Genomic DNA, 121,896 nt, shown 5'->3' with positions numbered 1-121,896 from the left:
AACCTCCTCGAGCAAGCGTGGCCTTCGTTCCAGGTTCTCGAATTAAATCGGATCGGTCTTGAGGCGAATGTATGAGTTTGTCACCCGAGGACGAAAATGGGCCCTCGAAAAATGGCATTCAATGGGATTGCTTCACTGGGGAATTGATAATTATCTCACAGTTCATCAAAAAGTAGTATCAAAGTGCATTTTTAGATCTCAAGCTCTCAATACCGCGAATTCGCCTTTATGCTTGACACCATAAAGGGTAAACCAATAGCCAGGATTATGAGGACACCAAGTAGTATTATGCATGTAGAGTTATCGGACATCCAGGTACGTTCCTAAACCCTACGATCCTCAGGGCTCATATACCCAGATATAAACGAAATAGCAATTCAAAGCCATTTTGATTCTATATCAATACAACTACATATCAAAAATCTTGGCACTCATCAGCTTGTGAATACAAAGAGGTACGCACAAAAATTAACCTCACTTTAAGTGACGGAGAGAGGTATAGATTTATTCTTGATGGTAACACATTTTCGCAAGATTCCTCTTGATTGGTGATTTTTCTTGTGAAGGTTCACGGAAGCTGTGGAAACGAGGGTACTGGAGAATGAAAAATGTGTCCAAACCAATATTCTCACGGCCTAAACCTATTCTAAATGGTATCAATGGCCAATTAAACATCATTTGTAAGGGAACTTCGACCATGATTACCTAAAACTTCGACCACCTAAAACTAAAAATATTGATACTCAAATGCAGAATTTATCTTCCACCAACAGTTATGGAGAAACTTTAAGTCTGAAGTACTGCGTTCTTAAGACTAATAACATGAATGACAAGCTAATTTATTTAGGTTTAATATTCCCTTTTTTATTTAATTCATACTTTAAAGTGCTCTTTTAGGTAATATCGTGCAAGTTGAAAATGAGTTTCAGTACCTTTCACATAGTTGAACGTGTCAAATTCAGTATACATTCCTGTATCAGTGAAATTTAATGCATACGAATTTTAGTAGTGGCATAGAGGTTTTAATTTTTCCAATCTTTAAAGCTTATAAAATCATATTTTCAAGCTCTATGTTAGTAATTATACTATAGATTAAAGTTATGAGAAAATACTTGGCAACACCATGGTGTAAACAAACAAAATATTGCAATAAAAGTCTATGATGTCTGGCAATTTGCTACCACGTTTTCGAAGTCATCAGCTTTGGTTTTTTTAAATATCATCACTGTGGCGGTTCTGAAAAATTTGTATTATTAAATTAGTACAACTTGTGTGTTATGATGCAATATTATTACATTGTTCATTTCGAAAAGGAGTTATCTTTTCGAAACGTTGCCGAATTCATCACGGCCCTATGATTTGATGAAGACGAGAAATATCTTCTTAAAACATAATTATACGAGTTAAAATTTTTTATGCATAACTTGATGAAAATTTATTGTATTATTTAATATCTGATGCCAATAAATTAATTTTTCAACTGTGTCTTTTGGCCAAAAATCAGGAAAAAATACGTGTGTGTGCGAATGGAGAAAATGGTTCTCTCAATACGGTGATGTACATTAAAGTGAAATCAAGACCTTTTCTAACTTCAATACATTCGCCTTAAGGCTGATGACCCAACAATATTTTTGCAGTACTCGATAGCTGAAAACATTTTTAATGCTTATTTGCGTTGAGTGATCGGACGTGCTTAAAATGAAGGCTCTTCCTTAAATCTATATGAAAGGGAAGTATAGAAACATATTTTTACATTAGCTTCTGTGGAGCTGGGAAACTAACACTACGTTGAGAAAGAGTTTTTCACAATAATACTGTATGTATGCGCTAGACTTAAACAAGGATATTAAAAATTTGATTGACAATGTAAATCCAAGTTATTAATCTGCTATTCAGTAGTTCGGCCTTCAAGCTTATAGGTCGGATGCCAGGAGAAGGCAATTGCGAGGGCTGATCAATATAGATTAAGTATAATTTATTTATTAACATGATTTACTTTACAAAAAATTAATTTTATATTGTTCGCTTAATGTGCAATTTACGTCATGCAAGTTTCTTAAATTTATTCTGATATTGCGTCAACAGCAGCTGCATTAGCTGGAAGTATGTTAAGTGCGCTTTCGCTTCGACTATGGAGGTAATATGCGGCGCTGCAGGGAACCTTGTCTTCCGCCTGAAAAAAAATCGTCTGTCGAGGTATCTTTAGTAATACAGGGGGCTTATGAAGTGTCTGTTCTTCCTTATAGTATAGCTAGAAGATATTTTCATGTTGTATATTTATTCGGAAAGGGGAACCAATAATTTCGTGCCTGGAGACCCAGACCCTTCTCTTACGGACGTAAACATTCACCACTCGTACGTGCGTGCATGGCGCGCTCAATGGTTTTTCGCCATGTATGCCATCACGTGGGCGCGACAGGTCGAGTAACGTTCATTCCAGGTTGTTATTCTCACCGTAATTATAGCCCGAAAAAAAGGAAGAAAGGAATGTAATAATGAATTCGTCCTCAATGGAAATTTCCCTAAACTGACTCCACAAAAACCTTTCATTCAATACGTTAATCATAGCAAAACTCGGAAGTCGCTAGTGCTTGACGTGTTGTCATGCATTCGCATTTCTCTGGAAAGCGGAAGCAAGAATTTTTATCTGGTATCCTCACAGCATTTGCTAAAGACCCACCTGTGTGTCTCAAGCAAATGCATATGGGATAATATTTTAATATATACCTATGTTATGATCTACTGTATGCTTCATATTCATGTGATTACGTCCCGGCTTCCTTTAGTCGAAAGACGAGGGTTATCCAAACGCTCACCTTCATATGATATTATGCTGTAAGCAAGAAATTTTTAAAGTTGTTATCTAAAAAACAGGTCGAAGAATTTATCTGGTAAGCCTATAGTTTTTGATACGAAATTGCCATTAAGCTAGTTATATGCAAAGTCTTTAAAGGTGGATAACAGACTCCAATAAAGGAATCAATACGTTCATTTTTGTGCTACTGCGCAGTCTAATATTACGAAAATTAGACATATTAAAAATCACTTATTTATAGAAGAATCAAAAGGCATCATTTGTATTTTATATTGAATTTTTTAAATATTATTTAAATCTATTCAATATTATTGAATTCTATGAATATTATAGTTATCTCAATAACTATAATATTCATAGAATAAAATTAGAAAATAATAATGTTTCAAAAGTTATTTATCGAATACAGAGTAATAAAAGTGATCATTCATTCTTATTTCGATGCCGTTTCTCAATTTATTTCCGTTATATATATATATTATATATAACGGAAATAAATTGAGAAACGGAAATAAATTGAGAAAAAAAGAGAAGATATATATATTATATATATATATATATATATATATATATATATATATCAAAATCATCAAGAATAATTATATATATATATATATATATATATATATATATATATAATTATTCTTGATGATTTTGATTCAGTAATACAATATTTGGAAATAAATCAGCAAAATAAAATATTTTTAAAGACATTCAAATTAGGAGGTACTCATAACTCACTAGAAGGTTTTATCGAACGTCGTTTTTCAAGCTATTCTATTGACATTTGATATAACGTCAATAGAATACATGTTTGATATAACGATAGTTTGAGGGGATCGAGATGGTGCGGGGGCTAACGTACTGGCTTCCCACCCAGAGGGCGCGGGTTCAAATCCCGGCGGTGTTGAATATTTTTCAGAGGTATCTCGATCCCTACTTGAGGTGCTTTGTGGAGGGCACTTTGAGTGAGTACGGCGTCCGTCGGATGGGACGTTAAGCTGCGGACCCCTTGGCGCCTTTCGTAAAGAGTAGGCTAATGCCGACGCCGGGTTTCTCTCCACCCTTCATCCTTTCCTGTCCATCCCCTATGGCGCAAATGACCTTAGCTGTCGGTCGCCTCCCCTAAAAACTACTACTACTACGATAGTTTGATCAAACGTCAATAGATTAAGAGGGCGCATGCGTTCATAGTGCAACCAGAGGTCACTCCAGAAAAGGTTTGAAGACATCTGGAGTTTCAAAGGAAAGGCGGCACTTTGAATCCCCGGCAAAGACAGCTGGCCCCTTTTCCTTTAAAGAATGACTACGGCCTAAACTAGAGGGAGAGAGTCGTCTGCTCGCCCGAGATATGTTGTCGGCGGTGGCACATTCCGCAAGAACGTCTGAGTGGATCGGCTCTCTAGTTTCGATGGACTCATTCGATATATTTCATTTTGGTTTCAGGCACTCCGCAAAATAGGTAAGCTTGAGGTAGACTCGGTCGGTCGGTATGCACTGTGTCAACATGATGCCACGGACAACGGGTTACCTGGGTATTGCCTTCAAAATCAACACTAAGTCAATACGCACTCTCCGGCAGTAAGTAGGTAGTTCTAAAAGTTAAATGACCCCAATGTTTTCCTTGTTAACAGGAAGTTCACTTTTTTACCCGCGTCGTCGACAAAAACACAAGTTTCTTCGATTTTCCCGCCTCGGTATCGATGATTCCCGCTTGTAAACACAAGTATGAATTACGTTTAAGTTTTTAAGACCAAACATTTTTTTCCCTCGAGACTGTGAGTAGAAAAAAGTGTGTGGTTGAGCTTAAAAACCGGGAAATCAAAATTTTAAGGTTAAATATTGATTTTTTACGATGGAATATAAGCTACTTTTGAATATTTTGCGTAATAAAATTGGTTTTTGAAACTTACCACACAAATCTCGCGTGCATCGACGAGCGCGTTACCCAACGGAGTAAATTCGATAGTTGAGCTACTGACATAAATTTAATTGCTAAAATATTTGCTACTGGAATCATGATAAAGAAAAAAATTACATATTAGGAGACGAGAAAATTTCGAAAAACTTTTTCTTATTAAAACGACTAAATAATCAAATATTTGCAGAGATCAGGGAAAAAGTTTGATTCGAAGAAAAATGACCTTGTTGAAAGTAAAACCTTGACAAAATATCTTTTAAAATCATTTAAAGCCTCTGTCTTACTCTGCCACAGCCTCTACCGTTTCCCCCTATTAATGTTGAAGTACTCTAGGAATTGAACGCCAGAATCATTCATTTTATTTGTAAGAAACGAACAATGAATCACTTTCTCAGTACTTTGACCGAGTTAACAAAACTGAGAATTCGCGCATATTTTGTCACCGTAATCAGGTTTTTGTGTTTCCTTGTTCCGGCTCGTTTATTGAACTCGCCTTCTGTCTATTGTCCGCTTCCAGCCAGTTGCATCACGAAGGAGACTCGTGACAAAGGAGGTGGAATGGGAAAGATATGGCCCGGCTTCCGAGTATCTCACTCACGATTAGTGCCAACGGTCTATTATTAGGCGACAGCGTGACGAGGCGATTTCTTCGGATGGCTGTGGTTGCGTAGCCAACTACTAGTGCACATCTCTAGCATTGCATCTATTTCATTACCATGCCATGGGATATAGGACGTCAGCCGGAACACTATTTTTTTCTAAAATCCATCGATTATAATGACTTTAATGACTCGTAATGTTCAAGTGTTTCTTTAATTTTCCTGGAAACCATCCCCGGTTTGCCTAGCCGAATTTGGAGTTTAAATTACATGTGGTGAAAAAAATTTGCTGATTTATCTTCATCTCCATCAATTCAGGACATCATAAAAAAATAATGCATGAATTGAATTCATGAAAATGGAGCAAGAAAGTTTGTGCTCCAGGAATTACATGCATAAAAATACGTTAAAATCATTAACTCCTCTATATTTTCGCGGTTGAAAACGAACATTTTTCTTTTAAGTAATTTCTGAATTTTAATTTTCTATTTTCGTTCTGAAGTCATGCTCATTAAAAAGTATGAATACCAATGAAAATAATTCGACCTTCTGCGTAGCCTAATCACGGCGTGCGGGATAATTATCCGATTTCTCTCGGAAGGGAATAATTCCAGGGATATTATGAAAATATCCTTTAGATTTAATTCACTCACATCCATGATTACATCTAAACATTACAATTTATTTTACTGTATGGCGATCTGAAGTAAAAATTTTCCTTTTAGAAAAATTCGAATTTTTGATGCATTTATTTTTGTTAAAAAAATGTGCAGAAAGTGAACATGAACACGCGTGCGAAAAATTCGTTTTCACCGCCAAATTAAAGAAAAACAAGGTTTTTGATATACGTGGGTAAATAGATACCTTCTGGTTGCCAGTTTTTTACGAGCAAATCATGGGTAAGGACAGCTTCGGTTACATAATTGAAAACCTGCTGTCCTTACACCGCCCAACAAGAGCACTCTGCAAGTCGAGGCTGTGCAGTAGATACACATCTCATTGTCCTCCTGAAGGACTTCAGAGTAACTCCATAGAAAGGAATTATATAAGTTAAGAAAACTGTTCCCTGAAGCATACTTGGAATAGTGATTTTTGTGTTTAGCAGCTTATCATCATACATATGTCCCTATTTAATTACACTAATCTGTTCTCTTTGTTTCTTCCATCATTGATGATCCTATCCCCTAAATACCAAAAGTCTTCCATTTTTCAGTTCCGTCCTTGACTCGTATAATTTTAAAAGTCTTAATTTTCTTGCTTTTATTGCAAAGCATTACGTTTAATTTAATTTTTGAGATTCGGAAATAAGCAATAGGTATTTTGAATGCGATGGTTTCCGGGACGCATTTTTTTCTTCTTCTTTTACCTATATCTCATAAGATCCTTAGCTGACCATTAAATTCGCAAATTCAAATGGACACCATGGCAACAGGGCAGCTTCTTCAAACGAGCCGGCGTGCCAGCACAGCTATTATTGTCCACGTTAAAGTAATCCGCGAAAGACCGAAGCGAATTAATCAAATTAAGAGTGTTCTTTGAATCTTAAAAGCTATGTCAATTATACATATGATATTTCTTAAGAACTTCAATACACATTTCAGAATGATTTGATTTAAAATACAGTTCGCACACAGATTTTACTACCACCTATGAAGAAAATAAACTAATGCAATACCGCGGGCTGGAATTAGCAAAAAGAAACTTTGGAACGCCAATCTATAGCAATTCATACAACTTCGGCTTCTATATTTTAAGTTTCAGCCATCAGTTATTGCGAATTTCCCCTTAACGAAGCTATCACATATTAAGTCAGTAAAAAATACTACAAGGTAATAGCGTGGTGTACGATCATATGCGTTATTAGCATAAAGGCGATTTCCTAGATTTGCATCGCCATTTAGACTTATCGTCACTTTTGCGATTCAAAAATTCAAAATTCACATCCAAATTCATCTACTCCATTCAAATTCGTTCCCGCCCCATCATTCTGGTAAATGATCAATTATAGGCAGGGGAGTATGACTTGGCTGACTGTCTTCGCCTGTAAAAGCGAGTTGAATTTCTAATAGGTAAACGGGGATTTAGAACAGGAATGAATGTTGGATTGGAACTGATTCAAGTCGGATTTGTGGACGATGGCGTTTGAGCCTTGCTGGTCGGTTTTAGAATTGACTATACTCCTGAGAATGTTACATAATCACTTGAGGATTAGACGGATGTGAATATTAGATTAGGAAGTAATTCCCTGTATGTTGGGAGTATTTCAGATGACAATGGACGAAGAATTGCGTCATATAAAGTAACATTTGCAAAAAGAGAGGATTTATGAATGATACTCCGAATCGAGATGTACTATTGGTGATAAGATAAGTGAAGAATAGAATATGGTGCTCGGAAGTGTATGTACGCTCTTGTCCTTGAGAAGAATAAGTCTCCAGAGGAAGACAATTGATTAAGTGTAGAGGCAGGGGAAGAAGGCAGAAAAAGTTGATGGGGGAGATACTGAGTGGTTATCAGGCTGCTATAGAAAGAAAATATTGAATCCATATTTGAAAGGGAAACTTGCAAAAGCTTGGAAAAGCATTTTAGAAAATATTAAGAAGGATGTTGAGTGCCTGGGAAAATGCATTACAAAGAGAAAATGAAGCTTCTTCGTTCATTATAATAAAACAGTAAAGTAACGCAAGAATAGTAAAAACAGTAAAATGGTGTTCATGGACCCTTATAACCCTTACCTTCATATTGGGACTATTTTTTCCCATTAATTAGTCGATTGTGTAAAAGAGTCTCTGACAGAATGCTATATCAAAGCGCTGATATTCTCATAGTAAAAAGGATTTCCTTTGTCATGATGATCGAATTCGATTGGGGAATGAAATTCAAATTAATTTTCATGTTACTCTTGCAAAGGTAAATTAATTGTAATAAAAGGTTAATTGGCATTGTAAATGGAGCTCTTTGGTATTTTAACCTCTCCTAATAGTTACCGTTTCGTTGTTTGTATTTTTATTTACATGCTAAATTAATTGCACCTTGCGCACCGATTTTACGCTGGAATGCAGAGAACACATTGATTTTCAATAATTTCACATTCTTCATTTTAATATAGCCATAAGAAGTGTCCCTCCCATGGCCTACGACCTTGGCATGGTGGAAATGATAGGGCGTTCTGTTAGTCCATAGAGCTGAACTGGTGGGGGCAATGATATCCTCCTGATGGGGCCCCCAAGCCCCATAGGTGGAAGGGTAGGAGCCAAACGAAAGGTAGTCCTCGCAGCGTCTATTTCTAAGTGAGGTGGCTGCGAAGGCGTCTGACCCCAGTGGGTGATGGTGTCAAGATGGGCCAATGAGTGATGGTGTCAAGTTAAAAACACTATTGCGGAACGTAACGGTAAACCAACTCAATTATGCTTCCCCTGATAAGTATGAACGGACACAAAGAAAAAATGAACCCTGGTAACTACGGGATTCGGCCCACCCTGGCCCAGGGTGTCGTGCCCATCAGCTGGGGAGGAAGGCGAGGATATTTTTAAGAGATAAAATCAGACCTAGGCAATCGATTTTATATCCACGAGTATATACCGACAAGTAGCCATCAGGAGGGAGTAGAGAGTTTTCCCAATGAAGTAGAGGAAACAATTGTGAACTTGCCAGGAAGGAAACACCTAATGGTAATGTGGAATTGGAACGCAGTGGGCGAGGAAAGGAATGGGAGAAAGAGATATAGGAGAGTACGGTTTAGGAATTAGAAATGATCGTGGAGAGAAAGCAGTCAAGTTCTGCATAGGAAGGCCTTTGGTAATAGCTAACACCCGTTCCAGCATTATCACAGGCGTAGGGACACATGGATATGCCGGAAGAAACAGGCAGGTACCATTTGAGTTACGTCATGGTTCGACAGATATGTAGAAAACACGTCTTCAAGTCACTCAGCCTCCTGGAGGCGGATGCAGATTCGGATTCATCATTTAACTGTCATAAGATTTCATTCATAGCGCAAGGGGATCTAGGTGAGTGAAAAAGGACAATCTTGAAGTTTAGCTGGTGAAGTAAGGAACACCAAGAATAACTTATTAACTATCTTAATGAGTATAGGGGAATAAAAATGGTGTGAGGAAGGTGGGTGAAACATAAGAACGATATATAAATAGTAGGAAAGGGAATAATTTGAGTGGTGGAGAATGAGATAATGAAGAAATCATGGGTCACGGGAGAAGATAGAAGACAATAGGAATAAAATGAAAATACGTTAACAGGGAAATTGGAAGGGAAATCACATACTATCACTAAATAATATGCTAAAGTGAGATTCTAATAGGGAAAAGGAAAAATGTTGGAAAGATCAGTGCGATGATATAAGAAATAGTAGAAGCGCTGCATGTACGTGTACAGGTATATATGAAGTGAGGAGGTAAGGACTATGCATACTAAAAGAGACAAGACAGGAGAGTTTATTATACATTTAGTAGAGGTTCAGAGACAGTCGAAATAATACACGGACGAGCTTTATGTTGAAGATATAAGGCGATTATATAAGACATAGAAAGTATATGCGACGCAGATGAGGATAGTTTAGGTTCAGGATTACTAGATTGTGAGGTAGAAAGAACGCCAAGAAAGTTGAAGTCGAGAAAAGCAGTAGAAATAAATAATATTCGCACAAAATTACCAAAGAGCTCAAGGATATAGAAAGGAAGGGGATTTTTGAACTCTTACGCAGGAATTTGGGAATGGGAGTTCGCGAATTTCCTTAGTTAAGTTTCCGATCTGATAAATTATAAAATATCCATACGACGATTAATTCAATTCCACTTAGAGCAAAAGTAGTTCTAAGAATCTTCAATTTAAGGTTTCAAAATAATTCGGAACATCACTTAGGAGAAGAACAGTGTGGATTTAGAAAGAGAACGCTTGACGCCACTGCAGTGATAAGCACATTGGTGAAAAGGAATGTTGAATATAATCAATGTGTGCATATTTGTTTTGTGGGTTTGTGTGTTGAGGATGGCATTCGAACTTGTTGAGCGGGCAAAGTTAACGGAGAATTTGCGGAAAATAGGAATGAAATGGACGGATTTGGCGATTCATTCGAAACTTTAACATGAATTAAGCTACGGGGTAGGCTTACGGGGTAGAGGAAGGAGGTAGCATATCTTAATAGCATGAAGTTAGATCGATGCTAAGAATAAATGAAGGAAAAACTTTGTAGGACAAAGAAAGAGGGGGTTCTTCCGAGCCTTAAAAGTAAGTGGTCGTCCGGAACCGCCCAAAACGTACCTTTATATAGGTATTATACCTGAAACGAGTACAGGTAAGTGGTCTGAAATTGGGAGGTGGGACTGGGACATTTCTTGAAAACTAGTTCAAATTTTTCAGTATTCCTGGAAATAACCACGGTACGACGGTAGTGTTTACCACTTTTTCCCAACTCGTTTGCCTTATTCAACTTATCGTAATAGATTCTCATTCATGGTGGGAAAAGGCTTTTCACTTCCGTCTTCATTCCTACTGACCTACCATTCTCCCTTAAATGACATTTTTCAGCAATCTTCCATCGTTTAATATTTTCCGCATTCACTTTTATGTCATTTTCGTATTTTCTCCACATTCTTTCTCTCTTCCCTTGTGTTCGATGTATAAATGGTAACGCTACAGCTTCATGCAAATCTATTACCATAGAATTATCGAATTTTCAAAATTGAAATACAAATAGGCAAAATAGTACGTGGTAACATCTTATTTATACCAAGGCTTAAAGGCATTTTTAGGGTGTTTTGGGTCATATACCGTCAAATTCTCGCGTGCCTTTATGAACGATATCAATTTACTGGTAGTATTGACTTCTGTAGAAATCTGGTGATTTCTGATTTCGGGAATGTGATGTACCAAATTTGCATTACGTTCTCGTTACTCGTTAATAAATTACATCGAATACTCGGCCCGTTATCCTCGCCATCTTAATTAGAGTATGTAATTCCACAACTCTGCTATTCCCGCAGCTTATGCACTTCTTCGTCTTCTTCTTTAAGATTAAAATTTCCATTCTTTTCCGTGCCTTCCTGTGCCATTATGAAATCAACAGAACTCAGTATATCATTATCCCATGTCTCAAATGTAAACTTTTTGAGGCATGCGATTTTCACCGTCAATTAAATCTTAACATATCTCTTCTTTGAGCCTTTGTTCACATTTTTCTTTTATTTATGCAATCCAATTCACGTACATGCTTATTTTTCTCAGAAATACAGTCAATATGCGTGAATTTTTCGAGTTAATATTCTATGATCTCTTCCACCGTTGTCTTTAACTTTGGATTGTCGATACCTCATCAATTGACCTCTCTTCTCTATGACATATATTCTGATTGTTATCTCCTAAGAACTCGTCTGTCCATCACAAATCAGAAAGTTGCCTTAAGCGTATACTATTCTCATGTTTGCTCTAGAATCAAGTAAGTACCTCGTCGTAGCTCGGGAACATTCGCCTCATACTTCTTGTCTATTTAAGTTGCAAAAGAGGGTAAGGAGGATTTTTGCCGGAGTGAATAAAATTGGCAGCTGTAAAAAGTTTTTAATTTTACTGCTAGCTTGAATATTTATTTTTTACTTTATTATACACCTGGAACAAATTAATATTGAATGGTTTTCAGTATGGTTTTGAACAAAAGAAACTAGCTATAGAACTAGACTCACAACTTGAAATTTTTCTCAAAATATACTCTATAGGGTCTAAATGATTTTACTATTTGCCAACAACATTAATAAATATTGAATCGTTTTCAACTTTTAGAGTAGAGAAAATGCTCTTTTAACTTACCTTATACTTGTTTTACTGATTACTAGGCAAAATAAAATATTATTATGTCATCTAAATAGTTTAATTGATTAAAATTTATTCCGTGCATCTCTCAATGAGCGTGTGACAGTGTTTCCAGCATGGGATGTAATCAATAAATAAAAAATGGAAGTAGTTGCTGAGTCAGGTGAAATGTAAAGGAAGCGGTGGAGTTTCTAGGCCGCTGAATTTCTATTCGTAGGAGCCTTTAGTGAATAGACGTGCCGGGAAATTCAGACAACGAGTGGGTTCTTGTTATTTTACGTAACAAGTACGTTGCGTACTTACCATTCGATCAATGCTCTAAGTGTTTCCAATTAAATGTATTAGAGCGCGGTTTCAAGGTCTCCATGAAAAGGCGATCTCTATAGTTAACTGAGTTTATATAACTGATTTATTTTTGTCCCAGTTATGAACCAGGATTTCCCTCTACTGCTTCTAAAGGTTCTTTGCATAATGCTCCTGCCTTATCAAATAATATTAACCAATATATGACACGGTTTTACTATGTCTTGTTTGCTCATGGGGATGGTTTGATATTCCCCCTTCCCCGCACTCGTTTCCAAATATGGAAACTACATCTCCGGATTGCAAATAGGGTTTCTTTTGAATATTCGAATTTTCTAACATTGTATGCGGATAGCTGCGTTAAACGGTTTACTATATATTTCAGTAGTCAAATCCCCGTAGATACGTGTATTTTAGATAAACCAACGGAAAGTGATGCTGTTTCAAGATTTTAAGTACACATGTTCAATGCCATCGTATAGCATTTTGTAGGATTTGATTTAATGCCTGTGCTGAGACAACGCCGTCCCATCTTTTACATCTCGGGGCTGATATAGCACGCTCTTAATAGGAATTTTTCTAAAGTTAAAGAAAAAAGTCATGAAATGAAGCAAAAGAATTGAGTGGTAAAAATTAGTCAATGTTGGATAGGATTTAGGATTCCTTCACAGCGATACAACCTAATATGTAATATGAATATGAGAGGAGGAAGATGGACTAAGATGAATGTAATAGCCCCTTTATCATAAACGAAATTGCTAAGAAAAATATGAAAACTTCAGGTCAATCAGTCTGACAGCCCGTGCATTGACGATTATGACAAGAATAATCCACCAATGAATGGGATAGTAGAAAGTGAAAGTGTTTACATGAGGGCCGCTATTGTTTTTAAAGGAGTAGAAGAATAGGAGTCTATTCTTGTCCTCACTCATTGTAGAGAAGAGGATTTGGAAAGATCAGCAGACGTATATTGCATTTTCTGAACTGGAGGAAGCTTCTGGGAACGTGAACTGGAGTATGATGATGGAATATGATCCTAAAGGAAATTAAATTGAACTACAAAGACAAGAGATTTTGATGTGCTCTATATAGGAAGCAGGCGGCTGTGATTATGTGTAGTGAAATCAGGGAAGGAGCTAGAATAAAGAAATGAGTAAGAAAGGATTACTCAATACCACCCTTGATATTTAATGTGGAGGTAGATGAGGCAATTAGCGAGATGAAGGAATAAAGAAGTGGCATCTAAATATGTGAAAGAAAGCTACGTATGGTACGATTTGCGGACTAAATAGCTATATTGGCAGAGAAGAAAGAAGACCTTATAAGGATAATAGCAACCATTGAGATGAAAATGAGTAAATAAAGCCACAAGTTAAACAATATTAATGCTAAGTTTACTGTCTGAACTCGAAGAAGGGCAGATAATTTCCACATTAAACTATAGAAAGTCATGCTGGAATAAAAGGAACAGTTTTCCTATCTCGGCAACAGAATCACTAGTCATGGAAGAAGTAGGAAAGATAAAGCAAGCAGAATAGAAATGTCAAATAAGGTGGTCTCTCGGAAGAGGAATGGTATCCGTAAGCGAGAATCAGGTGATATGAAATATCGGTGAAAGGAGATATTATGGGATAAAGGGACAGGTAGGGAACAGAAAAGTTTGTTGGGGAGCTACTATAAACCCTTGCATTGATAGCCCGTTCTGATTACATTAACTTCATATATAGATTGCGGATTTGAGTCGATAGCGAGAGAAAAATGCGTCAGTTACAGGATTCAGGTTTTTTTATCGTCTTTAGTTTCGTTGATATTCAATTGCTCGATTGATGACAGCAAATATCGATTGAAAGCTCGCAATAAGCACTGGTCGCCAGCATTGCACAGTACAAACCAAGCAGTATTCAGGGGAGAAAAGTTGGCAGAATCCATCCGTTGTGGCTACTTTTTTAAATAATTTATGTTCTCATTGAGATTTTACAGAAATGTATAGCATTTCAGTTTTTGGCGGCAGCTACACTGATTGAAAAAAGCGTTTAGGGAACTTGAGAGGCTGATTGTTGCATTACATATCACCATGTTCTTGATTTACGTTATTCGTCCTTTTTATAATGTTACATCTTATATTTCGAGAAAAATGGGTATTAAATATAAAGAGGAGAACATTAAGGCGCTAGGGAACAAAATTTATCCTTCACGACTGTCCCCTGATCAAGGACGTCCTTGTACGAATACGAGAGCGTTATAGACAAATCCAAGCGAATGAGAATCTTTTTGCTGTAACTAAAGCTGTACCTCAGTTGCCGCAAACTTTTCCCGTGCTAGACTGGTCTTCCCATTCTACTCTCAACATGGAGAAAATAAATGCGAATTTTCTGCGGCGTTACATCAAAGAAACTTGTTTATATCAAGTAAATAAGGAAGAAATAATCGGACGATTATTTAGCAAAAGGCGTTATTTCTTATTTCTTTGATAAATTTTATAGTATTCTTGAGGCTCATAAATTTACAAACTTAGAAATTACTCGTTTTTTTGTTTGTATTCCTCTTTTTCATAACTACTGTTAAAGTTATCTTGGCGTGCAAAGTATGGTTATTAGTTTAGCTAACTGTTACACTAATCAACGTGAGAGTAAAAGTGATCAAATTGCTTGGAAAATGTATTGGAATTTTTCTATTTGCATACGTATTATATATCACAAGTACGTCGATATTTTTAAGAACAAGTATTCGAATTTACCTATGATATAAACTTAAGTAATGGCGTTTAAAATGGCAGTCCATTCATGTGCTACTTTTTACGAGAATCGCATTTGGATTTAACTAGTGTATTTTCCAATCAAGTTAGAAATAATTGATGGGTTGATTTAAAAATTTGTTTCGAGCAATGCTCTTTAAAAAACTGTCCCCTCAAAAGTAAACTGTACTCTTAAGTCCATAAATTATATCCATTTGTATTTTTTAGTACTGCAGGTACTTCCTCGGAAGTCTACAAACTAACTTTCCTCCACTTTCTTGTGCGCTTTCTATATAACACTGATAGTAAAATGAGACATGATTTCATCAGGTTTACGGGTAACATATTGTATTTTCAGTAAAAAAACATGTCTGCGAATACAATTGGTTTTGGATTTTCTTCTAATATTCATACATAATAGTAGCCTGAAAGATAATCGGAATCTAGCGCACTTAAACTTGGCTAATACGTAAAATAATTGGTTTCTGGCGTAACTTTATGGAACCGATTCATTATAAATAAATGAAAGGACTAACTTTGTAGTTCCACACGAACGATTTATTCACACAACCCGGGTCGTGTGAATAAATCGTTCGTGTGGAACTACAAAGTTAGTCCTTTCATTTATTTATAATACGTAAAATGTAAGGTCTTGATAATGAGTAGCATTTTTAATTTTTCCTACGTCATATATCAATCCCAATCCAATGTCTAAAAACACTTTTCCAGTCCCCATCCATTTCCATCGGCACTTGCACACCCTGCCATTCACTGTATAACATGTACACGAGAATTATTACATCGCGAAAGTGCATCTTCGGCTTAGTGCAAAGGGAAAAAATAAGATTACTAGACCTCTTCATCTGTTAGCTTAAATACTAGTCTTTCACCTGTTCTATTTGAGATCAAAATCAAATGAAACTTAAGCAAATGAACATTAATGGCACACGCTTTAGTTCTATATTTATATTTCTTCATTTTATGAACACCTTGAAGTCGAAATTTTCCAATTTAATTAAAAATTGACATGCAGAACTTTTTAACTGAATACAAGTTTCACGAAACAATTTGCGGCTCACTGAGACGCAACATGAACAGGCATTTCTTTTGCTGTCTCGAAAGAGGTTAGAGGTTGGAAGCCAAAACAAAATTCACAGTGAATCTTTTAATTCGTGAAGTAGTGCTCAAATTAAATTTCTTTAATGGATTCCTTCCACGAGATCAAGCCAGAAACAGGAGCACAAATTACCTACTCCTTACTGCCAAATTATTAAAGACCATCCAGACACTACTCTACAGTCCTCATACTCACTGCCGCACACATAAATACTTATTTCAGGGCATGGGATAGTATAACACTGATAAAAAGCATTCATAACTTTCACATACTGGACAGGTCACATTGTAAAAACGAGCTTATCATTCCGATGATATTGGATCGATTCCAGGGGATTTTTTCTCATAGTTGCAAAGCAATTTACAATCCCATGTCATGGATGGATGTGGATAGTCCATATCCATGATGTAAAATTAGATCAGCTAGTGGCACATAAATTTTGATTCCGATAAATGATACTACAAACATCATTATTTCATGCAAATTTCGTAAAAATCCTATGCACAGTACTGCTTATATTATTTTATTTATTAGGTAATCTACCGGTTAAGGTAGGTTTTTGGATGGACACAACTACTACATATATATTTTGTGACTCCTAACAAAACACAAAATCTAGCATCCCACTCTACATCAGATCCCTCTTCATCTCTGAGTACTTCCTTCCTCTCTTCATCCCGTCCAACATCCCTATCCTCTTCCTTCCCTTTCCTCGTTTGCCTAACATTCTCCCCTCTGTTACACTCTTCAACATCCCACTGCTGGTTAATACCCCCTTCATCCACTTTTCCTGCCTCCATAGAGTTTCTCCCAACAAACCCCTCTCTTCGCCCACCATACCATGTACTTCGTCATTTGTTTTCATCTCTGTCCATTTCACCTTCTCCTGCGAGGAAAAAACAAATGAAGAAGTACTTGGTATGGTGGGCGAAGAGAGGGGTTTGTTGGGAGAAATCCTATGGAGGCAGGAAAAATGGATGGTGTATTGATCGCCAGTGGGGTGCTGAAGACTGTAATAGAAGGGAGAATGTTAGGCAAACGAGGAAAGGGCAGGAACAGGGTAGGGATGGTGGACGGGATGAAGGAAGGAAGTACTCAGAGATGAAGAGGGACCTAAGATAGAGTAAGTTGCTGGATTGCGTTTTGTTAGGAGTCACAAAATATTTATTTGGCAGTTGTGCCCATCCAAAAACCTACCTTAACCGGTAATATAATAATTATATATATATATATATATATATATATATATATATATATATATATATAACAGTAACACAGTATATAACAGTAACACAGAAGTGTTGAATAACAAACTTTGACAGCAACAAACAATATAAGAACACATAAAAAGATCACTCACACGTTATTTCTTGATTCGATGGAAGTTCTTAAACAATAAGAAAAAATAGTTAAATAAATAAAAAGAGGGCAATACAACGACGCTGGTGGTGCTCCAGGAAGATATAGGAACTAAATATTGTGACACAGAGCATAAGCCCAACTAGGCGACCTCTGAAAAATAAAGCCGCTTGAAAAAACGGCAAGGCATGCTGTCGTCGTTCAACTCCGTCTTCATCGGATTCAGTCATTACTTCTATTTCTTCCGATGAAGATGGAGTTGAACGACGACAACATGCCTTGCCGTTTTTTCAAGCGGCTTTATTTTTCAGAGGTCGCCTAGTTGGGCTTATGCTCTGTGTCACAATATTTAGTTCCTATATCTTCCTGGAGCACCACCAGCGTCGTTGTATTGCCCTCTTTTTATTTATTTAATTATTTTTTCTTATTGTTTAAGAACTTCCGTCGAATCAAGAAATAACGTGTGAGTGATCTTTTTATGTGTTCTTATATTGTTTGTTGCTGTCAAAGTTTGAAATATATATATAGATTTATATATAAATATATATATACTCATTCATTGACTGCTAAACTACTATCCTATCCTCTTGTGTGTTGTCTAATTCTCCTTTGGTGGGTGAAACAGCTCCCTAGCGCCATCTCTTGGCCAAAGAATCGGGGTACTCAGTTGCTTATCGCATCGCAGATCTCAGGGTAAATTACTTTTCCTGAATAGCTCAAGTGGTCAGAACATCCGCCCGGCAAGTGGAAAGACCCGGCATTCAAGTCCCGGTCTAGGAAATATGTTTACACTTGTGATTTTCCTGATTCCGCCTTCCCCACGGAAGGCGGAATCAGGAGAATCACAAGTTTAAAAATATTTACTATATATATATTTATTTATTTACGGAGGAGTTTTAAATTGCCTTGTGGTTTTCCAAACTATTCTGTTGATACTGATTTCTCACTTGCATTCAGTGTAGGTAAAACTAACAAATAAGGCCTCCGTTTATTGCAGCGGGGGTTTAATTATGTTTCTCTTTGAGACTTTCTTTGTGGATATTATCATTGTTGTTGAAGATACAACCTGCAACGGTCGTGAAACCACGAAAAACAACGAAGGGCAAAACGCTTAATTCGTAGCTAATACCGAAAAGCAGCTCTCAAGTCAACCAACGCTAGAAAAACTCGCCTTTCATAAATTATAGGAGAAAATGTAGATAAACCAAAGCCATTTCTAAAAATCTGAAAGTAAACTAGGTATGAAATTATGTGAAGCATACGTATTTGAAAAATCCACAGGGACAAGAATTTAGAAGGAGAAAGGCATTGAATTCCACACTTAAAAGAGTGAAAAAAATCAAATACTGATGCTCACTTTAAATAATTCAATTAGGAAATCGAATAAAAAACTAAACAGGGCAGTAATTACACGCTAAAAGGAAACCATTAAACTAGCCGCTGAATGCCGATTTCTCTCCACTGCTGAGCTGGAAGTTAACTCCCATTTTACCAAGAGACGTAAATCGGCTTAGTATTTTATCATTACATTCACGTTGGCTCTCTTTGTTCGTTGAAAGTTCTGAAAATTCGTCAAAAGGGAATACTAGGATTCCAAGGAGTGGTCTAAAAATTTCTCAAGGAATAATATGATCATTTCAAGGTTGAGTCCAAAACTGAAAAAGAGATAGATTCTCCATTAGATGTGCACGTTAAAGTAAAAGTGTAGGATGGTAACCCCTAAGCAAAATGATTTTTACTAGATTTTGAAAGGTCCAAAATGTTACCGAGACTCAATATTTCCTCGGAGGACGCACAAATAAAGAAAAAAATAGCTAGGAACACTTGGGGATAATTTTGAATAACGCCATATAAGTATTTGGGGTTTCTGTTGAAAAATGTTGCAACCAGACCATCAAAAAATAAATTTTTATTGTATAGCTCTAGAAACATTTTCAAGGGACAGGGAGTTTGCGTACAAAACGTTTGTTACACCGATCCTAGAACATGGTTCAGCAGTTTGGGACCCCATATTTATCTGGCCATACTAAAAAAATCGGGAAGGCCAAAGGAGAGCGGCGAAGGTCGTGATGGCTAATTTTAAAATAATACCAACCCAAGAGGAAATGGTAAAAAAGGAGTATGGGAATGTCAGAAGCAAAGGAGAAACATCGCCAGCCTAATGACTATGTGCAATATTTATGTGGGAGAAACAGTCTGGCTAAGTCTTTTTGAGAGGATAAAATAATCAGCTTATGTATTTAAGAAGACCATGATTGGAAAATTGACCCTCCAAAACAGGGAATTTGGTGGAGTTAACACTTTTTTCAACTGGTGGAAGACTGGCAGAAAATGTATGAAATCCATCACCAAAACATTCCTAAGTTCTTTAAGAAACTGTTAAAGAACCAGTCTGGTATTACATCAAAGGTCTAGTGTATTTATTCTTTTTTTTCAAATGTATATTCATTTCCTATGCTGATGTTGAATTATACAAGCATGTGGATATGGTGGCTTTGAATGTAAACCTATCTGTGTTGTATCTAGACTACAACGTCAAGTTTTAATGTAATGTATGAGTATTTACTATTATTATTATTATTATTTTTGCGGTGGTATTTGAATGGACGTTGACTGAACAAGCTTACGTTAATTAGCTTCACATAACCTGTCTTCCTTCATTCCGTTCTAGAGTATCGCTATTGCTCTTCTCCCCCCTTCATTGTTTGTCTAACATTATCCCTTCTGTCGCAGTTGTCATCATTCCATCTCCAATATAACAATAACAACTGCCCAAAAATATCATACCTTCTGAGTTTTCATTTGACATTTTTCCACGAAGAACCTAATTGCGTAATTATCCTCAATTCTTTTCCGTTATTGTTGGTTCTACTCGTACTTGGTGATGAATAAATCTTAAACATAGGAGTAGGATGAATTCATGACACTAGTGGCTTTCGAGGTTTATCTCACTGTCTAATGATGCGTCGTGAAATGGAAGCGAATGCTTTATACTAAAGTCCTGAATGACAACATAGTATTTCCTGAGAGCCACCAATATAATGAACAAATGAAATGATATACGCATATATATTTTCAGCGTTTATATTTTATCTATAAACGGTCGAGGTTCGATGTGAAGTTTGGCACGATGCAAATTAGAGCGCTGGCTTCGTGACTGCTCATCGGAATGTGAACCTCCCAGAGGATACACGAGCTCAGGCAAAATATCTTCAAATGAACATTATGCTCGATCATTGCAATGATTTTTGCGAAGTCTCTCGGGTCGGTCGCTTACGCTTTTCGTTTCGTAAGCCAAAGCGTCCGAGAGCGTAAGAGGTACGCTTTCGTCTGGCCTCCCAGAATCTTAATCCCTGATCCCGTTTGCCTACCCTTCTCATTCCCTCCGCCTCGGTTCTTCACTCTTGCATCCCCTCCAACTCCCGCACCTCCCCGCCGACCGCACCTGACTCGTCATTGAAGACGCGGATCAGCTGACCGCAGTCCCCCCCCCTTTCACAGTGGTGTGCGGACAGGTTCAGGGGAGGGGGACGTTACGAGGGTTGAGGCACTGAGTTCACTTCGCATATGCCAGACCTGCCCCTCCGAGGGTATGGCCCTCCGCCCCCACTCAACCCCTCCCCTGTACTGTTCTCCCATCCCAACCTCAGCAAGTTATGCAATTGTCGCGGTCCTCAAATACGACCAGTGCGTGAGAATTGTTCGCGCTAGCCACTGCTAGAGCAAGCCGGTCGCGCACTAGAATAATACTACGGAGAGCCGGTCGACGAGGAGAGTGATTGGTTTTGTAGGTGGACCGGAGATATTGTTTCCTTTCCCCATCGAACGAAGGGCATTAGTAGAGCGCACGGATATCTGTTAGTGAAATCTTTAACTTCGGTCTTGTTGTGTTGCTGGGTGCGCGAACTGTTGTTCTATTTTTTAGGAGTTTGTTTATTATAATGCTGCCTGAAGGTTGTCAAGACTAATTGTGAAGGAGATTGTGTTTTGTGTGGCTTTGTGTTTCGAAGGGTCCCTCTCCGCACATTGCTTCCCTCATCGGAGAGATCTGTCCTTTGGAGGATTTGTAGAGAAATAGGCCTCCTTTCACTTAAGTAAAATATTTTTTTCGTTCCGGAGAGTGTCGTCGAAAAATCGCAGTAAGTAAGACCAAGCAAGTGAAGTATTTCGTTCGGCAGCGGGCTTAAAATTTTATCCACCTCTGTTATTATTTTATTTAGAAGATGATTTCGTTAATTCATATGTATCACATAATTTATTTCAATAATTATAACCATTTATTATTTCGCATTTCCTCATGACGGTAACCTTCCATTTTACTCTTTCGCATTTTAACATACCGTTTTTCTCCTTTTATTTCCCCATTCTTGAATTGTTATTATTATCCATAAATATTAACGCTTTTCAATTTCCATAATAAGTTTAAATTAACAATTTTTCTTCCATTATACTCCTTACGTAATTATTATTCCTTTTTTTCTATTCTATAGATTGACGGCCTCATTAATATGTCCGTATAAAATAAACTCTCTCAACTCTCATATTGTTGTTATTATCGCAAATTAACGGGATTTCGAATGAATGCCAATGGAGAAATGCATTGAGAATATCAATTCTTGCCTCATTATAGAATTCTGCCATAAAAGCTCGCAATTTAATAGTTGTTTGTAAGTAATTTCTGGAAATTCATTCTAGTTGTCTTGTAAGCATTTTGTCTTATCTTATTTGTGAGATTCTTTACCTCACTATTTCGAAAATATACACTGCCAAATCTTGAGAAGGGTATTATTTAAAATGTGCAATGGTGTTTGTTTCGTGATGACATTTATGCTAATCACCGAGTCGTAAACATTATAATTCGACATGAATAAATATGCTCAACAAAAATATCATTGTGGTTTTCGGATAAATTATGAGAAAACATTTGCTGGTAAATTGAAGAGCGCGGCTCGGGAATCCTCAAGAGCTCGTTCCATAGCGGAACTCCAAAACTTCGGGATCAGTCGAATCAACCAACATAGTTCGTTGAGCTTGATATTTCTTCGTATACGTCTGCGTTCTACCTTAGGGTCCCTTGAAGGGAGAGTGTAGCTGGTGGTACTAACCTTTGTTATGCAATTACCATTTAGCCTTTAAGGCAATGAGTCCCTTATAGAAAAAATATATCATAATTAATTTTTTCATTCAAAATTGTCGAGAAAATTAAACTTAAGTTTTGTGGTGAATACGAATATTGCTAGGGGAAGAAAGTGTTAGCATACAAGTATGAGTCGCGTATCTGCGATGCGTATTTGCCATTACTTGAGTTTATTCCTCTTATTTAGTCCAAATTTTTTGATCAAGAAGTATCCATATAGAGTGTGGATCTAAGACTTCTATTTATGCTGTAAGGAAGCTCGAATGTCTTTCCAGAAGTTCTAATATTGTTTTTTCCCTTCACATTTGAAGGGAAACCCCGCTAGTTTATTTAAAAATCCCGTCGTAGCAATCTGCTGCTGAAATGGTGTATTCTTTTAAAACTGTATCTCAATATTTAATTAGCATATTCTCCTTCGTTTGAGTTAGTTTCTATTCCTGTGCTATCCTGTTTCGTTATATCATTATCTTCTTATGTCATTACGGAACTTTTACAATAGGTAATTTTTATTGTTAATCCTGCAATTCTTTAGAAATTTATAAATCGAAAAGTAAAGTATAAAGGGGCAGAAATTATGACCTTTGTCTCCCATTAAGTTCCACAGTAATCTATCAAAAACGTAAAAATATGTAAGATAAACCGAGATGAATGCTAGAAGAAATTCGGTCTTCCTTTGTCTCTCCACGTGAAAGTTGGGACTAAATATAAATATATTGTTCTGCATAGTGAATAATTGTATGTCCATATTTATACATTATCTCATCATTCCATTAAAAGAAATGAGACAAAATTCACAAACCGGTTTTAATGATATCCTAAATAATGTTTCGGGAAATATTTCTTGAATACCGCTTAAGGCATTTTCAGTCATACATAAGCCATTATGGACCCTTCTCAACATCCCCTTTCTCGCTTCGTGGTGAGACCGACGTAAAATTATTCCATAGACTACCTGAATTTATTTATATTTTACGTTAATGCCTGTTTGTACTTCTGTCTTTGATCATGATTTGCCTTGGTGCGTTCATAATTTGCTCCTCAATCCACCTTTTTATGATTCTTCTGCTATTCAAATCTGAAGAAGGTCTGAACATTTCGTCTTTATCGCATGTTCTAACTGCCTCGATGTTTTACTCCCGTGGAATTTCGTTACCTATGTCTTCTTTAATCTTCACTTCATAGTTATAAGTCGCCCTTAATTAAGTTTAGCTATGGAAACCACTGCTCCTGCAAATAATGAAGCATTTGTGCATTAAAAAATCTACATGACGGCATGGAAAGCATGCGGCAGCCGTTTAAGTAATCGAAAGGAATGTAGTCGAACTAGGTCAGGTATGTAAACAAAGAGAGCGTAAATGGGAAGGTATTTAAAATATTTACGGGAAATAGAGTGTGTGCCCTGATGCGATGATTGTGACTGATCATGAAGTATGAGGCATACATGTATTCTGGCGGATTATGAAAAATACCCAGACCCGCGTGAATGCTGAACATTAAAGGGTACTTAACTACATATTCTTGGAGATCGCCTCGAGTCCGTCATCAACGTACTTATATTTGTAAAAGGAACTAGTATTTTTAACCTTTTCATAATATTAGAATATTTTTATTTGATGTCATGTTTGTTTGGATATTTACGAGTTCTAATTAAGTGCTAAGGAAGTAACAATTTCAGTGTAAAAATCATTCGCCTTGACCGTGATTCGAACCCGGATACGTCGATGTCCGGCCGTGTGCTTAAGCCAGTTAAGTCACACTCCGAAATTTTTGGGGCTTTAAAGGAACAAGATGTTGTGATGAAAAACCGTGCATGCATTTTCACACGTATTCTTAAGGGATGGATGGGCTTGATGACCTGATACCAGTTTTCCAACGTCCGGTTTAATGTGACTTAGTAGGAGTCTTAAATCACCGCGTTCACAAGCCTGAAGTCTGTTTCTCTGCTTGGAAATAAGCTGAATGATTGCACTAAAACCACGTTTCGCCAAATATGAAGTCGTAAGTGCAAGGGGTTTTTTAACCACCATCCATAATGCAGGATAACGATCGGAAACCTTCTGTAACCAAAACTGTTGATAACTTATCCAAAACTTTGGTTTCAATTTAAAGTCATTTTGTAGTCCAATTAATTCTTCCTCTAATACTCCAACTTCCACAATACCTACAAACGGATTAATCACCAGTCTGGAATTTCCAGCAAAAGAAGATCCTCAGATCGCTGCGTCAAATTTTTATGCAAGGTGGCTAAATGGTCCCAAAAGACAAATCATCATCACCCATACCAGCTTGCTCTTCTAGCTTGAAAAGGGAAGGAAGTGATAAAGCTCGCGTCGATCTATGCTGCGCTTATATGATAAGAGCAACTTGGAAACAAACACAATCACCACATATTTTGCCTTCATAAGATTAGTATCATTTCCCTACAATTGTAAATTCATTTCATTGAACTTTGCAAATAGTTCAGGCAAAAATGCAATGTCACTCCTAATCTCTCTAAGGTTGTCGCTGAGAAAAGCATCATTCTCCTCAAAAAACTGCACGACAGTGTCAAAAAGATTATAGAAGCGCTTTACAAAATTGTATTTTGATAGCCGACGAACTTCCGTGTGCAGTAATAAACGCTTGAAATCTTCATCGTTCTCATCACATAACTCTCGAAAGAGTCGATCATAAAGAGCATGGGCTTTGATTTTGTTAACCACTGTAATTGAAATGTTTAAGGACTTGTGAAGGCGATCACTCAGTATTTTAGCCGCTAGATGTTGTCAGTATATGACACAATGAAGAGCAAAAACATTTGGTCGGTTATATATTTTCTTAAGTATGTAATACAACCATTGTGACGAACAGTCATTGACGGAGCTCCGTCTATTGCAGCAGCAAGTATGTTAGAAAGTGATTTTTTTGTCCCTGAAGAACTGCACTAAGATACAAAACATTGACTCCTGTTTAGTGTGCGTTTCTAATTGTCTTGCAAAGAACAACACTTGAGATAGATTTTCATCTTTAATAAAGCGTACGTCAGCTAGAAGCACATATTCATTACCTGGCAAAGTTGACTCGTCCAACTGTAATGCAAATTCTGTTGTTCTCAGGATTTTTCACAATATATCTGCCACATTTTCAGCCATTCCATCTATTCGTCGTTCAACTGAAGTGTTGCTTAGGAGAATAATTTTTATTGTGTCGCATAATGGCTTATGCAGAACAGTACTCAGAAATTCACTTACTGCCAGTAAGAAGGGTTCTTCACCAGTTGTATATGACTTTCTAGATTTAGCAATTAATAGCTAAGTATTGTAGTAGTAGTTTTGAGGGGAGGCGACCGACAGCTAAGGTCATTTGCGCCATAGGGGATGGACAGGAAAGGATGAAGGGTGGAGAAAAACCCGGCGTCGGCATTAGCCTACTCTTTACGAAAGGCACCAAGGGGTCCGCAGCTTAACGTCCCATCCGACGGACGCCGTACTCACTCAAAGTGCCCTCCACAAAGCACCTCAAGTAGGGATCGAGATACCTCTGAAAAATATTCAACACCGCCGGGATTTGAACCCGCGCCCTCAGGGTGGGAAGCCAGTACGTTAGCCCCCGCACCATCTCGATCCCCCTAAGTATTGTATAAAAGACGCAAACCATCAGTGATATGTTTTGAAACATTACACAACACACTTGAAAGGGTTGGGCGATTTTGCACTCTGTCACGAAGTGACTGAAAACATGTTAATGTCTTTTCTGTCTTGTCAGGATGTGCTTTCCTAAAATGGTCAATTAGTCTGAAAGTTTTCACCGCCTCATTTGAAAACATCCTTTCGCAGAGTAAGCACATAGTCATGTGCTTGTTTATAAGGGACTCTACAAATACGTACTTAAGATAATCCACATTCTACTGTCTACATTTCTTCTTTGATGAGTCATTTCCTGCCATTGTGTTTCTACAATAAAGGTGTAAATATTAAATTTTGTTAAAATTAAATTTAATATATTTGAACTAAATCGAATACACTAATGAGTTAATGATAAGACGTGGGTTCATTCTGTAAGTGATTGCTTTTTAAAATAAAATTACTAAAAATCATATGAAAAACATCAAAACAAAATATTTATGTGCTTGCGGTATAGTTTCAAAGATACGCATATAAGCAAGGCTGAATATATGTATTTGTTCCGCATACCTGGTATCAAACAGGATTTATTTACATATTTTGCTCTTGAACGGTAGTAGTTTTACTTCAGTAAACTGAAAATAATAATACAGTTTATTTATTTTATATAAATATTGGGCATTTCATGTACAAATGCAATACATTTATCACGCGAACTCGAATTCGAAAATGGTGCGTTCGGAGTTTGTGCCTGAGGTCTGCACATGCACCTTTGCCGTCTTTCATAGAGAAACCGAGCACTCGGCTGCTCAGTAAGCGCCTCTCGAATTCGTTTTGTAATACTGATCTAGTCAGTTGAGGGTTAAATAATATTTCTTTGGTTCCTATTCTGTCGTTATAAATCATATTAGTCCATACAATCCCTAAATTGTATTCAAGAGAAAGGCAGTGCAAGGGACTGTTACGGTGAAATTGGCTTTGGTTCAATTTTTGGATACTTGTGTTTGCGTTGGTTCAATTTCAAGTTTATTCCATAGCAAGGCCACCTTTTCATTTGATGATACATTATTAAGAGGAATTTTGTAAAAAAATATGTTCACTATTCCATATACTCGTAGTAGTAGTATTTTTGAGGGGAGGTGACCGACAGCTAAGGTCATTTGCGCCATAAGGGATGGAGAGGAAAGGATGAAGGGTGGAGAGAAACCCGGCGTCGACACTAGCCTACTCTTTATGAAAGGCGCCAAGGGGTCCGCAGTTTAACGTCCCATCCGACGGACGGCGTACTCCCTCAAAGTGCCCTCCACAAAGCACTTCAAGTAGGGATCGAGATACCTCTGAAAAATATTCAACACCGCCGGGATTTGAACCCGCGCCCTCAGGGTGGGAAGCCAGTACGTTAGCCCCAGCACCATCTCGATCTCTCCAAATACTCGTGAATACGAAATATTTCCTAAGTTTTCCTTTCAGTAAAAAAAAAAAGAATTTGAATATCATCCATTGTTTTAGAAAATGCAAATAAATTTTGCAAGAATATGTATATCTTCATCCGGTGTAAAATAGCTTAAAGCCTTGGTATGTCCATATTAGATTCTTTTTTTACAGTTGTGACATTGCAGTCATAAAAAAATATATATAAAAATATAAACCTTCAGATAATTCATTCCAATGTGGGATGTTTATTTCTACGTTATTAGACAGCAGTAATACTATTAACTTTAACTGGTTAAATTACAAATCGAAGCTCTTGCATGAATTGGAAGTAGGTCTCTTTAGCAGTGATTTTGAAAATGTATTATTACCCCCATCGTACTACGGTAGGAGAGATCATGCTAATAAAATTAGAGAGATTAAGTTAGGAAATATAGATTTAAGATATCATTTTTTTCCACGAACGACAGGGGCTCATAATAACATTGTTCGATCGCGGTAGGGTCATGTTCGGGTAAAATTATTCTGGTGTGTACTCACACACACCCTGGAGGTGGCTTTCAGGGTATATATGCAAATAAAATAAGTAAAAATAAAAATTTCGTCGAGTTGGGCTGGATTGCATGAATGTAGTAACTACGTTATGCTTTGTAAGCCATATGTAGCCAGGCTCTGTGCCGCCACCACATATCCGAGATATATGCAGGGTGTCCGATCGTTTGGCCCATGATCGATCACTCCTCCTCTCCGAAAGTTACATTCCATGCCTGCTGACCATAAAGTCTGATTTTCAAAGCATTTAAGGGAAGGTGGAGATACGCAAGGGATTAAGAGTTCCAGCAACCTTTCTCATACCCTCGATAAGCACGTGAAAAAAAATTCCGCTCTCATGTTCAGGGTCGGAAACATGAACGCCGTCCTCATGTAATCAGGTTTAAATTCACCAAGCAACTTTGCCCACATAGCCTACATTATGATACCTCTATTTATTATATAAGGCTATTTGGCGATGACATTGGTGCACCACTAATGCTGTTAACTTTATTGAATAGATTTTGGTATTGCAGAATCTTTCATTGATGCGTCAATAGGGTTTTGAGATCCAAAAATCAGGAGCTAGGTCGAAATGAGAAAAAATTAATGACAGTTTAGATTGAATGGATTCATTTTCGAAAAATATTAGTTTTAAATTTGTTGTCCGTGAAAATTCTAAAGGAACCATTGAACAATTTCGTCAATGTCAATTCGGACCTCAAAGTGATCACTAAAATATTCACAATACGAAATAAGCTTATTATTACTTTGGCTGCTTTGAGAAGGAAAGGCATTTTCTCGGTCAGTGTGCGAGGTCATCTGTTGAGATCAAGGTGGTGAAATGTGTTTGCCGTATAATATATTTGATGCAATTCTACATTCGCTGTCATATTCGAGGCAGCTCATATTCTCACGCGACTTTCACTCAGTTATCTTCTGAGGTTTGCATATTCTGTATCTTGATCAGAGTCATCAATCAGAGATTGCCTGCTTTCTGCAGGGATATCGGGGCGACCTTCGTCAACCTTCATCCGTCGATACAATCGTGTAGGAACCCCCTGAACCGTTCTGGTGTTCACTACACTTCTGAGGCCGCCAGGTAAGTATTGGTAGGATATTCGAGGACTAGAGGGCTTTTTTAGATTAAAGTGTTGGTCAGCGTGTAGGTCAAATAGTGACACGAAGACACGAAGCAAACTTACTCCATCATTTTGAGTAGCCTTCGCAAAAGACTGTACCTTCCCAGAATTGTAAGAGGAATTGTTCAGATGTTTTTCCGTCTAGATCCTAGAATTGAAAATGGTAGGTTTTCTGCTTTGGAAAGGTCAGTCAGAAACGACATTATAAAGAAATGAATGAGCCCTAAACGTTCACCTTGGAATTGCTGGAGAGCGACTGGTGGAAGACCTAACCCAGCTGTAATTGTTGTCACTAGATTAGGAGCAAAGCCATTGGAAATAGGCCGGGAAAGGCAATCAATTTTCTGTGCGCCAATTTTTCATTGAAAAGGATTTTAGCGCGTACGGAAATATTTAGTAATACAGGGTGCGGAGACATATCTTCCTTTTTTCAAACACCAAACGCTTTAAAAAAAGGAAGTTATATTAAGGAAGTTATGTTGCCGAAAACTGTACTTTCAAGCACTTCATGATGAGTTACTGAAAACAATAGTGCTGACTATTTCTTCTAAAAAATACCTCATTTTTCTATTTCAATTTGTTGACTGTATTTCGTACCATGAAACGCTAACTGATCTCTGGTTCACATGACATTGAATCCAACTACTTTTATTTTTTAAATTCTCTGGCACAGGCTGGCTACCAAGTTGCTATCGATGTTTTATTTACGCCGTTTAAGTAGATAAAATGAATCGTAGGGTAAATTCTCCCGCTGTCTATTTTTCAAATTGAAAATCAATCATAAATTTGCTTGTGCGTTGCTGGTTCTGTAAAATAAGTTACATTTATCTTCAATTGAATGAGTATCCTGTTTCCAGTAAGTTCTTCTTGCACCCTATTGCCAAACCAAAGTATCATGGTAGTCAAAGTTTGATGGAAGACAAGGGGAAATTTTCGCTTATTCATTATTTTCACAAAAATATTTGATTTGGTTCCTCCTACCTTCCTTAATAATATTTTCAACGTAATTCCATCATCTCATTGAGATCAAGGGCCTTATCAACCGCCTAATTGACACAGTCAGTAAAGTTTTGTGTGCAGGATATGCCTGAGGACATGCTGGACATATTATCAGCACGTAAATTTGCGGAACGGGTGAGGTATAGACGCTGAGCGGTGTTACCTTTCCGTCTAACTCCAATCATTTGACCTATTCTGTGTGAGTGATCTTAATAGGAACTATTGCCCCAGTCAGGATAGCTCTATGGGTCGTCGGAACGGGCAAGGCCTGTCGGGTCAGGGTTGTAGCTCATATGTAGGGAGAGTTATTGTTGGAACTGCCATCATAATTTGAATTACTCTGCACTTCAGACAAAAAATTTTATCAACGGAAATGAAATTTGTTAAAGATAAGTAAGCTCGCTCGAACAAAACTCGGAAAATAAAAGAGGGTTTTCCCTGAATTTGAAGTTCTGCCGGTAAAAAGAAAATTCTTTATTATGCATTCTCAAATTTTACGCAGATAATTATGAACACGAACATAAATACGAGCATTCTCGTATTAATAAGAGTTTCCCTTTGATCAAGAAACTGAAATATTTGAATCACACCCCGAGTTAACTAGTGACGGCGAGGGGAATACTATATCCCCATAATACGAAGGCTGTCCATAAAGTAACTTCCATTATGCAATTAAAAAATACGCCACCGTTTGGCTCCCTCCACTTATTCTCAAGCTACACGAAAACGGGGGTTACTTTCTGGACAGCCCTAGAAAATTGGCAGATTGGACCACTAGGATAGAAAAAGAATTATACATGATACATCCCTAGTTAACAACGACACATGTTAACTGCTCTCGATGGCTGATGACGATTTCTCCATTAAAATGAAATACATATTCTCAGAATAACATAATCTCTAGAAAAATAACTTGTACCTCTTCAGTCCTTTCGCTTTGATTTGCTGTGATTTCCGAATAACCGGAAAACTTTCGTGATTCGACGCTTTTTTCAAAGGAAGCAGGACGAAAATATTTCACACCTTGAAGACATTTATCAAGTTTCATGTGTCCTCTTAGATTCCAACGAACCCATATTTCATTTCCGATCAGATCTCCCTTGGGTCAGGGGTTAGGTGGTAGAAGAGACGCCATAGTCTCTATCTCCCCCCAAAATAAAGACGACTATCTCTCTATCTATCTCCCTCGTGTGGACGTGGTAGAGACAGAGCGCAGAGAGCAGCTGTGGACTTAAGGTCTCAGGATCTAATCTCCGTGATTACTTAGGGCACTTCCTTCGACACCGAGGTGAGAAAATATCAAGTTACAAGGGCTTTGAGGGGAGCCCCAGGCGGTGCACCAATGGGAGTTGCCTCCACCAACTTCCTTTCCCATGGGCAGAACCGCTAGAGTTACATAGCAATAATATCCCCTCGGACGCTGGATTAATTCACTAGCAATTCAGATTAGTGGGATGAAAGATCAATCTTGCTAGAAATTTAATGATTGATTACATATCTAAAGTATTTTCCTGTCTGTAGAACGGGCTATTAATTATGATGATCCATCTTTTACCGTCCTTATGGAATTGCTTTAGGTGGACTGATTTTTTCCTCTTCAATTCCTATAAATTCCTGAAACTTACACCTGAAGCCTTCTTCCTTCCACTACATTGCTTTCTATGTTCATTCTATCCTCTGCCTATCCTTTAAAATCTTAATATAGAAATCCTTTGAAGTATTATTGATGTCATTTTTGGTTCGTTTCTTTTACCATCAATATATAAAATATTCTCCACAGTTGCCAACTCTTTCTTCATAGAATTAAAAACTGAATGTATACATAATTTGTTCGTAGAATTTTAATCAAACCTTAGCTTCTCTATGAGTTACTTCTTTAGGTATTTCACACACCCCCTCCAGTTCGGGGTTTTTTCCTGAAGTGGGTATTTTATTTAGGATTACAGATGATTTCAAGAGTTGATTCCGCGTTCTACCTAATTTAATGTCGTACTCAATACATAAAATATAAGCAATATTCATTTTAGAATGATCAATCATCGGAGCGGCTCGCCAAAAATTTTATATGGAGCGTGTTGTACGGCGCGGAAACGTGTTCATTGTAGCAAGTTGATATGCGTAGATTGGAGGCTTTCGAATTGTGGGTGTGGAAAACGGTGGAAAAGGTAGAATATCGGTAGAAAGGAAAATAAACGAGGAAGAGCTAGGTATGGTGGGAAAGAAGAGGAAAATGTTGGGTAAAATCAAATTGAGGTAGGAAAAATGGATAAAGCTTATTCTCATTGGCCATGGCATGTTGAAGATCGTGATAGAGGGGAGAACGTTCGGTAAACGAGGAAGGGGGAATAGAATATGCATGTTGGACGGGATGAAGGGTGGAAGGAAGTATGTAGAATTGAAGAGGAGCGTGTTGCAGTGTTGGATGTTGTGTTGTGTTCTGTTAGGAGAGGCATGGAAATATATCGCTGTAACTTTGTATGAGCTCCGTCCATCCAAAACCATCCTTAACCGATGGAATACTAATAATAATTATTTATTTTCAATTGCACTCATAATCCTTCCCTTGCCTATAGACAACTTTGAAAGAAATTACAACTGATGCGGTGGAAGTTTGGCTTACTTACATCACTTCCCCAGTCTAGTATGTCATACTAGTTCTTACACGAGCAACTAGAATTGGGCCACAGTATACGAGCTCGGCCGATCTTGCGCTGAGGCGAATACAACGAATACTGGCGCTAGTGTGTCTTGTAGGGATTAAAGTGATTAATGATTGAGGGCAATGGATCGAAGCCGATCTTCCAGCGACAATGATCAATTTTGATTTGCTTTCATTACGAAAATTGTGTTTTTTCATGAATCTCCCTATTTAAAAAATCAGTATATTTCGTGAAATGTACTGATTTTTTAACTTTTCATTTGTTCATTTCAATACGCCAAAGCTCTGTGAACAGAAATAGTGGAAATAAAATTTCAACAGTCACTTACAGAACTTCTTGCCGTTTCTGGGAAATCAAATGCTGAACATGCTAACGCATCATATCATTCATATATTGAATGAACCAATGCTTCGAACCCAACATAGAGACATATAGATTCGATAATGCCCTAATTTAATTTAATTTTTTAAATATTTTTTGTCGTAAAACATATAACACTCATAAAAAATCAATATTAAAATTTAGTTTGACAGAAAAATTGCCCGAAGTGGTTTATAGCACTTACCGTATATCGGAGTTTTTTCGGACTAATCGCACCGATTCGAAAAGGTCACCCTTCAGTGGCTACGAGAATGTTTGACTGTGACTGACAAAGAATTTTTAATATTTCATGAAGATAGTGTTTGAATGGCTAAAAAAATGCGCGTTTAGCCTTGTTTTTGACCCATTTGCGTTGTAGTACGTAGTTAGAAACCATTTTGCTGAAGTTTTCATCAATGAAATCTTACCAGATCTTGGTACGAACATAAAGCCTTCAGAATCTCTATGATATTTTGCTCTGCAGCAAATGTGACTAGAATAATGTATTTTCATAGTCCACGGTCCATTATATCTCTTTGAACATGGCAATCATTCACGTCAACTGATATACACACCATTATATGGGTATAGCGTATAAAAAAATTAGGTCCTGCAATAGAAATCCAAGCAGTATACCATTAGTACCGGAGCGAGCAGACTTCTAATCCGATTAATCAATGCGGTCATCCTCAGAAAAAGTAGCTAGTTATTTACTGAATAACAGGTATACTAGAGGAAACCAGTCGTCCCTGAGGAAATATTTGGTCCCCGAGATTCGACGTCGCGATAAAAGTGTCAAGTTAGCCATGTGGTTAGTTATCCGTCTAGTGCCGAGGTTTATAGTTCATGCTATTAATGAGGTACGCCCAACGTTTTCTTTCGGAATTCTGGACCGTGTCTCTGCAAAAAACCTTTGAAAATTTAAAATGCGCTAGCTTTTCATCAATGCAATATTTTATGAGAAGACAACGTATAAAATCAGGAGCGAAAATATCGTAAACCACGGATCTTGGATTAAGGGGTGTGTAGGAATCCAAAGGTGAATCTGCGGATATTAGCGAGAATAAGAATCACGGATAAGAAAGGGACACGAGTTTAAATTGAGCATAAGGTTGCATGACAGTAGCTGCTGCTTATAATTTGTAAACGCAATTTTTACCTCTCAGAAAATAATTTCAACGAGTCTATTTAACGCTCGAGTAAAACTATTTGCGCAATTTCATTGATATATAACTTGTAACTTATGTTTCAGAAATCGAATGGTATTGTGTTGTGACTTTCACGAAACAGAAATATTTATTTTTCAGAAGCTTCCGATTTTTATCGTCCAAGTCGTTCGACCTGTTTCTGAATCCACGAGGATTTCACACTAAATCCACCAGAGGAAGAGTCTAATTTCGTGTAGGAGGACATTTTCTCGATTTCCGCTTATCATTCACATTGGAAAAGAGGACGTAATGGTTGTGGAAATGGAATATAGGAAGAAAAATTCTCTCTCCTACATAACATAATAATTTTTATGATTAAGCATGGAATTTTTATTAATCAAGTCCTTCTCAAGCAGCAGACGTGTTTTTCATGGAGACAGCCGTCACTGTGAAATACTTATCGTATATGAAAATTAGGTGAATTTTATGTAGTTGCAGGATGAATTTTACTCGGGAATGATGGAAATTCCTTGCCTTAGGTGGAAATAAGGTAATTCCACGAGGACATTCCTAAATTTACACGTGGAAACTCCGTGGATCTCACGACTGAAATCATATGGAGTCCACCTTGGGTTTCCACCCCAATTTTCACGTTATTTCAAATGGGTTCTACTACTACCTTGTTCCTGCTTGGGAGATCAGATGGTTCGAAATTTTCTGTCTGTTGAACTTCAATTTTATTTCAAAGCTTTAAGATTAGGGAAAGGTCATTTAACACAGTAGCCACGGAAACATCATTTAAGTTTTTGTAAAAAAACATGTCATAGATATAATGCCTGAGATGGTAAGACTTTTCAAATAGTGTCTCGACCCGTTCGCTCTGGAAATCGCTATTATCGCTGATATTTACACTCAGGGAACACTAATAGATCTTCATGTTTTGAAATCGATCTTCTTGCCTCTTATTATAAGTAATTTATCAATCTCCATGCAGGGCCACTGGCACTCTGCTGATAGTGGTTTTCGTGAGATCATGGCTTGATGTTACACGGGGAGTTCTTTCTTTAGAGGTTGGGGGTGAGAAACCCAGAGATATTTCATTTGCATATCCACGGATTGATAGGCGTCGAACAAAGGTGGGTATCTTTATAGGCAGTGACTGGCTGTAAGGCTTAGGCTTAATTTGCAATGGTTACGATTGCATCAAACGACCAAGCAATTATTTGGCAAAGTTTATCATTCATTTAGGTTATAGACTGGATACAGAAGAAGCTATAGCAACTAGTTTTCTTCTTACGTTGAATACGAATTGCAATTAACATTTATTTGTTATTATATTTATTTCTTGATTCGGAAATTACTTCGGTTGGAAGAAAGTATTCATATTATATGAGGAAGAATCCATTTCAGGTTGCACGATTAATCACTGGAAACAATGTACATTATAGAGTTATCTTATAAAATCCAAACTAAGGTGCTCGATTTATCATTAAATTCACGTAATTAATTATAGTAATAATTTACATCTAGTGACTGGATTAGAGGTAGATACCTAGAATGTTAAGGTAATTTTGGACAATGCCAGAGCCATGATTGAAAATTTGGGTGCTTACCTAATACTAGTGAAATACTAGAATATTGGAATGATACTTTTTTATTGCTATGACTTTTGTTCACCCAACAACTTCATGCAATGAAGATTCGTCATTAATTTAGAGAGGGGTGGTGGTCTTCTCTTTTGACTCTTTAATAATAGGTTTGCTGTTTATGGCTGAACTGTAATTAGAGCCTTAAGGATAATTTTAAATTTAAAAGTCTCCAATAGCCAAATCTTAATTCCTTATTTGAAGCACAAGATATTTATTTGAAGCTCTCTCAACATGAATAATATCAGTGGCACAGGATTGCAAGGGGATGAAATTCCACCCCCTTCAACCTCCAAGTTTCAACCCGCTTAATTTGCAGCAAGCCATTGACTTTGGATATTAATTCCAGGGTGGGTTACTAAGATACCTTGGATCCAAGTATTGAGGACCACCACAATGCCTCTAATATCACCATTTCGTACAGACCTCAGAGGCTATAGGTGAAGCAATTTAAGATAAAATTTTCTTCACAACCCACAAGGATATTTCCTTCCACAGTCTTCAAGCCCTGCTGTACACTTTGCTCTCTTCCTACTTGCCATCTAATCCTCTCCTCCTCCACATTGCCTCTTCCAGCAAAAGTCCTTGACTATCATTCCCATGAACATTCTGTCACTCTCCAAAATGTGTATCAAACTAGGGTTTTGTGATGCTAATTGAATATTGAACTTTCATGGAAAATATTTACCTGACATATTTAAGTAATCAGTATTTCCAAGTTTCATGGGTTGCATAACTTCAGCCCCCAACTTTCTCACACTGGCTACAACACTGTAGACAATAAGGGTTTACACTAAAGAATTCACTTCATCCTGGTTATAAAAGCTTAGATATGGAAAGTCATTTACATTCTCACTATATCAATGATATTGAAGTTTTCATAGGCATCGAACAAAGATGGTACCTTTATAGATGCTGCCTAGCTCTAAGGCTTAATTTGCAATGGTTATGATTTTATAAAACGACCAAGCAATTATTTTGCAAGGTTTGTTTTTCAAGCCAAAGCACCCATGAAGCCCATGCATATTGTAAGTCTTGTTGGGATTTTAAATACACCCTGGTTCCATAATATCATCTTTGTTGAATGTATTTTCAGATAATGAATAACAATGGCTGATAATAGGTGATGAAATAATAGAATAAATTTAATGTCTGGACTAAATAAAAATGAGTAGCTTTATGTAAAAAATAAATCCTTGAGCAAATTCTTATCCCCTTAAAGCACATCAACTCTATCATTGTTATAAAACCATAAATACAGTTATCAATCCAAAGGTTTGATTTGATGGGTGTTGTTAGAGTTCACCCAGTACTCAGCCAGACAGAATGTGTAATTTCACACATCAGGGGAGGTGGGCCAGTTCCTTTGTCCATGCTTGCTATAGTTTTGCAATTAGATCTGGTACCCAAAAAATCACACAGGTTTGGTGGAGCGAAGGGTGCTATGAAGAGAGACATGTCAGGAAATATAACCCAGGCCCTTCTTAGAGTAGTCCAACGCTCTACCCCTGGACTAGCGTGACCTATTTTCATCGTCACATGAGTTATATTGATTGAATTGAGCTCTTACGGCTTGTAGCATTAAATAAATAAAAAATCTCCAATAGCGGTAAACAATGTTTACATGAGTTATACTTCCAAAGGTACCATTTAGTGTGAACTAGTCAGTTTACCCACTTTTCTAGATTTATTTTATGAACACATTGCAATATATTTATCAGCCTATGCTGTACACGATTTGTAATTGAAATAAACTAATAATTATTTACTTCTCTTCTTATTTAAGATGGCTAAGACTGGAGAATTAAACTGGAAGATGAGCCAAGGTTCATTATGCTTGGCTGTGTTCCTAATTACAATAACTCCAAGTGTTGACACAGCACGAATCCTAGGAGCTTTCTCTATGCCTGCCCCCAGCCATCACATAATATTTCAAGCACTAATGCGTGAGTTGGCAGAGCGTGGACATGAAGTGGTGGTGGCAAGCCCATTTCCACTCCCGGAACCAAAACCCACCAATTACACGGAGGTATTCATACCAGTTTCCATGGGTGACATTGGAGATATGATGAAGGTGATAATCAGTCCCCAGAGGACCCCCATGAATGAGCATCTGTGGTTGTGGTCAAAATCAGCTTATGTGTGTGAATCTCAGCTGTCACACCCAACACTAAAAAATTATCTGGCTGAAAATTCAAAAAGTGAGTAAACCTATACATTTAACAAACCTGTATATTCAAAACATTGTGAGGGAAAATTTTATTTTTTTTCTGAGCAATTTTAATCATAAATGAGCATTTTGCCTCGGTAAGTTATTTGTCCATTGTGGATTCAAATGAGCATCATATTCATGCGCTATAATCAACAGATTTCATTTGCCAATATGCTCCTCGTATATGAGTCTGTCTCTTGTGTCTACACTCTGATCACTTATCTAACAAAATGCTCATTTTTGGAATTTAAAAAATTTTTGAAAATGCTCTAATCTAAAAATTAGCGACTTAAGAATTCCATGCAAAAATCAATTTCTAAGCTCTACTTAAAGTTTTCCCCAGTCAACCATTTTCACTTGTCCCCTCATTGTTTTTAAAGTGCTACAAGGCAACACTTCCATATACTTCTTTTAATCCTCCTCTGTTGTAGTGACATGCATCCTTTGTCCATTAACATTCCACCCACCTCCTTTGTTAAGTTCAGTGTTTTTCCTTCTTCCATCCAACCCACTTTTTCTCTAAATAACACTCCCTCACCTGCCCACATTGTCCATCTATTGAGATACTTATTTCAGAATCTTGATAAAAGATTCCTTTTTAAGGTGAAAACTCTCACAATTAATTAAATAGAGTGGAAAAATGCCATGCTCATTACTTCTTAGAGCATGTTATATATTGGTACCTTAGTGCCTCATGGGTTTATTTACCATTAATGTAAGGTATTCATGAATATTATTCGGCGGACATCATTGTCATGAAACCCACCTCATTTTATAGATTTTTTATGGAAGAGATAAATAGAGCCACAAATATATGTGTGACAACCAACACCTTCATCACAGAATCTGAAAACTTCCAGTAGCTTGGAGCCCTACTTAGGAACAAGTGGAATTTTTACCTACTCTTACCTAAATCCATTCTCTCAAAGGGGAATTAAAAACCTCAGTAGTACTGACAGTGAATCAGTGGAAATTAAAATAAATTATAAATTTATTGATTGTGCTTACCTAAAGTTTTAATTGGAATCAGAAATATAGCAAAATTTAACTCAGGCAGGCAGAGGTGGCCACCTCCTGTCAACACTCTCTTCAACCAGCACCTTCACTCACCCCTCCCATCAATGCAATGCACCCTCCCCTCTAATCCCCTAAATTATTATTTTTATTTATATTTATTATTATTTTATTTTGTTTGTATATCTTTAAGGCTCTGATTCATGTGAAAGTTAATCTAGAAACTTACCAATTAAGATCCAACCTCCATAACTATTCCACAAGAGGTAAATCGAATCTAAATACTACTTATTGTAGATTGTCATCAACTTACAACACATTTCACAATATGAACATACGACTGTATAACTATCTGCCTACTCAGTTGAAATCAGATGGTATCCAGAGTTTCAAGAATAAGGTATATACCTGGTTACTTGCTCACCCACTTAACTCATTGGATGAATTCTTTTGTGACAATCTTCATCACATTTAAGAAAGTATGTTTATATGTTAAATAATACTTATATTGACGACATTTAATATGGTTGTACCATTTTTAAAATGAATAAAGTATTATTATTATTATTATTATTATTATTATTAATCTGACTCAATCATATAAAATTAATGATTATGAAGAGCTTTTTAAAATTAATACATTTCTATGGTACTTGAGTGTATTGTACTAGTGGTAGTATTGTATTCGAAGCAACAATAACAAGAGAAGTTATTACTGCTGATTTTATTGCTGATTTTACATGTGGTTTATAATTAATATTGTCAATTAAACAGGACAATCCAACTTCTATGGTAATTGTTTATTATTTTCATTTATATAAAGCCTTTTGGGTTGATCTCTTTTCTTCAACCCCCCCTCAAAGCTTTAAATGATACTGTTCAACTTGTGAACCCCTTTATCATCATCTCTGAGATAATCATTCATTACTGTTAATGTTTTTTTTGTGAACCTAATCTGTTCAATTTTCACATTTGCAGCTTCAAATGTCTCTTTTGACTTGGTCATAGTGGAAGGTTTTTTCATGGACTGCATGGTAGGATTCGCACATATCTTCAATGCACCCCTGGTGGTCATGGTGACTCAGTATGGAATACCATGGGCTGATGATATGGCGGGAGTTCCAGATGCCCTTGCTCATGTCCCTCATGTATTCTTGCCGTACAGTCAGAATATGAATTTCCTTCAGAGACTTCATAATACTGCCTTCTCCATTTTCACAAAGCTATACCGAAGGTAGGAAAATAACTTCATTTATTTTTTAAACTTGATAGAGTGCTGGATCTTTTTATGGTAGAATTACTTTGGATGAAAATTTAATATTAGCATTTGCCACCATTCGCAAATCTATTTCTGAGCTGAAAGTTCAGGCTCAAAGCTGAGGCTTCTATTTAAAAAAGGGTAGCGGGTAAAATCAGCTATTGAATAGTTTGAACATTAAGTAGAGCAAAATAATTGAGTGCAAGCTGTTCAGTTTAGTGATAATTAATAAAATATATGTTTGGTAATTGTTTTGATGTTGAATGGAAAAATAGCCATATTATTTCTTTCTCTCATTGATTTATATTAGTTGATGATTTCCATGTTAGTTTGTAATATGTTTCAATATTAGCTAACTTTTAATTGTAATATTAGCATAAAGCCTGTCACTTTAAATAATTTGGAAGGTAAGATATACAATAGTCATGGCACTGGATTTCCTCATTGTGGAATACTGGAAGATAACTTCTCATTCTTGAGCTTTTTCATAAACATAAGCATTGTTTCAAAGAGGATTCATGTTGTAACTCCGTCCTGATATCATTCATCTCATTTAAATATATATGTGTGGTGCAAAAGAGCCCTAATAACTTAAGCACTTATAAATTGGCTGCTGTTGAATATCATATATCAGCAATGCTTAATGTAAGGACCATTTATGATGATTGGTTTTTCTGAGCAATGGAATTGCTCAATGAAGAAGAGTCAAAATCTAATAATTCATATTTTTCCTTTCAGAAAGATAAAATAACTATTGATTGATTAATAATTACTAAATAGCCCATGAAATCCTTTTCTTCAGATAATAGCATTGAGTCTCAGGATAATTTAGGACAGAAGGGTCATAATTATTTTATTATCTTATTTTGTCAAAAATTCTATTGTTCAATACATTAAAAGGTTTTGGATGAGCTCAACTACCAAATAAATATTTTGTGACTCCTAACAAAATAAAATCCAGCATCCTACTCTACATCAGATCCTTCTTCACCTCTGTCTACATCCTTCCTCCTTTCATCCCATCCAACATACCTATTATATTCCTGCCCTCCCTTTCCTCATTTGCCTAACATTATCCCTTCTACTACTGTCTTCAACATCCCATTACTGAACAATATGCCCTTAATCCATTTTTCATGCCTCCTTAGGATTTCCCCCAGTAAACCCCTCTCCTCGCCCACCATACCCAGTACCACCAACTTTGTTTTTTTTTTGTTCCATTTCACCTTCTCCATTCTTCTCCACATCCATATTTCAAAAGACTTATTTGCCTAGTATTCTCCCTTCTATTACAGTTTTCAGCATCCCATTGCCAATCAATATGCTGTTCATCCATTTGTCCCGTTACCTTAGGATTTCTCCCAACAAACCCTTCTCTTCGCCCACCGTACCAAGTACTTCCTCATTTGTTTTCCTTTTGGTTCATTTCACCTTCTCCATTCTTCTCCCCACCCACATTTCAAAAGCCTCCAATCTACTTCTATCATCCTGCTCCAGTGACCACATATCTGCACCGTACATAACTATGCTCCATATCAAAGTTTTAATGAGCCTTTTCTTAACATCCTTACTCAATGTCCCTGTCATCAACTCCCTCCTCTTTGTGAAAACCTCTTTTCCCAACACAATTCTTCTCCTAACGTCCTTACTACTTTGACCATTTTGGTCCAAAACACTACTGAAATACGTAAACTGTTCAACCTGCTCTAGTTTTTGCCCTCCTATTTTAATGTTTATCTTAGCCTTTTTCTTTCTGGAAAATCGCATATTATGCTGCACCCTATGGTGCCATCAAGAAATAAAGTAGTTTATTTTTCATTGGTTGATAGAAATAGGTGCTTGTTTTTCACTTACATTTTTGCAACTAGAAATATTGCTCGGAACATATTCTGCTGTGTAGAGCAAGATGAGAAAAAAATAATGAGAGTTTCGATACGAGTTAAATCACCAGTCAGATTAATGAGAAGAGTGAATGGCTTAAGAGAAAGGGCTGGATAAAGTTAGATATGGGTCAGTATGGTCTAAGAGATTCACAAGACAAGCATTATCAGAAGTCTGTTGAACAGAGAGTGAACATAGAGGCATGCTTGGAAAAATACATGTATCAAAAAAAGTGAATAGTAAGAAGACATCTCCTTAGAAATCACTCAAAACTGACTTGTTTAGCCAAAAAGTCTTTACCAGAAAGAAAATTCCAATGACATATAGCATACATTTCCACCAGGAAAAATTAAAGATACCTTTGTTCATTTGTGCATATATCCTTCAAACATTCTTTTTTTTCTCTTCCCATCAACTTTCAGGTATTAAATGTTATTTTTTTACAGATATGTATCGCTACCACAACAAAATGAGATAGCTAAGAAATACTTTGGACATTCTATGCCGCCTCTCTGGGAACTGGAACAAAATGCTAGCCTCATCTTTACTAATGGGAATCCCACTCTCACACCAATAAGGCCAACATTACCAAATTATGTAGAAATTGGTGGCATACATATCCAACCAAATCCTCCTCCACTTCCTCAGGTAGGGATCAATTTATATAAAGACATAACTAATACATGTGTTTAAAGGAATCTTAAATTTATTTGGGAGAAAATTCTCTGGTAGTCAAGAAGTATTTTTAGCATTTCCTGTTAAGCAATGGAGCTCATATTGATCACCAAGAGGCCGGTTTTTTATTCCCCCACCTTGTATCTCTTTTACAACACTTCTTAGATGGTTTTAAACATTTCAAATCCATTGCTGCTGAACACAATGATATACTGGGTTGTCCCAAATGTCATTAGTTAAAGTTACCAACTTTAGTTATTCTTATCTCCACTTTCCGAGGATTCTTGTCATGGTGGATGAGAAATTCTTACTGTGACAATATTTATTTTTGGTTCATGATATAACTGTGCAATGTAGTTAAAATGTTAGATATGTATTGTGTGTTGATCTGCCAAGGAATGTGAAGCATCATATAGTATTGTATTTCACGTGAATGTAGTTTGTGTTGGATGTATTGGGAATCACATAATTGCTGGATAATTAAACTTGATATTTTTTCAGAAAACTTTATTAAACTACTGTAACATTACTTACATTAAGTATTCTAATGAAGTTTTGTGAAAAAAAAATACCAAGTTTAATTATTCAGTGATCATGAATTTTCACCAAGTAGAGCCTGAAACCATTAAAATACATAATTGTTATTTCATTCTTGAGAAAGGAACTTTAAATATGTTTACTTATAGGATTTGCAAGAGTACATGGAAAGACACAAAAGGGTTATTCTCTTCAGTCTTGGGTCATTAATAAGTAACCACAACATTCCAAAAGATCGCCTTAGAGAAATCATGGAATTCTTTGTAATCATGGATGATTACCATTTCATTTGGAGGTGGAATGGAGATAAGGAAAGTCTTCCATTGAAGATACCACCTAATGTATTTCTGTCTGAATGGCTTCCTCAACAGTCCATTTTGGGTAAGTCATTGCTTTTTGTATCATATTCAAACTATCATACATCCATTTTCAAGTGTTTGAATGGGAAATAGAGGGAAAAATGGCAGGTACATGAATTAGATACGCGTAATATCAAGAGGAGGAAAGGGTCAATTGAATATTATAACCCATTAGAATGAAATGGGAGAGTATCAATTCTGCATTATTTTATTACTTGAACTAATTAAAATAAAATATTGTGCCTTTAAACTATTGTTCTGAACTGTGCGATATAGTGTTCATCCTACCATAGTAACTAGTTGATCCAATTAGTAGAGTTCACATACTGTGCATGCAGTCAGATTTGATGGAAAATGATCTGCTGCATTCAGGTAGAGGCATGTATCAGTAGAAGTACTTTATCAATAAATTATAGGTTTTGGAGAATACTTAACAACTGCTTATTACATTTCATTATCCACTTCCTCTGCTCATAGTTGTTTTTTGTCTCACAATACCTGCTTTGTCAGTTCTTTTGTTTTACAGCCTTCAAACAGTCCATCTGGCCAATACTTCACCCTCCCTCTCAATAGTTACCTAACATTTCCCCTTCTATCATGGCCTTCAGCATCCCAACATGGCTCAATATTTCATCCCTTCACCTCCTTAGCCTTCTTTGAATTTCACACAGTAACTTTTACCCTTCTCAAAAAATATGTAAAACATATGCAACATACAGGAAACTGTATGCATAACTTTATGTCTTGTCATTCTTGCTATCTAGCTTATTTTCTTTATTCCTCTCCCCGTATGTCAATTTCAAAAGTCTCTATCATGGTTATTATTTGAATTAATCAATTTTCAATTTAGGAAAATTTAATGGGAGGTGTGAGTATGATCAAAACAATGAATAGAGGTTCTAAAATGTGTCTTCTTGGGAGATTACCTAACTACACCAAGGGTATAAACAGCCCTGATATGCAACTATGGAACCATTCAATCTATTAAATCAATGCTATATAAGTATGTATGTACCTAGGTGTATATGAAAATTTCATGTGCATAAGAAAAGGAAACTCTATGGAATTCTACCACCATTTGTCAGACCACATCATGGGCCCAAAGTAATGGGCCTAGGAAATATTTAATAAACTTTCACATGAAATCAAACATGAAACAAAAGTACCTGTTTTCAAGAAAAAGCTGTTAAATTTATTAAAAAGTAATATCTTCTATTTTTTAAATGAATATCTGAAATTGTCTCTCCACATCAATTTTGACCAAACCAAGTAAGATGTAAATACTATAGTAGTATATTGGTATGTACATGTATAAAAAAACCATTAACACAGTAATCTATCAGAAGGTTGGTTTGATATGCGAGGAAAGAGTTAACCCAGTACTAGCCTGATGGCATGTGAAATTCACACATCAGGGTAGGGGGGTCAGTACATTTCCCTGGGCCGATCATGGTTTTTCAGGAAGATCGGGTTCCCAAAAAATCACATATTTTATTTTTTCATAAAAAGTTATTCATTTTATCTTGTATGTTCTGTATTTGTGTGTGTGTGATTGTGCACCAAATCTGTGGAAAAATAAATTCAATATTATTATTTTTATTACTGATGTGAGATAGACTCAGTGAGAGAAAAATCCATTAGAACATAACTCTAAGTATAAACATACCTTAAGTGAGACATGGACTCCTTATCAGCTTGCGGGGATCAGATTATGGAGAAACCACTATTGTTTTTATACTGTATACAACCAGCAGATACATTGGTATGTTGCATTGCGCAAAAGTGTGAAGTGTAACATTGATTTATTAAAACCTCATTAATGATAACTTTCTATAAGAATAATTAAAAATGAACATCGTAATGAACCATCATTCCATTTTTTTAGCTTCATCAGTTTAGCTTGTTACTGTATTTCACAAATCTTCAATCGGGTTGATTATTTGTAGATATTTTTCACATTTTATCAATGATTAACCTAATTTTTCCATCCTTCTTTTCTGCATGGGCAAAAAAGCACACAGACATCTTGTGGCCTTCATCACACATGGGGGACTTCTAAGTATGCTGGAAGCAGCTTATCATTCTGTGCCTCTCATTGCCTTCCCATTTTATGGGGACCAAAAGATGAATGTCAAGCAAGCTGAGGAAATAGGGTTGGCTGTCAAACTTGATTTCTTTAAATTCACCAAGACAGAACTTGAGGATGCTGTTAGGAAGGTCTTGATGAATCAAAGGTAAATTTTTATTGGTCACCTTTAAGTTTGGCAATCTAAAATGTGTACAACTGATTTACGTACACAATGAATGTTTAGTGATTGAGTGCAATTTGATTTGATTTCATTAGTAGTATGTGTTGAAAATTCATTAAGATTTTATTTATACTTTTTTGCGAAAAAAGGTATGTTAGAATATTGTTAGTTTTCAGGAAATATATACCTATAAAAGCTGATCAATTGTGAAGAGGAAGCTAGGTGCGGTAGTCAAATCTAGAGTTCTTCAGGCACTCGGTTAATTAGATTTAGGTGAGCTTGGATGTACACAATTCTATGAGCAATATACTGGGAGTCAGGTTTTTTGGATGAAGATGGTAAAACATTCGTTTAAAGTTTTGCCACAGGCATGTGTGAGGATAAAGTTGGGAAGGTTGTTTTGGAGGACATTGTGGAGAAACCACTACTGTTTATATTTACAGTTAGTTATTTCTTTAGCGATATGGGATGAGGGTGTTTGGTGAAAGGGGACCATATCCGCCATTCACCAAATGAGGGCAATGGCGGAAATGATACACAACCTGGGGCATCAGCTTTATCTATTTTTGGAAGGAAGCTGTAGTGGTGTCTGTGTATGTAGGTTGTAGAGTGGATTTTAATGCCTTAATATGGCAGGTCCTTCATGGGGTCATTCTTCTAAAGGAGGGTGAGGAGTTCTTTCTGGTTCTCAAAATGGTTTGGTTGAGGGGAGGATCATGTTGGTAATGGTGTGACAATTGAAAAACATACATATATATGTTCATCTAACACTTAAATGATTGATGCTAGGTAGATATCTACTCCTAAGTTGGAAAAGAAGTTGAAACTTTTCCATAAGTGTCTTGGTTTTAGGTTAAAATGTCAATTATTACTGTGAGGTACCCCGAAAGACCATGTGAAACCGACAAAGTTTTTATTCCCAAAATTCTGCCCCAGTGTTTTATATACCTGCTCATATTTATGAAGAACAAACTAGTCCCTGGGTATGGATTCCAGGAAATCACCTTTTAAATATCTGAAATTATAGTATTCCTTCAGCTGCTACCATATGCATATAGATAGATAGACTAGTAGCTATATGTCATTAATATGTTTTATTCATGTAAAAAAATGTACATTGTTTTGCATGAAAATATAGTAAGCTGATATCTATAGGAACATGAAGTTATCCAGAAACTCAAGTGTTAGGATTTAACTTTTAACCACTAGTATTATTTCCTCTTAGCTGAGTTCAGAGTGTAATGATTACTCTTGATTTTTCAGTCATATATCAAAGGTCAAAGAGATTTCCAGAATATTTAGAGATCAGAAAGAGAGTCCACTTGAGAGAGCTGTTTTTTGGACTGAGTATGTAATACGGCACAAGGGTGCACCACATTTACGTGCCTCATCAACCAAGTTGAGTTGGTATGAGTACTATCTGCTGGATGTCATGCTGGTTATGTCACTTGCTACATCATTAGCTATTACTTTGATGTATAAGTTATCACTGTTCATTGTGCATATTTTTCCCTTTCCGAAAATCTCAAAAAGTGTAAAAATGGATTGATTGAGCTCAAGTACAAAGCCCTTCTGACTTGATCAAAGACCATTCTTTCTAAAAAGAAAATGTAAAGCCTTTACAAGTTCACTTGCTGCATTTGTATTAGATATCTACTTATATCATTGTAACACATTATGTTAATGTGCAATCAATGATGCCAATCCATTCACCTTATGTGAAATGAAATTTTATCTGCTTACAGCAAACTAAATATATGTGAACCTAGAGGTGTATTTTTGGGCAGTCAAATTTACTCAATTGAAAATGTATTTGAATTAAGTAGTTCTTTTGATGTTATGATATACAAAGAATTGTATTTCCCAGGGATTCAAGTTGAGAAAAACAGTGCAATTTATGTGCTCGTAAATTTTTACAAGATGTTGAGCTATAGATGTTCAATGTTAAGACAAAATTATATTTAATTCTATGCATGAAATTGGGAGAATTTGTCATCAGCTGATAACTCTTCATAAAACTCTAAAATAAACTCTAATATATTTCAACTAGCAAAATGGGTTGTAAAAATATTATCCTCTTAAATATTTTTATCATCACCTATTTATTTCCAATCATTTGCCACATAAATTGAATTTGAATGCTAACTGAGAGAAAATGCAATGTTGGTTGACTTATAGAGAATGTGGAGTCAGAGGAGCTGTAAAAAAAGTTGCCAAATGATCTGTGATGTGGCTAAATAAGAATGTACAGGTAGCTGGATATTCAAGAAACTTGGGCATTCATTTGGATATTGTGAATCATTTATCCACTTTTGCCGTAGTTAAATAACATCCATAAAAGTTATGGAAAGAGTTCTATCAAAGTCATCCTCTGTTGCCCTGGCCACTTTAATAAGATCACCCTTGGTTTATAACAGCAATTTTTCTCCTCAGTTGTTCCCTATTAGAGATATGTAGTCAGGGAGTTAAGTTCAGTAAATGATGATGACCACTTTCTACATGGATCAGATGTGTAAAAATGATTATGCTTGTAATTGTAAAATGTAAAAAAAACCATCTCTGGGAAATTATTTAGATTTGTTTAGTTCATTGCTTATGAAACTCTCTCATTTGTTCAACTGGATATTTTCCTGTGGTAAGAGACTATAATAAGGTTGTAATTTTGGGGTTGGGCATTTTAAACACTTCATTGACCTCATTGCATGATGTTTCATTCCTTCAAATGAAAGAAAGGAAAAACTAAAAGCTGTTGAAAATATTTGTCTTTCCATTTGTAGCTTTCAAAAGATATTTTGTCATGTTAGTTATGGCTTATGAATATAATTGTGTGTAGTGCCAAGGCCCATCAATAAGCTATGCTAAGCTGATAGACTACTACAAATAATACGTAGAACGTTTCTAATAAGACCATAGAATGATTGCTACGATACAAACAATTAAAAATTATGAAGGAACGTAGGAACCGATGCCCCTGGAAGGTAAGCCAAACGCATAAATAGTTTGTTTACTGTGAAAAACCAACTCGGTGCACTTGCCTTCTGTTGTCCTCTGAGACATCTTTTGTAACGCGCATTATAACTAAAGCCGTGAATTTATAAACATTATACCTGAAATTTCAAATTTAATGAATTTTAAGACTGATTAGATATCGGGTTCTATTTAATTTTTCTTTTCATCGCATTCTTTTCTCACCAGAATGCACAACTCGGGTATTTAGAGCATTTCAATTTAAAATTTTGCACCACCCTAATATAAAAATGAGGGTATCAGGTTGCGAATGGAAATGGGCAGCGTTAGATGGGGTCGTTCATCGTCACCCGCACGTTACTAAGTAAACGTATCCGCGGAGAAAACGGCAATAGGGACAGAAGGGGAGGGGATAGGAATTTAATGAAGTAGGGACCAAATTAGGTCGATTGGATTTGCGTGCGATCAAGTTTTAACTAGCAGTAAACCAAGGGATTATAGTCATAACTTAGCCCCCAGTATTACCGAACAAGTATAAAAAGTACGGGTGGAAAGTACATGATAACCATGAAAATAGTGAAATTCTCTAAAAATAGGAAGCCTAATTTAAACGTAAAATACGTTGGGGGGGGGGGGGGAGAGCTTGAGACGGGAGAAGACTTCAATTTTTACAACTTCACTTGTTAGGGAAGTATTTTAGACGAAAATAATCATGCTAGTAAGGGCATTTGGAAAATAAATGCGTCGCCCAAAGAAGCAATTACGAGGAGGGAGTAGAGGACAGGGGCCAGCAAAGACGAAATGAAAAAAAATACCGAAGGCTTCGTTCTGGAGCGTGGCGTTGAATGATTCCAAAGGCTGGAGGAAGGATCGGGTCTGTGAGGAGGTAAGTCGATCATAGATTTTTTAAGTATGAAGGGAATAAGGATAGACGGAAGACTAACAATGCCACATGCTGGGTATGGCAAGGGTAAGAGAGAAGGTTGTGGGATAAATGGGAAGCTAGAAGTGATTGAAGGAAATGTCGAGAGGGAAGTGATTTTAAAGATGTGCAAGAGAGAATACAGAATAAGCAAGATGGAGGGAGAGAATCGATATTTTGTACAACATTACGGGGTGTAAAAAGTATTTGGAGTTGAAGAATTTTTTATTGCAGTGTTTGCAGTGAGGTCATTTAGTTTAATGTTAATGAACGCGTGCAAATCCAGTTATCCTAGTGTGACTGCAGCATTCTGCATTAATTTAACTGATTTGAGACCTATATCTTTCTGCAGACCTAATCTAATTGAATGAGTTGGTATATGCTATTTTCTGTGTGCCAAGTTAAACATATCTGTAGTGGTATATTTAGGAAAAGATGGACAAAATATTTTTGTTCCTGGCTAGTCTGGCAAATGATGGTTGGTAGTTATACAGCGATGTTAGGTAGTTGTACTTCCAGCATCATAGAAAAACAATATTTTGTATGAAGTGTAAATGATATTATTCGACATTGGACATGCTGGGCTAAAACCTTCTAAAAGAAATAGGTCACCAACTGCTGTTGTGCAGGTCTGTAAATAATTCTCTATTTTTTATTATTATTATTGGCGGAATTAAACATTTTCTACGCTATATGAGAAATTATGGTAATTATCTCATTTGCCATATTTTTAATAATTTTAGAAGACCTATGTCGTTAATCCAAATGCTAATATGGTGGTGCATTATAATAATCTTTCCGCCAAACTCAGATGTAAAACCTCGTTTATTCTAAGAGACGTAAGGTATTGTTCTGGAAAGTTACTATGCATCACTTCGAATGCCCTAGTGATATCTGTGGCCAGAAGAAATATGCCATTTAAGACTATCGGTAAATTTCAATGCATATGGATTATCGTAAATCCACCAATTTTTTTCAGTGACGAGGGAAACGGCTCCTTCATATGGTAAATATTTTCACCTCACAGGGTAACGTGGCATTCTTCTATTATTCCTCGCCACATTAGTGAGGTAAGGATAAATTTTTGTCAGCCGTTGATGATAGAATTTATATCTTAGACTGTCCATTATATTTCCTTGTGGTCTAGCTGACTGGGGCATCACGTAAGACGCCGGACTCATAGGAGGTGTAGGAGTACGCTGAGGTACTTGATCAACAAAGGGAAAGTTGGAGATAAGGTAGAGATAGAGGAAGGGCTGGTAACGGCAGCCATCTTGCATCATGTGAGAATGATGTTATATTTTCATATTAAATCCACGAGAGGATATGAGTTACTGGTGGAGGTGAAAACTTTTTGATTTTCACCAATTATTCACCGTGGCAAAAAATAGAATAGAAATTGAAATTCTTTGTGAATGTAAGGAACATCCCTTGTTTGAGTAAGGAAATACTTATGATAACCAGAAATGGCTTTCTTTTGTGAATCAACTCCTCCTCAAACCATGTGGAAACTTCCTAATGTTCATGTGAAGATAATGTGAAGATTCATGCCTAAATTCACGTATATTCCGTTTAAGGTTTCGGATATATTTTCACCGCAATTTCCGCACGAGTCCCACGTGGATCCGAACCCATATCCTCACTGGGCAATATCCCATTTTTCTTCTCAAAGGTGGGAATGAAATTATTTCCGATTTCTCGACCGTTCCCTGGAAAAAGTGTGAAATGTACTGGCGTGATATTTATTGCCCATTACTAACTGGATGAAGTCTCTAAGCACATGCTGTTAGGTTTTGGGGTGAAAGGAAGTTTGTAGTGACGCACTGGAAGGAATTATGGGGAGAGGCGAGTTCAAGGAGGCATAAGCGATGCGATTAGAGTTAGAAGTGGGACATGGAAATCTTAAGTGTGGAGTCAAGCGACGTCAAATAAGTTAAAGAGGAGTCGTGTCTTTGCAATTTTCATGCATTTGTTGTCCAACATCACTTCCCATTTGCCTGGGAAGGCACCTCGTGGTTGAGCCGCCTCGATTTGCAGTTGTTCAAATATCAGTAATTACTAATCCAATAAACCCTTCAACAATTCCTCATACATTCTACCTTCATTCCTTCTAACAGGACTATTCTTGTCTTCCCTTACCTCGCCTCCCTAACTTTCTCCCCTCTAAATCACAGTTTTTGACATTCCATCAACAATGAAACCTCCATTGTAAAATCTACGTGTGCATAAACTTTTCTTGGTTCATTTGAATTTCACCAAATATACCTCTTTCCTCACCTATCATGCCTAATACTTCTTTTTTTGGTTTCCTTTTCGCACATTTAACTTTTCCGTCCTCCACGCGCTCATTACAAAAGGCTCTAATCTATTCTATTGTTTCAGGCTTCACTTCGTGGAAGTATTTAATATCCATACTAAAAAGAAAGACTCGTACTATCTGTGGAAAAGTACGAGTCTTTCTTTTTAGTATGGCTCGAATCTAGGCGGATCGTCTTTTTTCAACGACCAAGTATCGGCGTCGTTTAGAACCACGCTCCAAATAACCGTTTTCGCACATCTTTTCCCAAAGTCCTTAGGTCTCTGTCACCAGCTCCTACCTTCTTGTAAAAGCTTCACTTGCTATCATATGACAGCTTGAAAAAAGCAGCAATGAAGTGAGAGGAAGATATGGCTATTTCGGAAAGGCTTTGTCATAAGAAGCAGGTGATGATGACGCTCAATAGTTAGGCAATACAACGAATCGCCTTTACATCAAGTACTCGCCAAAATGCAAGACCTCGTGGCTGTCTGCATATATCATTAGATTTCTCGATAAAGCACTCAGGTATGCGGCAACAGGAGTGGTAAGAAAAGCTGGAAAGAAATGATATTACAACATATTATAATACAATACTTGTATAAAAACACTCCCCATACAATATGAAAAATATTATGATATTATAATCCTCACTGCCTCAATCCAGAATTAAATAATTTAACAATTGTTTTTACGCTGAACGACCAGGTTTACTTTAATTGTTCTGATAATTTATCAAGTATACACAATAGTTGAAAGTTTTTCTTCTATTAAGCACATTTTTGGTCCTCTGTGTGTAAATCTGTCAGTCTGATAGCCTATTCCACTGGGAATATACTTATAGAAATGCATGGGATTTAAATTAAGGATGGTATTCTCGGACAATATCATCTAAACCCAAGGAGGCTGATATTTGTGGTACCAGATCTTCTCTATACGCTGGCAGGTAGCGAAGGGGAAGGCACTGGACTCCCTACACTTAAGATTGACATGCATCCTGAAAAATCGAGATTTTTTTAAATTTTCCCAATCAATAAAATGTCTTGGCTCATTTTAAAATGGAATGAAAATATTCTAAATTAAATAAAATACTCCATGTAATAATCCTGCGGTTTCTTTTGTTACATTAATCACGCTGTTAGCAATCGGTTTTGTCTATTTCTGCAAATGTAAGTCGGCCGGTAAAGTAAAATGCCACAGTTTCCTCTTTCTGTTATTTCAGTCTTGCTTCAGGCTGAAAGAAACATGGTGGTTATAACTATCAGAGTGTATTTCAGTCTGCCTAATAATCATTAATTTGGGAATTGTACAATGTAAATATTATTACTCGCACTGACCGAGATTCGAACTCAGATCCCTCGATGTCCGGCCTGTCACCATTTAAGCTATCTGGGTATTCTCTGTCCCTGTGTCTCGGCATGGAGACATCGAGGGATCCGGGTTCGAATCCCGGCCAAGGTGAATGGTTTTTGCACCGTAGAATTCCTGCTTTTTGGTGCACATCAGAGGACTCCGTTAAAGTGGCTGTCGAGCTATCTCCCATATTTCTTCCATTATATAATCAATTTATATACATACGATTGCATTTGGCCATTTACACGTGCCTATGAATTTAAATTTGAAATACGCGTCATGCACTGAATTCTTCTCTTAACACAATGGAAGCCTGACTTACCTTGAAGAGTAATAAATCCATACGCCAGTGTGTCTGTAGAATCGAGCTTCCCAATAGTCCATCCCAACCAAGTTCTTGAAGCCTCAAATCATAGGCTTCCATAGCAATTCGATGATACTAAAGTGGCTTCCTAGAGTAGCTGCTTATATGTAGAGCATACAGGACGAAAACATCAAATAAACAACTGCCTCTGGCTATAAGGCACCTCTTCATAGAGGTTTTTTATATTAAGTGCTACGGAATCGTAGCATATCTGGGTAATACCAACCAAAAATAACTGAGGTACCTCTTTGGATACATTTTGCTTAAAAATCCCTCTGGGAAGCAAATGTTTTATTCAAATTATTAGTTATTCAAAAATGCATAAATAATTTAGAGATAGAATGCCATTTAATGATACAGCGATGATAAGCAGCAAGTATTAAACGAGCTTTCTATAGCTAATTTGAAGAAAAGGGAAACTGTGACACGACCTTTGCTCTTGATGCATCTTAAATTAATTTTACTTCAGCTAGCAACAACTACGGGCGACAAAGTCTAAGAACAGTTGGGATACGAACAAGAGTGGTAGCTTAAGTAGGTAGGTACGTGGCTGCATGAGTCAATGTGTCACCTTAGTTCATCTACGCTTTTATTAATTACGAGTGTTAAAATAAATATAACACCTATTCATGCGTATATTTTGGACAGATATACTGCGAATATACTCCTGTTAAGTTCTATAAAAGGTTCTTATTAGGTTTTGAAAAGCATTATAAATATTTTTGTACTATTTCCGAGGAACTAATTTTTGAAGTTTTGCAATGTCGGCTGTTTTTTCCCAAATCTGATTTATATAAGTAATTTAGACGAAGGTGGGTAGGCACTATTAAGTTAGTACTATTTAAACCCATGTGGCTGTGAACATATCAGTTTTTAGTGAAAACGATATGTACTATTGCATCTTAGATCCTTAATTCTTCTGGTGGTCGTGCTTCATTGCCATCAGAGAATGCATAAAATATTAGATTTTCGATGTCAATTTCTATGAAAAATATCACAAGAAGATCCTTTGTTATCATCGTCATTAGATAGGGTGCAATTTAGGCTAAAAATTCAGGATATGTTTTCAAAATGGCAGAATGAAAAGTCATCTAATATGAATTCCTAGATATAAATATTCAAAAGTCTAAAGCGTGAGTACTCAATGGCAATAAAGGAATGATGATAGATAGATAGAGGTCTTTATTTGAGTGACATTGAGACCTAATGGTCCCTCTCCTATTTAACTTATCGTCGTATGCATATTATATTAGGCATGAAACTTATAGTTACATTCAAACGTATTAATAAATACATATAGACAGACATAAATTCATTTGAATGATGAGATGATATATGAATGATGAGAAGGAAAGAAAATATTCCTATTCCTCTCAAAATTAAGAGTAAAGTTTCTTTCCTACTCATCACGAAAGAGTTCCATAAAGTAAGGTCATACGCTATTGCACTTTTAAATAAATTAATATAGAGTAAACACTTCAGTTTCGTATTTCTTTGAGAACATTAATTTATTAAAAATTGACACAACAAAACATTTTCTCGTGAAGCGCATTGAAGATGAATTATAAGAAAGTGAATAGGTATAATGAGATACTATAAAATATAATTATTATTATTATCAGTAATCTACCGATTAAGGGTAGATTTTTATTGGTAGATAGGTTTTTTGTTGGTATGGTAGGTTAATTGTTTTGTAATCAAGAATGCACTCCTGAGCTTTGATTAGCATTAAAAAAATATCCCATGCACCACAAAAATCTCATATTTTAGCTCTATGTAATATCTTCCCCCTTAATGCCATCAAAAGTGCCTTTTCTTTTCCTCCCAACAACTGGATTCCACAGCATACTACCCTCTATTGCCGTTTTCAGCATACAATTGCCTCTCTCTTGCATCTACGCCTTTGACCTGCCGTCATCAAATTTCTCCCAATAGTCGTCACTCTTCCTCTACTATTCTTAGAACCTCATCTTTTGTTTTCCTTTTCGACAAGTTAATTTTTTATATTATTCTCCACACCTACGAGTAAATATCGCAAGCGATATTTTTTTAGACAGAAAGACCAAAACAAACATAAATGTGGGAGGAAAAGAAAACAATCGAGTTTCGGCTGTAATTCAAACTAAAATGGGTAAAATAATAAGAACGCTAGAAGAAGAAGCACCTTTTCCAAAGAAACATTCTAAGTGAATCCTGCATTAGAGGTGTACACAAAATAATAGCGATATAATTCAGCAAAGAGCGTTAGAAAATATGGTTCAGAACGTGGCTATTGTTACTGCAAATGATTATCGTTACTGCAACTCCCTATCTAATCCTTGTTGTCAAATTTGCTCACGTTTTTAGCGTAAATGGGGAGGGAGGTGACAAAAACACTTGGAGTTTCACTTAACAAAGAAGCATTTATAAGAGGAGGAAACTGATGACAGATGATACCATTTGTCGAGACTTAAAGAAAGGATAAGTACATAATACGTGGATGTAGAACGTGGTGTTTTGTGGCTCCGAAATTTGGTCATTGAAGAGAAGAGGTGAGCGTAGATTGGAGGACATTGAAATATGGGTTTCAAGAATAGCGGATGAAGTAACTGGGTGGGCATAATCGATCACACACTCAAAAGTGCGATGAATTGTACGTGCATCAAATGTGGACTATTTTTACCCCCTTAGTGATATTTTCCTTATCTATAGCTAGTTATATTTAGTTGTTTAACGTATTATTATTGCCTTGGTTTTTTTTAAGGTAATCTACCGGTTAAGGTAGGTTTTTGGATGGACACAACTACCAAACAAATATTTTATTACTCCTAACAAAACACAAAATCCATTATCCTACTCTATATCAGGTCCCTCTTCATCTCTGAGTACTTTCTTCCTCCCTTCATCCCGTCCAACATCCCTATCCTGTTCCTTCCCTTTCCTCTTTTGCCTAACATTCTACCCTCTATCAAAGTCTTCAACATCCCACTGCCGGTCAACACCCCCTTCATCCACTTTTCCTGCCTCCATAGGATTGCTCCCAACAAACCCCTCTCTTCGCCCACCATACCAAGTACTTCCTAATTTGTTTTCTTCTCTGTCCATTTCACCTTCTCCATTCTTCTCCACACCCACATTTCAAAAGCCTCCAGTCTACGTCTATCCTCCTGCTTCATTGACCACGTTTCCGCACCGTACATAGCTACGCTACATATCAAAGTTTTTACGAGTCTTTTCCTGACATCCTTACTCAAAGTCCCTGTCATCAACTCCCTCCTCCTTGTGAAAGCCTCTTTGTCTAGCGCAATTCTTCTCCTTACGTCCCTACTACTTTGACCGTGTTGGTCCAAAACACCCTTCCTAACACTGCCCATCCTGATTCCCCGTTTCCCACCCGCACCTGAGCAGTCTGAGACATGTACAGGTTGCGGATTAGCCTCCTTTCCCTCCAATCTATTCCTATTTTCTGCAATATACTCATTAGTTTTTCCCAATTCACTCTATCAAACGCTTTTTCGAAATCTACGAAACAGGCAACTACCTCCTGGTTGTGTTCTTGCAGAGGAAGGGTGAAATCGGTGCGCTGTACAGCAAAGTTAAATCGTTATCGGGAAGTAAGAAAGGAAGAGCTATGCTAACGGTTAGAGATAAGGCGGGTAAGGTAATAGTTGACGCAGGAAAGATCCAAGAGAATCATGCAATGATTATAATCATGCAAAATGATGTTATATACCAAATAATCATGCAATCTGTCTCTCGCTTCAGTGTAATGACGTACCTAGACTAACTAATGGAACAGTTGCTGTACCATACATTTATGATAAGGGAATGAAGAAATCTTTCCACTATGCGTGAGGATTTTACCTCCGGTTGAATGTAATTTTAATGCTTATTATTTTCGTAATTTGTTGTCAATGCAGTATTTTGCCTATTGGCAAAGAAAATAATAGTCGTTGGGTGTACACTTATCTCTTGCTTCCTTGTTAATCACAGAAAAAGAAAACATCGTGCGGCATATTATGCCATCAACATAAATACGAACATTGAAAACATTTGTATTACGGTTCTGCTTTAGGAGTGCTACATATTTTTATTCATACGAACTATGGCAAAAGTAGTGATAAGGAGAAAAAATGAGGAATTCACCATTGCAGGGGAAGAGAGGTGGTTATGGGAAGTAATTAGAGGAAGGTAAGAAAAGTAGATGAGAGGGAGTTAGGAGAACGCGTGAAAGGAGACGAGCAACCGAAATGTATGGGTGAAAATAATAGTTGTTTTGGATTACATAAACAGAGATAGGGTGCATATGTATACTCAGATGAAGAATGATGAAGTGGAATTTCTATCAAGCGGTACTTAAAAAGAAATTATAAGCTCTTTAGAAGACAAAACTCTGTGTGCTAATCGAAAATTAATAGTGTTTCGGGGACATAGAAAACTTAACTATGATCGACACTGCTTCAAATAATAATTTCGTAGTTAATCACACTGTGTCGAGGTCAGCCCGTTTACATTAATATTGTATTCTTTGCTGAGAGACGGGTTATTGATAGAAGGTGCTGTGCATATAAGAGTTACAACTAAAGAGGGAATTTTAAATTTCATCACATATTGAATTATGGCAAAATGAAAGTATTATTATTACACGTAATCTACCGGTTATGGTAGGTTTTGGATGGATACAACAACCAAACAACTCTTTTTTTCTCTCCTAACAAAAAACAACCCAAATCCTACTTCGCGACTAAGTCCTCAATTCCTTTATGAAACTATTCGTTCCAGCTCTTCGCTTGTACTTATTACAAATTATTGGTAATAGATTTGACCCGGACTTTCCAAGTTTTGTCATCGTTACGCGCAAAATGCACATAGCAAAATGACCATTCATTTCATTCGCTGCGTTTGAATCACTGAGGGAGCTAGAAATATTATGTAGGAGTTTGACGTAGGATGAGCTTCGCTTAAGGTTCTTCTTCTTCGAGGAAGAATTAGAATGTAGCTGAAAGGTTTTTGGGCGGCTAATGGGCTCCGAGACCATTCAGTTGCGAAATTCAATATAACGATTGTGCAAGGTTGCAAAATATCCGCCCACTTCAAAATGGCTTGGGTAACTTGTAATTGAATTAAGAAACAAATTTATCGTCAACAAAAAGACGAAGACACCCGCTTCCGGCGGTGAGCAAATCGAGCACCGAGTTTTCAATTATGGAACCCTTCATTATATTACGGATTGCTTCATGAAGATGTAAGAAAAAATCAATCCTGTAATTTTTACGTGTCGAATGGTTGTAATAACGCCAGCAACATTTGGTTAAAACATTATCTGACAATTTTTTTAAAATACACCACCATGGCAAGTTTAAGTAGACTCATCTTATTGCGTAAGATAGGATCAGAAGCCAAACGGTATTAGTTTGTCACCATGGTTAACGTCTCTAGCTGATAAAACCATGAATCGCTGTTTAATACAAATTCTCCGAAAACTTCCGAACAAAACATCCTGCAGCATAAACCTTGAAATTCTTAAATCCCATGATTGAAATCTAATTCCTTCGTCAAAACAATTGGTGTAGAGTAAATGCCTTTGTGTTTATGATTTGGTTACAATTTAAACTAATTAAATGTTATTAGCTTATATTTTTATGAATCAATTACAACAACGGCACACAAGGTTGGAGTATGAATTTGTTTGGGCTAAAGGAGGTTTATAATTAAAAAAGGTTGGCACCCGGGCTATAAGTGACATTGAAATTACATTTTACATTTAACTGAGCAAATAAAATTCATATGTTTTAAATATGGGACAGTGATTTTTTTTGGATTTTTTTCCTTTTTTATCACTTTGGACCTATGTTTAACAGATAAAAACAAAATCTCTCTTACGTGGTTCAAATGAACTCTTATAGTCACAATTGAGTTATTATATCTCACTTGCTTAATGAATCTAATCAATAAAACTATAAAATAGATACATAAATCATAACTAAAAAATCAAAATCGCTACTTAAATCTTCTTTCAATTAAACAAATAGTAACTTAGCTCAATAAAAACGTTAGATAGAAGCAAAAATCAGGGTCAAACTGTAATTATTGAATTTTATTGCACCGAGTTAGTCATGTGTTCACCTTAATTTTTATTTCCATTCTGGACAATTCTAATGACACGGCAATGTCAACCCAGTCATGCGCGCGAGTGGTGGCTTTGTGGAGGAATGTGGTTTCGGTTGCTGGTTTAACCGCGGGGCTCTGACCCCCTCGAACTAAAGATGATTTTCTCGAAAGGGATTGTGGTCGCCAGGTGCGAAATATTTGGGCGGGATGGGCTAAAGGGTTTGCGAGGGCTTCCGCGATATGGCCAAGCACCTTCTTAAGTGACTGTTCCCCAGAAGGGAAGGAGACGCCCTACAGGTTGGGAGGTGGTAGTCACGTTCCAAGGAGAAGGTGGGGTGGAATGATCGGTGGAAGGAAGGGGGTGGATATGATGGTGTGGAGGGGGGAAGAGTTTTTGCGAATTGGTGGTGGTCATTTGAAGCACTCTCTCCACTTTGCCAGGGTATATATAAGCGGGGGTTCTCGTCAAGGGCCGCTCGTGTCACCGCTGCCGGAGAAACAGCCATCCGCACTCCTCCTCGCCTGGCATCCGCTGACTGCGATAAGAAACTGGCAAAGTAGTTCAACGGAATTGCTCCACAGTCTTCATTGCGCGTCGCGGGGAGCCATAGTCAGGTGGGTCTAATGGCAATTGTTGCAATGTGTTGCAATTACAATTGTTTTTGGAAGAGTTACGTTATCCATTATTAAAATAGAAAGAAAGACTCGTACTTTTCCACAGATTTTATTATACGGTACAACGCGTTTCACCGACTTGCGGCATCATCAGGTACAAATTTGCAAAACAGACAGAGCAAGCATATATACCCTCAGGACAGAGTGGGGGCGGGGAGGGTTGGAAGGATTTGAGGGGGGTGGGGGCTCGCAGGTGCGTTGATGGATTGTTTTGACCATTTCCAGGCTAATTTCTCGGAGAGGAGTGGGGAGGGGTATGGGAATAATTGCTCATTACAAAGTGTCGTCTTGGGGTTCACCAAGTGCCTTCTAATCTCTAATTGCTCGAGAGCGTCCATTTTTAATCCTTTTGGGAGTGTGTGTAATATCTCTGGGACAAAGTCACTGCTGTGGTTGAATTCTAGTAAATGCTTGGCGAAGAGAGAGTTGTTATTCTGATTTTTGTGACACCTAGCGTGTTCCTTGACTCGTAACTTGATATTCCTGCCGGTCTGACCGACATAAACGCTGTTGCAATCCTCGCATTTCAGTTTATAAATGCCTGATTTGAGAAGGCTATCCTGGGTGTCTTTTCCATTGGCTAGAAGTTTGGAGAGGGTTATGGGTGGGTAGAAGGCTGCTTTGAGTGAGGTGGGTAGACAGTTGGAAATCCTATATGAAAGATCTCCCAGACAGAGTTACGTTAGTTTGCTGTGGTATGTTGGCGATTGGTACAGCATACTCGATATAACCTGACTGTCACTTACAAGGCATGCATTTCAACTGCACGCTCACATTCATCAAGTATCACTCACGCATAGATAAAATGTGCATCCATATTGAAAATATTTTAACGCATTCCATTTTTTTCGCCCACATAACGTCACTTTCGTAGTTTGGAAATACAAAGCTACGATGCCAAATATTATCGAAATGGCGAAAAACTTTATATTACACGCTATAATTGCTCCATCATACCTATGCAGTATTATCACGATTATGCGGTGCTACGTCAACTTGTTAAGCCAGGAGGACTTAATGGCTCAAAATGTCTTATACTGAACAAGAAAGATAAAATGTAAGAATTTGAGGAGAAAGAATGGAAAAATTAAATGGAAGATCCTCGGTTGGGAAAAAAAGAGCATAGCAAATGGGAAAAGAGGGAAAAATGAACGTCTTCACAAATATTGAGAACAGTACTGGAACAAAATGCCAGATAAGACGGAAGTTTTATGAACACCTCCTATGCATGAGTATTTACAGGCTGAAAAAGAAAATATTTTGTTACGCCACCAAATTAAATATGATAACAGATTGGGTGGAGCAAATCACTAATTATATGAGGGAATTTGGCATCAGACAAGAAGATATCTGAAATAAAAATAAGTTTCAAAGGAAGATTGATAAAATTAATGGAGTTCCAGGACAAACAAAGCAGACAGTTAAACATCACCTGGTTAGGAGAAAGGAGGAGGAATCACGGGAAAAATTTGAGGACATTTTGGGAGGAGGCGATAAAGAGTAATAGGCAAACCGATTGTTTTTCGCACGATCCAGAGCAATGTTTTCAGTCGGCTCTTTTTACTTGATACTTATATTGTTAGAACAAACGAGGAAGTACTTGGTATGGTGGGCGAGGAAAGGGGTTCGTTGGGAGCAATCCTTTGGAGACAGGAAAAGTGGATGAAGGGGGTATTGACCGGCAGCGGGATGTTGAAGACTGTAATTGAGGGGAGAATGTTGGGCAAACGAGGAAAGGGAAGGAACAGGATAGGGATGTTGGACGGGATGAAGGAAGGAAGAAAGTACTCAGAGCTGAAGAGGGACCTGGTGTAGAGTAGGATGTTGTGTTTTGCTAGGGGTCACAAATTATTTAATTAGTAATTATGTCCATCCAAAAACCTACCTTAACCGGTAGATTACCTAATAATAATAATAATATTGTTAGATTTCCTCTAAGCTTTCTCCTTTCAGTATTCAAAGGTAGTGCCATTGCCTTTAATTAGACTGATTTTAAAACGTACTTATCATAATCGTCTTAACCGTTTACTTTGACAAAACCATACCATTACCTATCTTTTATTTCTCCGCGGTCAATCCTATGGTATTCATTCATCTAATCTTAAGTAATATAATTATCCTATGTCAGAATGGTGCTTGAATGCTTTCCATCACATACATGTAGTATATCCTCACATCAACCAGAAACATAATTTTCTTAAAACTTTTATTCTGCCTTTCTATATTACGGTCAAAGAGTTTGCGCATATTTATGATAATGATTGAAAACAAAAACACTGCCGCACTGTTTATTTTATGTGATCGTATCACATTTTTATGTGGTTAATTTCTACTTCAACAGAAACTTATTCATATTACCTAACAGAATCTGCCACATACACATAGGTACCTATGACCTTTTATAATTCTTCCAAAAAAATGCAATATCTTATGAAAAAAGCATGGTTATAAAAATGACGTCTGTGCAAACTCATGAGGTGGGATTAAAATCCATTTTTAAGGCACGTGAGATAATGCAACATCATTATCTGGAATTAATACCCTCACATAGAAAATAATTTAGCTATAGAATGCTTCGCTTGTTGTCACTCCTTGTCAATCATTAATAATTTTTAATTGATTCAACCACCGAAAGTTAATTAAAAAGAATATTAAAGAGCCTTACTTTCAATTTTATGGCATTCGATGATAGGTTATGGGGTGACCAGAATGTATTATTCATTCCGAATTTTGTCTTTCACGTGGAAAACATACATATCGACGACGCCGTGAAAAACAGAGGGGTTCAGGGAAACCCCGATACCTAAAACCCTTACCATTATGAAGTACGAACCCTCAGCTGTCAAATAATATCACCGATCGTAGCTGTATACCGTGTTAACACGATCCGTCTTTGATCGAAGTAATTGAATTTATTGCGCGGGTACATATAGTATATTCGCGTCTCGTATTGCCAGTTCCAGCGTTGTAGTACTTCCTTTTGCATCTTTGCACCTTCTCCACAATCCTATTTCTCACATGCATGCTATACATTTTACGTGTCTGTCTTGTCGGCCCTGGGGTATAAATATGGGGTCGAGTTGGTCAGAATCCCCCAAGATAAAGAATATAGGTATGTTTAAAATAAGTTTGTAAATAAATAAACAATGTATAGAATCTTAACTGTCCGATGTCTCCATCTATTACTCATGTTTTGGATTTCTCAGCGAAATCTTATTGCTTTTGATAAGACCTGCTCGTCCTGTGCTCGATGCAGAGGAATAATCGGCGGCGTCATTAGTAGACAATTATCAATGAAGCCTGGACACAGTTAATCGACGAAACTGGTCAGCAATATGTTACAGACACACTTATTCCGATTCTATCGAGAGGGAAGTCGGTTCTCAGTTTTCAAATTTTAACCACCTTGTCAAAATAAGGTAGAATCTCTTAAATCCCGCATCCTAGGTACCAAGCGCGAGCGGGATTTTTGAAAATAAATTTTAAGCGCTGCACATTACATACCTGCCCTGGGGGAGGGTCAAAGAACGTAAATATTCACCGTGATGATAAATATGCAGCGTGAAAATACATGCCCGTACGTTACTCATGAAAAGTTAGTTTTTCATGCATTTCAAAATTTAATTATTGATGCCTTTGCAAGTGAAGGATTTTTTTTCAAATTAAGGAAGGCTATGCAGGCGATATTTTACTTAACATTTCATCTAAATAAACGTGTCCAGTATGATAATCTTAAGTTAAAGTATAGTTTAACTCCTTCTCCCTTTCATTAAAAGAAATTATCTACGCCCCTGTGCCCCCCCCTTGGTGATGTGCCTCATTATTTCATTTGGATTTGTATGCAGGTACAGCCATGGCGGCGTTGATGGGAGCCAGCTACAGCGCCTACTCGCTGGCGCCATCGGGCGGCTTTCACGGGAACATGACCGTCGTGGACAAGGTGCCACCGGATATGCTCTTCCTGGTTGACTCCCATTGGTAAGATGCGAGGAGAAAATGATCGTTTATTGGTCTCAAATCTCTCTTGTATATGTTCTCACTTTTGTGACCGGAGTACAGTCAACGCTGTGCGAACCCGGCCACAGGCAAAGTCGACCATAGCAAATGTATATAATCGAATTAACAGGTATTATTAATAAAAATTATCCAAACCGATTAATTCTTTCGCAGGCTTCAGTTTCCTCCCCTGAACCCTCTATGGCACTCCCTCCTGATGTTTGCTTTGTTCATCTTGTTCTGCGTTGCACTCAGCGGCAACGGAGTCGTCATCTACATATTCTCGACCAATAAGTCACTCAGGACGCCCTCCAACCTCTTTGTGGTGAACCTCGCCATATCTGACTTCTTTCTAATGGGAACCATGGCGCCCATGATGACAATCAACTGCTACTTCGAAACGTGGGTGCTCGGTAAGTGACATTGGTCGAGTAACCCGTCTATCAGTTTATTCGCCAGGACTTAAACATAACTTTGCAGTGAAATATAACTATAAGGGTGGAGTAAGAAAAAAGAAGAGGTCTGCAAAAAAAACCGTTCATTGTTCTCTGTAATTAGAGCGTAACTTTTTCCACTCCTTTTAATTTGGTGAATGACGAACTCTTGGCAGTTTTTTGCAAGACACTGTGGGTTCAAATCCCGTCTCGGAGCTAGTTGTATTCCCTTCCATCTAATGAATATCTTTGATTAATTTTTATGGAGTCGATGGCAGAGTAGAAGGATCATTAAAATAAAATAGTGTTAAAAAAATTAAGCGTCTACAAAGAGTCGGAGGTTGATGAAGGGTACTTTATGTAAAAGTGAACAGAAAAGATCAGTGAAAACATTTTGTGGAGTGTAGTGTGATCTGATTGCAAAACTTAGTACTTGAGGAAAGGGTATCAACACAGCAAGCTTTTGAAAATAGATACGGAATGATAAAATTAGGACGGATTATCTGACATGGTTAAAATGTTTGCTTTACTTTGTCATCGATGTCTTAGAAACGATGTTTATGACCAATATTTAAACGAATAAATATAACACCTCCACCACCTTTTTCCCAGATTGTATCCCTTTTTATTTAATATTACGAGTGCAAACCAAAGGAATCTAAATATGTGCAGTAATAGTTAATTTATGGTAAACATCAAGTATATTTGAAGGAAAGGAACAGGTGGAAGGAAAGTAAGTTAGGTGGAAAGGTGGAAAGAAAGTTAGATAGAAAGAACGGGTTTGAAGGAAACCATAGTACAGGTATCTTCCGTGAAGACCATCCAAAAAAACTGACAAAAGCAACCAAAAGCATTATTAGAGCCTAATTTTTGCCTTTTATAAACTATCTCGTAAAAACAGTTCTATGAAAAATATAAAATGGCTTTCATCTATGAAAAAGTCCAAGTTTTCTGGATACCAGTTAATTTTATTGTACTTCAAAGTTGTTAAAGAAAATACCCCGAAAGGGTATTCCCATTGAATCCCATTATATCAAAGTTGCCAAAAATGTGTCCTATATTTGATTTACAACTATGGACACTTCAAGAAATTCCGTATTTTTCATAAAGTTATCACTTGCTGCGTATAGTCATTCGTATAATCACTTATTCAATATTACGTATGCATAAAACTTGCGTGCACCAACGTTCAATGCCGTAGGCATACACTTGATAATGAAAATGCCCCAGTATTTATTCCCGGAGTGCGCGACTAAGGTAACTGAATTTTAAGGCGTAGGTTTATTTTATACCATAATTTATTGATTTATTGACCCAACAAGTTCTTTGTATTTTTAATGACATTGTTAACATAATATATAGACGTGCGCTTTTTATGGATAAATATCATATTTCCAAATGGACCAGACAGAAGTAGAAGTATCTAGTACCAGATAAAAGTAACTAATAGGCTCTCATTGCGATATAAAGAGGATATTGTGAGAAATAAAATAAATGAATGAGAAACGAGCATATGTTATAATGAAATGAAAAATTTGTAAAATAAGATTGACGTGAAGTATTTTATATTTTAATAATCGTAGACTTCCAATTGTACATTTCCATTATTCCACAGTTACAAAGTGGCGGACAACTTTGTCGGGTCTTTGATTATCTTTTAAATGTTTAAACTGTCAACGTTGATTTCTATATTCTCATCTTGCACCCCGCAGGACCTTTTATGTGCCAAATTTATGGAATGCTGGGATCTCTGTTCGGCTGCGTATCAATCTGGACCATGGCAGTTATTGCATTGGACCGTTACAACGTCATAGTTAAGGCAAGTATGCATGGTGTTAATTCTTGGCTACGTGAATACGTATTGGAGAGGTTTATTTTGATTACGATAATAGATTGAACTACAAAAAATTGAGTATTCTTCGTTATTACCCTATAAAATTTGATTACTCTATTATTAACTTTTTCATTTTGTTTAAGTATTCTGTTCAGTTAGAGTACAAGCATATATATATATATATATATATATATATATATATATATATATATATATATATATATATATGTGTGTGTGTGTGTGTGTTTTTTGTTTATCTATTAATGTCTCTCCGTGTATAGCCACTATTAAGAAGATACGCTCTTCAGTTTGACTTGCGCTTGCGTATTCAAGATAGACAGGAGTTTCAGTGGGAGGAGACATTTTTTCAAAGGTTTTTTTTTAACTACGTCTCCGGATTGTATTTTATTCGCGGCCGTGCGTTCGAGCGTACATCGCTTTCCCTCCCGAAATCCGCGCAGTCACCCGTGGCTAATAGCACCTCGGCGCACGGGGAGGAGAACATTAGTGAAATGGGATTACGGCAACTCCGGCTTATGGGGAGCTAGCTGTTAGGCCGGACTCGGGGAAAGCTGGGAATTAGGTGAGACTCTTCTTGACAACCAAGCTCTCGGAGAGTTCCCCCTCCGATTAAGTGCATTGGCTGCACCAAGCCATGTTACAGTGATTATCCCCCTCACTAAAAGACCCACACAATTATATGGACATGGAACAATCGTGATGACGAAGCTCTTTCGGTTCTGCTGTTGTATCTCGGAGATTTCGTAAAGGTAAGGTATAGCAGAGATGTAAATCCGGACCAGAGAAACCATGTTTGTCGCGAGATGGCTCTTAGTATGATTACATTTTTTCTATTTACTTAATGATACTAAATAACTTTAATGGGTTCTCGCGACAGGCAAGACACTCTGCTTTATTATATAACTGAGTAGTTTTTGTATTTTTTCTGGGAACCATAATTTGTTGAACTCACAACCTTTTAGGATTTGTCCAGCTTTTTGTAGAAATAGTCATGCTTTTTCAAATTTCACTAGAAACAACCAAATAGACATCTGCATATTTATTACAAGCGCTACAATTCGTGATCAAATGTTTAGAAAGTAGTTTTGAAGCAATACGGGGCTTATTTTGTTTATAAAAATATCGTGCACCACTTAATAGGAATAATTAATCTGAAAATTAGAGCACATTTTGAACCGCATCTCTCTACATTTAATCTTTGTCCCAGTCACGAATCAACGCTAACATTAGTTTCAATACTATAAGATTCAGAGCAGAGGATTATTAAGCATTAACTTGTAATTTGTGGTTGCAGAACGCTCGCAGAAAGTTAAATCCGAGTCGTGTTGTTAAATTGATTATTAATTTGCTGTTTTATTTCGATATTTCTGAACAACATAGTATTCAGTTGTTGCAATGACATTATCGATTATTCGTCATGAACGGCTATTGCTTTAAACTTAGCTAACTGAAAATTGTGAAGCCAACGGTTCTGTCCCAAAAATAAGTAGGATCAATTCGGGAAAAAATCTGTTGCAGATCAAAGTAGAAATTACTAATATTCTTCAAAATATCACCCCTGTACATCGACACACCGTTACCAGTGCCTCTGCCAGTCGTGGTACGCTTCCTGGACGGCGTCGACGGGAATTTCATTCAGGTATAAACTCTTTGACTCTATCCAACGCTCCAAATTGGTTGTCTTTGAAGCTCCTTTTTATTCTTGGGAACAAAGAATGCCCCGGTGGTACCACATCGGAGCTGAGGAAGTGTTGCCACTTTGTGCTCGGCCTGGTTCCCGGTCAAGAGGAAAGCGGTGTAGGACGGTGCGTTGTCATGGAGCAGTCTCCATTTTGCAAAGATCTCCTTCCTGACCCGTTGCACTCGTATCCGCGGTCTTTCGAGGACTTCCAATTGATGATTTATATTCACCACTGTCTATGAGCACACGCTCTTTGTGGATAACGTCTTTTGAGTCGAACAATGCGATGAGCATCGCTTTATTAATGTTAATACAGACCGTTTAAAGTAGAGAGAATGCAACTATTGATAAAGTAAAAGTGAGGCAGAATAACGAAATTGGAGATATATAAAGATAGGTCCGGGTTGTACGTAAAGTTAAGTGTTCACACATTTCCCTAATTATTTGCTCTCACAATTATCCTCTGCATCGTCGACCTTTCTTTGTATCCTTACAGGGCTTGTCTGCCTCACCGATGACAGTCAAAAAGGCCCTCACCTGGATATTTTTGGTATGGGTCAACTCGATTGGATGGACACTGGCCCCACTGCTCGGGTGGAATAGGTGAGTAGAGGTTTCCTCTAAATGAGGACATATTACACGAGTGCGATAAGCTTCACAGGTAATTTACCTGTTGGACTGGGGAGCAAAATTATTACGGGAAAGATTAAAACTTTAATAGGGACAGAAGGCTCTGAATCATGATTCTTTCTCCGAGTAAACTAATTAAAGTATTCTAAACAGGGGTTAGTGCCAGTATTTTGGATTATTACTAGTTACCGGTACGTTTCTTGCGCTAGGTAACATCTCTGGAAAAGGTTAGTTCATTTAGAAATCCATAACTGATTGTGAAACTTAAATAAAGTATCAAATCTGATATTTTAACATTTAACTTTATTTCTCACGATAATGGTTTCATTGCCAAGCAAAATCTTCGCCTGCAGATTCTGCTTTGCAACAAAACGATGATCGTGAACGAAAGCACTACGTGTGGAAACTCCATTGTTGATACCTCATCAAACTATCCCAATACTACAGAGTTCCGCAGAGTAACAACTGAGTCTGTTTCTTAGAATAATTAATTTAATTTTGATATCTTTATCATAGTCAATACTAGTGTGAAGTTAAAACGGAGTGAAGTACCAGAATTGATTGTTGTGATACCGTATAACTGATAAAGTATACCTGCCCTAGATACTGGTACTTATGATTCCTGTCCTATGTTATGCTATCGAGAGCAGTGTCCGAATCGCCAACACTAGGTTCAAACTTGGTGTGGTTTTTTTTAAATTTTGTTACTACCATGGACCTCCAGCATTTCTTGTAGTTGCTGTGATCGGCTCATTCGGGTAGACTCAGCTGAAGAGAGAATCGCCTTGGAAGTAATTAAAAGATGCATTGAAATTGAATATGGGGCAAATTGACTGGAAATTTAATGTATAAGACCTTGAAAGTAGAAAGAATGAGGGATGAGTGAAATAGAGGGAGGAACAGATTTTTGGAAGGATGAAATAAAAAATGTGAAGGTAAAAAAACTTAGTTGTAATACGCCATTTTAGGGCACTTAGTGCTGTGTTAGACAAGGCTTAGAATCGCAGCAGAATAGCAGTCCTTGGGTCCGTCAAAAAAATATATCTACCACTAATCAACTCCTATTAATAGTAATTATTATTTAATGTACAGCTAAACAATACCCCAAGATAATTTGATTTAGAATTCCAGGATGGACGACGAAGAAATACGACTTAGGACTAAGAAAAGGCGACGAAAAAGGAAATCCTTGAAATGCAATTTTTTTTACATGCAAGTGTTCCCTTCTATACGTGCTTTGGTCGTAAATTATGAGAACGAAAGGTGATTCCTCGAATTTGTTCATTTGACTCCAAGCTCTCTGATTTAAACACCATTATTTGGTTCTCCGAGTCGGTGCGTGATCTGATGCATGCCAGAGGCATACACGTAAACTTGCTAGATTACCACCTATTCAGTAGTGTCATTATGAATGTTTCCGTTGTGTTTCACCCCAGACTTCTGGCAGCTTAATAACACGCCTGAAGAGTGTGGAAGGATGATAGGTCTTTTTGCGTTCCTTCTCCCGACTATGAAACCACTCTGTCCTCATCTATCAAACCATCTTTGTGAGCCTTTTTTTTAAATTAAACGTAATTCATATAAATTATGCGTCGAAGCTGAGTACCCACCTTAGGTATGAATCTGGTGGTGATATAAAGCCTTAGGACTGAAAACACTCCTTTTCCAGCCTCTACTTCTCTTTATTTACTCATACGTATTAAACTTTCAGGTACGTGCCAGAAGGGAATATGACTTCTTGCGGAACCGACTATCTGTCCCGCGACTGGGTCAGTGTCTCGTACATTTGGGCCTATGGCATGTTCGTTTATGGCCTCCCTCTCTTCGTCATCATCTACGCTTACTGGTACATCGTTAAGGTACGTTGTCGGACCTCCTGCATCACCCCAACTGTTATATTTCCGACTCGTAAATTAAATAAAAATGAATGACGTCAATACATTTTGTAGCCTTAACCAAGAAAAGGGACATCTACACGCATTCGCTTCATACACATTTAACTTTACCTCTAATGTACGTATATGTGATCCACTGGAGACTACTCCAACTTCATACAAAAGTATTGGTTGATCTTAATTAATTAACCCCCAATTTGATTCTTACCAATTCTTCCAATCACTTTTAAAATTTCTATAAAGTCGTTATTTTTTTTACGCCACTTCCAATTGTTTGAATTTTTCAACTATCGAACGAAAAAAACTAATAAAAATAAATAAGTCTAATGCCTGGTATGGATAAATTTTAACGATATATTTCATTTAAACGAAAATTGAACGTGTCTAACCTTACTGGTTAGTCTGTACAAATGGAATCGGTTCTGACAATAAGTTGCAATTTGGTGTTAGCAATTGTAAATGGTATTTTCTCCTGTTTTTTCGCCTCTCTCCCTCCCCTCGTAGATAACACAATTGTCATACATCCATACACTGTCTGTCCAACTATAAATTATGTTCTTTCAATCTGAAAATTAATGCTCTTAAATATAGTAATTTTTTCAAAGTAGTGGATGATGAGATGTAGTAAAACAGTATTTGTACTCTTTTGCTACATCCTGCACTATTTCCGCCTTACTCGCTTTGTTGAAATACATTTAATCGACCTTGGTGAGTTAAGTTAATTAAGTATGTAGCAATTAGAAAATTAAATTATTTCATGACTTTGTTACTTTAGCACTCATTTAAATACATGCGAGAGGAATTAATTTCTGTTTGAAAAAGTCACGTCTGAAATAATAAAATTACCCAGTAATTAAGTTTCAATGTAAATATTTGGGAAAAAATCTTGAAAAGGATGCTAAATTAATATAGAATACTGGATTTCCACGTCCAGAGTTCCGCAAATATATTCCATTCTGCAACTATTAGTTACTTGTACCTTTAATTACAACTCATGAGAAAAATTAACTTCACTTCTAATCCATATTCATTTCACTTCGTAAAGCTATTGCATATAGTCATGAGATTCTAAAGATATTGTGCAGAATGGAAATACCAGAAATACCTTTCGTGCAGCTGGATTCAGCCTTTTATTATACTCATCCTTTTTTATTGTCTAAAATACCTGTCGTTTTTCCCATGTCGTGAAACTAAATTCTCCCATTATCCTACCATTCAATACCTCATTTTCTGCAAATGTCCTTTCCATCGAATGTCTCTGACTCCCAATTTCATCTGAGAATGGAAATCGCCAATTGAAACAGTTAAAACAAAAGAAACAAAAAAATGAAGTCGGTTAATTAGTGGAATAAAAAATAATGGAAGAGAGGAAAAAAATACGGTCATGGCTTTCATAGGTATACATAAAACATGTATTAATCCAGGGTTTTTCTATCCTAGGCCGTCGCTGTCCATGAGCGGCAGATGAAAGAGCAGGCGAAGAAGATGAACGTGGCCTCCCTCAGGAGCGCTGAGACCAAAGCCACCAATGCTGAGGTCAAATTAGCTAAGGTGAACCTCCCCCTTGAGTTTTGCACGTACCTAAGGTCATATTCTAGCGTAACTCTGATCAGAAGTTTAAATTAACACAATTCAACACAGCAAAGACGCCATAGTAGATACAGGATAAATACGTATGCCGTAAGTTCAACGTTCAGTCCATCTAAGGGTTAATTAAGTCCAAAATTCATTGGCTGAATATGAAAGGAGGACAATTAAAACACCTTTAATAGGCAAAAGGCGATCATCAAATAGTTCATCGAAAAACCCAACTCATTTGAAAAATATTTTAAGGTGTTGGTCCAAATTCAATTTGAACATCACTTTTAAGCCCTTACTCTATTGCACCAAAGTGATTTTCGGGAAACCCTTTCCAAAAAAGAACTATGAACACAGTAATCAACCCGAAGGTCGGTTTGGTAGGTGATGGTACAGTTCACCCAGTACTAAGACCGACGGCGTGTGAAATTAACACATCAGTGTAGGGGGGCCAGTTCCTTTCTCTGTCCCGGTTATGGTTTCCCAGGAAGATCTGGCACACGAAAAGTCACACAGCTTTGGTGGAGCTTAGGGTGACCAGAGAGGTGTGTTTGGACCCGAATCGAACCTGATCCCTCCGGTCAGTTGTTCAACGTTCTACCCCTGGACTACGGCGCCTTTGATATATCAAAGTCTCAGAAAGTATGAAGAATCGAAGAAAGAAATAATTTTAGCCTACATGTATGTAATAAATAATGCGAGTAATACTCGTATTTTTTATTGACCGTCTGAAACCTTCCCTGAACAGGTAATTTATAATTGACAATTGTGTTAGGAACGATTAAATGAAAACGAGTTGGATTCTGCAATTCTTTCCTTGGATTTTTCGCTCGCAAGTTAATCAGAACTATACATAAGAACCAAAAAAGGTATACTTATATCACACTATGTTTTACCGTTTGTCCATAAAAAGGTACGTTCCAGATCTACAGAGTAAATGTATTTCCAACATGGTCGAAAATCATGTTGTTTTTTTTTTCAAAATAGTTTTGCAGAATAAAACATTTTCATGTATATAATATTTATAAACTTTTTAATAATTGCTCTTTGCGATTTGAGCACAAAAAGCGTTTAGGGAAAATCGATTATTTTAGTTGCCGCACAAAACAAGAATCACATTGAGGAAACGCTGCGGCCAATCCTTTTCACCTTTATTTTCACTGATCTCTTCAAGTCATCAAATTCCTTCACATTCATTAGGTTTTATATTGTATACTTTGTTCTTCTATCCAATACAATGTACAAATCCATTGGAATCGGGGAGACGGAGGAAAACAATCTGTTAAGAGAGGGATACGGGATTCTACGAACGATGAAGTTGCGGTAAATGAAGAGAGGAATTGGCTAAGCAAAATTCAATTGGGGCGGAAAAGGTGGATGGTGGAGATATTGAGAAGCTGCGGGATGCTGACGGTCGTGGCAGAGGGGAGATGTTTGGAAATTATGAAAGAAAAATGAACTGCCTAGACTTGTTGTGAGAGATAAAATTGGGCTGAAAGCATGAAATATCGAAGAGGGAATTAATATTGGGACAATAACAGCATGGGCTAGGAGTAAGTGCCTCAGAAGTTAAAAAAGAGATCAAATATTTGCCAGGAAGTCTCTCTCTAATTATTAGTTATTTTTTTATTTCTGACTTGTCCATCCATACCGACGGAATATCTCTGTAGCTACTTATATTTTATGAAAAAAGATTCAATTTGCATAGAAACAACTGAAATTAAATCGTGTTTATCAAAATAATTTTGGTATTCATTGTTTTTCCCTATTAGCATCGGAGTAGTCTGCTATTTTAAGTCATGCTATATATATATATATACATTAGAATTTGGCGGGCAGATAGCTCTACAGGCAAGAGTTATCACTAATATAATTTTAGTTGTTTTTTGAAAGTCTTTAGCATTGAATCTCTTGGTTTTGCTCGGAAGTTTCGCATGAACAGTTCGGTCCATTGGTGATAATTCAAATTTGTGGTCAATTGTGAAATATTACCGAAAACTTGAGCGCCAGTAAGAAAAAGTTGAGCGCCATTAAAGAGCGTGAAGTTCACCAAGTCGAACTAGTGTCAAAACTCAACTTATTGTCAGTTTTCCATTAAATTTATCAAATATCAAGGAAACATCATTTCGAATGGATCTTTCACCAGTAAAAGTGGTAACTTCATCTTTTCAGAACTTATTCTAGTAACTGTAGGTGTATTTTTATTATTATTTACGCACCTCATGACAAGTGTTAGTCATTTTTGAAAATTGCTGTGCACCTTCCCCTTCCTCCATTTGATCTTGTATCTAAACAATAGTTTGTAATCATTGACTGTGGAACAATATTAACATAGGTAGGCATTAGTTCTTTACAGCTGTCTAGGGTCTGTTTCTCCAAGTTAATGTACGAGGGTAATTTCTTGTGATTTCCCCATCAATGGCGTAGATTTTTGTGACTCTTCTACCTCACTCAGGGTGTGAATTTGAAATTTTTTCTACATTTACGACTTTCACAGAACTTGTACTTCGACTTGTAGCATTGAGAAACTTTGCTATACCGTGTGAAGGCTACCTTTTGTTGCTAGCCTTCTTAGTTTCCTCAATCCTGGGAAGCATAACATGCCTAGAAGTATGCACCATTTCTAATGTATAATTGCTCAATAAAAAGGAGGGATAAACTAAAATATAGCAAGAAAGTACACAGGAATGGGCAATAACGTAATTGTCATAAAATACAGACACATTGCTTTTGTATTACCAAGTGTGTAATACCACAGCTGTGTGTCTGTTTATTTGTTAAAAGTCAAAGATAGTGCAGTAATTATTGTTATCGATCATTATATAACTTCAATGTAATAATATAATTGCGTATGAAACAAGTTATTATCAATATTTAAGCTAACTGACATCAGGGCCTATTTTTGTGTTGCAATATTCATTTCTTTAAGACTATTAAAGCATTAATTCTTCTATTGACATAGTATTATTTCAAAACTAATTTTCTGTTTTCAACAGATTGCTTTGATGACCATTTCACTGTGGTTTGTTGCGTGGACACCATATCTCATCATCAACCTTGCTGGTTTTTTCTCACCGGCTGCATTGAGTCCATTATCTACCATCTGGGGTGCAGTATTTGCCAAGGCCAACTCTTGTTACAACCCAATTGTCTATGGAATCAGGTTAGAAAAGAGGACGATTGGAAATTTAAAGGATATATTTGTTTTCCAGGGATTAATAAAAACATTTTATGAAGCTTTCTTGACACTTTACAACGAAGATGAGGACTGACTGTGAGTAAAGTTGCATGGGGAAAACAGGTCAAATAAAGTTTTGGATTTCTTCTGGGAAAAATTTTTATTTTAGCTGATTGATTTGTAGCAGTATTTGGTGGAATGTGTGTCAGCAAAAACAAATGGTTAATCATAGTTATACTGAGTTACAAGGGTGATATCGATTTTAAATTTTAACATCATATAATATATAAATGTCCAAATTACAAGTTTTGTTGTTTTGTCATTTTTTAGAAAACCATTGGAAGAATAATTTCTGTCTGTAAAGCTAATGGTGTCAATGTAACTGGGGTTTGAAATACTCTTTTAAGTAGTTATTTCAATGGTTCACTGCCTTATATAGCCTGATAGATTTATAGAATCACTTAACTTACATAATCAACTAAAGCATGGCTGCATGAAATTTTACTGTTATTCTACATATCCAAAATGAACTAATTCTTAATTTGGTATTTTGTAATGATAATTTGTGATGAATCTGATTTTCCATCCTCCCTACATATTCCTCTAGGTAACACCTTCTACTGAAATAAGTAAAATTTGTAATAACATTATAATGTGGTAAATATTTTAGTAGTACTGTTGTCAATTAATGAAAAGCAATCTTTCATAATAATAACAAAGAAGGATTCTAAACTGGTTTATACTAACTCTATTAATAAACGAAGTTTCTAGTAAGTACAAGTGATCATACCCTGCTCAGTTGTTCCTCTCCTGTCACCTTAATGCTGTGTTCCATTCTGGCCTAGATCAGGCTATCAAAGAGGATGGAAAGAAATTAAGGGAATCCAAGTGAGTGTTGAGATTCTACTCAATATAATTACTCCAGGCTCAATGATTATCTTGCCAATCCCACTGCTTTACCTTATAAGGGATTTAACAGAAATGGCTTACCTAGGATGCCATAAATCCTTACGTCTGCCCTGGAGATTAAAAAATTAAGACTTGGTGTGTCATAAATAGATCTCCACAGCAATGAATAAATACTTCCTCATCTTTCAGCCACCCCAAATACAGAGCAGCTCTCTACCAGAGATTCCCAAGCCTTGCTTGCTCGAGCAAAGATGATAGTGATGAATCACATTCTCAAGGATCTGGAGCCACTACTGTCAGTGACGAGAAGCCAGCTGCTTAACTCTGATCAGGCTATGATGACTGTTCTGCTCACTCTACTACTAACCATCTTTCTATCGTACTTTTCTTATTTCACTGTCGTCCAGCCTCCTCAATCCTCAGCAAATTTATGTACATACATAATGAATGATTACAAATTATGCTTATGATAAAATCTTTTAAAAAATCATTATAATGATGCATTTAATGGTCTTCAATGGTGTCTAGTTGATTGCCAAGCTACAGTTACTTTGTAATCAATAAAGTTGACTGTAATTGAGATCTTTGATGATTAAAATGTTTGGAAATTGAATTGTGTTTGATAGCTTTTAACACTTGTGTGCATGAGTTGTTTCAAGAGAGGTATCTTATTGCTGTTTCATGAAAGATAATGGTAAAACCAACGGGGCCATATATTTTCATCATATATCATATAATTTAGCATTTATTTCTTTCTCATCTATTCAGTGACAAAGTCGTTGCATTTTAAAAGACTTAGATAGATAGATTTTAATACACTTAGATAGATTTTAATAGACTCGGCGTATACTAGCCTTATACCCTGCAATCCAATAATATGACCCGTGGTGACAGTTCTCTGACATTAAACTTTAATTATGCAATTGCAAGTAATTTATTATTGAATTTTACAATTCCTTGGATTTTATAAAAAAATAAGGTAGATGAAACGGTAAATGATTGACTTAAACCATACTAAAATGCCAAAAAAAGACAACCTCCTTGAGGCAAAATGAGGTGTGGCTGTGCATTTAATGGTATGAAAATATTTCAATATGGGATGTCGGTTAGGAAAAATATACGAGACATCCAGCGTACACCCATATTGGCCTCACACCAAACTATCTTTGCTAATGTTAGTCATTCCTTGGCAGATTAATATAATATTCACATCTGAAGGAAGATGATTGATTCAACTGAAGCGTTTTGATGGAGACTAAGCCCTGTATCTAAGGGCCAGTAAGTTTACCAATTGAATAGTAAAATGATACCAATTTTGTTCCTACTACAAATATGACAATATTACATTGGATAACATAAATGCTATTATTGTGATTATACGCTTGTGTACTGGGTGAGTTAGGTTTATTATAGGGGATAGTTAGATTTAGTTAGGATATAGATCTACAGATTTTTTTACCATTGTCATAGCAGTTGATCACAAATTAACAAAATTTAAAAAGTCTACATGACTGGTTTATGATATATCAATTGCATTTTAAACAATGTCAGAAACAGTATTTGTTTACTTTCTGTTGATTATTACTGTCGATTTACACCTAAATGAAATCAATTGTGGATGGGAAATCATTTGCTTCATAAAATCTCAAAATCAGCACTAGGAATAAATATAGGGGATCAGTAAAAACAGAAGGGCAAATAATTAAATGATAGATTTTTCTAATTAATCTGTAGAGTGGCCAATGTGTTTTTACAACTACTATTTGTAATGGCCTTGATGTAGCCTGAATTATTAATGGAAGGCCACAATAATGTTTGGGTGATGTCCATACCAATTTAAAAATTTTTAATCTTTAAGTGTAGATATCCTATTAAATATATGTATTTGAAAGTTTTTATCATTTCTGAGGAAAAACTTAATGAGTTCATTAAACTCTATTGCATGAAAAAAAAGTCTTGGGCTCTAATTTTATTTTTTAAACATTTTTGAAGAATACTTAATGATTTTGTTTCCCTCTAGAACCCATAAAAAATTGACATCATTGATAACATGTGATATGTGGAAAGCCCAATTTATTTCTTTGATCAATGTTCCAGCCTTATAAATAAAAAAAGGTAATTTTCAGCATTTCCTTGAATATGTAATTTCATGTGTGAACCTCCTTAAGGAAAATTAAAGAATTCATTATTTACAAGAAAATCTGCCCCTTGGTGAACAAGTGCATCAAACATGTCGTAACAGCCAGGAGATAGGTGTGTGTGCATCATGCAAAAAGATACATTGTGTGTAATAATTTGACTGATTACCTTAAGGTGTAAATAAAGCAATAGACATCATAGTGAAGTTTGTAATGAGCATTGCCGGTGTGATCATATTTAGTGTAGGAGTTAACAAAAGTTTATAGTGTAGTTTTAGCTTACATTCAATGATTTTTAATAATTGTTTAATAGAATGGTAAACATGTATTCTATGAATTTGAAAGTTAAACAATTTAGAATGTGAAAAATGACATCTCTTTGATGTTAACTATCATTTGAATAGTCATTTTAACTAACATTATTCTTTTGCCTTGATGCTCTGAATCAGATATGCTCAAATTTTCTCTCTTACTGGTGACTATAAACAGAATATTTGTTGTGTATTATGTGAGAAGGTTAATCTGGCATTCATTAAGGTCTACTCGGGTTAAGGCATAACACCACCCCTCCAAAGCTTGGTCAAATTTCAGCCTCTTTTCAGTCTTTTGCCATTGATTCCAGTATACTCAGGATAACTTGTGTGTAGTTCTCCCTCCCCCCCCCCCCCAAGTTCACCCCAGCCCACAAATGACTTGAGCATTCCTGCTCTAAGTAAACGATGCCCTTTGGTGCATAAAATACACTTCAATATCTTGGATCTTTTTGTCATGCCATAAGTATACTCCCTGTACAAACTGTCATGGTATGTATTCTTTGCAACATCCATTGAGCTGCCAGTGGTTGGGTATCACTTGTTTTTTTTTAGCTTAAAACTACCAAGCTGAATAGATTTTTTTACATTTGCTGGGGTTCAAATAAATTAACCATCACATTTTTAAGCCCTACAAAAACCGATCCTGGAATACAACCTGCACCATGTCTTTGTTATGTCCAACTATTTATACTTTGGAAATGTGCATTTAAACTTGATCCCGCTGTGGTGGTAATTGTAAATATTGCATTTATGTAAGCAGGTATGAAATAATGCCTGTAGTTAAATAAGATATAACTCTTATCACTAGTGATGAGCCATGCCTGTGATATCACTTTACCTATCAATAACTCAGCAATTCAGTATCCTTGAATGATGATATTCTTAACCCCATACAGGGTGTTAGGGAATCACTGTACTGCGGGCTGATCTATACTTCAACATTCAAGCAGAATTAATTGCACGTTTTCATATTGCTGACATGGCCATATAAGAGCAGTTGCAGTTCACCTAGATATTCACAGAAGAATATTGATCTTGATATTATGAGTTCAAGTCTATGACAACCAGGGGTGGGCTGGCTACTAGATAGGTCCAGAATATTATTTTATAAAAACCCATCTCTTCTAATTAATTAGAGGACTTGTTTGGCATTTAGACCTTTGCACAGTGGCTTACTGGGAAACTTCTGGTATCACACTAGGCCAGTCCACCTTCAAAGATGAAGATGGGTGAATGAATTGTCTCGGAGACATTTCCTCATGGTTTCATTTCCTCATCAGTCATCAACCTCATGTCCTATGTTCTGTTAACATTAATATTTACATACCCTTCCACAATGTGTATTATGACTTTATGACCCTTTTAAATATTTTAATTTGGAGAAAATGAAAATCTATATTACTAAATATAGCATTGCTGAAATAAAATTTTTAAATTCTTCATGGCAAACTTTCTGCATACCTTACTAACCATTCCTATAATTTGGTTGTTTCCCCCAAAAATGATGGCTTAAAAATCCAAACCATATTATATTTACTGTCGTCTTAAATTCTACCTAATAAAATAAATTGAATAGTGTTCTGATATAATAATAGGTACCTTTCGCTTTGATGAACAACTTTTCTAGATGCATGTGGATTTGTTGATTAATTGGTATTGCGTTTGTAATTATCTACCAGTTTGTGTTGTTAGCTCTTCTGATATCATCAGGTAGCCCTTTTTGTACACATAGTGGCACTCACATTTTTTAATACTAACAGTTAAAACTAATGCATCGTATAAGGTTAAGCAATTGGATGGATTATGCTAAATGGAGAAGGGCGTGTGTGGGAAGTGTGTTACTTCCATATTCAACTGTCTAGGAAATTTGAGTTTTAAAATTAGACTACCCAGATTTTTTTTAAGAAGTAGGCATATAGAAATAAAAAAAAACTCAGTTTCATATTTTATATTAAACTCTAAAATATTTTATACAATTAAATAAAAAACTTTGTGCAGTGATTGACCTGAAACACAGGAGTGCTTGTAGCACTATTATTAGTGCCAAAAATAGTTAATCTCTCTTTCAGAACAATCAGCAGTGTTGGTAACATTTCAAAATCACAAAAAAATATCATTCCTTGAACCTCCAAGGACTGATTGATGTAAATTATTTATACAGGGAAAATATTCATCTTGATTTGGTAAACATATATTTGATCATATATAAATAGAAATTAATTCATTCAGTCATTTTTTGACTGTCCTTTTCCAAATACAAAATACCATATTTCTCATCACATTTGATGCACTGGTGCATATGATGCAATTTCATTTTTAATTTGAAATATACAAGAAAAAGTACTTCATGACACAGTTTATCCTAATATATAAGACAGACAAATTTTACTTGAATATTTTTTGCAAAACATGCACCACATGTGCTGGGAAATATGGTAAAAAGGTATATGGCTTAATAAGATCAGCTGGTATTAAAACATTCTTAGTGATAAGCACTGTCAGGTTCTTCAGTGATCCTTAAATATGAAATAACTTAATTGTAGTGATCAGTTCTAATTTGTACAAAATCCATATTTTGTGATTTCAATCTAAAAAATTATGATTGAGTTCAATCACCATTATAAATACCTCCACATGGTAACCTCTAAGTTTAATAGATGAGATGCACCAGGGAAAGAATCCTGGAGAAATTTTGCTGCAGGTTTGTTGGCACTCCTTGAAGTCCAGCATCTGTGGTTTCTTTATTCCATTCTAGTGACAAGTAACCATGTTGATCATTCTATTATTCTATGAGTTTCATTCACTTCTCTTGGCTTGTTTACAAAAATATGACCATCCCTTTCACAAATTTCCTTCCCCCTCCCCCTTGTAATTTCTGACACCACGCAAGCCTTATGCGTTTCCCTCGACACCTATAAGGCCTAAATGGTGGGGTTTAATTTAATCAAAATATGAAAGTATTGTTGGGAATTTTACAGTCAAAGATCACTTTGTCGTATGCTTTGTGGTTTACATTCATCACCTTGCATCTCCATTGCCAACTTCTTGCTTCTCTTCCTTCTTTTCTTCCATACTTTCCTTTTTCTCCTCCTTCTCTTTTTCCTTCTCTTTTTCCTTCTCCTTCTCCTCCATGGCTACCTTCTCACCACCTTCATCATCCAGACCTCCAACAGTGAGCATTGGGCCATCAATGCCCTTCAAATTAGTCCGCCAATCATCCTTCAGAATTCCAGGTCGTGTCGTTTCCACTATTTCTGACTTCTCAGTTTTCACCTGTCCCTCTTCTGCATCACCTTCCTTCTTGGGAATGTCCTCCATCTCCTCATCCTCTTCATCCTCATCCTCCTCTCCTTCGTACAGCGAAATATCTCTCAGGGAAGGACGAGGGCGAGGGTTCCATGCTCCCATTGGAGTAAGGACAACACCTGAAGAAATCAAGCAATAATACACTGAATTTTTCCCCACATAATGAAGCAGATAGTATATAATCTGAGAGCTGAACTTAATATGTATACCAAATAAACACTCAATGTAATTCAAGGGTAATTCAGAGTATAGACAAAATTGGGCAGTTAGCATTATATTTATTTATTTTCTAACTTCAGTTTTAGGAAATTATGCATGATTAAATAAAAAAACTTTCTATTTCAACATTGAAATGTCTATTCACTAGCTAGATTTCTACTGAAAATTCTGATTTAAGTTTCAATATAATCTGAAGGCTTCATAATCTATGAAGCTTAAATGTGTCATTATCAAGTTTTTTAATTCCCCAGGTGGATTATAGTAAATTTACCTTTTTTACAAAAATCTATATGAAATAGCAATAAAAAAATTAATCAATGTTATGAATCTGACTCTACTCATTGCTTTTGGCAAAAGAATGGGGATTTATAAACTCACAAAGACTTTTTAGGGTTATTAATTCTCTTAAATTTTTCATGTTAAAACATAGAAGTATTCAGAAAATTAGAATGATTGTTATCAATTCAATGCAGTGTTTTTTAGGAATGTAGTTACTCTCCTATATCTGGATGTGTCACACAAAAATGCTTGAGATTTATATTGATCTCTTCATAGCAGAAGATGAAAAAGAACTTAAAGTATCCAGATTAAAAGATTTGGTACTTTTTCACATTAGTATGTGGAAAAGTAAAAACTCTTTTAATATTGATATTCAATACTTCCTCAAAGGGAAGCCTGAAACAGTTGAGTAGAAATAGAACTTTAAGTATCTACTAATGGAATAATTGCATGTGTTGCTGGAGATATTTCCCTTTGAAGGATATATTACTAACCACATAAGTTTGCAAAGTAAATATTGTTTATAGAAATAAGATTGCATAGAAAATATGATATTATTAGAGCAAAACGTAATGAATTTCAGCAATGTACCCATACCAACTAGGTCAATGAACTTTTTAAAATGGTTTTATAATTTTTTCAATATTTAAAGCTACAATGCAAAGTAAACATTTAACATTTAAGGAGAAAGATTTTGACAAACCTCCATGGAATGATGATTGCCTTCGAGAAGCTTTTTTGAGTAGTCTTGGTCCTGATAGAGATATTGCAATCGCACCAATTGGTGCTGTGAGCATGATGGAAAGCACAGATATAACGAGAACTATTTTCGCCCATTCTATCTCGTCTTTCTCTGGATTCAATCCATCATCATCAATTGGGTTATCATCAGTAATGGCTGCATTGTGCCTGCTCCCTCCTTCTTCTGATTTCCCAGTCAGTAGTCCTAGAACAACTGGCCCCAAGGCAGCCTGAAGGAAGAATGCATATTAAGTAACAAGTGGGATTTGACTCAGAATGATACCCTGTGATTTGAGGGCAGTAGAAAATCAAGAAAACGTTTAATGGGGGTCTATTATCATATGACGCGCTAAAATTATTTTGTAGACTAATTTATACAAAGAAAGCAAAAAATCATGTTTTATTTGAAAATAATCACACTAATTTAGACTGCTATGCACCATGCAGTAGATAATGTTATTCTCAGGGGAATAACAGGTATTCAAAAGCAACTAGGGTATTAGTGATTAATTTTGAATTTTATTAAAGCCAAAAATATTCCGCAAGGAGCTATTGTGCCTACTAAATGACCTTTGGGTCTGTCACTGTATTGGAGGAATAAAATACTCTTTGATATGAAAACAGGTCTGCCTAAAAATAAATATCAACATTTAGTCTTGTATAATGGCTCTGAATTTGAATATGTAGCTTTTCTCTCAGTGTAATAATACAGTTTGGTTTTGATGTAAGAGATTGTAATATTTATTTCCCATTCTGATACTCAGAAGTCGGCCTATAATAATAGTCAGTACTCATTCATATGATAAGTCAACTCACAAATGTCTAGCAAGCAGTAGTAAGGCTGTATGGTTTGAAAATGAGGAACAGTTCTTGCTAATGCAAAAGTTGGTCCTTATATATAGCTTTTTAATAACTGTATTCATTGAGATTTATGCAGAGGGGAGCTAGGGTGTAATGTGGCATTATTTCAAGGGAGGTTTGCTTCAGAGTGATACTAATGTGGAGATAATAATTTGAAAAAAGTGTGATGTCATTCATGAAATAAACCTGAGATAATTTGTTAAGTAAATAACTTGAGTTTGGGTTCATATCTTACCTGGACTGTGGCTTTTGCCATCCATGATAATGAAACAAAAATTTTCTCTTTTAAATTAAGCTTGCAGCCAATGGAAATTATTATAGTGCAAAGTATTCTCACCTGAAATTAAAAAAAACTTAATTAATAAGTGAAAAGAATAAGCTGAATGGAAATTGTTTTTGCAATTGAATTATTATAATGTAAAAGGCATTATGATTTTATTGTTGATTCACAATAATACCTCATTTATTTAAATGCATTGCCGAATGATTATTGAAATTAATTTTATTGAGGCAAAATATAAAGCAAAAAATTTATGTTCTTGGAAGGTAATTTAGTACTAGTTAAGGCTTGTGTATACTTTGTGATACATAAATGAGAACATTTCATCTTCATTTGAAGATTTATGGTGTGAGAACTTTTACTGTCCTGGTTAAATTTAAGTTTATATTCATCAAAAACATTCCTATTACATAAGTATTTTAATTTAAGATAAACTTAAATTGCCAGCTAGGTGATTTAGTGAGCTCCACTGTATTGGTTCAATCTTCAAATGCAGTGGAAAAAAATCACTTTGAATGAATATTATTCAGAGATACTAGTCCCGATATAGTGTAAATACAAAAGGAACAATGTTTTTGTCCATGATTTTTATATTTTTAAAAGGAAAAAGAAACACCGTATGCTATAAATTTTCACTAAAACATGTTCTTAGAGTTATAGTTTTAATTGTGTAAAATATTCAATTCAAGGCATTGTTAAAGTTAAATTTTCATCTTACCACAACCCCCACAATTAGAATGCAAAGGCCAATAGAAACCAGTTTTGGTTCTAGCTCATTCAATTTTATCTCAGTTCCAGTCAGTCCAAAAAGTATGGGCTCAAATATTATCCAGAAAACTTCAAAAGCAGTAGCCACTGGATTCTGAAAAATTAAAATGATAGTAATTAGGAATCAGATAATAAAATGATGAGAATTTGACGAAGCATTCTGTACACCAAATTCGGCAACTAATAGAAGTGACTGAATCATGCATGTTTTCTGTCCAAATTTCTAATTAACCCTAAGAATGCTAAGAGAAGGGCATTGCAATTATGCAAATGGAATGAAAGTACACTTGCAAATACACCATACCAACCTAATTTTACTCAATGCTTCAGAATTACCACATTGAGATATCTCTAGTTTTCAGCAATGGCTTATTCAATATATCCTTCAAGAAAGCATGTAAGGAAACACTAGAGGTATTAAAATGAATTAAAGGCTATAATGGGAATTTAAAGTGTGAATTTATTTGTTTCTGCTGGGTTGTGCTTACATCTTCGATGTCCCAACCCTGAGTTGTCCAGCATACGCAGGAGACAAAAGCAGCTGTAATGCATCCAAGGGGCCCAGCCCCTCCAAAACCTATTTCCTCACTGCCTATCACAGCCACCAGCCCACCACCAAACAGCATCAACACCCTTAAAGGCACTACAAAAGGCTGGGAAAAACAGAGAGAAAACAAATTGTTAACCTTTTTCAAATAATGAGAAAATATGTCATCTCATGTTCTAAAAGAATAACATATATGTTGTAATGATAACCTCAGGAAACCTGCATGAGTAGGAAATTTACTTCAAGAAATCCTATTTCTTAAGAAACATCCAAAAGCCTCACATTACTTCAGGAAATGCACTCATATTTGTAGACATGTTGGATGCTTTCAACTCATGATTATTCCTGTCACTGTTTCATTTACTCACTCACCCATTCCTCACATCATATCTTATTGTATATTTATAAAATGTAATGTCCCAAAAATTGTCCCAAATAATATGTTTTGTTAAATGATTGTAATTTTTTAAGTACCAATCCAATAATTTTCTTAAATCTGATGTGGCTTTACGTAGTAGAATTTGGAAATAAATGTATAAAGGTGCTCCAATATGATACTAATGTTTTTCATCAATATCACCTATGTAAAATTTTATCTTTATAAGTCTTTGTAGTCTGTGCAGGAGTTATTATGTAAAGTATTTAAGGATGATGTACTTTTAAGCTACTCACATCGTATCGGTCAGGAACATACTTTGATAAGAGTCCCCAAACAATGCCAAAGCCGACACCAAGAATGATGGCAAGTGGTCCCATTAAAATCTCATAAGCCAAGGCATCTGTAAAAGATTGTGCATAGGATGTTAACTTTGGATGTAAGATATTTTATCACTAATGGTAAAACATTGAAGTAATGCTGTTTACTCTTAAGATTATACATTTAGTATACTAATTCTTTAGGTATTTTGTAGCTCTGTTTCCTTAGTTTTGTTTGAAAAATGGAAATAGCAAAAAGTAGTGAAGTACTTAAGTGCGATTATTATAGCTATAATTTATGATAATTTAATGATTTGTTTTGTATGTTTGATGACTAGAATTACCCAAAAAATATCACCTGAAGAGAACATCATGCTCTGTATCACTCCAAACACGGCCACAGAAAATGCATCATCAATCCCAGAAACTGCAATAATGAGGGTGGGAATACCCTTGGCAACACCATAGCCTTTTTCTCTCAGTCGAATCAAACAAGGCACCACCACAGCTGGAGAGACAGCTGCCACTATTGATCTAACAGAAAATTTCTATTAATGGTTGCAATTTAAAACACCCAAAAGCCTCATGCCATTTCAGGAAATGCACTCACTCACATTTGTAGACGTGTTGGATGCATTTAACTCAATGATAACTCCAATCACTGCTTCATATACACACCCACCCGTACCTGACATTATTGCTAATTGTGTTTTTATGTAATCACAATTCCCAAAACTTTCCTTAAATAATATGTGGTTGTGATGGATTAAGTTTGTGTTGTGTTAACACTAAGTCCAATTGACTATAGATTTCAATTGATTCTCATGTAATGAATTGCATTCCCAACTCCACAGCTGTACAACTGCTAATCTTTTGACCTTAAATCATTATTTAAATGAAATTCCCTGTGATGTTGACTGCCAAGATAATATACAGGATTAATATTCAATGAAATAGATATTTTCAGAAATGAAAGACTGCACTCGGCAATAACTTTGAACTGGGGAAAATCATCTGGCTTGTCTCTCATGTAAATGTACCATCACAGGCTGAGCTAATACTATTATTATTATAATGGGTGTTCTACTGGTTTAGTTTGCTTTTGGATGGGCACATAATATACAATGGTACAGTGATACATTTCCTTACCTCTACAAACAATTGTGGAGCCTTATATAAGACTGACAATTTTATTTTGCAATTGTAAGCTGTGTTACTAAATTAATTTCTGGATGATAATTAATATTTAAAAATAATCCTTCATAGGTTCTAAAACCATGTAGCCAGCCTTGAAACACAGTTAATGATATTTTGTTAATCAAAGAGTGAAAAACTGCAAAAAAATTAATTTTCTGGAAATTTTTGAGAGATTGAATACACAAAAGACAATTTGGGTATATATATTCATTCTCATATATGTATTGCCTGGCAATAATTTCAATATATGCATTCCATAATGAAACATGGAATATCTGAAAAGTCCAAGATAATAGTGGGCCATCATGCGGATTTTGGACAGGGTAAATAATTAATTTTCTTTATTTGACTAGGTCTAGTGATGACATGGTTTATCATGGTGGAACTCAAAAGAATCTACTCTAATGTAATACATAAACTAACAAATGAGTTATCTGCCATAATAAATATCCATGATGATTGTTAAAACTTATTATTAGCATCTATTGAGTCCCTTGTCTAACCTTGGTGTCATCTATCTAAGCTTATTTATATCTATGTTTTTCTTTTGATGAACTCTATAGTGGCAAATGCTGCTCTTTGATGAATAAAGATTATTATTATTATCATACACATCCATCCTGGACTCTTGATTTCAAGGTATACATGTATATGATATTTCATTCATTCAGCCTTACCCGAGAAGGAACCCCCAAATCCAAGGGAGACCAAGCAAGTAGTGAGTCATCAAAGCAGTTATAGTGCACTCCACAGTCCATGGAACCAATCCCAGCCTCAGCACAGTGGCATAGAGGCGCTTCAATGCAGCAGGATCAAGATCCAGACCTGCCCTCGTCAAGATTAGAACTAAGGCCACTTGTCTGGAGATGAGAGAGGAGGAAAATGGAAAAGATCATTTATTTGAAAAAAAATGTGCTACCATCATTTCACAGGAGGTAACGGACGTCAAGGTTGGTATCCTGAAAATTTAATCTGGTATTCCTAATATGTATTTGCTTTCAGGGTTATGTAAGCATAGTGTCCAGTAGTTAAATTATTCACATAACATGTTAACACTTACAAGGCAAGTTATGGTGGGTCCGATATGAGAAGAGGAAGGACCTTAATGCACATCTTGTTTGCATTCCTTTTTCCCTCCTTTTAGACTTGCATATTCATTTACATGCATTAGGAGTATTCATGTAATATCTACCTAATATAATATTTTTCATGTGTCTAGTATTTGTAAATGTATTATTATTAGTATTTCTACAAAAAAACCTCTTGAACAATGGTCACAATTTATTAATCAAGAAGCACAGAGTAATTAACGTCTATTTACTTCCACCAAAAAATTGTGGAATAACCTCAATAAAACTAGTCCACAAGAGATAATTTTACTGAAAACTCAATAACTGCCGACATAAGCTATGTAAAGCAAGGGGGGCACAAGAAGTGGAGCACAAGAAAATGCAGCATGGAGGGCAAAGAATGTACAAGCCATAAATTTGAATTTAACATATATTCCATTTCATTGTCTTCAGCTTCATGGAATCCCTGGATATAGGTAAACTCCATTCCAGCTATTTGAGAAATAAGAAATAATGCAATAAATTTTACCCATATGTAGCCTGATCCGATAATCTGAATCCAATACCAAGTACCAGAACTGGTTTATAGAGAAGTATTATATGACATTAGGGACTAGTGTGCAAAACGTATATTGATTCTGCATATTTTGTGGAAATAGTAATTGAGATGGTTTTCCTATGCCATCTTTAAAAGTGTTTTGATATGCCCCTAACACTTATACGGGCTGTGGTAGTCCAGTGAGTAAAAATAAGCTAGTCAGAGTTAGTAGTATCTCTGGGTTCTACTCCCAGAGCAGAACCCAGAACTATGGGTTTTACTCTGGGAGAAGATGCCTCAAAGTACTATCAGCTTCATTGCTACAAGCTGTGTGATTGTTTAGATTAGTATCAGATTTTCCTAAAAAACCGCAGATGATGTAGAGTTAGGAACTTGATTCACACACTCTTACTGTGATGTGTGAATTTGACATGCTGTTTGGCTTAGGTGAGGTCTTGTCTCACCCAACAAACCAAACTTTGGGGAGATAACTGTGATGGTGGTCTATCACTGAAATGGGCTCTAGCAGAAAGGTTTAATATTGATTTTTGGATGCAGGACTGATGGATTGCTTTGAGTGCCATCCTTTTGCTTGCCATATCAGTGGTGAATAATGATGGGTGGAATTGGTGGATCTGCAAATTGAACCATATGCTATCAAGTGCTAGGAGAAATTAATGAATTAAATGAACAATTGGCGCCTGAAGTTAATGAGCAAGATCTTCTAGAAGTAAGATAATGTACTCCAACCTTTCAGATGCCTGGTAACCATTGCTAACATCATTAGTCTGAATGGGAACATGTCAATATTAAGCATAGGCTGACATTTCAATGGAATTTGAGAGATAATTTCAGTAAATAAGTAGGTAAACACCTTAGATTGCTGACAACTCCTACATATGTTCCTGTTATGTTTACTAGGCCAATGTTTTGAAATATCACACCGACAAGTAACATGCCCAATAGTGAAGGCATATGTACAAGTGAAACTAGCCATCCTCCCAACTTGGCTGTGATGCAGAGCAGGGCCAAGGAGAAGAGCTGCCCATTTGGAGGAGCTGGAAAGAGAAGAGAGACATTGTTAAATTCCTAAGAACTGAGGTTGCTTGCAGAGAGTAGATTCCATTTTAAAATGCAAAATTTGGCATGATAGCTTTAAGTCATACAATAAAAAAAACAGTTATGTGGATTGCAAGTTGCTACAACTGAAAGTTGATGGCATATATTTTGGAAAGTGCAAATGATAAATAACCATTCACTTTTTATGTTTCTCTTTACAACCACACATGAAAGCCACAAAAAATCTTATTAAGCACATTATTGCATTGTTATCATTAAATTAATATGATTATTGCTATTGAAATGAAACTCTGACTTTGCAATTCCACATCCTTTATTTAGAACATGAACCAGTTTTCGACGTTTAGCATCATCATCAGATGGTCCTCACAGAAACCAACTTTAAATGTAAACCTTCTGAGAGGGGAAAGGGCTTGGTCAGAGAGGGAGGGTGGAGGGGTTAAGCAGTAAAAATGTTGATGGGAGGGAAAGGGAATTAAAGCTTTCGGTGTCAATTGTTGGCTGTTAATGGGGGTTTGCTTGGGATGGGGATATCCCCTATGAGGAGCCCTGGACTTACAGTGGTAGATCCAGGATTGGGGAGTGCGAGGGATACAAAATGTTGTTGACAAATTCATCCTTACAACGGGCACATCTTAAAACTTCCAACTGCTCCAGTGTATCTAGTTCATGGCCTTCATTTTCAAAATGGAGAATTTTAGTTGCAAAGTCACTTCTACAGTCACGTTCAATGAGGTGCTTCGCAAAGAGTGATTTTCTATTTTATTCTTCACACATTTTTTGGGCTCTTTTATCCTTTCTTTAAATATCTGTCCTGTTTGCCCAATTTAGTTAGTGGAACACTAAGGGACTAGAATTCCTTCATGAATTTTTCTCTCTGTCCATTTTATTTTTTTCATTAATCTTCAAACACGTGTCAATAGTCTCTAATCTGCTCATATCCAATTAATTTTAATGTGGCAGTTATTATCAGTAGCATTCCAGGCTTTCATAAGTTGACCTATATGGCACCTTGAACAGCATGAAAAAAAGTATCCTTAAACCTTGCAATACATACTATATTATCTTAACTAGTTCTATAGCTCTACATCTCCTTCCTCCTATCTCCTTCCCTTGATTTCATCCAAGATATCTATTGTTTTCCTACCTCTGCCTCACTTTACCAGCATTCTTCCCTATATTGCACTCTTCAGCATCTCATTGCCTCTTTGTATCTCTGCTTCCGTTTGTCTGCCTCCTTTGTATTCCCCCCAAAATCCATCTCTTTTCCCCTTGCCGACCTAGTTCTTCTTCAATTGTTTTATTTGACAATAATAAATTAAAATTTTATTCATTAAAGTGTGTAACTTTATTAAAGTGGCTTCATTTTGTGTGATTTCTGTAAAATGAAGAGACCATGATCCACATTCAATCGTTTTCCTTCATTGTCTTCCTGAAATTTCTCTGCATTGTGGTTATGTAATATCAAGCAGTCTTTATCCTAAGTAGGTGAAAAATGATAGTTGAATTGAAATCACAGTTGGTACAACTTCTTACCGAACGCCTTATTTAGTACATTCTCCTTTTGGATTGGATTTCGGAGGAAATGTAGGATAAGAATGTTTCCCTGCGTGTCTCTGTTGTGCTCGTCGAGTGAATTGAATAGACCACTCGTTTCCTCAGGCGAAAACTACAGTTTTTCTTCAAAAAAATGTCTCGCCTGTGGCGAAGGAAGCAGTTTTTCAGGATTTAGTTTTGTACAAGTTTAACTGACTGACGCGAGCGCCGTACAACTTCACGCGCCGGAGATGTTGGGAGCCAATTTGTCATCGCCTGAGGCCCCGATCGTTAGTTAAAACGAAATGAGGGAAATAACCAGTAATGGGGTAAATGAATAAAAGTGTGTGAGTTACCAGCAACGGTTACTCTTCAGGTATTTTTTACTTGTAATTGTGAAATTTCGAAAAATATTGCAAGTACTCCAAACTACTCTGGGTGTCCATAGAGTAATCATAACATTTTTTTCAATCCCTCGTGATGTATTCAAAATAAATTTTGACACAATTCTTACAGGTTTTTCGATGTCAAGCACTGTCTAAACGGAAGATATAAGTTTCAAAAACCAGCTTCATTCAAAACCCATTAAGTATCATTATCTTAACAATGCTAGTCAATCATAATTTTATTATTAAAACAGTTCATGTAGCTTCATTTATCAATTAGTATAATTTATAATGTTGCGTTTTTCATTGTATTCATTAAAATCTAATCTAATATCTCTTAAAATAGTATATCTATGCATAAAAGTCGTGTACCAATTTGTACTCGAATCGAATCAACCACCAACGCACGCTTTTATGATTTTATCAGAACTGCTATATCTCCTTATATCCGCAATGAGTTACTTTGAAAAAATGTGATCGATAGTTGTAACTAATTATAAATTTGAATGAGCAGGCCACTGTAACTGAGCCCAGTTACTTTTGTCGGTACTCCTACCATCTCTGGAAATAAGCCCGATAGGTACATACGTACGTTATGTGTAACTGGCCGGATAAACTCAACTTAGCGCGCTCGCAGAAGAAATACTCGAAACCAAGCGGTAGTCGTGAGTTTAGGACAAGAGAGAGAATCAGGTTTCGTCCAGCGATCGGGACGAAGAAGCCAATAAGGGATGGAAAAAAAGAGAAGCGTCCCTTGCGCACAGATTCCTTTTATTTTTCGCAATTTTCGCTCCATTTCCCAGGATCGCACCAGGCTTTCTTATCCCGGGAACCACCGTCCATAAGGAGAATATCTGGAAAAGAGCCATCTCCTGGAAAAATGCGATCTGTCCTGCACAACCCAGGCCAGGCTTCAACGCCTTCCAAGCCAAAGGAGCCAGGATAAGAAAAAGGGCCTTGGTGGATATATATTTTTTTCATTCCCTAAACGAGCTAAGTCAGTGGACTTAAACTACTTTCAGTGCTACGTTGTGTTTCATTCGGTTGAACAGCTTTAGTACGCGGTTGAAGTCTTGGAAATTGTTTTCGAACGAAATGGAATTCTTTTGACCGATTAATTGTTATGGCGTTTCATAATTTACAACATTAAGTATAGCATTATTAGCTTGATATGTGTATGCGTGTAGGGAATCGCATTATCAAATAATGATTAATTTGATTATAATCTCTCCAAATGATTTTGCTTTTCTCATAGTTGCCCAATGTAATCATTGCATGAATTTTAATTAGTAGGTCCTTAAATTTGTTATGATTACGTACCTACGGTGAGGGAACAGGAAGATTTACCATTCGTAGTTCTTCACAACAGTTATTTCCATTTCATGTTTTACCAATGCTAAGAAAGCTTTTGGTTGGATTATTAACTATAAAGTACCAATTATTAAACTTGCGTCTATTGTAGTAGTAGTTATAGGAGAAGCGACCGACAGCTAAGGTCATTTGCGCCATTACGCATGGATGGGAAAGGAAGGGTGGAGAGAAACCCGGAGCCTCGGCATTAGCCTACGCTCATTGAAAGGCGCCAAGGGGTCCATAGTTTAACGTCCCATCCGACGGACGGTGTCGAAGTAATTAGTATTAAGTAGGCGTTGTTATTATATCGATATGAGTTTGACCACGTTATTTATCAAAATAACGACAATGCATTCCAGTTGAAAGTAGTAATCACCAACGATAACTTGTTTTAAAATTTTTACCCAACTCCCCTTCTTGCCGAGTAGAAATGTTGAAGAAAATGTAATTTTCTTAAATTGATGAGCTCTCGGGTTTTGCTTTTTTTCCTATCCCTTTGATTATTTTGCTCATTGTGACTGGCTGAAGCTCATCGTTCGTATGTTACTTATATCCGAGTTAAAAATCGTAAACTCATCTTATTAACATATATTGTTATTGTACGCAGGAAAGACTTGTGTTTTTCATTTTGATTTAACGAGTGGGTTTCGCTTGAGGGAAGAAAGTTTTTGTGCGCGCATCTCTGAGTCTGCGAGCAGGAATCAACTGGATGGGGTTATCTATTTAACCAATGTTTAACTTCATTAAATACTTCAGAATTATTTTTTCTTGATCTATGTACAAAACGAACAAAACATTCATCCGTGTTATTGAATTGTTCCGATGTTTGGCAATTTGACGGAAAACTGTATGGGCAACTGGAATTCAATGATAGCATAGAGAATTGACTCCAGTAACTAATTTCCTCCCAACTCTTTTTGCCTACCGTCAAACTCTATTCTTCCGACGACTTAGAAAAATAGACAGCTGGAATTGAGCGTTCTTCAAAATGTGGGTTTAGCATTTGAATACATTTTGAGAACTTCCCCTATGATGTTTTTACTAGCCCGATGAAATTGCCATGGGAACAGATCCTGCTGACAGCTTGGTTTGTGTGCGTTGAGAAATGCTCCTACAGTCGTTGCGTGGTAGTTAATAGTGACCAGGGTAGCCTTAAAATTGGACGCTTGAGAGAGCAGAGATTAAAAAAATGATCGAGTCTCAAATTCATATGGGAAAAAACGAACGGGGATCTCTCCAATAGCTGTGTAAATTAGCCTTTCCCGGGAATTCGAAGGCTTCAAGTTATACTGCTGAAGAGATGAATACTTTTGTGACATGAGGTTTTCAATTACTCGTAATATCCGAATATACGTGCATGTATGCATGTTGCTAATCCAATATTCGTATAAATTCGCAAAATGATTAAGAATTAAAATGAAACTTATTTATCTCGTATTTAAAGGGAAAAAAATCTACTATATCGGTACAAATTTGCCTTAGCCGCATTTTGAACTAATGAGCCTCTTTGTAGTATATGTTTATATATATATATATATATATATATATATATATATATATATATATATATATATTTATTTATTTATTACACCTCTTTGATACCTAAACCCGTGGAGCCAGACCAATGAAGTTTGATTCCATTGTACCATTTATATTTATTCTATATTAAGAAAAGAGTAAAAGGAGTAATTTTTAAATTAATTTTAAAATTACTCCTTTTACCCTACTCTCAAAATTAACGCAAATATTCAAAACCTAAATTTGTCCATGTTGTAATAATTATTAAATAATAACTTATATTTAAGGCTTGCGAAGGCTTTACTAAACAGGATTGCACTCCCGACTACCAAAATTTCATTTTTGGAGAATATGGTTAAATTTGCACAGAATTGGCTGAATCACTGTTTAATCTATTTTAAATATTACGTGCCACTTGGAAGCAGCCAGGCCTTAAAATGACATACATATCGTACTTTATATTTTCAGGCTTCACGTCTTGGGATTGTTTTATGTCATATTAAATGATTTATCAAACATCACTACTTACAAACTGCATTACAAAAATTACAAACTCATACAATATGGACATGAAATGACAGTTTTTATCATGTACTTTAAGCGAATGATGTGACAGTAGAAACAAGATGGCCTTACATGTAGATCTAAAAATATTAATTTGAAGTGTAGACCAATGGGCACTGACGGAAAAATACGTAGTTACTTCTTACTGCTGTCGTCCTCTGCTCATATCGATTGACTCGGACGTAAACTAGATACCTACATTTTTCTGTGGAAACAATTGGTAATGCTCCACTCTCCATTTCTTAAGGCCATTGTATGATTCAGGATACTTCTAGGGAAAATTGAAACGAATTCTGTAAGTAATAGGTTTATGCCTGTTCATTTACATAGAACGGGGAGATGAGCGTGCCTGCCGTTCATATTTTTGGTGGCGAAAGTGGCCCGTTTTGAATGTTAAGTGAGACGTTTGGGGGGGGGGGTCACTTAGCAGCGTCTTGCAATGTGGAGGTAAAGGGTCGGATGGGGAAGTGGTCCGTTTTTTCGTGATATTTTATTCGCCTGCGAGTCCATTTTGTTTCGCTTTTTATGCGTTCGTCTTTGGGCGATTATCACGCGTGCTCGACGCGAAAATCCGACTGCGATCCAATTCGAGGCTTGTTTCGAACGAGTTTTTAGATTTTTTAAGTAGGCGCTCTTAAGATTTTAAGATTGGTCACTTCATCAGCTTCATAAAATGGTGTCACTTAGTCCTTTAACAATTTATGAACGCGATTTAAAAAAATATCCATATGCTAGATTATCTCCCGAATTGTGTGGTCATCGATACCCTGCGTATTTTGTGGAAACCTTAAATTGAGTAACGGAGATATTTTCTCCGAAGGACCATCAATTCACTCGACCGATTCCTGAGGGTTTGACGTCAAACGTAGGATTTCGAAGAGAGGAGATAGTGAAGTTAGTGAAATTATATATTGGGATGGGTGGAGAGAGAAGTGTGTATGAAAGAAACCGAAAACTTCTTGCGTAAACCCTCCAGATGCACCAATGAGTGACCTTTTTCTGAAACGAGTATTACATTATGATAATGTAAGCATATCATTTTGTTAATTTAATTAACCGTTTCGGTAGTAAGTAGTTCGGACGACGTAAGGCCAACCTTCCGTGCCCCATTTGGCTTGTTTGGCTTCGGGAGGTGATTTCATATTCTAAACACTTCGAGTCGAATACCGAAGCATGGCGAATTGAGCACTTCCCGTTTGGCGAGGGATATTCGCCGTTCCTACACGTACTGAGGACTATCTCCTGGTTTCAAGCCGCTAGATTTAGGGACAGAGGGAGGAGAGAATTATATCCTAATTCTTCTCGCTTCATTTTTCACGGTTTTTATCGATCGACGTTTAAAAAATAACGTATTTGAAAAGAGAGCAGAGTAAAGAAGTAACGCTGTGTGTGGCTTGTCACCGAGCGTTAATTTCCAGAAGCACAGTTTGACACTAAAAGAATTCTTTTTGCTTCAAACTTATAGGAGTACTGGTTTCAGCTAGGCATTAATTTGTATTGAGCTTTTCACGTAATATATTAAGTATGGTATACACATAGATGTAAGTACAAGGCTAAAAAATTGAAAAAAACTTAGCTAGTGGTATTTTTAATCAGATAATAAGAATATACCATGTTATTTGCTATTATACCATGCTATTTGCTATCAATTGTTTGTAATAACATCATATATTCTTTTTATCTGATTAAAAATACCACTAGCAAAGTTTTTTTATATATATGCTAACTCTTTCGTCGAGTCTTGAATTTTTATTGATAAAGAAAACGTAACTTTAAAAAAATTAACAATCTTTTATTTCGACAATTTGCATTTTTCAAACGCGCTTATTAATCTCACGGTTGTAATCCCAAGGTACTTCTTAATTCTGGTATCCAATTTTTACCGAACTGATTTTCATTTTTGCGCTCATCCAATTTTTTATTGTATGGGGGTCAGCCAGAACCGCCGTCGCTTCACGCAAACCGAAAGGATGAAGCGCCCATGACGCCTTCAGACCGAGGAAACGTTTCAGTCCGCTGGCTCGTACGGATTGGGTATTTCTTCAAGAAGAAGATCCAGCACTCTAAATCACGGGATATTTAAGTGGTAAGTTTTGTTCACGATAGAAGTAAGTTTGCTCTCTTAAATGTACACCCTTTGTCCTGTTCTTCAGCTTATTTGAAGTCCAGCAACATGAAAGACATATGCTCTTTCCCTTGGGAAAAAACCTAGGACGGAGTTGCCTCGTTGGTATCAAACTTTTGCACCATGTCATGAGACATCCGGTCTCAACGCAAAAAAAATTAAAACGTCTCACCGAAGGGTTTAAGTGTACTCCTCTTATCTTCAGTGAAAACCTGGATTGCTCGCGGACAATTACCGTGAGAAATTACACCCATTCGAGAATATCTGCTGTGTTTGTCTGAAGCAGCAAGAAACCTTATCGGAGCTATGGAAACTTTGTGGGATTGATGTTATAAGAGACACTTGCCCATTACCTCCGTTGAAAACTGGAATCCCTTTAGGGGTCTTGGTAGTCAAAATGGTTTTTTTTCTTTTACCTCTCGCCATTATTTTAAATCCTGAAAGATAAAACTGTTTGAAAGGAAGCCGGGAAAGAAAATAGTGTCATCCTATTCTCGGAGACCTCCTTGGAATATCTTTCTGTTCTGTATTGAAACGATGAAAGACACAAGGTCAGGAGATGACTAGCTACCAGTTTGTCATACCATTGTTGAGGTATATATGACCTCATTTTCCACTCATGATGTTACAACTTTATCGTCATTTCCCATGCATTAGATTAAATCAAAGGCTCTTATCGGTATTCGTCGAATGCGTTCATGAATTTCTATTTAAATCATTTATTTCTCTGAGGAAACATCTATCAGCCTCTGGTTCCATTAAATGTTTTATGCTAGAAAATACATTATTATGTTTCAAATATTGGGTTCCTTATTAATCCAACCATTTATCTTATATTTTTTATCCCGTATTACATTTGGGCTGGTTATTTATTGAAAATATTTATTTACAATTATTTTACTATATGCATAATTGATTGAAGTTACATATTCAGCATATTACATAGTGCAGCATTTCTACGTTGAATTTCATTTCTGTTGGATTTAGTTGAATTTGGTGAATGATTATTATTTCTTTGTGTTATTCTGTGGACGTGTTTAAGTTGATATTTCAGCGTGCATTCTGCTATTCCATAAAGATATTGAATCGTTATTACAACGAATAACCGTGGCGATCGTATTGGGTGCCTGGAAAGTTTTACCTGTAATTAATACATTTTCATGTAAGGTTTGGAAATAATTACATGTTAAAAGTATGTTAGATAGAGTTTATCCTGTACGTGCCATTTATTACAAAACAAATCTATTCGTACAACCTTGTTTCAAAGTTCCATTGTCATCCTTGATGATAGACCAGTGTGACTTTGCGGTGTGAGTGAAATTGTATTTTAGTGGAAATGGAAACTAGTTTAAATATAGCTCGTAATGGCCACCAAGTACCTTCCAAATCTGTCGATTCTGGTATAAAAATATATTTGACAGTATAATTTCACGTGCTCGCACTCGAATAACTGGTCCCAGTTTTCGTCATAGTGTTAAGATAGTACAAGAATTTCTCAATGGCGGATGTCATTTTTGCCAATAAGAATATATCAGGTATGAATGTGGATTGTGAGAAGATAGGGCTGCGAAAAGAGTGGGGAATAATGTGCTGCGAGAAAAGTGGGGAATAATGTGCCTTGTGTCTTATAAACTTCAATGAAGAACCGAGTGGTTTTCGACGGACGGAGTACCCCGTTCAAAGTGCTCAAATCTCCGACAACAGGACCGGATTATCAGGAATCTACATCAACTCCGCAAGCTGTCAGTAGGATTTGCGGCTGTGAGGAGGAGTGGACGGAGTGAAGGAGTCATGGGGGTCGTAGGGCGTCACCCGTTAGTTAATTGTGGAATGGATGAGAAAGCAGACCTCGGAGCGAGTCCATATACTCGCCTTAAATCTCGTTTTTCAGATAAGTCGCTAAAAGTCTTTTTACACGAATAAGACTTTTTTAAAGTCTCCTTTTTCACGATTTTCCATTACTGTTGGCCTATTCATTCGAAAAAGTCATTTGGTTTTTCAGAAAAAGAAAATCCACCCGACCATCTTATGTTTTCCTACCGCAGCTTTCCACACTGGGTTCAAATGGAATCCAGCCAGACAACATTTTTTTCAATTCGACTAATATTCCTTGCGCCTTGGACAAAGGAGGCGGTCAAAATAATGAAATGAACACAAAGTTTTATTAATAAATATTTTCTATTAATTATTAGCTGTTATAGCTGGTCAAAAAACTTTTTCAAATCATCTTTATGAATACAATTTAAATTAAATTATCATGTCGTGACAAAACTGATAAATATTCTTTCCTTTAAATACTACATCCACCCTAATCTTGTAAGCGTCGTACAATGTACTTAACAAAATTAATTTATGGATATTCAAAAGCATATAATTGATATAATGGGTTAAATCTTACGGAAACATTGAAAAAACTAGTGTTCCTTAGTCATTCCCATCGCTATCGCGGGTGACAATCACATCTTCTGCTGTCAACTTTGAAAGCTAGAGAATACTTCTTCGGGGTCAAAGCGCGAATAACGGGGACAAAAGAGTCAGAATTGAACAAAAGTGCATGTAAAGTATCTTGAATTAGGTACTCTCTTGAACATTTTCGGGCATATCTATCTCTGACTTCTCTTATATTCCTGTTTCTTGGTTGTTGACAGTCTTTGAAAAACGATGAATTGTGCCAGTGGAAGTACTTGTCGGATTCATTCTATGCACTTACCCAGAGGGAGACCATGAGCATGAACTGATGAAATTGACTGAGGTTTTGTGGAAACAGGGAAAACAGGAATACCATGTCTTTAATTATGAATTGCAACGAAAAATGGTAAAACGGGAATACCACTTTTTTTGTACGAGGTTCATTCAAAGTTCTATGGTTACCCATTGTTTTCTCGGGAAAGGGACAAGATATAACGATGTGGTTGAGCAGCAAAACCGCGGACACTCTTTCCTTGATATAAAACACAGATGGCTAAACCGTACAGTGCACAGGATCAGTATAAAGCAGGCAGGCGCAAGCAGGTACAGGCACTGGTATACTTGTGTCTTTTAAGTTAAAAATTTTTATGATGAAATCTATTTATGTGCTTTAACAACCCAACGAGTTGAGTACGTAACGTTAAGCTTTTAAAAAATCTTTTCTTATTGGCACATATACACGCAAAGAAAGGCAGGGGGAGGAGGACAGAAAAGTAAGAATTATGAGATTAAGAAATGGCAGCTATTCTTTCAGGTCTAGGTAGATTGGAATAAACGGAAGGAATGAGAGGCCCGCTACAGCAAAACTGAGTGCACGGAATAAACGAAATTAATTCACCTCACCTCCCTTAGGGTAGGTTAACAACCAAAACAATACCGAAATTTTAAATTATGGACGCCTAAATTCGTGGAACTTAAAACAAAATGTTAAATTCCATCCTCACAAAACGGAGAGTTAACCCATGTCGGGTAGGGATAATGTTTTTCGGTTTTTTTAACCTCACGTCAAATAGTGTTATGTTTCTCCATTAAAGGTTCATATGGTATCTCTCTCTTTTGTTCACTCATTTAGCCTGCGTGCATTAATTCATCTTTTTTAAACGATTTCCCGTTCCGAGACTGGAAAATAATTTCTTGGATTTCCGAAGCAAAGGCATTGGGTCAACTAAATCTCATTCATTTATTTCCTATCGCAACTATTTTAATGTCTGAACGAACGAGTTGATGGCAATAGCTAGCGTAAAAGAGGGTTTTCGATGTGTTGGAGTATCCCCTCACGAAGGGATTAAGCTTGAAATCTCTCGAGGCATTAAATTTTCAAAAATTGGATTTTGTGCTCCTCATCTGGATAATACCATATTACGCATTGGAAAATTGGAACTTAGGGAGTTCGCTAGATAAAATATTAATTATTTGTAATTATTTAGGAGATTGAAGATTAGTGCTATTTCAATGAAGCGAGCCGTAAAAAAGACCAATTACGACATAAATTTACTAAGCCTGTTTTAATTGAGCTTGATGGCTTGACAGATCCAGTCTCCATATATTTTCAAGTTTCGTTCCTATCCTTAAGCTACTACGAATAGCTGTAAACGGGAATAGAACGTAGCAATTTTACATGATAACTTTCGTGTTAATGCACTTTTAGAGGAATTACGTGAAGAATCGGCTAAAACAGAGATAAATAGGAGAGATTTGTTACGAAAGTCTTCACGTTCGGTTTACCTCCTAGTTTTCATTTTCACTAATATATCTTCCTCAAATTCATTGGTTGTCAGTCCTTAGACTGGTTGGCAGTTATCTCATTCATCAATGGAGTTGGACACTCTTTAAGTCGTTTAATTACGGTAGAGAATGTGTATTTTCTATTATTAGCTTCAAGTATTACTGTCTAGTCGACTTCTACAATTTTTCCCCGGAACGCTGTCCCCTGTTATACTTGTTACCCAGTCTACGTGCCGAAAAGTGTGTCCAATGCATACATTTCTAGGTCTTTCAAAACGTAGGCTCATTCTCAAATTTCTGGGGGACTTCATTTTTGGAGGGAAATGATAAAAGTGAGAGGAAAAGAACTGGGGATAGGAATAATTTTGTGGTGGGGAATTCATAGCATCAATTTTGTTTGTGGCTGATCAAGCTTTCAGTTAAACAGTCAGCCAATGTGTAACAATCATTATAAGTGTGATACGAATATTTATGGGCTAAGAATCTGTCTAAATAAATCAAATGCTATGGGGTTTTTGTGATGGAGAAAGCTAAGGTGAACGTTCGAATAGGAGGGAAAAAACTAAAGCGGAACAGTTCATCTATCTTTGAAGTGTTTTGGACCAAGATGGTCAATATAGTAGGGACATCAGAAGAAAAAATACTTCAGACAAAGAAACTTTCACTGGGATGAGGGAGTTGATGGCAAGGACGTTGAGTAAGGGTGTTAAGAAAAGACTGATGAAAATGTTGCATTGGATCGTCGTTTTGTGCGGCTCGGAAACCTGATTGTTTTAGCAAGATAGTAGGCGTTGACTGGAGTCTTTAGGAATGCGGGTGTTTTGAATGTTGGGAACAATCCAAAGGAGGCAGGAAAAACGGATGCGGAACATTTGGATTAGAGATGGAATGCTGAATACTGAGATTGAGGGAGAACGTTAGGAAGACAAGTTAGGGGAAAGAAAAGGATACGTATGTTAGACGGAATGAAAGGAGATGGGAATTATGCGGAATCGAAGAAGTGTGGGGTGTCAGATTGTCTTGTTAGGTGAGATTAAGAAATGTAGGCCCGCTCAAGGCTAGTATATTGAGAACCTACCTTTAACGGTAACTGTATAAATAATAAAAGTAACAAAATATAACAAATAAACATCAGATATCGTACGAGATCTTATATGTCCAAGTATTTTTTAAATAAAGTCCTATTGCATCATAGCTCAAACACTTCTAGTCCTCTTCGCTCTCCTGTTGCAAATAGTAGTTTTCGGAGCAATACATGAAAACGCTTCAAATTTACCTAATCATTTGCAAATTTTCCTTTTCTTGAGGCTTTGCATAATAGTGTTTGGATTTATATGTGAACGAAAATACGGTGAAAAAAGTTTATTAAAATGTTTTCCGAATCAATTTTGTTGAAAATCTGATCTCATCATAGCATTTTAATCATTATTAAATCAGGTTGAATTCCAAATGCCTATCAAATTAAGCTTTCCGTACAATTTTATTAGAATACTGTTATTTAATCAGATAGAGGAAGTTATTTTTTCATATGATTACTGGAGCAATAGTGGGACACATTTGGCTGTATCTTTACGGCACCTTTTGGTAAAGGTATGGGAAGAACATCCCAAAGGGTCGGCGAAAGTTTTACCAGAACGGAGGGCCTCCAAGTTTGATTTTTGATGCCTGTGCTAAGTTTTTGCTTTGCTTTATAAATGTTGAATTCGTTGGGTACCTGGAAAAATGGCCTCTAGCTTCCATGACCGAATCTGCATTTTGAGAGCACGTCGGGACAATACCCAGGGTAATTTTTAAATGAACTAGTCACTCGCTATATTAAGATGAATAGCTTCCTACACTAATTCCGTTTTGCCTTAATTGCGTAACAATTATGAAACTTCCCTAAATAGTGGAGCAAACCATAGTCCTTTTCGAGGCTTACTTATGGAGAAGATACGTGTTGGAAGTATTGTCAACGCAACAGGTTGAGGGTGAGGACGTACCTGCAGGCTCTCCGAGCATAAGGTAGACGACGCCCCATGAAAGGATGATGACGAGTAGCAAGGAGAAGAGCCTGGCAACTCTCTGGAACGGGGGGCATAGGCGGTGCTCGAAGAGCGGGCCGGGCCAGGGGCAGGGCCATCCTTTTCTCGGGCCCTCGTCCGCCTCGGTCTCTGCCCCGCTGCCCCCGCCTCCTTCAGAATCCCCCACGTTATAGCACTGGCTACAGAACAGTAGGACCCACGATCTGCAGACGGAGAATGGAAGATTTGCGATTGATATAATTTCTTTAGGTGAAATCACATATTTTTACAGATAAACATACGAATTCTCTTGATAAAAATTAAAGTTAAGAAAAAAATCTTAGAATATAGTAAACACAGTAATATTTAAGTTACCTTTACGCTTAAAATACAGACAATTCAAATACTACACCTGCGAATATTCAATTTAAATTAATCACAATATAAAAAATAGTGTAAATTGTAATATGGCAATAAAATACAGACACCTATAAATAAAATCAAGTGCTCATTAAATTATTTTTGGCGTATTTGTAAAAAATTCAAAAACTATTTTAGTGATGGAGCAGTATATTCCAAGATATAAAAATGAAAGAAAAGGCAAGAAGAAAATCATCAAATATATTCATTCCAAGTAAATCACATAGCGTTATTGAATTGTGATAGTGGAATTAATGAAAATAATTAACATAAAAATTAAAACGGTGGATATAGGCAACCAAAAATTCGAAAAATACAATCCGTATAAATTATTGATTGATTTAAAAAGGTTGTGTTCTCAACTTAAATGAACCCTGAATTCATGAGGACATACCTGCAAATTCATTGGATGCGTCCAGGAGACAAAGTATGCAGATGAAAGCTACAAATTCATACAAGAAATGCGGAGTGAGCATTTAGATATTGAAAAAAATAAAAATTCCCCTTCAAAAATAGAAGATTCGTAAACAGTTAATACATAGGAAAATATAGCACTTAACAGTTAACAAAAATCATACAATTTCATTTTGATGTTCGACTTCATGAGGGAGCGTTTCAAGTAAATAGGTAGGAAGTTTTGAAACTCGGTAGCAGGAAGGCGTAAAGATTTTGCGTGAGTAGTCCATACGGATATACGAGCACTCGTAGTTCTCCGACAGTTCCCAGTTGTCATCTCTCTGGAATACGTCGTCTTCGATAGAGAGACTTCAACTGGCGGCCAATGTCTGTTGGGCACTCCCGATATCTCTCGCACGACTTACGCATACTATCGCGGGAGCCGTTTGTTATGCTGGCGTCGCATTTGATAAACATCGATTTTCAGTAATGGTGTTCAGGGGAGAACGAGATTTCGATGACCGACGGACGATGAACATTTTAATAATATGGATTATTTTCCTCGCCGCCGTTATCATGGTAAACAGTCGTTGCCTCACATTTTTCACCGGAGAGAGGAGAACTTATTTCATCACCGTCATTCTCTGTCTCAATCACTAGCTTATCAATATTTTATATTCTGCGCTTTGTCTTCTCCTTGTCCACATAGACTTTTATTTTACGTACATTTAAAGTGAAAATAAATTGCGCTTTTTCTCTAAAAGTGATGCTAATGATGTTATAGCGTGGTAAGAACTGGTACTTTTCCGGCGTATTTGCTTGATGAAGTTTTCTTGGGGCCTTCCACCGGGTTAGGGGTTCCATGTTGGCCGACGTTTCGATACAAAAGTCAAGCATCGAAACGCCGGCCAACATGGAACCCCTGACCCGGTGAAAGACCCGAGAAAACTTCATCAATGCTATAGCGTATTTTTTCAATCTACTTACGATGTGTGTTTAAGTTCCAAAATTTCCCAATGTGTCTCTCGAGACAGATTGTAGATAATGAAATATGATTGTGTGGAAAATACGCGGTAAATATTTTTTGATACGCAACACAAATGGATCCACCTTTTGAGTACAAAAGGCTCGTATAAATGCCGGTAGAGTGAGAAGCGTTGTCAATACTTAAAATGGTGTCCTTTCCCAGTGCACCAAGAATAGCATGTAATTATCCATTTTCTCCACTTGCATGGCTTATCACCCATCGGAATTCATCGTCCATTCAGTGCATAGAATTGGGTGATGGTGTTACGGATGTGAAAATTGTGCGTTCATGGGTGCGACAGTTCTAAGGAGGCCAAACGTTGTGTGACAATTAACCTAAGAAGACTCTGCCACAGACCATTCGATTTTTCTCCTGGACAAAATGTACCTTATGGAACGTATTTAACGCTGATGGAATCATGGCGTCAAATGTTATATAACATATTTTTTTCTACGGGGAGATTATGTTTTGAAGTTATAACAGTTTCAAACATGAGATCTTGCAATTTCAACTACAACTTGAGCGAACCTTGCAGTCAATCAGTATGTACAATGCTAACCGGTTGTTGGAATTTAATGATCGAAATTAGAACATAACTATGTCAATCATAAGAGCATTATCATAAAGTGAATTGCCTCTTTGTACATTTCTTTTCAATTTCTTCTTTTACTCTCAATTCTCTCTCTTTGTTAAAAGAGAAAAGATTGAGATATTAACTATATGTATACCATATTCACCCAAACTTTCTTTATACATTTTCCTACTGATTATATGAGCCTATACATTTGAGATCGCAAAAATATATCCTTGAAACGTTACAAATATTATTCCTTAATATTTTTCCTTCCTTAAAAGCAAAAAATACGTTCCCTTCCAACTGAGTAACCCCTTATTTCGGAGTTCATAATTTAATGAGAACAGATAGTTATACGCTTGTAACGTATTTGTAAAGGATTTAGTGGTCTTTTTAGTAGGATTTAATCGCTTTCCATTTCATTTTTCATCCGAAGTGTTACAAAATTACGTCTCTGCGACATGTCCTCGAATCACTGGAACCCGAATAAATTTTATGAATGCCTTAGTTTGTTGACATGGTGTGTAAGGATTTACGCACTAACAGCTTTGTGCCCTCCGCAGCAATAGGATTCATGAAAGCGGAGTAAGCGGAATGATTTTCTCAATTGGTTTAGGTAAATCAGCTCGGGGCCTCCTTTTCTAGCTTTGTCTACATTGTTTTTTAATTGCGTTACTCGACTGGAAAATCGATTGTATTTTCGGGTGACCAGTGTGAATCGGATGGTGGGGCACCAACTTGCTCACATTGTTATTATGCATACATTATTACATTTATTACATACATGAATATGATATACGATCGTATTACATTATTAATCTGGCATCTTAATGAAAACTGACGTGGAAATTCCATTAAAATTTTTAATAATCACTAAGCACTATTAATATTTAGTTAAATATTGTGTGGAATAGCAAAGTATTGGTGTTCATTTTATTGTGTACCGATTTCACAAAGTCATCCCAAAGACAACGAATTTCCATCTTTTCTTTTGCCACATTTATTAATCCTCCCCTTGAAACAAGCCTTAGCTCCAGTTATTTCCGTTTGGATAATACCTACGTCTAATATTATGAGGTGTCTTAACGTCCTGCGGGTACTTACCACTGTAACATAATTTTCGCTACTTAATAAATTCGTCTTCTCTATAAGCGTTGCATACTCAGTTTGCGGAAAAAACATGGACCTTTCAATTACATCAGGTTTTGTAAGTCAATTACATCTTGAAAGACTGTTGGCTTTACCAATATATTTTTGGAGTCATCTAACGAGCTGAAAATGTCTCGTTACTTCAGAAGCACTTTTTAGTGAGGGCCTTTTCCACGGACTTGATTTAAGGGCGTCTTATTGCAACAATTAAGCTGTCTGTCACTCCGTCCGTCACTACTTACATACTCTACTAGAAATCTACTATCGTTTCCAAAAGTCTGTGGGCAGTCACCGATGTGGTGGGCATTGAGGGAAGGTGAAGGTTTTGTTGGAATTCAGTGGTTGTTAGCCACTTGGGCTGCGACAGTTTTACGTCGCTCCGATAGGCCGGAGTGTCTGCAAGCCTTGGAATGTCAACGTAACGAATGTTTGTATCTTTGCCCGATTCTTGGAATGCTGGCGACTGGTAACAGATATTTAGAAATGATAGTTCTACTATATGTATGACTACACACACACATACCCGTACATGGAAACAAGGCGAGAGACACGGACCTATTCAAACTCCGCTTTTCTGGAGACCTAATAGTAGAGATTAAAATAGGCAACGAGACAGGGCATATAAGGGGAATATGGACCACGTACTCTGAGATTTAAGGTTTGAAAATTTGCTTCTCTCTTTTCCAGCTCCTGTAGAAAAAGTAATTTTTCATTCGGCCGTTAAATAAATATCAGCATGTTTGCTTTAATTCCGGAAAGCATGGGAGTTGTATCTGATAGCATGTAAGAAACGAAGGAAGACAACTGAGATTGGGAAGCGTCCATTAATCGCGTTACCCACTGCGAGAGGATGGGACGGCCTGTCCCTGATTCATGGTGGACCACGTCGTAGACGTGGAATTGAGTAGGGGAGTTCAGAGCACAGGTATCACGAGACACTTTTTACACGCCCGGCAAACCTCCGCATTTTTGTGGGTCTACAAACAATGTGATCGACAGCGAAGGGTAGTAGAGGAGATTTGTATAAATTTCGCGTACAGTTGCGTGGGGTGTGGAAATGTATGTATTTTAGACACGGAACATAAAAAAAGCTGGCTACATGGACCTTAGAAACTTCGTGCTGAAGACAGATGTGAAATATAAAATGGACAGATTGAATGGGGAAGGTAGAGGGAAAGAGAAGAGTGGGTCGGGCGGATTATTAGACGAAAAAGAATAACCATAATGTTTGAACGAAGCTTTAGATTAAACATCATTTATGAACGTAACGAAAGGAAAAATAAAATTGAAAAACTACAGCGGATTTAGGGGAAAGGGACCAAACAAACCAAGGTTTAGAAAGAAGATCCATCAGGCACGAGAGAGTTAATACTGAACGGAAACGGATTGAAAGGCTACAATAAATTATTTGGACTGAAAGACTAGTGACAAAAAGAGTGCTAAAAGCAAATGAAGTATCTGCGGTCCCTCTGTATGGTAAAATTCGAGTGATACACTGGTTGGAGAAAATCACACGGAAGTATTACATTAGTGGAGAGCAGGCAGTCATCATTGGTATCCGATAAAGTTTCACATGATTAATGAATCTTCCAATATGAATGTAGTACTTCAAGTGGTACGAAATTCGAGTGCGAGGAACGTACGCTGATGAGAACAGGACTGATCAGCGCCTCTACCCCAGTTTGAAGAAAATAATGATCCTCAGGAGAATACATCATCTTCACGTCCTCAGGGTTTTCTAATCATGTTTCTCGACCCTTTTCACATCTCAACACCTTGTCATCGTCGCGATATTTCGAAGGCCGCTGATGAAGGAAATGATACGACTCGGGAACAACCCCTAGAACGGAGATACAGATGGGAAAAACCAGTTTGTCGCCGCCTTCGGAACAGAAGCATATCGTCCAGACATGTTCGTTGCGAGCGGTGAGGCCCGCCAGCTGATAAATGATCGCCCTGCCCGAGCGAGGCGTTTGCCAAGGGATCCGATAGAATTGGGAGATAAGGGCTGGAAGGTGTCTCGTTCTAATTGAGGCGACAAGGGAATGGCGAGAGAGGGTCGGGACGGGGACAAGAAATAGGGGGAGGACGGAGGTGCCCACGGCCTGTCCTGACACGGCTCGTGCGGTTGCGTTTCGTTCGTGGAATGCGGCCCGGTGCTTGCGGATGAATTTGATGGACGATTTCCCTGGGCAGGGCTCGGTTCGTTGCTCGTGTTTCCCGGGAGGGGATGGAATCGCGCGCGGAGATTACTCGATGCATCGGCGTGCTCGCATCGCATCAAGATGTAGGATTTTTCTGCCGACATCACTTCATGTTCCCAACAGAGGCTCCGTGGACAGCAGTGCTCTTTTTTATTCTTCCCACACCGAGCTTTGTAAAATGGCTCGGTGAAGTCGCGCGGTAAATATAGAGGGGTGGAATCTTTCTCCTCTTACAGGCTGGCTGGTTGAAATTTATCGCAATTGTACCGCTGAAAACGGAAATGAGTCTATTCGCAAGGATTACAAAATCGTTAACCAGTGGAATAATATTTCTAACAGCTGTGTACGTACCATTTATATCTGGATCAATAATTCAACTTACTCGTGCTGTGTGTGTCCTATTTTGCGATGTATGCAATAAATTTCACCGCACAAAATTAAATTTCTAAATGTGCATGTATTCCTCACACGCACATACACAATGTGATTAGCAATAAACCTAAACACTCGGTTGGAATTCATTTCTTTTAATCTGTTTTAGGCGTTTAAATTGTATGTATACCTGCATGAAACGTTTTGTTTATCCTGATATACGATATTTTCGTGCAAGTACACGTAGATTTTCGGACAAGTGTATGCCTATACCCAGGCTTTAATTTTATAGGCTACTTGCTGCCTCACTGTAATTGAAAAATATGTTCGTTTGGCTCTTATCAATCTGAATACGTCCAGAAATTAAAAGTTGTAATTGTTTTAAACTCGTACATATCACCCATTTTTGCTTTTTTCCAATACCTTTTCTGGAAACACGACCTTGTATAAAGGCAAAGGAATAAAAAGACAGCAAGGATAAATATTTTCTTACTTTCTCCGTCGTGCTCGGAAAGATATATTTATGCGTTCTGCCTCGTGGTCTTCGCATGTGATTGTTACGAGTGTTGTCTCACCATAGCGGCTTGTATATTAGAGGCGAGAGTGGAGTGGTAAGTAAAGGGAAATGTTGACGAATGATTTCTCCGAGGATTGTGTCGTTGGAATGTTCGCTTTGATACTCTGTGCGAGTTAGCGAATTGAATCAAATCTTATCTCGTACTGTTCCGCGTGGATATATATATAAAAAAGAACAGCATATAATTCGAGTTAAATGTTTTGTGGAAAAGCGTGCGATCTGTCTTCACAAAATGAGGTGAGACCAAAAACAAACGTGACCTATTTGTGTTGAATCATCGCGCGTTCGATTCGACCCACCCAAGCAAAACGGAAATTGAAAGAGAATGTGGTTTCGGGCTCGTTCACCCTTATTGTTTCTGATCACTCATTAGAAATTTTATTGGAAAGTTAACGAAAAGGAGAGTTTTGAAACGCTTCGCTGCTTGTAAGGACTGCTTTCATGACGGCCGTTGCCCTAACATGGTGAGAATTTTTTCTTCTGATTTCACGCCAAAAATTCTAAAACCTCATTGAAAACAGGTGATGTCCCTTTTTTTTCTTGCTCGGCGCCTTTGTATGTCTTGACTATTTAATTCGAATTTGCTGACCTTGGGGGGACACTAAATGGCAATGCACGCCATCATTTATCGATTAAGCCTATAGTATACCGCGGTACTTCTAAAGGTTTTTTTTGAAACGCGTGCCTCTTAAGCAAAGCTTCGTGTATTATGGTGTGACCAAATCGACATGTATTCATCGCGTTTATTCCGCCTCGCAAGAGAAAGCATTAATTGGGTCCCTCCTATCGATTGAAAGCTTCCAAACGTCTACAGATATCACGTGCACACACCCTCCCAAATTCAAAGGTAAACCAAGAGTTTATATATTTTTGTTTTTGTATTGAAATCAGATTTTAAATTAAGCATATTTTTACTACCAATATTTCGTCTCCAGTATGTGCTGTGAGTTTATTCAAACGGGAAATACGAAAAAGCGAAAGACTTTATGCTTCTGTTAGGCCTGTGTAAATTGAAGACGCAAATCGTTTATCATTTAAAGTACGAAATTCCAATTTCGTTTCATAATCATTTATGTCATACGGCATCAATCTGGCGTTTATTGTCATTATTGTGTAGGTACTATCTCGAATTACAAGTGAGCATAATTCATTAAGATGGGAAGCTAATGTTTTTATTTGAATTGCATTAATTATTTAACCATGCCTATTGTTGCATAGTGTGCGTAGGCGTGTATGAGGGTATATTATAATTTGGTTTGTTCACCAAATATGCATCCATATGTATGTACGAACTCATGTTCGCTGGTGCCCTAACACCCCCCACCGCATTCCCATTAATCGGCTTTGGGGGTATCGTGTAGATGTAGCTGTAAATGTGAAGAAGAAGCTTATAGAACACACGAACCTGTGTAAATCGTTGAAAATCTACGAGTTAAGATGACTTGAGGTGATTACTGATGATAAAAGGACATTCCTGAGCGTGACTTGCTGTTAAAGAGTGTGATAAGTTATTAAGACGAAGGGTTTTTCTTAATAATTGATTCTTCTCTTTTTTAAAAGTGCATTATTATTAGCATTAGTCTACGAGCTTAGGGTAGGTTTAACTGGTCCTTAGCCTTATGAACTATTGTACTCCTAAGCCCTAACTAACTTATTGCATAAAACCCTTAGAAACCCATACTTCATGCATGCATAGAAATAATTCATTCTTTAGCCTGAGAGATTTCCATCTCCCTTAATTTTGTCCCAAAAAGATATTCTTTACCTTCCTCCGCCTCGATTTTCCAGCATTCTCCCCTCTTATACCGTCTTTAGGATCCCATCGCCTCCCCGTATCTCCTCTATTCACTTATTCTGCCATCCTCCAATTTCTCGGTAGAGTCGTCTCTCTATCCTTAGCAATGTCTCTGACTTAATTCTTGCTTTTATTTTCCGTATGTGTTATTTTCTCTTGAAATTATCTAAGAAAAAATGGAACTCGCCACTTATTAAACAATAAATATGCTAATTTTCCCTCATGTATTTCAGAACAAAATCCACACGTACAGTTATGTAACAATTAAGAAAAATATGACACTGGATTTCATTTGAGAGATAGTTGAGGCCGATACCCCGTGGAATTCCATGGGAAGACACATGGAAGTATCAAAAATGCTAAGTTATTTGTTTATCCTTTGCGCATTAAAATGGATTTCATTTGTAAGTATTATAGTTCTGAGCTTGGTCGGGTTTTCTTTCCATTCAATCGGTTTTTCGTAATTTTTCACAATATTCTGACTATCGGTAACAGGAAATTAGCAAGCCAAGCGAGAAAATTAGCATTAAATGGAGGAAGTCGTTGAGCCTCACTCTTGCTTTTCAATAACTTATATTCAGGAAAAGCACATAAAAGCGGTTGATAAATTGATAAACGGACTGAAGCTTTTGCATACAAGATGGGTAAAATGGAAATGTGAATAATTCATCCGTATTTCTCATTTTTTTACTCCACGCTCATGCCCTCGCACACAAGAATATCATAGTTGCCACAAACAATCATCTTTAATGGTTTGATAATATATACATTTTTCAAAGAATGATTAGCCACTGGAAATAGATAATTAGTGAGTTGGCGAACACCTTATTTGTAAACCTATCTTTGACGGGCTCTGATGAACCAATAAATATTTCAATCAGTGCAGAAGTAGCTGAGCAGACGAAGTGTATCGATCCCTTCTTGGTTTTAATGCCTCCTTGAAGAAATCTTTGTGAATGTTATCTTTTCATGCCGATGTATCCCTAAGTTCATCTTATAATTATAAATGTGGACTCAAATTTGTAGTTACCTCTAACTCGACGTACCCCTCAGGAAAGTTAATAATGCATTCTCATGGAACACAATCCTGAATTCGAATTCTCCCCTCTTTTCTATCAAATTGGCGTTACGGCGCACTGGGTTGAAATAAAGAATCGTAAAATATATTTTCTTGCTGCAAATCGTAAAGTTTTCTATTGTTGAGACAACCAGTAATCCGTTTCGTACTAACAACCACCTTTGAGGGAAATTTCTGTAATTTTTTATTGCTTATTCAAAATAAATGTTTTCTGGCGTTATTTGGAAGATCTCTATGCTGTAAACGATTAGATGTTTCGGAAGCGTTGAGTGGAATTTTACCGTCTAATGAATGTCGACAGCTTTAGTTTGAATTTGGTGTGCATTCCTACATACGTGGATCTGTTTTCACTGTTGTACAAAATCTATCTAATTAGAGATTTGATGCAGTAGAGAACTCGATAGCACTAATTTCATAGTTAGAGAATGTAGAACTATAACTGTTTTATCCAGTCTTCTTAATATTTGAAGGGAGCCAATGAAAGGGAATGATGCTGCAACGACATTTGATTGCGGGTCACCAATCTTCGAATGCCATGCGCTACGGTCTCGCAATCTCCCTGCAGGGAGTATGCACGCCTGTAAGAGGGCAAAAAGACCACTCTGTGAGCCACTGCTGGTTCATTGATGACCAGTCCTGTGCTATCTTATGTGATTATACTGTCAGTGTGATCCTCTGACTCCATCCATAGGTCCACGAAGCCGTGCACTGCCCTCGAGATTGATGTGAGCGTAACCCTCCACGAGAAAAGCGGTCACTTGTGTTCATTGGCGGAGGCAAAATGCGTGCTCGTTGTTCACGAATTGTATTGCGCCCTTTCGAAGTCGTCCACGAGGGATTACGTCGCATCATGCACTTAGAAGACGAGATCGTTAGTTTGCTATCTTACGGCAATCTGACCTGTTAGTCCTGGCCTCTGAATAATTTAATTCTATCACGTTATCGATAAACAAAGCAAATAACACGTGTACGAGAGAAGATAAGCAAGAAAAAAGTCAGTGCATGACACGTTGGCGACGGACGATTTTTCCGTAATTATGCGATATAATTTACGCAAACTAAGTAAAATGCCTAGTATACGATAAGAACCCCGACGTGATGTGTCAGAAGCAGCTGAAGAATGATGGTTAGTGTGTTAAAACCAGGTCGTGCGTTAAAATCAGGTACATAAAGAACTATATTTAGTAGAAAAATCTAATCTAGTTTTTGATATAGGAATGACCTATTTGTGAATAGTGGCCTCCTTAACGCTGCAATGGTCTTAAACGCAACTTTTATCCACTCAAGAAAGAATGAGCTTTATTCATTTCTAAAATTAATGTAGCGGGCAGTACCAGCGCTTTTACTGTTAAATAGTATCGCCAACCTGAGAAGGAAAGTCTGGCTTCATAAATTTCGCATGCACCACCGCCACCTAATTACAGCTGTTGGTGATCGTCGAATGAGGTCGTTTGGAATCGCTGAACGATTAACGCAAGGCAATGGAATATTTATGCTTATATATCACATGGGATGTACCCACAGTCATGACTATAAACATATGCTAATAGATACTTAATGCATGCGTGTTTGTGTAGTAGATTGAGGGTTTTTTTTCATGCGGCGTTCTAATCTTTGACCAAAGATTATTCGGTGAGGAAAGCATCAAATTTTGTGCCGCGCATAAACATGGCTCCTTAGGTTCCCGCCCAGTTTAACCCTGTTGAAAATATTACTACTCCGGCCCTCCCCATTGAGTATCTTGAATGACTGCCTCAATATATCCTCCGGTGCCATTGTGGCTCTCGGGATTACGAGATTCCTCTCTCCGTCGTCGCATCAATTTTCATGCCTGCCTTCCTTAAAACGCTCCCGAGGCTCAAGCAGTGAGCAAGGAACGACGGATAACGTCCGCGGAAGAAAATATGTTTATGCCCAGAGACTGAGCGGAGGAGGACACGGAAAAAATGGGAAATAATCAGGGGGACTATTTTTCCTGGATGGACGTTCTTCTGGCCGGCGGAATGTCCGTCGAAAAGGATAGCGATGATATTCCCACGCATGCGCATTCGCGCGCCGGCGTACGGCGGCAGTGGAATGGGTACTCGTTTTCCTCCCGTGGGTAGTAAATCAGATCCTTTATGGGGCGCTCGTCCCGGGAGGCTGTTGGAAGGTCATTATGATTTCCGCGGGCTCGCGCGCGCGTTGGCTGTATTCATCGGTCGACCGCCAGGGTGGGCGGCGGTCGAGTTTGCGCCCGAAGAGGCTGGGCTGGTTTAAAGGCGTTCTCGGTAAGAATGTGGATTGTATGAGTAATCAAACACGGGGACGCTCATTCACGACCCTCTCTGGCTAGGGTTGCTTCTTGTAATACAACGCGGGCGTCAATACGTTCGTAACGTAATATTTCGTTCGATAGCGAATGCTTAAGCGCCGCTTTGAAAGCATCGATGGTGCCAAAGCTTAAGTTTATTACCTTTTTTCAACCCCTCGGACGCAAAGATAAATTAAACGAAGTGGGAAAATAAGACATTTGAATCAGTTGATACACACAAGTTTTATTTTTTCCAACTTAACATCAGATCGTGTGAAAATCAAGGATCAGTAAAAGCTAAGCACGAAAGAAGTGCTTCACCCTGTTGCATTACGGGTGGTTCCTTCGTTTCATGTGAAGGATAGACCACTTGTGTTCTGAAATTTTCAATTACGCAAGTCTTATATTTATTATATTACATTGATTTGCGTTTGATTCACTGATTATATTGTTTAAGTATTAAGGTAACGTTTGAAAATTCCATTTCGTAAGCCTCCTTGAATAATTTGAATATAACTCTATTGTGTGGTTAATCTTTCATTTCACGCCGAACTTTCAATAAATCTTTTTGGAATAAATAACCCTAGAAGAAGAAAATTATAATTTAAAACAACGGAGGTAATCAAGGCTTAATGGGAACTATACTCCCCTATAACTCCATGCTCCCTACCTCGAGGTTGTGGCTCATGGTTGAAGTGCCATGTTTTATTGTTCTACACTCTGGTCTTAGAAGGAAGAGGTTTAAGGTTTTTTTTAGATTTGTTGATGGAGAATAGATGGCATAAGAGGTTGACGGAGAGGAAGCCAAGAACAATTTTATTTGTGTTATTGAATGTGCAAGAGAGGTGGGAGAAATTCTTAGAATCCAGGAAAATGTAAGGATAAGATATTAAGATATGAGAAAATGTTGGAAACCACAATAGCAGGTATGATTTTAGGTCAGAATGTTCATTAGAAGAGTGGAAAGTAATAAACTGATGAGTGAAATTGGTTTTGGCAGAAGGTATTTATTTTCAATGTGGTTTCGAAGCCCTGAGTGCCTTTTAAGTCCTCACTATTGTGAAATAGTTCTCAGATTCACTGCAAAATCGTCTCTAATTGGTAGATAACCATAATAATAATATTCCCAAATTTTGAGCTAGGTTCACGGCGCTATTATCATTTTCAAAGTACATAAAACAATCCCTCCCAACTAATCTCTTCACCATATTCACATACGTATGCACAAGAATGTATGTGTGTGTGTGTGTATATATATATATATATATATATATATATATATATATATATATACACACACACACAAATATACATATGCATATATATATATATATATATATATATATATATATATATATATATGCTTATGTATATTTGTGTGTGTATACATGTGTATGTATATGACCGGAGGGGCCGGGTTCGATTGACGAGCAAGACTCTCTCGGCACCCTCAGCTTCACCCAAACTCTGTGATTTTTCAGGGGCCAGATCTTCCTGGGAAACCATAACTGGCACAGGGAAAGGAACTCGCCCATCCTACCCTGATGTGAATTTCACGTCTTCGGGCTTAGTACTCAGTGAACTCGACCATCACCTACCAAACCTACCTTCGGGTTGATTACTGTGTTTATGGTTTATAAAAATATAAACACAGTAATCAACCCAAAGGTCGCTCTAGTAGGTGATGGTAGAGATCACCCAGTATTAAGCTCTATACGGGGAGTGAAAATTCACACATCAGGGTAGGGGGGGCAGTTCCTTTCCCTGTGCCGGTTATGGTTTCCCAGGTAGACCTGGTACCCGAAAAATCACTTGCTTGGGTGGAGCTGAAGGTGCCTAGAATGCCTGGCCCGGGAATCGAACCTGGGACCCTCTGGTCAGCAGCCCAACGCTCTACCCACTGGACTACCGCGACCCACATATATATACGTATAAAATATATATATATATAATATATGTTTTTATATATGTTTTATATATATGTTTATAATTGTTCATTTTCCAAATTTTTATTCATTTCACGCACACTATGTCCCTAGATCTTAATAATTTTTGCTCTATTAATTCATGAAACTACTTCATTGGGGATGGTGTTTTTTTTTAATTCTAGAAATTGAAACTCGGAGGTAGGTTGGATTGGAAAAACGTTACCCTCTTTCTACCACGAAAATAAACCCCTGTGAAAGTTAGTGTTGGAGATATTTTACTGAGAGTACCTTTCGCTGCGGGAAAAATGGTGTAATTTATGTTCGTGTACCCAATATGATTAAAAGAGTACTGGAAATCATTTATGATCGGCCATCACATATACGTTGGTATGTGTACGAGGGTCCATTAAAAATAGTGTTATTTAAAAAGTTCAATCCAGCGAAACACTTAGGAAAGCAAGTATAATATGATTTTGAGTGATGATAAAACCTCAATATATTTCAAAGTATACTTAACAAGGTTATTGACGCGCTTTTTCAGGCGAGAGATACGCGTAACTTTTCTATTTTTTGCAAGTGGTCCTGTTCCTGATTTCCGCTGAAGGTCGAGATCGCTGCATTTGCTTTATTGTCAGAAGAAAACATATGCTCTCCAATGCAGTGTCTCGATCTCCCGTGGTAATAGTATTTGAAAGGGAAAAGTTGAGGAACAGACGATAAGTCCACGCTGTCGGCTTTTACAAAACAACGCCGAAGGAAATCCAAAGACGACAACAAACGCCATATTTTGTTTTTTTCTTTGGAATAGCTGGGCTTTTGTGGAAATTTTCGAAAATATAGCCGTTTTTGAATAATTGAGTGTAATCACCCCACCAATTTGTTAAAATAAAATTAGAGTGCTGGTTTTCGACGTTCTAACGTAGCGATATACCCTGGTCAAATCAGTATGGTGGTTTCAGTGTTAAGCAACCAATTGGAAATGATCTAACAAGACATTTATAACTCCCATTTGAAGCTGATATCTCACGATTGATTTTTATGTAGTTAATGCTTCGTAGCCTACGAAAGAGATGTGGCAGTCTTCTGATTTAGAGCATGATTTGATTTGGCACACAAATGTTGCCGTCCAGTAAAATGCACCTACTCCAAAGGTTACCGTTATAAAAATTCCGTAGTTGATCTCTACTATAGTAATTGGAATTGTTCGAGCTTTAATAATATTGAGTATAGCTCCGAGTCAAACTTAATGCTTCAATGCGATATCATCTCTAAGTTCGGGAGCACGAGGAAATTATTGCGAATTATTAAAGGTAATTGAGTTGCACGTTCCACAGCTCACTTCTCAAAGCCGGTTTACTTGCAGTAAGTGTTGACAGAATTATATTGCAAAATGTACCCTTTCAAGCTTGTTAGTATTTTACTAATTGGTTTCCTCGTGAATTTGTATTAGCTAAAAATTTTACAATGCAACTCCATTCGATTGCGTGCTGTACTATTACGCTTACCTACTCCAGAAAATTGAAATTGCAATACTCGCTGAAAAATTTTTAAAAGTAAAAGCTACGGTAATTCAATTCATTCATAGGCTTTGGTAAATCATCAGATTGTAATTGAGGAGACCGCAATGGTTTCTTCAATTTATAAATGCCTGGGTGGGTTAAACCTACTTTTCTTCCCGATAGAGTTGTTCCCGAGTAGATTTAATGAAGAGATTATTCATCGTTATAATGATACGATTTGTAATTTTTTTCACAGAACATAAGTATATTTTGTTTTCCATGCTAACTCTTTTCTCCAGTTGCAATTAGGGGCAGTATTTGATCTTTGCCAGGGTAGGCAATATGTTGACGTAACGGAATTACGAGGGGAGAGAAGATCGATACATTAATAAATGATTAGTTGCCGTAACTTCCATTATCCTATTTATAATATTAACGATCAGATTTTGTAACAGCAGAAGAATACAAGTTGTTTTAATTTCCTTCGAGTGATTATTTTTTTCCGATCAACAGATGGGAAATGTTTGATGATTTATTTTTATTGTGCTTATGAGATAAATGTAATGAGTGACCAAGAGCTCATGTGAACCTATCCGTATTTGGATTACAAAGTTGCGAAAAAAAATATAATTTATCCATATCCAGTTAAATTGCATTGAAATGTATGCTTAAACTGGTAACTGATTTCCTTGAACCTCCGTAAAATATGGGCATATTTTTCGGAAATCCCAAAATAAATATTTACTCCGTAGGTTAAAAAGATTCCTGTTGTTTTAATTGTATTTAAAAACACTGAGATTAACGAGAAAATTGACAAATACTAATTGACAAATAAATTATTCTGAGGAGATAGAACAATAAAAAAAAAATCCGCAAGACTTTTGCGATTTATTTTTTTTTCTCTAAATAAATAAAAAATAATCGATTTTATGCACATGGAATATCTCATTATTCTTCTCCAATAATTCTCAGAATATTACTCCCTTCTCAAACTCAAGGCTGTTTATTTCATTTTTTGCTAATTACGATACAATTCATATGCCCGCTAAGTTATAGATTTCAGGTCGGAAAACAATATTTAAACCTTAAAATGAAGAGAGAATATTAAGCTTCCAATTATCTTCTCAAAATAATTATGTTCCAACTGCGATTTCCCTAATTGAGTGATCAGCACTCATGTTCGGAGAATGAATTCAAAATACTACGTTTTTCAGTCCTAAGAAATACAATAAAAAATTAGAGTTAATAATATAAAACAGTTAATATAATCTTCTTTAATATTAATTTTATACTTAAAAAAAACTTGTAGCTACTAAGGATTAAGAAAATATTAGTTTCTTATCTGTTTGATCCTAAGGACTTAAGTCTTGTAGAGAATCTTATAATATATTTTGAAACGTCGTCCCTTCGTCCAGACATTTACTCCTCGTAAATAAGCATGAGTCCATCATTTGCCAAATTGTTACCCGTTTCCCTTAGACATTTGCCTGTATTGCTCTTATTCATTAAAATAAAATCCAAGCGGTTGTTCTTAAATTTC

The 121,896-nt window shown here is 36.7% G+C and overlaps 3 protein-coding genes across 5 annotated transcripts in view; 2 read left to right on the top strand and 1 right to left on the bottom strand.

Moving 5' to 3' along the window:
- The first annotated feature begins 21,335 nt into the window (after window positions 1-21,335).
- On the top strand, window positions 21,336-49,199 carry LOC139698936 (UDP-glucosyltransferase 2-like). Its single transcript, XM_071597895.1, has 7 exons — window positions 21,336-21,806; window positions 38,110-38,524; window positions 40,528-40,783; window positions 43,135-43,336; window positions 44,050-44,281; window positions 46,274-46,493; window positions 47,772-49,199. Exons 2-7 carry the CDS (start codon window positions 38,110-38,112, stop codon window positions 48,055-48,057), a joined length of 1,611 nt encoding a protein of 536 aa, XP_071453996.1. The 5' UTR covers window positions 21,336-21,806; the 3' UTR covers window positions 48,058-49,199.
- Window positions 49,200-65,028: 15,829 nt separating this feature from the next.
- Window positions 65,029-77,866, top strand: LOC139698767 (rhodopsin-like). The gene is made up of 8 exons (XM_071597678.1): window positions 65,029-65,153; window positions 65,346-65,584; window positions 67,318-67,424; window positions 69,638-69,744; window positions 71,483-71,630; window positions 73,107-73,217; window positions 76,241-76,407; window positions 77,521-77,866. Exons 1-8 carry the CDS (start codon window positions 65,029-65,031, stop codon window positions 77,651-77,653), a joined length of 1,137 nt encoding a protein of 378 aa, XP_071453779.1. The 3' UTR covers window positions 77,654-77,866.
- Window positions 77,867-81,716: 3,850 nt separating this feature from the next.
- LOC139698766 (sodium/hydrogen exchanger 9B2-like) overlaps window positions 81,717-121,896 on the bottom strand; it is a 381,578-nt gene continuing 341,398 nt past the window's right edge. For all 3 annotated transcript variants that reach the window (XM_071597674.1, XM_071597676.1, XM_071597677.1), the window contains 10 exons: window positions 105,024-105,268; window positions 91,160-91,343; window positions 89,355-89,537; window positions 87,839-88,014; window positions 87,457-87,563; window positions 86,726-86,890; window positions 86,188-86,331; window positions 85,425-85,526; window positions 84,291-84,558; window positions 81,717-83,208 (listed from right to left, as the gene is read on the bottom strand). In XM_071597674.1, coding sequence (XP_071453775.1) covers window positions 82,802-83,208; window positions 84,291-84,558; window positions 85,425-85,526; window positions 86,188-86,331; window positions 86,726-86,890; window positions 87,457-87,563; window positions 87,839-88,014; window positions 89,355-89,537; window positions 91,160-91,343; window positions 105,024-105,268 — 1,981 coding nt within the window. In that variant the 3' untranslated portion in view covers window positions 81,717-82,801. The remainder of the gene's footprint in view (window positions 83,209-84,290; window positions 84,559-85,424; window positions 85,527-86,187; window positions 86,332-86,725; window positions 86,891-87,456; window positions 87,564-87,838; window positions 88,015-89,354; window positions 89,538-91,159; window positions 91,344-105,023; window positions 105,269-121,896) is intronic.

The sequence above is a fragment of the Hetaerina americana genome, unplaced genomic scaffold (genome assembly GCF_022747635.1).
Source record: "Hetaerina americana unplaced genomic scaffold, ioHetAmer1.1.p SCAF_9, whole genome shotgun sequence".
In the NCBI taxonomy this organism is placed as follows: Eukaryota; Metazoa; Arthropoda; class Insecta; order Odonata; family Calopterygidae; genus Hetaerina; species Hetaerina americana.
This window is presented reverse-complemented; position numbering and strand designations above follow the sequence as displayed.

What these genes read in the sequence shown, in the direction of transcription:
- LOC139698936 (XM_071597895.1), top strand. Translation starts at nt 38,110, where the DNA reads ATGGCTAAGACTGGAGAATTAAACTGGAAGATGAGCCAAGGTTCATTA. An exon ending in TCTGGCTGAAAATTCAAAAA is followed by an intron (nt 38,525 to 40,527) that starts GTGAGTAAACCT and finishes TCACATTTGCAG; the next exon opens with CTTCAAATGTCTCTTTTGAC. An exon ending in AAGGTCTTGATGAATCAAAG is followed by an intron (nt 46,494 to 47,771) that starts GTAAATTTTTAT and finishes TTGATTTTTCAG; the next exon opens with TCATATATCAAAGGTCAAAG.
- LOC139698767 (XM_071597678.1), top strand. Translation starts at nt 65,029, where the DNA reads ATGGCGGCGTTGATGGGAGCCAGCTACAGCGCCTACTCGCTGGCGCCA. An exon ending in TTCCTGGTTGACTCCCATTG is followed by an intron (nt 65,154 to 65,345) that starts GTAAGATGCGAG and finishes ATTCTTTCGCAG; the next exon opens with GCTTCAGTTTCCTCCCCTGA. An exon ending in CTGAGGTCAAATTAGCTAAG is followed by an intron (nt 73,218 to 76,240) that starts GTGAACCTCCCC and finishes TGTTTTCAACAG; the next exon opens with ATTGCTTTGATGACCATTTC.